This window comes from Lepidochelys kempii, chromosome 10 (assembly GCF_965140285.1).
Source record: "Lepidochelys kempii isolate rLepKem1 chromosome 10, rLepKem1.hap1, whole genome shotgun sequence".
In the NCBI taxonomy this organism is placed as follows: domain Eukaryota; kingdom Metazoa; phylum Chordata; order Testudines; family Cheloniidae; genus Lepidochelys; species Lepidochelys kempii.
In genome coordinates, this window is record NC_136389.1 from 39,195,072 (window position 1) to 39,339,250 (window position 144,179).

Below are 144,179 nucleotides of genomic sequence, written 5' to 3' on the forward strand. Positions count from 1 at the left end.
CAACCCGGCAGGAATCAGGAGTAACTTGATGACACCAAGTGAGTTATATCCATATGAAACTGTTGCCGGCACCCAGTGCCGAGAGGCTGAACAACAGCTTGAGTGGTTCGTTACCCGGTGTGCTACACCCAATAATCACAACGGGGTGGAGAAGCAGAAAAATTTATTTGCAGCTGCAAAAAGGTACAGGGAGAATAAAATCTCAAATCCTGCACAACAGAGCAGGAAGTTACACAGGCTTTTATACATCCTTTTTTCCAGCATACTTATCCAATAGCAAGCTGCTCCAAGTATCCATATAGCCAGCCAATCCAGTTCCCAGCTAGTTCCCTGATTCTCTGTATCATTTGTTAAACTATACATAAAGCTGCTTTATTCAGCATTGTTCTTCCATATCTCCCCTGTTTGGCCTTGCTTAGTTTCAGGCAGTCTGACTCTGCAACATACTGTTGCAGATTCTCAGCATAACTGCTGTGTGGGCCTCCAGGCGGGGGGGCCAAGGACACTTGGGCCTAGCACACAGAGCTGCTGCGAGTGCCTCCAGGCAGGAGGGGGGGGGGGGGCCAAGGACACCGGGGCCTAGTGCGAGGGGGCTTCATCGACACTTGTGGTCTTCCATCCCCTCGAGTTACCTAGTGGCCATGCCCCAGTGTTCCCAACAACTCCCCCCTTTGAGAACACTCAACAGCCTTGGCTCTGAGTTTTCTCACTTGGGCTACTTATTTCTTTACAATATGACTTTGCATAAGCACTTTGTGATAGCCCTGAAGAGAATGACTTATTAACTTTTGCAAAAGGGCCCTGACACATGATACCGCACAGCATAATACCAGTAATACAAGCAGTACAGGAAAGAAAAATTTTAATAGCAGGCTAAATAAACCACCAAGCCAAGACGACAAACCCCAGCCTGAAAACAAGGTTTGCAACCAATCGTTCTCTGGGGCAGTATAGGCAACCTGTGCTCCGGCTCGGGCATGGGCTTCAGCCTGTACCACCTTTTCATAGATCTCATAACTGCTATCATTTACATATACACAACATCGGGGCCCGACGAGGGCACAAACCCCTCCTTGGGATGCCAAGAGATAGTCCAAAGCCAGCCTGTTTTGGAGGGAAAATCGTCCTGAGCTGCTGTACCTCTTTATTTAATGTTTTTACTGCGGACCCTAAATCACTAACTGAGTCCTCTAACTCTAAGGCCACTTTCTCAAGTACCATCTGCAGCCTTACAGTATAGCGGCCTATGCATGCCATGGCTGGCCCAGTAAACAGTGGTGCTATTCCCAGTACAGAGCACCCTACCAGCTTCTCGGTTGTGAGGGGATTCTTCATATTGCCCGCCAATGCCTTAGTCAGTCGCCGCAGGGTCTTTTCTCGTGACTCAACAGAGGTGTCTCGGGCATTTCTAATCTTTCCTTTGGGCAGTGTGGCAGTTATGGAAAGATGAGGAACTCCATGAGCTATATAACAGCTACCTGTCCAGTTGGCTGGCAGCACCTTGTAAGCCTTTCGGCCACATACAAAATAGTGACCCTGTAGGGCCCAATAAGGACTGTTTCTTAAGGGGATTCCTGGGATATTTAAGGCTGCTTTTTCAAACAGTTCATATGCCCCTAGGGGGGCATCCCATCCTCCTGATTGGGTACAAGTGGGGGCATTTCTAATTGTGCCGTTCAAATTACACTTGCCATAGGGACCACTACAAACCCACCATTGGCTTGCTACATTGGAGATATTAACTGGACGGCAAGTTACATTTCCAAACCCCTTTTTTTGTGGTAAGATTATTTGTAAGTGTTTCCCTAAAAGGGGAGGAACCATTACACCCACACCGTTGGCCTCCCCTGTTGGTCTTTATCCAATACCCATCAGCCCACTGTGTAATAACACAGGAGCTCTTTCCCACAGGATGCCCATAGGGATCAGATTGGTTTCGGGTAAAACATAACACTCCCTCAGTGAGTACTGCAACTGAATACTCCTGGTCCTGATAGGTGGCTTGCTGTAAAGAGGTCTTGTTCCAGAACGGTGAGTCCGTTCTTTCCTGCTCTTTGGTGGTGGCTAATTCTGCTAGGGTCAAGGGCAGCATGTCAAGGGGCATTCCCGTTTTGGGGGATAGTGGAGTTGGAGCACACACCCAGCAATCAGTCTGGTTTGTTAAAGTAGCAACATGGTGCGCAAGCAAAACAAAGGAGTTATGCTCCCGATATGCACAATTTGGAAATACCAATACAGAGAATAACAATGTTACCCAATTAATAATTACCAGAGTCTTCCCAACCCAGGGTCTCCAGTACCTGGGTGGGCCCATTTTAGCATTAAGGTGCCTGCTATTTGTGTCTTTTAAACAGTAGCTTTAGCCCGAGATCGTCACTAGATGAGGAGTCAGCAGGTTGGACGGTCCACTGTTCTGCTGACGAGGGGGCAGGTACTGCCTTCAGACGAGAGTGATGGATCCAGTTCTTGTGTCCCTTGATCTTTGCCGCTGTATGGGAGATCAGCAGGACGGTATAGGGTCCTTTCCACTTTTCCTGGAGAGGCTCGTCTTTCCAGGTGCGAACAAGCACAGAGTCACCGGGCTGTAAGGAGTGAACGGGAGAGTCCAAGGGGAGAGGCTGGGAATCCTTGGTATACCTGTGAAGAGACAAGAGAACAGCAGACAGGGAACACATATACTGTGACAAAAAACATTACCCAACTCCCATTCCCCTGACAGAACCGGGGTGCCATTCATAGGCCATGCCCTTCCAAACATAATTTTAAAGGGACTGAGCCCTAATCTACCCTTTGGGAGAACGCGGATACGGAGTAGGACGAGGGGCAAAGCATCAGGCCATTGCAGTGAGGCTTCTTGGCACACTTTTGAGAGATGCCGTTTAAGCGTCTGATTGGTCCACTTCACTACCCCACTGGCTTGGGGTCTCCACGGCGTATGGAGTTTCCAGGGGATCTGTAAGGCATGTGAGATGCTTTGAATGATTTTTGACGTGAAGTGTGTCCCATTGTCAGATTCCATCCACAGGGGGAGTCCAAAGCGAGGAATGAGCTCCTTAACAAACTTGAGGGCCACTGTCCTGGCAGTGCAGTTACGGCATGGGAAGGCTTCTGGCCATCCGCTGAACCGATCCACTATAACAAGGAGATATTTGAACGCTTGAGTCTGGGGAAACTCAGTAAAGTCTATTTGCCACACTTGTCCGGGGCCCGGAGTGGGTTCTAGGGCAGCTGGTGGCACAGGATGTCCCGGTCGGGGGTTATTCTTTTGGCAGACTAAGCAGTCCGCTTGTACCTGGGCAGCCAGGAGTCGGAGTCCGGAAGTGATAAAGTATTTTCCCATTAGCTGGATAAGTGCTTCCCTGCCAGCATGAGTGGTTTGATGTAGTTTCTGCAGCACTGGCTGGATTAGGCCCTTTGGTAAGAGGACCTTCCCTTCTGGGGAATGGAGCCATCCCTCCTTTTCCCGGAGACTGAGTTTGTCAGTTAGCTGTCTCTCCTCCCCAAAGTACTGAGGGGTTGGAAGCTCCCCTACTGATGGGATAAGGGCATGCATATGGGCGTTCTCAGTCTGAGGGGATGGCAGGGTGGCAGCATGCTTAGCCTCTCTATCTGCCCGGGCGTTACCTCTGGCCACATCTTGATCCTCCCTTTGATGGGCTTTACAGTGTACCACCGCCACTTCCGAGGGGAGTTGTACAGCTTCTAGGAGCCGGAGGATTTGGGGCCCGTACTTGACTGGGGAGCCTTGGGCTGTCAGCATTCCCCTTTGCTTCCATAGGCCAGCATGAGCATGCAGCACACCAAAAGCATACTTTGAATCAGTAAAAATGTTGACCCGCTTTCCTTTTGACAGTTCAAGTGTACGGGTCAGGGCTATTAGTTCGGCAAGCTGGGCAGAGGTCCCAGCAGGCAAACCTTCAGCTTCCACAGTGTCATGGAGGGTCACAACAGCATAACCCGCCCTCCTTTGCCCATCTATTACAGTACTGCTACCATCAGTGTACCACTCATAATCTGCATTTGGGAGAGATACATCCTTTAAATCCGGACGGCTGGAGTACTGGACATCTATGATCTCTAAACAGTCATGTTTCTGTTCCTCTGTTTCTGGCAAGAGAGTGGCTGGGTTAAGGGAGGGGCAAGGCTGTAGGGTGACTTCAGAGTTCTCTAACAGCTTAGCCTGGTACCGAGCAATCCGAGCCTGGGTAAGCCAAAGCCCTCCCTTTGCATCCAATAAGGCTCGGACCATATGGGGAGTATAGATTTGCATAACCCCTCCCAATGTTAGCTTCTCGGCTTCCTCAAGCAATAGGGCAGTAGCTGCGACCGCCCGTAAACATGCCGGCCAACCCTTTGCAACCTGATCCAATTGCTTAGAAAAATAAGCCACAGGACGCTTCCATGCTCCTAACAGCTGTGTGAGCACTCCTAGGGCCACCCCCCTTCGTTCATGTACATACAACTGAAACGGCTTAGAGAGATCCGGCAGGTCCAGAGCCGGGGCTTCCATCAATTTTCTTTTCAGGATTTTAAATGCCCTGTCAGCCTCTGGGGTCCAATAGAAGGGGTCATGATCTGCTCCTTTTACACAGTCGTACAGGGGTTTAGCCCACAGTCCAAACTCTGGGATCCATATCCTGCAAAAGCCTGCCATACCCAGAAATGCCCTGAGCCGCTTACGGTTACTTGGGGTAGGAACTTGACAGATAGCTTCCTTTCTTTCGCTTGAAAGCTGACGCTCCCCTTGCCTTAGCTGTAACCTGATTCCTTTCCACCTCAGACAACAGGGTTCTCAGGAGGATATTACAGTCGTCTCAATCGGCTTGTGACTACTGAGGCACCCCTCAAAGACTGATATAAACCTGCTTGGGTTGGTGGAAAACTCTCCTGACTGTGCTTTAAAAGCTGCTAAGTCTATTGGATTGAATGGCACATGGGTGTAAACTTGCATAGTGGTAGCCTGACGTCCATCTGCCCCTGGGCAGGCCACAACCGTCTCGGTAAGCAAAGGATAGAGTACCACCGAGAGGGCAATCTCTGTAACCCGAGGCATCCTACCCTTATAAGGTGGGGGTGTGGGGGCCGAAGGGGACACCGGCTCTGCCATTACAGTGGGGGTCTGGGGACTAACATTAGCTGCTACTGAACCAGTCGGAGTCAGATTACAGCGCTGTAAAATATCTGGTCAAGTACATAAAGTCAGAAACAAATGCGCATACATATGTTCATTCCATTTACCCATTCACTGACAAAACAAAACTAATTGGAGGATCGTGTTGTAATTAATTGACCCTCCTGGTGGCCACCACTCCTGGTCCTCTAGTTGATATTGAGGCCAGTCAACTGTACAGAATCGTTTTAATTGGCTCTTAGTCATCGGATCTGCACCAAATACCTTCCAGTTTGCTAGAATGCACTCTAGGGGCGTACACCGTGCCCTAACCTCTGAGCTCTGTCCCTGTCCCATACCTACAGGGTAACTCTGGGCGTCCCCAGGTTCCAACAGAGCATATAATCCGGATTTTAAAAGGATCCTACCTTATCCAAGGGACCGGTTCTTCACCGCCGTCCTGCAGCTGCTCCTCCCCCACGTCTAAGGGACCGGTTCTTCACCGCCGTCCACAACAGCTTCTCCACTATATGAGTGCGTTGCACCGTTGTGCCCTCTGGGGTCGATCAAATCGCGTCTCCTCCGAGACCCCCGATGAACTCACCGGTGCGCGCTGGGCGTCGGCTTTCGCCGCAATCCTCGACCTCCAGGAGGGGTCCGGGCAAGGCTAAATTGCAGCCTCGTCGCCCACCCAGGGACGCCAAAAGCTGTTGCCGGCACCCAGTGCCGAGAGGCTGAACAACAGCTTGAGTGGTTCGTTACCCGGTGTGCTACACCCAATAATCACAACGGGGTGGAGAAGCAGAAAAGTTTATTTGCAGCTGCAAAAAGGTACAGGGAGAATAAAATCTCAAATCCTGCACAACAGAGCAGGAAGTTACACAGGCTTTTATACATCCTTTTTTCCAGCATACTTATCCAATAGCAAGCTGCTCCAAGTATCCATATAGCCAGCCAATCCAGTTCCCAGCTAGTTCCCTGATTCTCTGTATCATTTGTTAAACTATACATAAAGCTGCTTTATTCAGCATTGTTCTTCCATATCTCCCCTGTTTGGCCTTGCTTAGTTTCAGGCAGTCTGACTCTGCAACGTACTGTTGCAGATTCTCAGCATAACTGCTGTGTGTGCCTCCAGGCGGGGGGGCCAAGGACACTTGGGCCTAGCACACAGAGCTGCTGCGAGTGCCTCCAGGCAGGGGGGGGGGGGCAAGGACACCGGGGCCTAGTGCGAGGGGGCTTCATCGACACTTGTGGTCTTCCATCCCCTCGAGTTACCTAGTGGCCATGCCCCAGTGTTCCCAACAAAACTGACAAGTTTTTAAGATTATTTTACTTAAAGAATATTGTGACAAGTTGGATCACAGAAACCCCTTTGGGGCTGCCAACTGATGTGCCAAGACTACTACTGCTCCTGCTTTCCCTGCCCTCCCAGCTTGGGACTTCAGTGCCCTGCCTGGTTTGAGCCAGACCTGCTAGCCTGCTGCAAACCCAGACCCAGGTCTGAACCACATCCCCTAACAGCTGTAGTTGTAGAAGTGTTCCTGTCTTTAACACTCAAATGCCTAAGTCCCAATAGGGTCCACACCCCAAATAAATCTTTTTTTACCCTGTATAAAGCTTGTACAGGGTAAACTCATAAATTGATCACCTTCTATAACACTGATAGAGAGGTATGCACAATTGTTTGCCGCCCCCCCCGGTATTAATACATACTCTGGGTTAATTAATAAGTAAAAAGTGACTTCATTAAATACAGAAAGTAGGATTTAAGTGGTTCCAAGTAATAGCAGACAGAACAAAGTGAATTACCAAGTAAAATAAAATAGAACACACTAGTCTAGGTCTAATACAAATGCAAATAAAAACCTCACCCTCAGAGGAATTCCAGTAAGCTTCCTTTTACAAACTAGCCTCCTTCTAGTGTGGGTCTAGCAATCGGTCACACCCGCTGTAGTTACTGTCCTTTGTTCCAGTTTCTTTCAAGTATCCTTGAGGGTGGAGAGGCTCTCTCTTTAGCCAGCTGAAGACAAAAGGGAGGGGTCTCCCATGGGCTTAAATAGACTCTCTCTTGTGGGTGGTGACCCCTTCCTCTCTCCTATGCAAAGTCCAGCTCCAAGGTGGAGTTTTGGAGTCACATGGGCAAGTCACATGTCTATGCATGACTCAGTTTTTACAGCCAGCAGCCATTGTTTGCATGCTACCTTGAACGTCCTCATGTAGACTTCTTATGTGGATTGGAGCCTTCCAAGATCCATTGTGTGTTAAGTACTTCTTGATTGAGCACTTAATTTGCACATTCCTTTTTCAAGAAACTGACCAAATGCTTTACTATGACTACTTAAAAATTAAGCAAGTACACAGCCAATATTCATAACTTCGAATACAAAAATGATACATGCATACAAATAGGATGAATAGATTCAGTAGATCATAACCTTTACAGAGATATGTTACATGGCATATGTAGCATAAAACATATTCCAGTTATGTCATATATATATATATATATATGCGTTACCTAGGGAGGTGGTAGAATCTCCTTCCTTAGAGGTTTTTAAGGTCAGGCTTGACAAAGCCCTGGCTGGGATGATTTAACTGGGAATTGGTCCTGCTTCGAGCAGGGGGTTGGACTAGATGACCTTCAGGGGTCCCTTCCAACCCTGAGATTCTATGATTCTATAAGCATATTTCCATAAAGCCTTATGGGGGGCACCATCACAAATATCACCATTAATTTTGAATTTTACAGCTCTGGTCAGATTGAGTTGAAACTTGACCATCCTCTGATTATAGGGGTTATTGTTTTGCATTTCCTTTCTTTCGTTTGTTTACATTTGTATTTCTCAAAGATCAGAAGAATTCTCCCATGTACCCATTAGAGGACTCTTAACAAGCTCCTGGTATTTCAGTGAATGACCCAGTTCCATAACCAGTTATTGCAGGATTCTTAAAAATGTCAGTTGTTGGCCCATAATGGTTTCCCTTTAATGCAAACCCATACTTTGATTCATGTCAGGCCATCGACCAGAATGTGGTGATGATGATATATTTGGGTCTGTGCAGATTTGAAAAGCTGTCACAAATAACTGTGCAGAACAGGGGTTTTAAAGATTAACAACTCAGCCATTCAAAAAAAATGCCCAAATTGTTTGAAAAGCTAATTATCTGGACTTCCGCAGAAAACCATGACCCAAAATAGCTCGTGGACAATTCCAGCCAAGGTTGCAATGGAGTTGGAGAGGTGGGGGAGAAAAAGTGGGAGACATTCTATACCTTGGGGGAGTGTACTGTAACCCTCATATTCCTCATTTTCTTATAATTGTGATCTTGCATATAAAGCATGTCTTGTAAGGTATCAGGGGAAAGGTTATGATCTGCTGAAAGTCATTTCTCTATCCATATATGTGTACCATTAATGCATATGATGTTATGAGAATTGTGTAGTATGGTAGTCACTAAAACATGCTGTAAGTTGGGGGAATCAGCCAGATATTAGCTCCCCAGATGCAACAGCAAGGAAAGTAACCAATGTCCAGGCGGGGTGTCAAACAACCCATCAACAGCCATTGTCCAGCAAGGGAGCTACAATGCAATGACTCACCTGCATGAGGCCGCACCAGGGGAATTGCTCAACCTTGCTTGGAGAGACTCAGCAATGCCCCACAGACATGCCTGGACTTGTGCTCCCCAAGCACATGGACTGAGGGTGTAAAACAGACAGAGTGGACACATACTGGGTCCTTCTCCTGTCCCCACCTTTGCTGCAAGCAACCAAGACCCTGAGAAGAATGGCCCAGGTTTAAGAAACAAACCTGTATATTAAGAACTGCAATATCCAGTGGGGTGAGAAAAACTGCTTAATCTAGATATTGCCAGTCTAATAGGGTTGAGAGTTTAGATTGTGTGCTTATATTTTATTTTATTTTGGTAACCACTCTGACTTTTTGCCTATCACTTAAAATCTATCTTTGTAGGTAATAAATGTGTTTGTTTATTCTACCTAAAGCAGTGCATTTGGTTTCAAGCGTGTCAGAAACTCCCCTTGGGATAACAAGCCTGGTGCATATCAATTTCTTTGTTAAATTTACAAACTCATATAACCTTGCAGCGTCTAGTGGGCATAACTAGACACTGCAAGATGGAGGTTCCTCAGGTTTTGTCTGGGACCGGAGATACTGGCTAGTGTCATTTGGTTGCACAATCCAAGGTGCAGCTTACATGCCAGAGGCTGTGCATGAACAGCTCAGGAGTGGGGGTTCTCACAGCAGAGCAGGGTAAGGCTGGTTCCCAGAGTCAAGGATTGGAGTGACCGAGCAGATCAATGGTCCAGATAACACCAGGGGAACATCACAGAGTTGCACTGTATATAAGAGAGCAGTATGATTGTTCAGCGCTCCAGTATGAAACTGGAGAAAAGCCTGTTGATAGTCTTTGGGTTAAGTTTAGAGGTGAGAGCAACATGGTTGGTGTCGTGGTGAGCATCTGCTCTAGACCACCAGACCAGAAGGATGAGGTAGATGAGGCTTTCTTTGGACAATTAACAGAAATTTCCAGATCACAGGCCCTGGTTCTCATGGGGGACTTCAGGCACCCTGACATCTGCTCAGAGAACAATACAGCAGTGCACAGACAATCCAGGAAGTTTTTGGAGAGTGTTGGGGACAACTTCCTGGTACAAGTGCTGGAGGAGCCAACCAGGACCCATGCTCCTCTTGACCTGCTGCTCATAAACAGGGAAGAATTGGTCTGGGAAGTAGAAGTGGGGGGCAACTTGGGCAGCAGCGACTGTGAGATGGTAGAGTTCAGGATCCTGACAAAAGGAAGAAAGGAGAGCAGCAGAATACAGACCCTGGACTTCAGAAAAGCAGACTTTGACTCCCTCAGGGAACTGATGGGCAAGGTCCCCTGGGAGGCTAAAAGGAGGGGGGAAAGGAGTCCAGGAGAGCTGGCTGTATTTTAAAGAAGCCTTATTGAGGGCACAAGAACAAACCAACCTGATGTTCAGAAAGAATAGGAAATATGGCAGGTGCCCAGCTTGGCTTAACAGAGAAATCTTCGGTGAGCTTAATACGCAAAAAGGAAGCTTACATGAAGTGGAAACTTGGACAGATGACTAGGGAGGAGTATCAAGCATGCAGGGATTTAATCAGGAAGGCCAAAGGAGTTGCAGCTAGCAAGGGACGTGAAGGGTAACAAGAAGGGTTTCTACAGATATGTTAGCAACAAGAAGATGGTCAGGGAAAGTGTGGGACACTTACTGAATGGGGGAGGCAACTTAGTGACAGATTAACAGGTTAAGGACTATTTTGAAAAGCTGGGTATACACAAATCCATGGGACCGGATGCAATGCATCCGAGGGTGCTGAGGGAGTTGGCTGATGTGATTGCAGAGCCATTGGCCACTATCTTTGAAAACTCGTGGTGATCGGGGGAGGTCCCAGATGATTGGAAAAAGGGAAACATAGTGTCTATCTTTTTTTTAAAAAAAAAAAAAGAAAATCCGGGGAACTACAGCCTCACCTCTGTCCCCAGAAAAATCATGGAGCAGGTCCTCAAGGAATCCATTCTGAAGCACTTGGAGGAGAGGAAGATGATCAGGAATAGTCAACACGGATTCACCAAGGGCAAGTTATGCCTGACCAACTAATTGCCTTCTATGATGAGATAACTGGCTCTGTGAATATGGGGAAAGCGGTGGATGATGTCGGTGGATGAGAAGCTGGATATGAGTCAACAGTGTGCCCTTGTTGCCAAGAAGGTTAACAGCATATTGGGCTGCATTAGTAGGAGCATTGCCAGCAGATCCAGGGAAGTGATCATTCCCCTCTATTCGGCACTGGTGAGGCCACATCTGGAGTATTGCATCCAGTTTTGGGCCACCCACTACAGAAAGGATATGGACAAATTGGAGAGAGTCCAGTGGAGGGCAACAAAAATGATTAGGGGGCTGGGGCACATGACTTATGAGGAGAGGCTGTGGGAACTGGGCTTATTAAATCTGCAGAAGAGAAGAGTGAGGGGAGATTTGATATCTGCCTTCAACTATCTGAAGGGGGGTTCCAAAGAGGATGGAGCTAGGCTGTTCTCAGTGGTGGCAGATGACCGAACGAGGAGTAATGGTCTCAAGTTGCAGTGGGGGAGGTCTAGATTGGATATTCGGAAAAACTTTTTCACTAGGAGGGTGGTGAAGCACTGGAATGGGTTACCTAGGGAGGTGGTGGAATCTCCATCCTTAGAGGTTTTTAAGGCCCGGCTTGACAAAGCCCTGTCTGGGATGATTTAGTTGGGGATTGGTCCTGCTTTGAGCAGGGGGCTGAACTAGATGACCTCCTGAGGTCTCTTCCAACCCTAATCTTCTATGATTTATCATTTCTACACAGCACACCACTGGAAAAAATGAGATGTTTTTGCTAGGAAAAGTCTGGCACTGGAATAATAGGACTTGCTGCAAGTCCGCTTTGAGGGGCATTGTCAGAGCTGCATGTGGGGAACCCAGGACTGTAACAATATAGGATGCTGCAGGTCAGGACTCAGAGCTCTGTGTAGGGAAAAGGCAGGGGTGTTGCAGGGCTTGATTTGGAGGGTTAGCAGAGACTTAGACCAGATGAGAATAGTAGCATTATATACAGCTGTAAGTGATTACACCATGCAGTGCGGTGGACAGTCTGGTCCTGTATATTTGTCCTTTCCTGATTTGTTGGTCGGTTTCCATAAACTGAAATAAATCAACCAGCCAGAGAAATGCACACTTTGCTCTTTGTGTTTGAGGAACCACAACATTTTCTACTCTTTGGGCCAGATTGTCAGTGGAGTGACGCTGATTTATACCAGATGAGGATCTGGCCCTATATGCTGCAAATTAATTCCTTAGTTTACCTTTCCTGAACCACTGAAGCCAATGGGAGCGTTGCCATTGACTTCAGTGGGTGTAGGATCAATCCTTAATCAATGAAGTCAGTTTCACTTTCATTTCTAGTCAGTTTCACTTCTGGTTCTTAGTGTTGCAGTGATTGGGTTGTAAACAGTATTTGTTTGACATTATTATTATTAATAATCACCTGTTTGTACAGCACCTAGCACCATGCAGTGCTGGTCCTTGGCTGGGCCTGCCAGGTGCTAGTGAAATACAGATAATATCGTATAACAATAACATGAATTAAAAATCAATGGAAAACATTTCTATTGGTTTTAGGTTTCAGAGTAACAGCCGTGTTAGTCTGTATTCGCAAAAAGAAAAGGATTACTTGTGGCACCTTAGAGACTAACCAATTTATTTGAGCATAAGCTTTCGTGAGCTACAGCTCACTTCATCGGCTGCATACTGTGGAAAGTGTAGAAGATCTTTTTATACACACCTTGGCCCACCTTGATTATCATACACATTGTAAGGAGAGTGGTCACTTTAGATAAGCTATTACCAGCAGGAGGATGGGGTGGGGGGAGGTATTTTTTCATGCTTTGTGTGTATAAAAAGATCTTCTACACTTTCCACAGTATGCATCCGATGAAGTGAGCTGTAGCTCATGAAAGCTTATGCTCAAATAAATTGGTTAGTCTCTGTTGGTTTTAGGTGTTGTAAATACTTGTTGTTTTAACTAAATCTACACTTTTTGACCATTTTGTTTGATGAGAGCCCCTTAATATTAATGGGTCTTTAAAACAAATTGTTGTTTCACACACGCAAAAGACCTCCACAGAATCCAGATGCTGGTGCTATATATAAGCATATGAATAGCATTAAGACCCTGCCAGCCCCTCTGTATGTTGGGATGGAAAGCTGAGCCATTCCGACTGCTCTCAGAAATCCTAGCTCAGACAGCAGTAGAGCTTCCCCATATTAACTTTACTGAGAGACAGAGGCTTAATTCAGATATCTCAAATGGGTATCCCAATGATTCCCACAGTGACACCTAATTTACATTGGTGTCAGTGACAGGAGAGTTGGGCCAACGACTGCCACATTGTACAATCACAGCTGTGTCCCTGTCACTGGACCTGATTCTGCTCTTACTTCAGATTTACACCAGTGTAAGTCAATTGAAGTCAGTGGAGTTGCACCAGGTTCTATAGCAATGTACCATCAAATAAGATCGGAATCAGGCCTTCTGCCTTTATCACTCCCTGTTCAACCCCTCTAGCCAGCTGGCTCTGGACAGATCCCTCCATCCATCTCCTCACTGATGGGGGCAGAACCTTATTATTTTGCCCTGAGTCCAGACCTCATTTGCTACTATTGTTGACCAGTTTGAATCCTGCCTAAAAAATTTACTCCTTTCACTTGCTTGTGCTCAGTGCTGTCAGCGCCCTTCTTCATCCCCATCTTATCTAACCAGTGCTCCAGGCATGGCCCTGCTATCTGAACTCCCATCTAGCTCATTTAGTTCTCATCTCACATCATACTGCACTTTCTGTTAAATCCTCTCTTGTGCAGCTGATCGCATGCACACTCCCACTGGGCCAAGTTCTGCTGTTACCATGGTGTAAATCCAACACAACACACTGACTTCAGAAGGCTTCAGTCCTTTTGTTGGCCATATCACACTGTAAATTGGTGTCGAATGTGCTGTCCATTCTCTTCCCCACGGCCTTGTCCATTCTGGCATTTTTGTTAAAATATCCTGCTGTGGGCCCATCCCCCAGTGCAGAGTCACAGATGCTGGGGGCTCCTGCCTTGAATGGGGTAAGACCACAGGTGGCCAGATCTTTGGGTCTGGGTTGTAAGCTGCCAGGATGTGGGCAGCCTGCCTAGTGGATGGAGCAAGACCGTGTCTGGTGGTTGTGGTGGCAGTTCAGGATAGTGGTGAGCATAGATCCAGGAATCAGGCACCAGAATGAGGGTGAAGCCAGGATCGGGAGCAGACCAGGGAGGCAAAACCAGACTAGAGTGGACAGGAGTCAAGGCTATAATGAGGCTGGAACAAAGGAGCAGGGAAAGCACAGCTGTGGGCATGATATGTGTTAAGTGGCTGCTGTAGAGCTCAAATAACAGACTCTCCTGTCCATGCAGGAAGTATTGCAGTTTGGAGAAGGCTCATTGGACCCAGCTGAGCTTGCTGGGTTGCCTAGCAAGCAGTCAGAGAGCTAGCTGTGCTCCTGACATGGGTGAACTGCCTTTTCATCATATAGGTCTGCCAGTGGACCTCACTCCTGCCTTTCAGTCCCACTGCTATTCCAGTCCTGCCTCCAGCCCCATCCCTAGGTCTGCTGATCACCTCAGTCCTGACCTGCAGCTCCTGTTATTGGAACAGGGCCACATGGAGTGGGTGAGCAGTGGCTCAGGCTGCCCTGACCCTCCATAGCGGCTAGGTAGTGGATTCACTTCCACTTCTTGACCCGGGAGAAGGATCTGGCTCAGTCATGGTGGGAATTCCCAGCAGGCTGCTCAGTTACTCATGCTTTGTTTTGGTGAGCTACCTAAAGTCCAATGCTTGGGTTCTTTCCACCATTTGTGGAGCAGGCTTGCAAAGTGAGAGGAGTTTTACATTGCCCCTGGCCTACTGGACAATGGACTACAGTGAATTCCATAGCTCAGGGCCTTCCCCTTCCCACCCCAGAGTGTTCAATGCTGGCCTTCCTCAGCCGCAGCACTCCTATGGAAGGCAGCTATGTCTGAGGCCCGAAGAGCTGCAAGTAGAATAGCATGGCTCCACTCATGCAGACCCCTTTAAGAATATCACCCTTTACCGGGAGGGACAGGCATCCCTGGTGTGTGAGGTCTGCTCTCTTCTAGCGCAAAGCTTATACAGTCCAGGTCACCTGCTCTGTGCTCTCACCACCTACATTACCACATTCACAGACCTTAGTGAATGATAGGGAATTGGCTTAGTCGTGTACCACTGCTTTCTACTGGATGCAATCAGAACTGCTCAACTTTGTGTAATGAGCCCTTTATTGCCAACAATTAAAGGCAATCTCTTCTTCAAGGGCTTTTGGAGCAGGAGGGCCTGGGTTCTAACCACTTGGCTGCCTCAAAGCTCTAAGTGGCCACAGTTTCCAGTGTAGTGACACTGGCCACCAATTTATTACTCCCTCTTTCTACTAACCCTGATTAATTTTCTTTTATTTTCTTAATGTGAATTCTAAGCACCATCAGCCTAGAGAGAGAGAGATTTGAGCTCTGCAGATTCACACAACTGAACTGAGAGTTAGCAACAGTTTGTCATCCAAATATTTATTTTTACCTGGTCTGACAAAAAAAACAAATGACCAAACACAAACCAAAACAAACAGCCTCCAAATGAACATCTTCTCCAATGGCGAATGGAGCTGCCTATTGATTTGCAGCAGGGCTAAAAATAACTTTAAACTCTTCATCCAGAGCTGTGAAAAATATTCTATTGCTAGGAGACCATGGTTACCGGGAGACAGACATTGCTAGGCTACACTGGTTGCCTTGGTGACAGCTGGGGGCCTGAGTCATCTGCAGTGCAGTCTATCTTTGGCAAAGGCTGGTCAAATAGTGATGGGGTTCCAGCTGACAGCTCAGCTCCATGTACTGTTGATATTTGTTTCTGGTTGAGAAGGGTGTGGGGGAGGGAGCTCCAGGGAGAGCGGGATTGTGCTTTTGAATAAGTACAAATAAATGGACCAAATAAAGCCGCTAAGGGGAGAAATGAAGCTGCTTTTGCTTTCAAATGCTCCAAGCATGCTTGTGACTGCTGGGCTGAGAGTATTGCAAGGGTCAATTAAATGCCAGTAATTAAAAAGATGAACCTATAAAGTAGATTTGTGTGTCCTCCTAGATCCAAGCACATTGATTGAGAGGAAGGGACCCACCCCTTCACTGACATGTTAAATCCTCTTCCTTTCCTCTCCTACTTTGGGATTACAGCTGTAGTAGATGTGGTACCTAGATAGACAGCTAGCCCTAGTGTCAGTATTACAGGACCCAATCAGGCTTTGGCCTACAGGCTCAGTTCTGCATAAGTCAATGGGATCATTACCACTGATTTTGGGTGAAGGATGAAGCCCTAAATGAGCTGCTGTGCTGCATTTGAAGCTGCGCAGGGGGTTGAAATCTCCATTATGATGCATTAGCCCTATAAATGTCTTCATTTAGCAGTAGATAGAAATTACCCATGCTCACTCAGAACTTAGCAGGGCTCCCTCTTGAAGTGAACAATCCAGTCTCTGCCTCAGATTTCCTGGCCTTGCTCAGCAGATTTTCTAGGCTCTACACACCATGCCCCATCTCACTGGTGATGGTGCTAGGCCTTGGGAGGAAAGGGGGCTTTAAGGTAAAGTAAGGGGCTGGCAGGAGCTGGCAGATCAGGGTTTGAATCCTGGCACTATGTGACAAGCAGGTAAATCACTTCCCTTTCTGTGCCTCAGTTCCCCTATCTGCAAAGTAGTAATAATGCTATTGCACTATCTCAGAGGGGTTTGTAAAGGTGAGTTCAAAGGCACTAACCTGTGGCCTTTTTAATTTTGCTTCTTTATGATCTATGAAGAAAGGGCCTTATTCTTCTTTCACTTACACCATATATATCTCCACCATGAGCTCAGACTCTGGACTTGCGGTGTCCCTGCAGCAGTGGAACATATTCTATCCTACAGCCCTTGCCATGTGGTCTCTTCTACAGTGCACTCCTATTGGCCAAGGCGAGGAGACTGGGCTGCAGGAAATCAGGGGTGGGATTTCCTGCCAGATCTCTAAACCAACAAAGACTATGGAGGGGTGTGGAGGCCAGCTCCTCCTCTCTGCCCATCAGTGCTCCAGGAGCTGGCCTTCACAGCACTGCTGTTGATCTGTGGAGTCAGAGGATGCCTCCTGCAGCACAGAAATCCCATCACTGCCTTGGAGCGCTATCCTGGAGCGAAGAGTACTGCCAACTGGTTCATCATTGCTGCTCTTGCTCCTCTGAGCTGCCTCAAGTGAGCAACGAAGGTAGTGGAGCCTGTTTATTTTGTGCTGCAAACCGCTAGGTGGTAGGACATTACTGGTGATCAGAACGGAAGAGGGACTATAGAAGAGCAAGATCTCAAAATACTCTTGGAGCCCAATCCAGCTCTCTTTTCACTGATTTCAGTGCAGGCTGGATGGGCCATTGCTAATCAGCAAACACAGTTATTATCAGCAGTTAAGGTAGAAATGCCTATAGCTGAGGTTGCCTGACTTTCCATAACACGGCTGTTACTCTGAAACCTGTTTTCATTTGCTTTTCACTTTGCCAAACTAACTGTTCAGGATGAAATTTTCTGTTCCAGATATTGGCATTGGTCTGGAAAGTTTCAGCAAAAATGGTCTAGCCATTTCCAAGAACAAGATTAGGGAAAAACTGATTGTGATACCAAAGTTAACAAATTGTGAGAATTTTTTAAAGAAACTTTAGTGCCTCCATGCTGTGAAGCAAGGACTTGAAATCTCGTAGGAGGCTGCTTTTGGAAAAGGAGTTTGTGATCGTGTAATTAAAGACTATCATAATTCATATGGGCAAGGTGGGATGAATTAAAGTTGCACAAGCAACCTTAGTTCTGGTATTTCCTAACTTTTGAGGGCTTGACTTTGCAACCTTAATGTTCTTTTAATGCGGGGTGGGGGGAGAGAGAGAGAGAGTGTGTGTGGTAAATGGCTTTCTCTTTGATGGATTTGGAAGTTCACTCAAGTGTATGATTCCCCTCTTAAAGACTAGTAAATTTGCAAACTCTTCAGTCATCCTCATCTGATGATGATGAAACACCTTGTCCATAGCAGAGATTACATCATACTGACCTCATGCAAAGTGGTGCAGCTTGGAAGTACTCAGTGCATTACAGGGCCTTTGAGACCGTGATAGCATAAAACTGGCAGTGTCATTTTTTCATGCTCACTAGCTAAAGCAAAGGAAGAAAGGCTAATACCTTGGGATAACCAATGACATGAACCAGTCAGATGCACCATAAATGTTGTGTATTAACTATTTCCACTGCAGAAGCTGAGGGGAGAATAAATGGAGATGATGATAAATCCTGGGTTGTCCCAGGTTGGGAGAGTTGATTGAGCTGATAGAATTAAATAGGGGTTATGAAAATCTGTAACTCTGTATGGCGTGGAAGAACTCATAGCCTCCTTCAGCCCCTTCCCTCCTTTCATCAGGAATATGGACTTGATTCTGATCACGACTGGGACAGATGCATCCTGACATTGGTCAGAGATTCAGAGGAAGTAGTTTTGCTTCCCTTATATGGGGACTGTTCAAGTTCAGAGAGCCTGTGGACTGCACTGACTTGCACTTCTTGCTGCCATAAGACTGATGGGGCTTGCAAGAGCAGAGAATCTCCAGGGCACAGGGCTGCCCCTACCATGCCTCTCCCCTTTTCTAGCCAATTCCTAACACTCCGCCATCCTGGAGTGCTCCCTGCACCAGGGGCTCCTGAGGGAATAGTATAAAGCTGGCTCAGGGATGGTGTCCCTAGCTTCTGTTTGTGAGAAGCTAGAAATGGGCAATGGGGGACGGATCACTTGATGATTAACTGTTCTATTCTTTCCCTCTGAAGCACCTGGCATTGGCCACTGTTGGAAGACTTTATCCTGGGCTAGATGGACCTTTGGTCTGACCCAGTATGGCCGTTCTTATGCAGGGCAATATTGAATCTGGCCCATTCACTTTCCTGTAGTTACTCCAGATTTACACTAGTGGGGGTGGAAGCAGAATCTGACCCCAGGGAGTGATTTCTCTTCTTTCCTCCTGCAAATTGTTGGTGGTGGTTGACATTTCATGCGTCTTTTGTTGTCGTCCAGAAGGGGGTGCTGTCTGGGCTGATGGGGAGCTTCAAGCAAGTTTCTAGGTCTGATTGCCTTCTATTCTCCCTTCTGCCCATTTGCACTCCTCGCTGGCTTGGAAGAAACTTTGGGCCATAGGAAACACTGGGGCTCAAAGGATTAGAAAGAGTGAGGGGAATGAGTCTGGGTAAGTGATGTCCATTTCCAGGATGCCAAGGTGAATGCTCACAGGACAGCTGGGCCAAGCTGGCTGAGAAACGAATAGCAGCATTGATATATGTGAATGGAGGCTATCCAGAAGGATTAAGAAAGACAAGAACAAAAGCACTGTGCTGCTCGGAAGCATTTTAAAAACTATGGCTCCCAACATTGCAGAGAGTTTTGCATGGTCTCAAGGGTCTATGCACACAGAGCTCCTTATAGGATTGTAGCCTATGCAGAGGAATCACTTCATTCACCACTGAAATGCAGCCACCTCTAGTTTGGAGCAGCAGCTGTTCAGCAGCACACAGCAGCACTGCACAACAGTTGAAGGCAAGGAGTGAAGACTACTGCATTCAACTGAAACTTCAGGGTAGAATTTAGGGAGCAGAATGTAATTACCCTGATTTCAAATTGGCCAGGTCACTGGACAGCATTTGAACAAAGTGCAGTGGAATCTGTAATAGTCACAGAGGAATGAGGAGCTCAAAAGAGGTGGCACCTCTAACTCTACAGAGCTGCTTAGTGCCATGTCCTGGGTACCTCAAGATTACTGCTTGCACAGCAGCAGGCTGCTTTCCCTGAGACTTGACCTTTGTGGCCATTAGAGAACTGTGCCTCCTACACCTTCACCTTTAAAAGATTGGTGTGTGTTGATTCTAACACTAATGATAAAGACTTTTTTCCAAAGGAGAGACAGATGATGTTCTTTGGAGCTAAGGGGTGAATCTTGTCCTTTGGAATCCAATGGGAGTTCTGCAGCTGGCATCATTTATACCAGGCTTTTTGCGCAGGGTGACTGAAATAGAGTTATTTCATGGAAAGGGGCTTTGCAATGATCTCTTATCCCTACCTCTTAGGATATTTTGACTGTGACTTTGTAAGAGCATTATTTATCACTGGATAATAGTGATACAGGTTGGAATGATTGGCAAAGTCTGCCCGCAGCTGCAATGGGGCCCTTATCCTGTTTTTGGTTCCATGTGTATGGACCCTTGCACCTCTGTGGGGCCCTGTTGACTTCACTGGGACACTGTCTGCATGAATCTGATTGTAGAATCGGGACTGTAGATGCTGTGCAAAGAAAGGGTCTGATTTTACCAACCGTGAGCAATCTCATTGGCTTCAGCACTGTGCTCACTAGTGTTTGTGGGACTGGACCCTAGAGCTGTGATGTACACACCTCTCACACCAGAGAATTAGACAGTAAGGACGAAATTCAGTGCTCAGCTGCACTGATGCAACTCTGCTGAGCCAGCTGCTGATCTCAGTGTTCTTTGTTTTTATATGGTGCTTGTACCTGACATCAGTGGAACTCTTCTAGATTTACACCTGCGTCACTGAGATTGGGTCCCGAAGATTCCCGAATGCTCGCACCAGAGTTCAGATATAGCACTAGCAGGTATTTCCTCTTGTTCTTAGTCATGTATATCAATAAAACAGGACCAAGTGGTTTCATAGCCCTAAGCTCTCTTGGTTAGGTGGGAGGTAATTTTCTGTGAATTGCCTGGTCACTCAGACCAGCGTTGCCATTTGCAATATGTGGGGGCCTTTTAGCTCTTCTCCAGTTCTTGACAGTTAATCTATTTACAATCATGCTGGATTTCCGTTAGAACCTCTCGCGTGGCTCATTAACATTTCATAGCTCTTCCTTTTAATGGGGATGCATCACATATACTAAATATTGCTACAGTGGAATTGGTTGCATTTCAAATGGCCTATTCAATTGCCTATCGTGGGCCAGCTTGCAAAGCTGACCTGTTGCCACATGTCTGTTTCATCTGGCTCTGTGCCAACAGGCTGGAGCCTTCTCAGGTAGGGAAAGTTGGTTAAGGGAAGAAATCTGAGGCCTTAGATAGCACGGGATCTGTGCTGCATGTATGTTCCCCTGATATAGATACATCCCTGCATCACAGTGACCAGTCATTATTTAATTACAGGCATTTCTGGGGCAGTCCTCACTGTAGTGTCTAAGCACCTCACAGGAATGAGTGACTGAATCTCCACAATGTCCCTGCCACATAGGGCAATATTATTCTCCCTTCCCTGTCCTTACAGCTGGGGAAGCTGAGGCACTAAGCAGTTAAACAACGTGTCCAAGCTCATAGCTTTTGCCAGAACTGTGACTAGAACCAGATCTCTTCAGTCTCAGGCTGCTGCCTTAATCACAAAAGCAAACCAATGTCCTCTCTTGCAGAGAGTAGACCCAAACTGCCTTTTGAGACTGCTTAAGGCCAATCAGCCAGAAGGGGTCACTGTGGAGCAACGCAAGGCTGATCCTTGGATGAACTTCAGCTATTTTTCTTCTCAGTTCAGTCGGCTCTGAAAAGAAAGACAGAGGGTTTGGTTTTGCTCCTTGGCCTGCCCCATGAGTTGCTGAGTATTGCCTGAAGTGACATATGTGGGTGCTCAGCACCTCTCGAGCTGAACCAATAGTCACACGCCTGCAGCCAGATCAACGTTGGTGCAGCTGCACAAGTAGCAGAGAACAGAGGCCGGGACTTCACATCAACCATGCTGATTGGCAAGACATGGTGCTGTCTTTGGGCCATCAGAACTGCCCTACAGCCACCGTTAAGAATGATTTGCCCTTGCCATCCCATGTGGTTTCTTCGCCATCTCCCCAGCCTCGGGGTTTAACCTAGGACAGTGGTTTCCTTTGTGGGATTGTCAGTGAAGTGAGCAGTTTGCAGCAATGATGCAGGGAGCATAAACAAGAGGCAAATCTACGCTCTACCAGGTGAGTAAAGCCTGAGTCGGGAAGCAGCAAAGTGGTGCTTCTGTAGTGCTGCTGCTTCATTGTGGTTCAGACTCTGGACATTGAGGACTGTGTCTGTGTTTCAGGGCTGCATGCTATTTTCCCCTGGGGTGCTCCTCTGGAAATCCGTTGCACCTCCCCTATTGTATTTCCCTTTGAGGAAGATTTAGATCAGACCCTTTAACCAGATCACTGCTGAGCAGAGAAAGACACGTTCTTTCCTGCCACAGGCTCTGTGTGTTACCAGGACAGTGTCCCTACCCCAGCCCCAAAACTGGCATGCCAGGACCAGGAACTGAGTTTGGCTCTCCCACTTTGCTGCTGAAGTATGACCACTAGGCTGACCATGTGTCTCTGTGTGCCTGTGGGCTGAATCCTGCAGACACTGACTTGCGTGCATAGCCTAACATGTGGGAGTTGGCGCTACATGCAGGAGGAAAGGTTTGCAGGATTGGGATCTGCTTTCCTTATGGGTCTATGTTAACGTGTTTGTGTTTGGGTGTTCCTGTACATTTGTGTATGTACAAAAAGCGCTGGTTCTGAATGGTGCAGAAATCTGGCAGGAGCAGCTGTTCCCAGGAGACTGCAGCCAAGATGATAGAAATCTCTGCAGGTGAGTTAACCTAGTGAGCTCTCCATCAGACAAGAGGCTGGAAACTGCCAACACCAGTTGCTTTTATTATGATTAGTGTAGTGTAGCACCTATAGGCCCCAACCAAGATCAGGACTCCACTGTACAGGCACTGTACAGACACACCTAGTAAGAGAGAGTCCCTGCCCCAAACAACTGACAGCCTAAATAGAAAAAACAGACAAAGTGTGGGAGGGGAAATTGAGGCACAAGCAGGTGAAATGACTTGCCCAAGGTCACCAGCAAGTCAGTGGCACATCTGAATTACTCTGCAGCTTGTGGGAGTTCATGGCTACCATCCTGAACTTTGCTTCATCCTCAGGCCTGAAACCTGAACCCCAGGTAGCCTGATCCTTATCCGAACAGCAACTCCAAAGCTCCTCTTCAGTGGGTGAAGGGGCATTTGTCTGCCTGTATCATAAACCTTGTTTGCCTCAGTTGTGGTGTCGTGCGTGCTTCTGTGTATGGGTGTGGTCTCTGAGCCAGTACCCCCAGTCGGTGAACACTGGCATAATCCCATTGGCTTCAATGGAGAGACTTCAGTTTACACTACCTCAGGATCTGGCCCATTTATTTCAATGTAGCTACGCTGATTTACACCAGCTGAGGATCTGGCCTCCTCTCTGGATTTGCCCAGGCAATTGTGTTTGTATGATCTGAATGTGGAACTCATTCATGATGCAGGGACAGAACACGAACAATCAGCAAAATGGGCCGAATGCATCCTGACCCTAGTGTATCTGGGATGAGCTTGGCCCACTGTGACCACACTTCCAGCTGGAGCAGAATCTGTGGAGCCCTGGGAGCTTGCCATGCCTATCTCTAGGGAGCCTCCCAAGCCTGCAAGGGCCCTTGCAGTGGAAAGTATGGTACCAGGGAAACCAGATCATCTTCAAGTAAAGCACAGTAGGGAGAGAGGGGGACAGAAGCAGGAAATGGAGAGGCTGTGGGGACTCTATAGACAGAGAGAGCAAGGGGGGGGGGGGGAGGTTGTGTGTGTGTGTGTGTGTGAGAGAGAGAGAGAGAGAGAGAAAGGGATGTTTCTATTTTAAGACCTGTGGCCTGTTCTCCACCCCTCCCCCACACAACACATTACATGCTTGCCAGATTGAGAAACCTGACCTGCCTTTTAAATAATCAAGAAGGGAGCAAGGCAGCCAGGACTCTGCAGGGCTGGGGAAGGTGGGTGAGGCAGGTTTCAGTGGCAGTTGGGGTAGGGAACCTTTAACGAGTGTGTCTGGCTTGAGAGAAAGGGGGGGTTGCCCCCATGCTTGCTGACTGTTCCCTTCCCTTTAGTAGGGACACTAGTTGAGTTGAGTGGCACATGTGCCCAAGGAAACTGGTGGGGTGAGGGAGTGGGCATGCTCCATTTGTTAAGGGACAGCTAGTGGGGTTCAAAGCTCCAGCTCTGGCCTTGCTAACTCTCTGAGTCTGGGGAAGTTTGCTGTCCCTTGGGCAACAGATCAGGAGAGATGTCCATGCAGGCCCCCAGCCTATGGGCACAGACGACCACTGGAGCATGTGGGAGTGAGGGCATTTGCTTCCTTTCCCAGTGCCCGGGGTAGGAATTCAGCTGGTTCCCCCATCTCCCTGACTTCAAAGCTCATCCGTAGCTGGACCCGGATGGCCCGGAAAGCTAGCTAGCAGGTGTGTTAGCCTGATGTTCATACCCACTGGCGGCGTGGCAGGAATGTGGATCAAGGGTGAAAGGCACAGCTGAGCATGTCATGCCAATGACAACCCAGAAGGACTCATCAGGAGCAGCAATATTTCATACATTTCATGTGAGTCACAACAGCTCAGCTACTTGCCACTAACCCCGCTGTGTACGGGAGCTCATGACAAGCTTCCTGTTTCATTACCCAGGGAAGGGTTACATTGGTGCCCCAAAAGGAGAGAGGGGAGCACCACGTGCTTTGTGTCCAAAACCAAATATTCACAGTTAAAATATCTATCACATTTCTATTCTGCCTATCACCTTAGTATTCTCCTATCTAGCTGTTTTGTCTTTTTGCAAATGCAAGTCCATATGATTGACCTCAAGAGGGCAATAAGGAAAGTGGGGGGAAGCCAATAAAAATCCTAATCCTGGATGTTTCCCACAGTGAATGGTTGTAATCTCTGAGTATCCTAGCCAGGAGTTGGGGAGACTAGCCAGCCTGCAGTCATGCATTAATGATAATAATGGCTGTGTCTCTTTAACTGGGTTTGGTCTACGACAGTGTGTGTGTGTGTGTGTGCGCACGCATGCCAGCGTGTGCGTGTGAGACAGCTTGCATCTTTCAGATCGTGCTCTCTGGATACCAGCTCCGGGTTTGCTGGGGAGGAGGGGAAGTGTATTTCAGTCCCCTGAGATTGCTGTCTGTCTTGCTTGCTTTTTTTTTTTTGGTGGGACAAATTCTCTCCCACCCTTATTTTGCAAAACATCAGAGTCGTGGATTTTTCTCTGAAAGACTTGATCTAACGACGCAGTGTGGGAGAATCTAGCTCCCTGGTCCTGTGTCTGACCGCGGCTGGGGGCTGGTGTAAATCAGAGTGGGTGATTTGTTCTGTTTCTTCTCCTGATGCTGTTCTGTACATGAAAGGAGGAGCAGCTCCCGAGGAGGCATGGCATGAGCTGGAAGCAGTCGCTGGAGGTAAGGGCTGTATCTTGCTGCAGATCCTTTGACTCACAAAGCCCCCTATGTCAGTTTGTATTGATGTCCCTAGGAAAACATCCCACCCAGAGGGATGCGGCTCAGTGCTACAATGAGAACCAGGGAAGGTACAAGGACTGTAATTATAGCCCTCCTTGATGATCATTGCATCATAGAGCTTGGGTTATATAATGGCAGGCAAGCATCACCTTTCTAGTAGAACTAGGCTCCATTCATTTCCATCCAATACAATGCTCTTTGCTCTGCCCCGTGCTGCTTCTTTGACTGGCTGGGAGAAATGCTTTGGTGTCAGCCTCTTTTTTTCTCTGCATTGAATAGAAATGGTGGAAGCTGAATTCCCAGATGCCAGTGGTGTGTGGTTGATTTATTTATTTATTTATTTGCTCCATAGACCTGAGGCCGATGCTGTGATTCCTGTGATTGCCAATGTGCTGAATGCTTTGCTTTTTCAGCCCCCTGAAAGCATTTGGGTTAGCATCCTTTGGGGTAGAGTAGCTAGCTGGGCCAGTGGCTCAGAGCATGCTAGTGGGAGACCCAGTGTTCCCAGCTGAGGGGATTTCCCTTGCTCCCCAGCCTTGTTCAGGATCATTGTTCATTGTGCTGTTCCCTTCGGCTATGCTCTGGCTCTGAGTTGATGTGGCAATCGCTCAAGCCAGTGAACCAGAGAGAGTGGCGGAGAATCAACCTCCTGGCTGGCTGTTATGGACCCCACTACCTCACTGTTCTCTCTGGTCTCAGGGAGGAGGAGCTGGAGGTGTGATGGCCAAAGATAAATCTGGGCCCAGAGGAAAGGCTGGGGCATTGCTGCAGGCTTTAGGCTGGAGGCTGGCTGACTTGTGTGACTCCTGTTGGTGGAGTGGGCTGTCAGGCCATAGAAATCTTGGGAAGTCTGTGTCTGTGCAGCTGGTCCACTGAAGCACTAGAAAGTTTTGTTTGTGGGGAGGGGGCTCTGGAACAAACTCTGCGGAGGACTGTAAGAGCAGAAAGATTGCTCAGGGACTCAGCCCCCAGCCTAGCTGTAGCACACTGAGTCAGAGGCTTGCCAACTGGCAGCATGGGAAGATGGAACCTTTTCCTCCTCTACTGGCAGCTGCATCAGGAGCTGTTGTGCCACTGGCCTGGCATAACTTTTCACATTGAAATGGTGGCAGAGAGAGAGAGAGAGAGAGAGAGACATAAGAACAGCCATATTGGATCAGACCAAAGGTCCATCTAGCCCAATATCCTGTCTTCCGAAAGTGGCCAATGCCAGGTGATTCAGAGGGAATGAACAGAACAGGTAATCATCAAGTGATCCATCCTCTGTCGTCCATTCCCAGTATCTGGCCAGGGACACCAAGAGAGGCCAGGGACACCATCCTGGCTCATAGCCATTGATGGACCTATCCTCCATGAATTTATCTGGTTCTTTTTTTAATCCTGTTTTAGTCTTAGCCTTCACAAAATCCTCTGGTAAAGAGTTCCACAGGTTGACCTTCATCCCCATGGCTCAAAGCCTGAGCCAGCCTTTCTTGCTAATTCATCTCTGGACCCTTCCTGTGAGTGCAGCTGGTTACTGCAGATTCATCCCATTCAAAGTGCTGGTGTTAATCCCCACAGGGGGTCCCAGTGGCTTGGCCTTCCCACCCAGCTCCCCCATCCTCCCCCCTGTTGGAGAGCACATTGCTTTAGATGCACAATTGCAGATTAGCTGTAGGATAACTCCGCTCTCAGTAACATCTGGGCGAGCCCAGTCAAACCCATGTAGTTGTAATGGGTGTAACTAAGAACAGGCCACTGTGTATGGAGGGGTGTAGTGCGGGGAGCAGAGGTGATTGATAAAGCAGCGGCCTTTTCTGTAACCATCCTAATTCCATAGATCCAGGGCTGCTTGCATTCAGTTTCCGCGTCTGCTGTATCTCTTTGCTTGAAGCCATCATCCAGGAGGGTGACATCAGGGGCCCTTTCTTTTGCTCCTGACCTAAAGGGAAATCCACCTTCTGGGAGCTCAGGGCAAATGCTGAATAGAGCAGGAGCAGCTGAGGCGTGGAAGGGAAGGCAGGGGGAAGGTAAAAGAGAGGGAAAGACAGAGGGAGGGTGACAGGAAGAGAGAGAGAGAGAATTCTGCTTTCTGGGATGATGTTCACATTCTGCTCTCTGGGGACCTTCTGGTATGGGAAGGTCCCCAGCTGCCCTGGGTCCATGGTGTTTTCAGCCCTGTCATGCCCAGCTCTGCTGTCCCCACTGGAGCCCAGCCCTGGACAGCAAAGATGCAAACCCATTGAAAGGGTCAAGGCTGGAGAAGGAGGCAGGAGACCTGCAGGCACATTGGAAGTGATGTCAGCAGGATGATGGGCAGTGTCAGCAGTGCCATTATAGGGGCATAGGAAAGTCCCTAAGGAAAATCAAACAGGGTATGCTGGGAGGTCAGGCAAAACAGCAACATTCTGTTAGGCCCAGGACTGGCTTGTGGGGTTGGGCGTGTCTGTCTCAAGCAGGAGCACCAAGACATTTATTCTTCAGTTTGTGCCTTTGATTCCCCTACTCCCTGTATATACATGATGTAATTGCAAGTTACTCCACTTGGCTCTGAGGCTAGAGGCAGGAACATTTGGATGTGTTGGGCTTGTCTTCACTGCAACTTGAGTTATAACTCAAGTGTTGCCCCTACCTCCAGTCCTGTCCACACACTAAACCCCTTCACTCAAGTGTGATGATGGCTGGCCCATTGGGGGATGTAGCTAAAGCTCATCAGCAGCTAACACGACCACTTTGCAATGTGGCTGCAGGCTAGCGCCACTTGAGTGACCTCCAGTGCCTTCCCACCAGCTCCGGGTTTGCTGCTCCCCTCCATGTGCCCAAAGTGGACACGATTCCACAGAGCAAAGAACTAGGAGGCATGCCCCTGAAGTCTTAGCACCACACATGTGTGAGTGCAGGGCCAGGGTGGAGAGTTCCACTTCTCTCCCATAGCTGGCTATGCTTGGAGAAGTAGAAAGAGCCAGGGTTGGGGCAGTGGACTGAGAATAGTGCTGGGGGCCAAGAATTCCTGAGTTTGAGTTCCAGGCCAGCCAATTATTTGGTGTGGGACATCGGGCAAGTCACTTCATAATAATAATAATACCCTGCCCATCTCTAGTGTCTTCCCCCAGAGGATCTCAGAGCACTTTACAAGCAGCAGCGAATCTACCTTCCTGTGATGCTGGTGAGTGCCACTGAGAAGGGAGGTGACTTGGCCCAGGCCACCAACGACAGAGTCAGGAACTCAGATCCCCAGATCATTTCTTCTGCGCTTTAGCAGATTCCGCACTGCGGAATTGGGGTGACGCTAGCTCCTTTCTGCCATGGGTGAGGATCAATCAGTTCATGCTTGTATAACCTGAGAGCCAAGTACTATTATTAATTGGCTCTAATTGTTATCAGCAACATCCTGGGTCATCATCCCCCCACCCCCACCATAGGCGCACAGCTGTGCAACTTTCTGGTGAAATGTGTATGCAGGTGACTTAGTGTCTCCCAGACACACACACACACACCATCCACACCCCCAGCCCCCGGGGGCACAGTTCATCTACCCAGCAAGGAGTGGAGTGAGCCTGAGGGCTTCTCAAATCAACAGGCAGCTCCAGCAGAGACATCCCAGGGGCACTCAAACACCCACATTCTCTGTTGCACTTGGAGCCTGCCAATGCAAAGCCAGTGATGTTGGGGACCTGCTGCACTCAGAGAGGGTGGCGTTGAGAGGTGGAGCCTGCTGGACCCCAGTGCTGGCATCCAAATCCCAGGGATGTTTTCCCCTGCTGTGTAGATTCTGGGTTATGAATCCTGGTATTCTAATCCTCACCTTTTGCGGGCCCTGCGCTAGCAGATCCCATGCTTTCAATCTCTACACTGGTGATTTGCATTGTGCTCAAGGCTGGGCAGTTGAGGTTGGGCTGTTGAGTTGCCCAGGGCTTACATGCAGGAACGAGGTGGTGTGTTGGAGAGGATGAGGCAGTATTCCTTTTGGAACCCATGTAGACTCTGCCAAGGCACTGCTGGGGCAGGAGGAAATCTTAGGAGCTGCAGCAGGGCACTTTCTGCTAGTGGTAGCAGACACTGACTGGAGGCTGCTTTGAGAAATCAGCTGATGCTCTTGTCATAGCTCAGGCTGCTGGCATTCTAGCTGCTACTGCAAGGCAATGGTGCTGCGGTGGGGAAGCTCTCGCTACATCCCAGGACAGGACACTGCTGTGTGGAATCTCCTGCTGCTGGCTTCCCAGCTGGGCAAACAACGAGCTCTGCTATGTGACACTCGGAAGGACTAGCCAAGCTCCCATTCTCGGACTGTTGGTGTAAATCTTTGCTCACTGTCAAGGAGGGTGAGGGACGTTGCTTTATAGTGGGTGGGAATTTTGTTAGCATCCATTTTTCATTATTTTCCTTCTCAGCTGTCCTCTGACAGCTGGTTCCTTGTTAGTTTGATTGGGCCTAAATTTACCCCAACAGTAACTGAAGTCAGAGGAGTTACACCAGGGATGAATTTGGCCTCCTATCTCGAGATCATCTGTGCTTCAGCATCTTGGCCCTCTCGTCTCTGACTATAATCCCTGCCGTCTGACTGAGTCGTGGGAAACAATGCATCTTAGTGGGCTTCTGTGCCAGGAGAAGGAAAGGGTGTGTGTGAGGGACGGGATGGACAGGCTGATTCTGCACGGTGATGGTAAATATGGGGCTAGAAGGGCCAGTCCTTCTGTGAGACAGAGAGCTGATGTTCACACAGGGGGAAGCAAGCCCTCGGTGCCTCAATTTCCCCATCAGTAGAATTGGGACAATAATATTTATCTAGCTCCACAGGGGTTCTGGAACAGGTAACAAATTAATCTTGGCAAAGTACTGCCATCACACCTAGAGGGTCCCATCCACCAGTGACCTGCTGACACATCTGCAATAGAAGTGCATTTTCCTACACTACTCTGAAATGTGTCACCTGTCTGAAATCACTCACTGCAGACTATCTAGAAATGTCAGCAGTATGACAGCTGTGCTCTCCCTGTTATATTTTATGAACACTGCTGACTTGCTAGAGTACCTGTGGGTGGGCCCCAGCCTGCTGACTTCAGTGCTGGAATCGGTAGCACTGCTGGACTTCTGAATGACTCCAGTGAAGAGGTAAACTAGCTTTTTCTCTGGAGATCAGAGAAACAGCAGATTGGAACTGTTTGAGATATTTGAAGTGGAGGTATGAGAAGGACACAGTTCAGAAATGCTGGTAGCATTCTGTCCTTTCCACCCCCACTTGGGGGAGAGTGACCATTTTGGGAGCTTGAAATTGGATTTAATTTCCAAATGCAGGGCCAGAACCCCAGCTGCTGTAAATCAGTGTAGCTCCATTGACTTCACACACACTGACTTCAGTGGAGCTACTCCTCTTTACATCAGCTGAGGATCTGGCCTAGAATGTTGTTTCGTCTGTCAAATACAAACACGTGGATTCATTGCAGGTTTTCTCATGAGTTCAGGGCTCCTGGAACTGCTCTCTCTCTCCCTCTCTGTAGTAGGAAAAAAGCATTGGCTTTGATTTAAAAAGGCCAGGGAAGAAGGATGATTTTGTGGGGACAGGAGTCATTAATTCTATTCCTGGTTCTGGTATGGATTCCCTGCTTGGTCACTTAATTGATTTGTGCCTTGGTTTTCCCATCTGTAGTATGGGAATAATCCTGCTTCCCCATCTCACAAGAGTGTTGCATATCTTTGTTGATTAGTGCCTGGAAAAGTGTGTCGAGCTCCACTAGAGGCAGGTGCTGTGTATGTGCAAAGTATTATTATAAAAGGCACATATAAATTATTGCACGGAATCCACAAGGAGACAGAGAGGTAGGTTATACTTTGGTCCAATCAACCTTGTCAGTGTCCCTTTAAGACGTCTGATAGACTAACAAGCCATTTGCTTACCTTGTCCAAAGAAGTAATAGTAGAGGAAAAGGCTGGTGCTGCAGCACCTAGAGGAATGTCTGAGGAGGAGAAAGCCATGGGCATGTGAGTCCACAAGGTATGAGGCAGTGGAGAATCAGGCTATGAAGAAGCAGCGATTCCTATTAATTTCTGGAAGTTTTATTTACCTCTCTGTGGTTTGGATATTTTGCTGAGCTGAACCAAATCAAGCCACATGGAGAAGCATATTGCAAGTCTTCAAAGAGAGAGCAGGCAGCCACAAGCAGACTCCGTCCTTTGATCAGAAGACCAGCTTGCTCCTGCCTATGGTAATGGACCTTTTTGGTTCTAGTGCTGGCTGTGGATTTATTTATTCCTCCCCCACCCCCCCAGTGGGAGAAGAAATTGTCTGGTCTCCATGGGAAGTGAATGCAGCAGCCCCTGTTCTGCAAGTAGGCTCCAAGGAACTGGGAAATGTAGAATGTGCTATTTCCAAGGTGCCAGGCAGTTCCTCAGTGATGGGCACAGTAGAAAATGGACTGGTTGGTTGGAAGGTAGGTAGGTAGGTAGACAGGAAGCAGCTGAGAAGAGGGCTGGATCTGTATGTAGTGCTGTCTGGCTAGGTTAGACTGTCAGTCTGATCAGTTAGCAGTGGGGTGACTCTTTGCAGGTTCTCCTAAAGCCTTTTTAATCATGTGACTTTTATGGCTGTCTGTGAGGAGGGCCAGAAGCAAAGAAGTACTCATTCATGTAAATAATGACAGGGACAGAGAATTTTCCCCAACCCCCATGTGTGCATGCACCTTCCTCCCACACACAGTGCCCATACCCGCTGCATACATATGTATATATATACACATCCATCCCTACACCTTATGCATGCATCCACCTGCATGCAAACACATAGAAACCACACCCCATCCCATCTCGCTCCTCCCCATGTACACACACCTTCCATGGTGCAGAAACCCTTCCACAGTCTGTGCATACACCTCCACACACATAGACATGCCACCCCATACCTCTGTGTGTGTGTGTGTGTGTGTATATACACACACACACACACACTAGAGATGGAGCATACCGGCTGAGTTCAGATCTGGATCTCCATTTACATAGTGGTTAGGGGTCTGAGTTCACTGACAGACAGACTGAAAACCAGGCAGGCAGATCAGGAGAGAGAATGAAGGACCAAGTGAACTACGCACAGGGAGGCAACAGGGAGGGTGGAGATGGGATAAGAGGATTTTTGGGGCTAATTTCAGACCCTGTGGGAGTGGGTATGACTCCATTGAAGTCAGTATCATTCCACACACAGACACCAGGTCTACATTAGAGGTAGCGGCATTGTTCACTGCAAGTACATTATCTGTCAAACATCACCTTTTTTTCCCCTGGGTCTTTGCAAATCATCACCCAGATTTTGTTCTTCATTCTTCAATAGCATTTGATGACCAGTTTGATGGATGATTTCTGAGCCTACAAAACTGTTTGCTACTCTCATTGTGCTGTTAGGTCATGTGGTATCACCTCTGCTACCCGACTGGACATGTGGAATCTTTTTAAATAGGAGAGTGAAGGATATGAATGATGACTAATGGATAGCGATTAACTAATAACTCTTGTTTGCTCATGTATACCCCTGACCCATGTGAATCCCTTTGCTCATATGAGCCATCCCTCAAGAGGCAAGCTAGCCAGAATCCAGCTGGGCAGATCTACATGAACTTGACTAGTGTTTCTGCAGCACCCCACCAGCAATGGCCAGCCTGATCTAATTGCTGGAAATTTCTCTCTTGATGCTCTGTCCTTTCATAACAACCCCTATGGAAAGGGCTCCCAGGGCAGACCTGGGAAGCTGAGTTTTGACTTTACCACTGGGCTGCAGATTAAACCCTTGCTAGTTCCTGGTGTTGCCAGTCCCTCCTGGAGCCCTGGGGATTTCCAGAGGATTCTCCTCCACCATGGAGGAGTACATTAGCTGTTCTCCAGAAGGGAAGAGGATGGACTGAGAAGATCTGGGTGGCAGTCAGGTGAAACTATAAAAAAAATCATCCCCATAAGTACAGATGGGGGAGAAGAAAGGGACAGTTGAATGAATGGACCACTGGGCTTCTTCCTGGAGAGAAGGGGACTGTTTGGAATTACCGCCACTGGAGCACATGGGAATCATCTGCCTGTGCCAAATTCTTTGCTGGTGCAAATGGGTGAAGTTCCAGAGCTATGGATGTTTACACCAGCGGAGAATTTACCCCTCCTCTGATTCAAACCAATAGGCAAAACCCTTGCTAGGTGGGTTTTTTAAACTGGAAAGAGAAGGTACTAGGGAAAGTCTTGAAAGGGGTATTACACCAGTCATGGGAACAGAAAGGATGGGACAAAATGGTTTATGGGCAGAAGGTAAAGGGAAGGAACTGGACAATCAATGTAGTCTAGCTCTTGAAGGTAGGATATCACATGATCAGAAGTTTCCTCATCGCAACGCAGGAATCATGGCAAACTTGCAGGGTGAGCTAGAGGGTTTTAGTTAATATGGAAGATCACAGCCTGAATGCAAGTGTGACTGGCTGGCTGGCTGAGTGGTTACAGAGGCAGGGCTGGCTGGTTAATGTGGATGGATATAATGATAGTGCATTTACAGATCCAAAGGATCCGAGAGTGAGAGACACTATACATGAAGCTCATTTCTTCCACCAGCAACGTGCGGCCCATCTGCAATGAAGCACAACTGTTTAACAGCACATGGCAATCCTGTACAACAGTTTAGGACAGGAAGTGAAGTGGGGTTCCTTATTGAGTTGAAACTAAAGAGGGAGATTTTGTAGCTTGGACCTCAGTTTTCTATGCAAAGGACTGTACTGCTGTCAGCACAGTGCCCCAGCATCATGCTGGCATCACCCTTGTTATGCCTATTTTACTGATAGGTAAACAGAGGCACTAAGTTGGTAAATGACTTGTGCTGGGTCACCCAGTGAGTCAGTTACTTACAGCCTAGGATTTCTGAGTCCCACTTCCTTGATCTAACTACTAGACCATGCTACCTCACACTGTAAGCTTAAGACAGACAACAGGGTAAGACTGTGGGGAACAAGAAAAAAGGATTATCTTTTTAAAAGACTCCCCTCAAATGAGCCATTTGATCCAATTTGTCTGTGCATTGGGCGAGTGATTTGTGCATAAGGGTGGAGGAGGAATTGCCTTATTTCCAAGGCACGGATTGAGTTTGGAAGATTTGATTTTCTGGTCAGCCAAATTTCTGTAACTAGTTGTATGAGCTACCAGACATTTTCTGGCCACCACGCTTTGTCTGGGAATTGTCTACTTTTTAATATCCAGCACTCTGAGTCTTGTCAGCTGCCTCTACTACAGTTGCTACAGGGAACTACAGGCCAGTCAGCCTCACCTCAGTCCCTGGAAAAATCATGGAGCAGGTCCTCAAAGAATCAATCCTGAAGCACTTGCATGAGAGGAAAGTGATCAGGAACAGCCAGCATGGATTCACCAAGGGAAGGTCATGCCTGACTAATCTAATCGCCTTTTATGATGAGATTACTGGTTCTGTGGATGAAGGGAAAGCAGTGGATGTATTGTTTCTTGACTTTAGCAAAGCTTTTGACACGGTCTCCCATAGTATTCTTGTCAGCAAGTTAAGGAAGTATGGGCTGGATGAATGCACTATAAGGTGGGTAGAAAGCTGGCTAAATTGTCGGGCTCAACGGGTAGTGATCAATGGCTCCATGTCTAGTTGGCAGCCGGTATCAAGTGGAGTGCCCCAAGGGTCGGTCCTGGGGCCGGTTTTATTCAATATCTTCATAAATGATCTGGAGGATGGTGTGGATTGCACTCTCAGCAAATTTGCGGATGATACTAAACTGGGAGGAGTGGTAGATACGCTGGAGGGGAGGGATAGGATACAGAAGGACCTAGACCAATTGGAAGATTGGGCCAAAAGGAATCTGATGAGGTTCAATAAGGATAAGTGCAGGGTCCTGCACTTAGGACGGAAGAACCCAATGCACAGCTACAGACTAGGGACCGAATGGCTAGGCAGCAGTTCTGCAGAAAAGGACCTAGGGGTGACAGTGGACGAGAAGCTGGATATGAGTCAGCAGTGTGCCCTTGTTGCCAAGAAGGCCAATGGCATTTTGGGATGTATAAGTAGGGGCATAGCGAGCAGATCGAGGGACGTGATCGTTCCCCTCTATTCGACATTGGTGAGGCCTCATCTGGAGTACTGTGTCCAGTTTTGGGCCCCACACTTCAAGAAGGATGTGGATAAATTGGAGAGAGTCCAGCGAAGGGCAACAAAAATGATTAGGGGACTGGAACACATGAGTTATGAGGAGAGGCTGAGGGAGCTGGGATTGTTTAGCCTGCAGAAGAGAAGAATGAGGGGGGATTTGATAGCTGCTTTCAACTACCTGAAAGGGGGTTCCAAAGAGGATGGCTCTAGACTGTTCTCAATGGTAGCAGATGACAGAACGAGGAGTAATGGTCTCAAGTTGCAGTGGGGGAGGTTTAGATTGGATATTAGGAAAAACTTTTTCACTAAGAGGGTGGTGAAACACTGGAATGCGTTACCTAGGGAGGTGGTAGAATCTCCTTCCTTAGAGGTTTTTAAGGTCAGGCTTGACAAAGCCCTGGCTGGGATGATTTAACTGGGAATTGGTCCTGCTTTGAGCAGGGGGTTGGACTAGATGACCTTCTGGGGTCCCTTCCAACCCTGATATTCTATGATTCTATGCTGTGCCGTTCCCATGGTGGTCTGCAGGGTGCGAAGTACAATGCAGGCTAAATCATCCCCAGTGCAACAATCGGCATGAATCTAGAGCTCTCCAGGCAGCTGGTTAGCAGATGGCTTTACAGCAGTGGATGCTGAGCCCCAGTACCAGAATAGAGACCCCTGAACTCATAGGACGTTCCACTCTGGATTTGGCAGTTTGCTATTATTTGTACAATAGAACCAGCCTAGACCTTTGTATCCAGAATGCTCTGGAACGCTGGGAAGAAGGATCAGATTCAGACCTGATTCTGGTTTCAAACTTGGCATCTCAGCTCCACCTTCCCCTGAAAATATTGGGTATGTTAAACACTTGGGCCCAGATCCTCAGCTGGGGTAAAATCAGTACAGTGGCACTAAAGTCAATGGAACTATGTGATTAGCACCAGCAGAGGAGCTAGCCCTTTGCAAGTCTTTGATATTGTGATTCTTACTACGTTTTTGACAGGGTTATTATGCTAGTGGGTGGGGGAGAAATTGTACACATGATGTGCCTTGATTTTAGGAAGGTTTGACAGAGTCCCACATGGCATTCTCATAAACAAACTAGGGAAATGTGGGCTAGATTAAATTACTGTAAGGTGGGTGCACAACTAGTTGGAAGACCATACTCAAACAGTAATTATCAATGGTTTGCTCTCAAACTGGGGGGGTGTATCTAGTGGGGTCCCACACAGGTCAGTCCTGGATCTGGTACTATTCAATATTTTCATAAATGACTTGGATAATGAAGTGGAGAGTATGCTTATAAAATTTCCAGATGACACCAGGCTGGGAGAGGTTGCAAGCACTTTGGAGGACAGGATTAGAATTCAAAATGACACTTGAAGAATTGGCCTGAAATCAACAAGATGAAATTCAGTAAAGACAAGTGCAAAGTACTGTACTTCGGATGGAAAAATCAAATGCACAAATACAAAAATGGGGAATAACTGGCTAGGTGATAGTACTTCCGAAAAGGGTTTGGGAGTTATAGTGGATCACAAATTGAATATGTGTCAACAGTGTGATGCAGTTATGAAAAAGGCTAATATTCTGAGGGGTATTAACAAGAGTGTCGTATGCAAATCACAGAAGATAATTGTTCTGCTCTATTCAGTCCTAGTGAGACCTCAGTTGGAATAATGTGTCCAGTTTTTGGTACTGTATTTTAGGAAAGATGTGAACAGATTGGAAAGAGAGTCCAGAGGCGAGCAACAAAAATGATAAAAGCTTTAGAAAACGTGGTCTATGAGGAAAGGTTAACAAAACTGGGCATATTTAGTCTTGAGAAAAGACGACTGAGGTGGGACCTGATAACAGTTTTCAGATATGTTCAGGGCTGTTATAAAGAGGACTTTGTGACCTGTTGTTCTTCTTGGCCACTGGAGGTAGGACAAGAAGTAATCAGCTTAATCTGTAGCAAGGGAGATTTAGGTTAGATATTAGGAAAATATTTCTAACTCTAAGGGTAGTTAAGCTCTGGACTAGGCTTCCAAGGGAGGTTGTGGAATCCCAATCATTAGAAGTATTTAAGAACAGGCTGGTTAAACAGCTGTCAGGGATGGTCCAGTTTACTTGGTCTTGCCTCAGCTCAGAACCTGGACTAGACGACCTCTCAAGGTCTCTTCCAACCCTACATTTCTATGATCTTTCTGTCCTGTACACTAGATTTACATCCATGTTGCCCACTGACTTCAGTAGAGTCACTGCTGATATACATGGCTATAAGTCAGATCAGAAAGAAACGCAAGCTTTCTGCTGAGCTAGTTTAAACAGATCCTGTACAATCCATACAAACACATGTCCACCAATCAGGCTGTCTGTTATGGGTAGCAGATTGTGAGAATACTACTCGAATACCTAAAAACATGACATGTTAAATGACGTCTTCATTCGTATTTAAGGAGAGGAATGATTGCCATCTCTGGATGTGCATCTCTTTGCAGGTAAGCTAGTTAACAAGAGGGGGTCATGATATAGTCTGTCAGGAATTCTGTTTTTGTTCTGTGTTTGTACAGCACCTAACACAAAAACAAAGAGGAATCCGGTGGCACCTTAAAGACTAACCGATTTATTTGAGCATAAGCTTTCATGGGTAAAAAATCCACTTCTTCAGATGCATGGAGTGAAAATTACAGATACAGGCATAAATATATATTGGCACATGAAGAGAAGGGAGTTACCTTACAAGTAAAGAACCAATGCTGAAGGCCAATTTAGTCAGGGTGGATGTTGTCCACTCCCAATAATTGATGAGGAGGTGTCAATACTAAGAGAGGGAAAATTGCTCTTGTAGTGAGCCAGCCACTCCCAGTCCCTATTCAAGCCCAAATTGATGGTGCTAAGTTGGCAAATGAATTGTAGCTCAGCAGTTTCTCTATGAAGTCTGTTTTTGAAGGGGCTTTTTTTGTTGAAGAATGGCTACTTTTATATCTGTTACTGAGTGTCCAGGGAGATTTAAGTGTTCTCCTCCTGGCATTTGTATGTTACCATTCCTGATGTCTGATTTGTGTCCATTTATCCTTTTTATGTAGAGACTGTCCACTTTGGCCAATGTACATGGCAGAGGGGCATTGCTGGCACATGATGGCATATATCACATTGGTAGATGTGCAGGTGAATGAGCCTCTGATGGTGTGGCTGATGCGGTTGGGTCCTATGATGGTGTCGCTAGAGTAGATATGGGGACAGAGAAGGCAACGGGGTTTGTTGCAAGGATAGGTTCCTGGGTTAGTGTTTCTGTGGTGTGGTGCGGTGTGTTGTTGCTGGTGAGTATTTGCTTCAGGTTTGGGGGCTGTCTGTAAGCGAGGATTGGCGTGCCTCCCAAGGCCTGTGAGAGTGGGGGATCATTTTCCAGGATAGGTTGTAGATCGTTGGTGATGAACTGGAGAGGTTTTAGCTGGGGGCTGTACATGACGGCCAGTGGTGTTCTGTTAATTTCCTTTTTGGGCCTGTCCTGTAGTAAGTGACTTCTGGGTACCCATCTTGCTCTGTCAATCTGTTTCCTCTCTTCCCCAGGTGGATATTGTAGTTTTAAGAATGCTTGATAGAGATCTTGTAGGTGTTAGTCTCTGCCTGAGGGATTGGAGCAAATGTGGTTGTATCTCAAGGCTTGGCTATAGACAATGGATTGTGTGATGTGTCCTGGATGGAAGCTGGAGGCATGTAGGTAAGTGTAGCGGTCAGTAGGTTTCCAGTATAGGGTAGTGTTTATGTGACCATCACTTATTTGCACTGTAATGTCCAGGAAGTGGATCTCTTGTGTGGACTGGTCCAGGCTGCAGTTGATGATGGGGTGGAAATTGTTGAAATCCAGGTGGAATTTTTCAAAGGCCTCCTTGCTGTTGGTCCATATGATGATGTCATCAATGTAACGTACGTAGAGAAGGGGCGCTAGGGAACGTGAGTTGAGGAAGAGTTGTTCTAAGTCAGCCATAAAAATGTTGGCATACTGTGGGGCTATGCGGGTACCCATAGCAGTGCCGCTGACTTGAAGGTATAAGTTGCCCCCAAATCTGAAATGGTTGTGGGTGAGGACAAAGTCACAAAGCTCAGCCACCAGGTGTGCCATGGCCTCATCAGGGATACTGTTCCTGACAGCTTGTAGTCCATCCTCATGTGGAATATTAGTGTAAAGAGCTTCTACATCCATGGTGGTCAGGATGATGTTTTCAGGAAGATCATCAATGCATTGTAGTTTCCTCAGGAAGTCGGTGGTGTCTCGAAGATAGCTAGGAGTGCTGGTAGCGTAGGATCTGAGGAGAGAGTCCAAATAGCCAGATAATCCTGCTACAAGAGTGCCAATGCCTGAGATGATGGAGTGTCCAGGATTTCCAGGTTCCTGGATCTTGGATAGCAGATAGAATACCCCTGGTCCGGGCTCTAGGGATGTGTCTGTGTAGATTTGTTCCTGTGCTATAGCAGGGAGTTTCTTGAGCAGGTGGTGTAGTTTCTTTTGGTACTCCCCAGTGGGATTGGAGGATACTGGCCTGTAGAATGTGGTGTTGGAGAGTTGTCTGGCAGCCTCCTGTTCATAATCTCACGTGTTCATGATGACTACAGCACCTCCTTTGTCAGCCCTTTTGATTATAAGGTCAGAGTTGTTTCTGAGGTTGTGGATGGTGTTGCATTCTGTAAAGCTGAGGTTATGGGGAAGCACTCTATGTAGAAGTCCAGTCTGTCTTTTTGACCGTCAGGAGGAGTCCACGCAGAATTCTTCTTCTTGTAGTGTTGGTAGGAGGGTTCCTGTAGGTCAGTGCTTTGTTCAGTGGTGTGTTGAAAATATTCCTTGAGTCTCCAGTCAAAAGGTCTGACAAAGGAGGTGCTGTAGTCATCATGAACAGGTTGGATTATGAATAGGAGGCTGCCAGACAACTCTCCAACACCACAGTCTATAGGCCACTATCCTCTGATCCCACTGAGGAGTACTAAAAGAAACTACACCATCTGCTCAAGAAACTCCCTGCTACAGCACAGGAACAAATCTACACAGACAAATCTACCCCTAGAGCCCTGACCAGGGGTATTCTATCTGCTACCCAAGATCCATAAACCTGGGAAATCCTGGATACCCCATCATCTCAGGCATTGGCACTCTTACAGCAGGATTATCTGGCTATTTGGACTCTCTCGTCAGACCCTACGCTATCAGCACTCCTAGTTATCTTCAAGACACCACTCACTTCTTGCGGAAACTACAATGCATTGATGATCTTCCTGAAAACATCATCCTGGTCACCATGGATGTAGAATATTCCACATGAGGATCGACTACAAGCTGTCAGGAGCTGTACCCCTGATGAGGCCACTGCACACCTGGTGGCTGAGCTTTGTGATTTTGTCCTCACCCACAACCATTTCAGATTTGGGGACAACTTATACCTTCAAGTCAGCGGCACTGCTATGGGTATCCGCATGGCCCCACAGTATGCCTACAAGATCTCTATCAAGCATTCTTAAAACTACAATACCCACCTGGGGAACTGAGAAAAGAGATTGACAGAGTGAAATGGGTACCCAGTAGTCACGTACTACAGGGCAGCCCAAAGAAGGAAAATAACAGAACACCACTAGCCATCACGTACGGCCCCCAGCTAAAACCTCTCCAGCACATCACCAACGATCTACAAATGATCTCTCACTCTCACAGGCCTTGGGAGGCAGGCCAATCCTTGCTTATAGACAGCCCCCCAGTCTGAAGCAAATACTCACCAGCAACTACACACTACACCACAGAAACACTAACCCAGGAACCAGTCCCTGTAACAAACGCCGTTGCCTTCTCTGTCCCCATATCTACTCTAGCGACACCATCATAGGACCTAACCACATCAGCCACACCATCAGAGGCTCATTCACCTGCACATCTACCAATGTGGTACATGCCATCATGTGCCAGCAATGCCCCTCTGCCATGTACATTGGCCAAACCGGACAGTCTCTACGTAAAAGGATAAATGGACACAAATCAGACATCAGGAATGATATCATACAAAAACCAGTAAGAGAACACTTCAGTCTCCCTGGACACTCAATAATGGATTTAAAAGTAACCATTCTTCAATGAAAAAACCCCTTCAAAAACAGACTTCAAAGAGAAACTGCAGTGCTACAATTCATTTGCAAACTTAGCACCATCAATTTGGGCTTGAATAAGGACTGGGCGTGGCTGGCTCACTACAAGAGCAATTTTCCCTTTCTTGGTATTGACACCGCCTCATCAATTATTGGGAGGGAACAACATCCACCCTGATTAAATTGGCCTTCAACATTTGGTTCTCCACTTGTAAGGTAACTCTCTTCTCTTGATGTGCCAATATATATTTATGCCTGTATCTGTAATTTTCACTCCATGCATCTGAAGAAGTGGGTTTTTTACCCACGAAAGCTTACGCTCATATAAATCGGTTAGTCTTTAAGGTGCCACTGGACTCTTCGTTGTTTTTGTGAACACAGACTAACACGGCTACCCCTCTGATACTTGGCACCTAGCACAACAGGGTCCTGATCCATGACATGGGCTCCTAACTGTAACACAAATAATAACAGTAATAATATAGTCCTGAGAACATAAATCTGGTTATCAAACCTTAAATAAAGGCTTGCTGTAGTCACAGCATAGCATCAAGAAAACCAGTACAGTACCTGAGACAATGTCTCATCATAGACTTGAAGGCCAGAAGGGACCGTTGTGATCATCTGGTCTGACTTCCTGTATAAAAGCCTGCCCACTCCTGTAATAGACCCCTAATCTCTGCCTGAGTTACTGAAGTCCTCAAATCATAGTTTAAAGACTTCAAGATACAGAGAATCCACCATTTACACTAGTTTAAACCTGCAAGTGACCCATTTCCCATGCTGCAGAAGAAGTGAAAAACTCCCTGGTCTCTGCCAATCTGAAATGGGGAAAAATTCCTTCCCAACTCCACATATGGCAATCAATTGGATCCTGAGCACATGGGCAAGACCCACCAGCCAGATACCTGGGAAAGTGTTTGTACCATTATACAAGGCACTGGTGAGACCTCAGCTGGAATACTGTGTGCAGTTCTGGTCTCCCATGTTTAAGAAAGATGAATTCAAACTGGAACAGGTGCCAAGAAGGGCTTACTAGGGTGATCTGAGGAATGGAAAACCTACCTTATGAGAGGAGAGTCAAGGAGCTTGGCTTGTTTAGCCTAACCAAACCAAGGTTGAAGGCAGATATGATTGCTCTCTATAAATACATCAGAGGGATCAATACGAGAGAGGGAGAGGCGTTATTTAAGTTAAGCACCAATGTGGACATAAGAACAAATGGCTATAAACAGGTCATCAACAAGTTTAGGCTCAAAATTAGGAGAAGGTGTCAAACTCTCCTTGGAAGACTGTTCTAGAATTTCACTCCTCTGATGGTTAATCAAGCTCAATCTTAAAACTCAGCTGCAACTGTTAATAGGAACACTTCCCTGTTTGTGCAGGAAATACCTTGCCTGAGGCATCCTAGGACTGCATTAGCCTTTTTCACAGCCACATTATATTGGTGGGTCATAGTCATCCAGAGCAGTCAGTGCTCTCTATACAGGATATGTAACTCCTACCCCTTGCAAAATGAGCAAGACTGCATGAGGGGCTACCCTACAGAGCAGATAAATACAGTGGGCCAGATCCTCAGCTGGTGTAAATTGGCATTGGAGGCAATGAAGCCAATGCTGAATTACACCAGCTGGAGATCTGGTCTCAAATGCATCTTCTTATGGAAAGCACCAAATGGTACATTGATTGCCAGATTGTTCCTTGGCGAGGTTCAGTCTGAAGTATCTCCTGCAACCCTTTGGATCCATATCCCAGTGAGCTCTGGTGTGAGAATGGGGAAGATCTTAATTCTTCCAACCCACCCTCTGGGAGCATGCGTAAGCAGCTCTGTGGAGTAATTAGGGTCACCTCTGCCGTCATTGGTAACATCATGGGGACTTCCCTTGTCTTAGCTCTGGGTTTCTGAAGTTGACCCTTAAAAATGTCATTTGCCTGACTGTGTTCATTGGGCCAAATCCTTTCTCCTGCTGTGGTGAGGTGGGCAACAGGCAGGGCATGAGTCCAACATACCATTCAAGAGTGTGCAAGGAGGGGGTCCTGCTTCTGGGTCCTCTAGTACAACATAGCCCCATGGAGGCTGTGGCCAGGCTTGTGCCTAGACAGGGTAGTGGAAGGGAGAGCAAAGATGCTCAAGATGTAGTGAAAAAACAGTAATGGCAGCAAGCAGATAGGAAAAATCCTTGATTTAACTTTATGAAATGACAAGGAAACATTAAGGTGGGTGAAAGCAGGGGAACCCCTGGGGGCCAGTGACCACAAGGCATAATGAGAAGTGGGGAAAGAAACCAGTGATGAGCATCCTTTGGAAAGAACTATGGCTGACAGGGTGAGAAAAACAAGAGGAGCTGGTAACCACATGCCTCAGGAGATGATCTATGGAGAGGGGTGGGCTGGGAGGTAGCTCCTCATGTCCAGCACCTCAGCATGCCTGCTGGAGGTAAGTGCCTGAGGAAAGGATGTGAGGAGAGCAGCGGAAAGCAGAGGCGGAGGAGTGAAGTGGATCTCAAGGGAGAAGACAAGTGGAGTGCTATACAGAAACACATGGTAGAGGAGGGGAAAAAACCAAGGGCTGACATGTTTCCTCTGGCACAGCAAGGGGTGGTGTAGACACTGCTCTGCCCAAGGACTAGCCCTGGGGGCATTGTGCCTCCCCTGCTTCCTCCTGACTTAGTTGGGGAAGGCTTAGTAATGTGCTGTGGTTCTATACCAGCAGGAAATTATAACACGCCCATGCACCAGCTGTGTGGCCAGCAAGAGACGGGTGGAGTCAAGGCTCAGTCTATTTCGAGCCCAAAGTGCAGGTCTGGGATCTTGGCTCAGAACTGCCAAGGGGGAGGAGGAGAAACAATAGGTTGATTTAAGGCTGAAACTGGTCCTGGCAAAGAGGAGGATGGTAAAGTAGCTATAGGGGGGACTCAGTCAAGGCTTTGTGGATGTATGTATGGCATGAGGCAACATTCAAATGCTGTCATGCTGAGGTCTGGGAAGTCAGGGTACAATCTGGGTCATAGCAGACATGGAACTAGCCAGCACTAAAAGCACCATGCTCTTGGACCCGTTCCAGAATTCTCTGGGAATTGAGCAAACAAGTAGCTTTAAGACATGGTCTTAAACCTGGGGCTCTCAGAGCTCTGCTCGAGCCATTAGCCAACGTTGTTTTGTTTGGCTCTTTGCAAGCAGCCTGACTGGGCTGGGAGAATGTGGGTTATGTAATACCCTGGCCAAGTGTGTGTTGTTCCCATCTGACTGACAGAGGTGAGCTGCCTGCTACCTCTCTGAGCAAATCAACTTGCTTGTCAACATGCACTGGGGCAACTTCACAGGTGATTTAAAATTGATTTAGATAAACTGGAGCAAGAGGCTATGTGGATGCTTTTATTTTGCTTTAGCCTAAGTCAGTTGGGAACAGGGTCAAGCTAAACTGAGGCAAGCCACGCTTAAACCACAAGAAGTGTCCACACAGGGGTTTGCCCTGGGAGAACAAAATCACTGCAAGTTCGTGCATAGTGAAAGACATAAGCCCTTTAGCTCAGTGTGTTTTGTAGCTAGCTATCTCAGATTCAACCCCTGCTGCTGACACAGCCAGGGAGATGTTACAGATGGGGTCTGTCTCTGAGTCTGGCCTGGGTCTTCCACTACTGTTGTTAGAGTTTTGGATGGATACGTGTATCTGTTGTGGCGCTGGGCATTGAAGCATCTGAAATGTCCCTCCTCTACTTTAGAGGCTGCACTTGTAATGTTGGGAAGCACAAAAATCCCTGGACAGATCCCTTTATGTGGGGCTGGGCAGCAGAAGGGGCAGAGAGACCTTGCAGCCAGTGCTAGTGCAAACCTAGGGCAAGAAGATTATTTTTTATTAGTATCTTTATTTTTTATTGGCCATTTCTTACCACGGGGCTCAATTCCACAGCCAGCAAACCAAGCCCAGTGTGAATGGAGACCACGTCCTGATCTGCTGGCAGAGTCCTTAACTGGCTGCAAGATGATCCCTGGATTTTCAAGTGTGCCTTCTATGATGTGTATATCCTTCTACTTGAAAACCACATTGCTTAAAGATGATGAGCAGGTCTGTCTTTGAGGGTTAAGGCAGAAGAGTTCTGCCTGCCCTGCTTAACTCCACTGCAATTCAATGGATCATCGGTCTCTCGGAGGAACAGACAGAACAAGTTATCAAGGACCAAAGCACTAAGAGTTCTGACTCCCTGCCTGCCCTAGAGTTTCTGATCTGTCTTCCTCTTTTCCTTCCTCACTGGAAGCCTGTGTCTGAGATAACAGATGGCTGATCATTCTGAATGCTGGCACTCATTTCTCATCTTGCTCTCGGGGGACTGGATGGCTCAAGAAATTTTTACTATGGAGCCTTTCACCTCTAGATCACTGGTTTGGAGCCCACTCCAAATGGTAACAACAAGAATCTGGGGAGGGATTCATTGAAAAAAATGTCTGTCCAGTGAATGTTGCATTTTTTCGTGTCTATGAGCAGATCTCAGTTGGCCAAGACATACTGGATACTTGCATTGATTCACAGAGTAACCCTCAATGTGCAGCTCAAATAGAGCAGGACAGACACCTGCAGGCGTGTGCTTGCACTATTCAGCCAAGCCTAGTAGTGAATGTCCCTCATTGTTTAGGAAGTACAGTGTCCTTTGAAGAAAAGACACATGGAAGAATCTGGTCTCTTGAGAGGCTGAAGCATGAGTGGGGTGAGGGTGCTCATGCATCACTCACATATAACCTCCTTCAGGGCCTTGCAGCTCTGTTTCTGCCTGCATCTCAAATCCTGTTTTGCAGGCCGCAACCAAAACACATCAAAGCTGATGGAAAGACTCACCTTGATTTCAATGGGCTTTGGATCAGGCTGTGATAATCGTTCCTCCGCCAGTGCTAGCCTCAATGACCTGCTGTCTCTTTCTGCCACTGCCCTCTCCATAGACATCTCCACGCAGCCCACTCTGCGGAGCCAGCACTCTCCCCACATGCAAATCCCTCCTCAAGTCTCAATTCTTTTGTGATGCCAGCCAGGGTGAAACCCAGGCCACACTGAAATCAGTGGAAGTTTTGCCATTGATTTCAATGGGGCCAGGCTTTCAATTCAGATATGAACCCAGCCAAATGAAACAAATGCCTCCCAGTGATTTTTTTCTCTTCAGCCTTCCCCATGCAGCCCCTGTCATCTCTGCTTCTCGCTCTGAGACAGGCACTTAGCAGATAGTAATAAATAATAAAGAACCCACTGGGGCAGCTGTAAATGGCTAATAAGGTGCACACCAGCCCGATCTGTGCATGTAGAGGTTAGCACCCTGCAGTGAGTGCTCCCTTTCTTTAGAAATTTGTCCCATCTACTTTGCCATCAAAGCCCTTTGCAAGGCAGCTGGGCAATAAGGGGTGCATCTTCCAAGGAAAAACGGGGCATGGCTGGGGTTCCACTGCATCCAGGGATCGCTAGCTGCTTCTGGCAGCTGATGCAGATGTAATGTATGCCAGGGGGACTGGATTGGTGTAGAGTTGCCCAGGATTGAGAGAGAGCAAAGGGAAGCTCTGGGCACCCTTTTTCTTCACCTGCATCAATGGCTGATCAGTTGCAGCTGAGCTCTGGCTTCTCAGCTTTGCCTTGCCTTTTCTTATGCCAGTGCTCTGTCAGCTATGTAACAGCAGGAGACAATTATCCTGTGACTAATTTCTAGCCCATTAATATTCTCCTCCCTAAGTAGCAGCCATCCATCAGGCTCAGCTGGGGACTACGCAATGCTTTTTTTTTTTTTTTTTTAACATCAAATTATTGTGAAACTAATTGTTCCTCTTGGGGGCACTGAGCTTGGATCAGGTGGGTGTGTCCGACATGTTGCAGGTGGCTGGTGGGACACTGGAATGCAATCCTCCTTGTGTATGACCTCTTAGAGAAGCAGTGTGATCTACTGGCTAGAGCACAAACCTCGAAGTCCAGAAACCTGGCTTCTATTCCTGACTCTGCTATGTGACCTTAGACAACACACTTCCCCTTCTGCTTCCCTTTGTCTGGAAGCTCTTTGGGGCAGGGATTTGTCTCTCAAGTATTCATCTGTTCAGTGCCTAATACTGGAGAGCCCTGACCTCAGGTGGGGCTCCCAGGTACTCCTGCAGTACAAATAAATGGTATAAATTACCAAATATATTAGACCTAAAATCACAGCTAACCTTTCTGTTCCAGCTCCACCAGCCAGATAATCTGTCCATCCCTCATGCACCCTTCCCTAGAACTCTAGCTGGTGGAGATCCATTCTCTGACTCTTAGAGCAGGCCTACAGCCCTGGACCAAAGCTATGGCAGGAAGGAAGATGCAAATAATGGAAATGGTGTTGAAATCAGTTGTTTCTCCCCACCTCTATAGTGGCTTGGTTCTGTTTATTGAATACAAAGCAAGAAGTCGATACTGAGCTCAGAAATAAGGGCAGGATGACACTAATGCTGCTGGTCCCTGTAATCTGTTGGCATCTCAATGAATGGTGGAGATGCCAGCACCTAAGAAATGGGTTTCCTTGCTACCTATATCTCTGATTACTAAAATGATTCCATCATCCAAATGATAGGCAAACCTCAGCCGGTGCTGTCATTTCCAGTTTGGTTTAATGGCTTAGCATGCTCTGGGGAGATACATAGCAGAGTATCTTAGTGGCTGAACTTTTAGGTTCTTAATCATGTGAGTTTTGTGTATATGTGGATAGCTGAATAGATGGATGGATAAATGTTGTGAACACACACGTATGTGTACACACCCCAGCACCTATATATAGTGTGTTCAAAAAATCTGTCTTATTTAGTCTAGTCTAATCTAATCACTATCTGTATAAACACACACACACACACACAGAGAGATTGATCTACCTGTCTATCCAGATATTTTATACATCTCTTATCATCACCATAGTATCTACTGTGGGCTTTGCCATTTAAATTGAGAATAATGTGTTGATCTGGCCAAATACACACACACAAGCAGAGGTTGGCCTGATGAAATCAAGATGTGGACTCAATTTTCAGAATACTAAGTGCTGTCTGCAGAAGGTATATTCCATTATTTATTGTGTGGTGTCTTTATTATTACCATATGCCTAGTTATAAAGGTTCAACACTCAAAGCAAGCTGAATGTGTAACCGCTCTGCTAATTAAATCCATAGAATATAAATCAAGATGTTCAATGGAGCCTTTATTCCCCAGGACTTTAGGAGAAAGCCTTTGTTTATTCCTTATTACACAGAGGCTCTTCTAGGTTTCCCTTCCCCTCTTTCCCCCGTTTAGAGCAACTTGATTGGCTTGCATTAGCAAAAATGGCTCGTATGATGAATTTAGTGGATGTGACTCTCTGTGGGGGTGGGGTGTGTTTCAGTGCATAAATAGATCCAAAGGACTGATATTGGGTATGTGTGTGCGTCAAATAATAAGGACCAGTTTTTTATTTTACACAAACCTTGTACACCAATCTGATGGTGTAAAGGGGCTTTAAAGTGAATGTAAATATGCCTACAGTGTAAAGGGGCCTTCATGTAAAGGAGAATCTGGCTCTCAGTATCCAGAAACCGCTCCTGGTGCTTTCCAAGCAATAGATCTTTCCTGTATGCCTCAGACAGAGTTTATCCTCTCTGATCCTGCTGATTTCTTTTCCGGAGTCTGAGACTAACTGAGCTGTAATTGAATCTGAAGTTGTTTCTGACCTGCTGCTCCAATGCCAAGCCTTCGGCAACTTCCTGGGTTGCTCTCCAAGGTGCTGATTCTCTCTGTGTTGTTGAGTGCGCCAAAGCCACTGTCTGGGGTGTTGAATCTTTGCCTTCCTCACACTGCATGAAATTAATGTGCATGTGAACATAGGAACTGCCAGATTGTATCATCCCAGGGGTCCATCCAGGATCCTGTCTCGATCAGTGGCCAGTACCGGATACTGCAGGAGGCAGCTGTGGGATAAAGATCAAGTAATCATGCATTAGCTAGATGAAGTGCCTGGGATTTGGGAGGGTGAAATTCAGCCCATAACTCAAGGCCAGAGCCTGTACTACATCCCCCTGTGGCTCCTATTCTAGCCTATGGGATGACTGGATCCAAATAATCACAGATACCTTGGACCTGCCCTTGGCCTATCCCCATTGTTACCCTCTGTGAGACCACCAGAAAGCCTCCTTCTGCAGCACTTGTCATTGCTGAAGCCCTCTGCTGGGGTGGCATTTAGATAGGACAGGGGGCAGTTCTGTGCTTCATACTAAGTGTTTCTGGAGAGAGAAACCCCATAGGTGTGAGACTGGATTCCTCTCAGAGGAAGGAGCTGGCAGATCCTGGCTGGTGCTGGTGGCAGGAGGGGCACTGGGTCTGGAGAACCACCAGCTTCTGGAGCTACAGTGACTCTGGTGGAGTCTTGACATGCAGCAGAAGCTCCCCCTTCAACAGTGGGTTGGGAGGGAGAGGTGGGGCAGGAACTTCAGGGGACAGGCCCCACTGGGGAGCTTCCCTGTTTTCCCCATTATTTTTTGAACAGACTCCTCCTTTCCCAAGGCATGTGCCATTGTGAATGTGGCTAATATATTACCATTCCCTGCAGGTAAAGCAGATACGCCACCCAGATCAAAACCCTCAGCCTTTGATCCAGCCCATTTCTGGAGCAGCTGTTTGCTAAACACCAAGGTCCTGATCCTCAGCTGATGTAAATTGCTGTTTCTACTTGGGCTCCATTGACCCTATATTGGTTTATACTGACTGGCCCTGATTTCCTGCGTGAAAGTGTGGGCAGAGCAGCTTCTAAACTCAGCAGCCCTGCTTTGAAGCTTTCTGCAGTGATTCCAGACTGAGCCTTCCCCTGTGTGCATGTGTTAGAATCCAGGACACTGTGTCATGGACTGCAGGACTCTTACACTGCAGGGCTGTACCCAGTATACTTTTAGCGTGTAATTGGCCAATACACAGTTAATAGATTTCAAAACCAGAAGGGACCATTGTGATCCTACAGTCTGACCTGAGTGTGCACAAGGCTTTGTAAAGCAGGGTTAGTATTGCTATCCTCATTTTACAGCACAGGAAATTGGGTCACCTAAACATGTTTGAGGATCTGGACCCAACTGACTTGCCCAAGTTCACCCAGCAGGTCAGTGGCAGAGCTGGGACTGGAACTCCTGGCTCCCGGTCCTGTGCCCTAGGCCACACTTGATTGAATCACACTTGGTCTGCCTCAATAAGATGAAGGGCTGGGTGGCTGAGCTTCAAACCTGGGCTCTTTGTAACCTCATGTGTGGGTCCCTAAACTATTGCCATTGGTCCTTCCCATTGCTTGAGTTGGTTTTGAGATGGCAGCTTTGCAGGCATGTTCCACAGCTGGTAGAACAATCACTCACAAGTGTTTATTCTGAGCTCCCCATTTCGATAGCCAGTTGACGTGTTTAGTGACTTTCCAAGAGCTGTGAACCTTCTCTCATTAATACACCTAGCAGCACTGGTTTGCGTGGGGATATTTTGAGTTCCTATATGCAAATCAATTAATTCCTAATTATGTGTGCGTACACAGTGTTTACCTATGTGCCTGATCCTCTATTTCCGGGCATCTCACTCAGCACATTTTCACACTGCTGTATCATTCCCAGCTCAGAGGGGCTATTAGTCTAAAGCTGTACAGAGCCCAGAGGAGGGAACTACTCTTTAAACCAGGGATGGGCAAACTTTTTGGCCTGAGGGCCACATCTGGGTATGGAAATTGTATGGTGGGCCATGAATGCTCCTGGTTCCCGGCCAATGGGAGCTATGGGGGTGGCACTTGGGGCAGGGGCAGCATGCGAAGGCCCCTGGCTGTCCCTACGCATAGGATTCAGAGAGGGGACATGCTGCTACTTCCAGGAGCTGCGTGGAGCTACGGCACGTGCGAAGCAGGGCAAGCCCCAGACACCACTCCCTGTCAGGAGCTCAAGGGCCAAATTAAAATGTCTGAAGGGCCGGATGCAGCCCCTGGACCATAGTTTGCTCACCCCTGCTTTAAACACCGTGTGGAATGGGCATATTTGAGGGGATTAGGGGACTATATCAGTTCACAATTGAGCATGCATATGTGTAAGTGAAGACTAACACTCAGACCACAGTGGTCAACTTAGAGCACTCCTCTGGGCTGTTTCCACCTGTACTGGATAATAAGCAGGAATTGTGGCATTCATGTCTGTCCAGTGCGTCACGAATGTATCCCCCTCTGAATCTCACCATTTTCTGTATCTCAAAGTGCTCCCCAAAATGCCAGCCAGCATCTTGCCCAGCATCTGCTCTGCTTCATAACCCTTTCAGCCGGAAGCAGGACCAGCTTGTCCAACAGACTCAGGCTCATCCCAAATGAATGGTTGTACCAAATGATTAGAGGAGTGTGCAGAGCTGGAAATGGCTCAGTAAAAACGTGGTGGGCTGAAAACATCTACAGAGGAGCATAAGGAAGGACTGACAAGTTCTGCCACAATGCACCCTAAACCAATGACTCGAGTGGCTCCAAGTGGCTAGGTGCTGAGGACCCAAGGGTACACACCCCAAAATCCTAGCACAAAATACCAGTGTGGCTAATGGGGCTACAGCTTCACTAGCTGTGGTATGTGGGCTCTTGGTGCTGGGCTCAGCTAACGTGTGACCTAGCACACAGGAACACACTAGGCGTAGATATACCCAAAGTGGGACTTGATTGATGCCAATGCCTCTTGCTGGCTGAGGTTCATTCAGGCTGTTTTGTTGCATGTGTCTCCTCTATACTCATCCCCCTTTTGCAGAAACAAACCCCTCACCTTACTTTCCTGCTAGCTTCTGCTGCTCTTTCAGCCAGACGGCCCTTCACTGTCCCTGACTCAAATGCTTGGCCTTTCCCTGTGAAGTGGCAGCAGCAATTAATTGTGTGCAAAGCTCTCTTGGTACCAGGGCACCAGCCTTCAGTGCTTGTATTGTAATTCTCTCTTGTGACTTGTGTTGATCTCTCTCTTTAGACATCCCAGTGTGTGTTCTGCTTGCTTCCCTAACAGCTGTCAGGCATTGTGCTGATGGTTTTAAGTTCCTTCCTCTTGGTTTTTTCCCCCTCTTCTTTAAAGAAAATTTAGTATGTGTCAAAGGAGCCAGACTGATAGCACCAGAGCCTCGAGTACTCTGTGTGTTTGCGGAGCAGGTGCGGCATGGGCAGGAGCAGAGCCAGCTCCTTTGCACTGCCCTTCCATTGTGCCTCAACCTTGACCTGGAGCAGGGTAGTCTTCATGGGGTCTGGACCATCCTTGTGGGTGTACAGCACCCAGCACAATGGGGGTCTTCTCCTGGACGCAGGCTCCCAGGCACTACCACAGTGAAAATAACACTGATAAAGCCCAGTCACGTAGCTTAGTGTCTGCTGAGTTCCAGTATGTGTACCAGCAATCTGTGGTATGATTGCAGCTCATGTACACATTCTTTCACAAGCACGGCTACACATGGCAATGAATATGTGACCGTACAGGCTTCAGCGTGGTCTGGACAAGCATGCTGGAGACTCTGAAGACCTACCCATGTTACTGAAGCTCATGCCACCACATCTACGCTACAGTTAAGTGGGTTCGGCTGCCTCATTGAGTCAGATGGCTTTCCCCCTGGATTGAAGGAAGATGGATTTCTGAGGAAGAGAGGATCTAGGGTGTGGGCTGAGCTGTCCTGAGGGAAGAGCTATGGGAGCGGCAAACCCCAGGCAGAAGGCTTGAGCTGAACTCTGCTATCTTATTGTTGTTTTTCTTTGCTAACAAAGCCAAACTCCAGGAAAGGTGAGTTTGGATTCTATATAGTGGATGGGCTGTGTTTGCAGAGCAGGTAGGGAAAGATGCCAGCAGTTGTGGCTGTTTAGTGATGTGTCCACTTGTGTGCTGAGGAAAGAAAGGACTGAGAGCACCAAATGATTCCCTAAAGGCTACTGAACTGTTGGTAGTTGATAACGACTATTCTGGACTATACCAATTTGGTCTGATTCAAACTTGGAGATGGAAACTCTGAATCTTGTTCATTACAAATCTCTGGAACTGCCAATTCCCCCCGTTTGCGAATTTATAGTTAGTGTCCATTCTGTTTTCTCCTAATCACTTTCTTGCAACAAATGCACATTAAAGGTGTAATTGCATTTGCCATTTTCTGACCCAGTCCCTCATTATTTCAGAGTTTTACCTAGAGCTGTACCCCTAGCCCAAACACCCTCCAACTTCAGAGGAGAGTTCAGAATCTGAGCCTGGAACTGCATCCACATTTTGTGAATGCCTCTGACCTTTATAATGGACTGAAACAAAAACTGAGATCTAATCTCTCCCCCAAATTTAGGGTGTTTTAAATCTGGATCCAGAGCTGAAAGTTGTGCCTTGAGCTCATCTCTACCCTTAGAAATGGTGTAGCGCTACATCAGCCCAGGCCCCTCTATATGGGGGTCTCTTTGGATTCCATCATTCTTTTATACTGACCAGCCCTTGTCTTTTCATGTTATCTGCAAAAGTTCACAGCAGGCAGCTTACTCTTTACTGAAGTACCATATGGCATGAGCAAGATTGGACCTCAGAATGATCTTGTGGCTCCCTGCCTGCCTCTTCTGTTCTACATGGTCTATAATTATTTCCTACCATACTCTGGGTTAGGTTACTAAGGGCTAGACCCTTCTCCCTCTTAGGTGGACATGCAAGGCTCAAATAGAAGCAGAACACCTGCAGATCCACTACACACAAGATGGCCAAGCTGTGGAGAGGACTCCCATGGTCACCTCATCCCCTATGTGCTGTGGGGAAGTTTAGGAGAGGGCTGGAGAGGCATAGCCACTGGATGAGGCATAGCAGGCTTTGGCTGTTGCTGCCTGGAGGTTGCTGGGTGGCTATGTCTCTGCTACATGCCTGGGCTCCAGGTTCTGCAGGAGGATCCCCACTTACTTGGGTTTTGAGAGGAAGATTATCCCTATACCAGTCATTTTTAACCCAATTTGGAACTTCTTCATCAACCCTCCCCTTGTTAATGGCAGAGTTGGCACCATCTCACTTATCTCATCTAGTAGTCCCTTCCTCTGGTGTCTGGGTACTAATACCTCAAAGGGCATCTCTGCCCATGCTTCAGAGACCTCTCTGGGCTAACAGTCCTTTTGAACTCTTACCAGTCTCGGGGCCCCAGTGCTGGCGGAATCCTTGAGTGTCACAAAACTGCCAGGTTGGCTTCTACCCAATACTGCCTCATGGCCTTACCCTAGTGGCAGGAGGAATAGGGAGTGGCCAAGGCATCCTTATGCCCTGGAAGCCGCCGATTGCCAGAACAGCCCCTAGGGGCCATAGAGGGTATAAATGAGAACAGCCCTGAGGCTACTCTGACTTACCCCAGGAATCCGCCTGACCCTGGCTAAATACCTCGGGTCCCAGGCGTGCTTGTACTCGAGGCAGCTAGCCACTTCCAGCTCCAAGTGCAGATGTTCCCATCCCCCCTGCACTTGTGTCAAGCCCAGCTTGGTTGGGGGCCCAAGATGATTTTGCCATCATAGCCACTGGTCTTGATCCCAACTCCTAAATTCAGGGAAAGGAATATAGACACTGGGGATTTGATTCAGGACCTATTGCTAAGAAATCCCACTAAGAGCTCTAGTCAGAGCAGGGAATGAAGAGTCTGTGAAACAGTAAGAGGCAGAATTTAAGGCATCAGCAATGTGAGATAAAAAGAAACACATGCTCCAGCTAGCTCCACCTGCTCTGCATAGCTGAGCTTGTGTACTCCTGTGCTCAGCTGTGCTATTGTAGGTCAGCTAAGGTGCTGCGCTCCCGTGTGGGCTGCATGTCTGCTAGGAGGAATACAGAGCTCAGCCCTGTGGTGCAGGCAGTACAGATGCGCTTGGTGTATTCCCTTCACAGGCCAAACTCCCATTGAAGTCAGTGGGAGTTTGGCCTGCAAGCTTGGGCCATAAATCTTAATATTAAAAATGGATGTATGTGCTGTGTTCAGTGCTATGATTTCTCAGAGCAATAACATCTGCCACATAGCCATATACAACTGTATTTATAGTTATTAACCCATTGCCATCTCAGTCTGCACAGCTGTCACTTAGCTCAGATCTGCAGAGGAAATAGACATTAAAGCAATAACTCTCACAACAGTCATCAGAGGTAGGTGTTGTTTTCCCCAGTCTGCAGAGGAGGACAACTGAGGCACAGAGCTCAAGAGCCTCGTGTCAAATCAGTGGCAGAAGTAGGAGTGGAACTCATAGTAGAAGTAACCCCCAGTCCCTTAGTCTAACCATTAGTCAACATTGCCTCACTAGATTGGCAAGATATTAGACCCAGGTGTTGGGGTTACATGTGTACAATGCAGATGCAAAATGTGTGCATGTTATTTGTTTGTGTGCCTGCTGTGAGCGTGCAATTAAAAGGATTGTGCATGCAATTTTGACAGATGCCCAGGCTAGGGGCTAGTTATCGTTGTGATGATTATTTGTCTAGTGGTTGCTGGCTACGTGTTCTCCACTCCAGAACACACAACAACATACACAGTCCCTGCCGCAAAGATCTTGATACTGAAGTGCCTGGTTTGGCCCCCCTTCCTCATGTGATTTCCCTGGGGCTACTCAACCTGAATGACAATGGCGGTATTGGGCCCTAAAGAGATAAGCTATCCACACCAGTATATTTCCCAGTGTGTCCCATCTCTGGGTGTCGGCCTCTGAGATCATAAGAGAGGAACATGGTCATGAAGTATATTATTAACACAGTGCCTGATCCTCAGCTGATGTGAATCATCAGTGGTGCCACTGGCTTTAGTAGAGCTGTGCCAGTTTATACCAGCTGAGGATCTTCAAGCAAACTGGGTTATATATGAAATACGATGCTGGGAGGCCACAGCTGCATAGCTCAGAGCTGCTGGTTTTAATAAACATTCACATTTCAGATGCACTGTGTAGCTCATACATCCCAAGATGTGCATCTGTCCTGCCATCCTGCAGGAGACCACAATGAACGAGTCCTTTAAAAGCTTAAACAGAGCAGCTAGCAGAGGGGAAGGCATGGAGCTGAGTCACTTCTAGTTCACCCTGGTCCTAGAATAGCTGGGCAAGAGCCATTCTAGCCCCTGAGCTGATGACTGCTGCTGAGTAATCAAAGGACAAGGCAGGCAGTTTTCTCCTGACACACAGTCCCAGGGAGCCTGGGGTCAGGGCAAGCTGGTAAATGGCTGAGAGAGCATGGAGGGTTTCTGTGGGGAGGCATCAGGGAGTGGGTACAGCAAGTGCTCCCAGGGAGGAAAAAGGAAGTCAAGCTCAGTGGAGCAGTTGCGGGATGTGCAGCTGATTAAAGGATCAGTCTTGGACACATTCAGGGCTTTGGGGCAGAGACGATGCAGGAGTACCAGGATGTTGGCTGATATGACCCCTTACATTTGAGGAAGCTGTAGATCCCTGGAATCCATCTAAGCTCTGCATGAGTTGTACCCCACTCATCACCATGGACCTTATCCAAAGTCCATTAGAATCACTGGGAATCTGTCCACAGACTTCAGTGGGCTGTGGATCAGGTCTCATGGGCCCATGCACATATGCTTTTAATGTCACACAGGCAAGGTCCCTAGAACTCCAGCTCTATGCTGGTGTGTCAGTGATGTCCGCTACCAGTGCAGCTAGGGCTTAATTAGTGCCCGCCCTTTGAAGTAGGAGCCTAAAGCTTTCACCCAGATAGTGCAAATCCTGGTGATAAATTATCTGCCTTATGGTCCCCAGAGGAGGCACTAGGACCTGTTCTTTTGGGGCACCAGGAAATTTAAGCCTGGCCCTGGTGGGAATTAATTGAGACCTGGACATCTTGGATCAAGAAGGAAGTTTGCCTGTGTAGGTCATTGGTTAGGGTGTTTTCTGAATCCTGCTCTGAGCCTGAGCCATAGAGAATGGCAATCCGGTACAGCTCCCTCAGCCTGGCTCTTTAGCTCAAGCTGTAGCAGCTCATGCTTTTAGCGCTTGGTTGTCCCTGTTTCAATGCCTGGTGTGCTGGCCAAGATGGCAGCCATCACACACACTAAGACCTGTAGGTTCTTCAGACCACACAGCTGTAATGAAGATGGGGGCAGCTGAAATCAACTGCATTTTAGATGCCACTGTAAGGGCTTCTGCAAGCTGCCAATATGGCCCTGGGTTGAGCACATTGTGGGTGCCCCCAGCAGTTCTAAATGATTTTCAAGACTGATGATTGCTCTTCTTTCAAATAAGCAGTGATGGTCCTAAGACAAAATCCCAGATCCAGGAAAGTTCTGATCCAGATCCATCTCCACAGCACGTCACTTGAGCCCATCTGTGCTTTTGGTGTTGCTGTGCCAATGAGCTACCATGCCATCATTGGGTACCATGCCTGAGCAGAGAGGGGCAGAGTCAGCACATGGACAAGTTCTGCAACCATCTGATAAAGCATAAAAAAACTAGGCAACTGGTTTGTGTTGATTGTCTAGGGATGAGGGAACCTCCAATGTTGGGGGGTTGGGACCCAAAGCTCAGATGGCTGGCTGAAGCAGGGGGGTTACCTATTAGCCCCCAGGAGCATCTCATCCAGAGTGTTAAAGGCCAGTGCGCAAGGCAAAGACACTAGAGGAGTGTTCCCAGGTCCCACTTTAGAAGAGAGGCGAGTGAGGGAATGGGTCAGCCTCATGCTCCCAGGAAATGCTTAACCTGGGATTTAGGAGGAGTTAGCCCATCAACCCTTCCCCAGGCAGAATAGAGGGAGCCTGAACCAGCCAGAAGTGGGTGGAAGGCTGTCGCCTGCCCAGGCCCCTCATAAAGGCAGCAGAAGGAAAGAGCACCTGGGTCTGCTGGAAAGAAGGGTTCTTGTGGGTGATTGGGGAGGGGGGCAGGGAACGTCACTTACACTCTTGCACTGCTTCTGGGCCTGCTGAGATATTGGAAGCACCCTGGGCATTCAGGATCCTGGGAAAGTTTCTGGCCAGGTGCAGATCCTGGGCTCTGGAGGAGGAAGGGATATTTGCTTGGAACCTGCTTTGCTATGGAATGGATCAGTACCATTGGGCAGGAGCAAGTTTACTAATGAAGTCCTGCAGAGCTATGGACTGGTGTCTGCTGAGGTGACTCTGCCCCATTCACATGGCTGTGGTGACTCTCTGTTAGCCACTCAGGTGGTTGGAGTTCACAAGGCCAGTACGGAAACCTTGCAGCGGCAGGATTTGCTGAGGTGAGAAGCACGCTGCCCAGGGAGGGACAGAGCCATGAGTGTTTGTCAAGCAATGTAAGCTCAGGGCTCGGAGTGAAGAATCTTGGGTTTGATCCCTGATACACTGTCCCAAGAAACTGACACTCTAAGTTGAGAAGACAGATGAAGGGTGGGAGGGGAAACTGAGCACAGAGTGGGGAAGTGACTTCCCCAACGTCATCCAGCAAGTCCATGCCAGAGTTGGGGAAAGAAACCAGGTCTCCTGATTCCCAGCCCCGTGCCCTCCCCATTAAAATGCTGACCCCAGTACAGCAATGAGCTAGCCTGACCCTGAATTCCTTTGGAAGAGGGACATTGGGCCTTGTTTTATCCCCAACCAGCTAATCTCCATGTGAGTGATGTGTGGAGGCTTCATGGGGCCCGCCCCACTCCGCATGAGGCTGCAGGGTAACACATGGGAAGCAGCTATTTATGCCGGATTCCTCCCTCCATTAGGGACTGGGACATCTCCATCACAAATCAAGTGGATAAAATATTTGACTCAACTCGCTCCCTGCTTTTATCTCCAGCCCAGGGGAATTGGGCTGCTGAAAGCATGCTCAGGGCCCAATAGCTGCTGCTGCTCCCAAATTAACAGGCCAGCCAGATGAATGCTGACTTATTTATTTACTGTCTGTAGTTGCCCTGGACCACCTTGGGGGATGATGTCTGACTGAGGCACCAGTAGGCCTAGTGGTGAGTGACTAACTGTCCCCCTGTGGCTTTCCTTTCCTGGCCTCTCCCACCATGAGTGTGGTCACCACTGGCCTCCTGAGCAGCTGAGGGAGGAGGAGTGGCTCAGCTGGAGGGAGGTCAGAGACAAGTGGGGTGGCTGGTTGGTAGAGATGTGGTTCCTAGAAGTGAAGAGGGAGCTAGCTGGAGCTCTCATACATGTGACTTTGTGGAACCCAGGGCTGGGCCTTGCCTGACAGCTTCCTGCAGCTCAGGCTGCAATCCTAGCTGCTCCGTATTCAATACAAAGGAAAGGGAAGTGCAGAGGTATACGAGGCCTAAGTCAGGACTGAGGGGCATAGGCAGAGCTGTGTGGCAGCCTGGTAGTGAACTAGCAGGTTTACTCCTAGATTTGGCTCATGTTGCTGTGAACCCAGGGCCCATTCTGCTGCTGCTGTCTGGGTTTAGACAGAGGTTCTATACCCTGTCCATTCTGAGTGGCAAGCTTGCAGGGCCCCTGCCGCTCACCTCCTCTCTTGTAAGGCTTTTCTGACCCCACTCCAAACAGCCCTGAGTACGCGTGCACAGAGGACACAGTGTTTCCCTGCCAGAGGTCCGCTTGTGGCTGGGTAATGAAGGCTCTTTCGATAAGTGTTGTGTTTGCTGGCAGGGAGGAGAAGCCACTGCTGGGTGCACGGTGTTTCTCCCAGCCAGCTGGCACTATGCAGCCAGTCATCTGGGCTGGCATGTGACCCTCCTCAGCATTAGCCCAGAAACCAGACAGAAGCTCCCTATTCCCTGCCTCATTTCAACATGTCTGAGTGTGCGGATCTCTTGGGATACAGCTCTCTGTGCATTCATGAGGCTGCGTCTCACACGGGAGATGGCTTAGAGGTGACATGGAGCCTACCAGCTGCACTGCAGAAGGGAGGAGTCTAAGGAGAGACAGAGGCTCAGGCAGTTTAGGGGCTCAAGACAGGCTATCAATTATTCATGGCCACATTTATAGAAGAAAATGCACTTAAATAATACATCTCAGAGGGGGAGAGGTATGGGAGCATGGTTCTCCGAAACATGGAATATTTATTGGCCTGTTCCGTTTTCATTCCTTGCTGTCACTTCACATCAGCGTGCTCTGGGCTTTTGGATGATTCTAAGGCAGGCCCAGGCCTCATGCCTGGCACGAGGTTCTGCTTTCTATTGCTATATAAATCTGTATATCCCTATATATACAGCTCTTTCTCTCTCTTTGTTCCTCATCTTTCTATCATCTGTCTCTTTATCTCCATGCTTTATCTAGCTCTGTATCTCTCTCCCCTGCATACCCCATCTCTCTCTTTCATCTCTTTATCATCACATATACAAGTACCTACATAGGGGAGGAGTTTCTGAAAGCAGGTGGTTCTTTGATCTAGCAGAAAAAGGCATAAAGAGATTCAATGGTTAGATGTTGAAGCTAGATGAATTTGGACTAGAGATAAGGTGCATGTTTTTAACCGTGAAGGGAACTAACTATTGGAACATCTTGCCTCAGAATATGATGGATTCTCCATCATTTGAAGACTTTAAACCAAGACTGGACATATTTCTAAAAGTTCTGCTATTGCTCAAACAGCAGTTATAGGCTTGATGGAAAAATTACTGGAAGAGTGTCTGTGGTCTGTGTTATGCAAGGGGTCAGACTAGATTATCAGAATGGTATAGTCTGGCCTTAATATCCATCCATCCATCCATCCAGGGCATCTATCTCACTGGGTGTCTTACCTCTCCCCTGAAATGACAAGAGAGGTGCTGAATTGGGGGGATGCTGTTGACAATTAGAGAGAGGATCATGGGACCATCAGTTGAGATCTCCAAAAGGAGATCATCTGGGATCATCCATACAGCTGGCAAGGCCTTACATGAGAGCAAGGTCCCAAGTAACTGGAGTGGGCTTTTGTGGGGGGGTTCAGTCCTGAGTTGTGTCCCTCTTTTGTCTTGCTGCTGGAGCAAAGGACTGGAGTCTGGAGATTAGCTCTTTCCTTCCTCCCCCCTCCACTCCATCTCTGATCATCATCTGGCTGTGGGACAGGATGATAGGGAGACCCTAAAAGTAGCAGATCCTGCCTGGGCTGCATGGCTCCCAGAAGAGAAGAGCCCCTAAACAGCTCCTTGCTTTGACAGCGATTAAAGCCACCCCCACATGGGATCAACCCACCTGAAAACAGGAATGGGGTAGATCCCCTGGGATGTCCATAGGAATATAGACCTAGTGTTTGTCAAGCCAGCTGCACCATCCTTAGCTTTTCCTGTTCTGCTTCAATCTAAACTCTGGTATTTCTGCACTCATTACTCCTGAGGGCATTCTGCGCCAAAAAAATTAAAAATTCTGCAAAATTCTTCAAGTTTTATTTATCAATAAATAAATATGGAGGCTCCAGCATGGCAGTGGGGAGCACAGGCCACGGGCTGCACAAAGGTGGGAGATCACCCTGCAGCCTCCCCACCCCTGGGACATAGACTTAGAGGTGAGGCCTGGGCTGTCCCAGAAACACCCTGGAGTCCTGCCCCTCTGCACCAGGTACACCAGGTGTGGGGCAGGCAGGCTCAACCAGGCAGGATCCAAGTGTGAAGGGGCTCAGTGTGGGGAAGCCAGGTGTAGGGTGAGAATGTTCTGTGTGGGACAATATGGGTGCAGGCAGCTCAGTGGGGGGTCTAGGTGTGGGGGATCTGGATGCACAGAGGCTTGTGGGGGGGTTCAAGGGGAAAGGGGCAATGTGACTCTGCTGGGGCTTCCAGGTGAAGGTGGTTGGGGCTCACCGGAGGGATCTGGTTGTGGGGGGGTCTCAGCAGGGGTCACTGGGCGCTGGGAGAGTGGGGCTTGGTGGGGTGGGCATCTGGGTGCAGCTAGTTGGAGGTCAGTGACCACCTTCTTCTTGCTAACCTATCTGAAGAAACCCTTCTTGTTACCCTTCACATCCCTTGCTAGCTGCAATTCCAATTGTGCTTTGGCCTTCCTGATTACATCCCTGAATGCTCGAGCAATATTTTTATACTCCTTGTAACGATGCTGCCCGTGGGAACCGGTTGAGGTCACTCAATCAGGGTGAACTGCAAACAAAACGGGGCAGATTAACCCCAAACACTGGTAGCTATTTCAATATTTAGATTTACCAAGCCAGCCCAAAACAGCCTCTGTGTTACCTCACTGGTTACTCAGAAGTCCAAACACCCTATTTCCCTTAAAGTATCCAGCCTCAGGCCTCCATCCAGACACACGTCAAACATATGATGATAAATTCTGAAAATCTTATTTCATCATATAAAATGAAAGGTTCTCCCAATCCCAAAGAATCAGCCACACACCCAGGTCAAATGATAACTTAGATCTTATCAACTAAACTAAAATGTATTTAAAAAAAGAAAAGACAGAGAGTGTTGGTTAAAAGATCAATATAAATACAGACTTGAATTCAATTCTTGAGGTTCAGATACATAACAGAGATGAGTTTGCAGCTGCCAAAAGTCTTTTTAGAAATAGTCCATAGGTTATATTGTAAAAAGAAAAGGAGTACTTGTGGCACTTTAGAGACTAACCAATTTATTTGAGTATGAGCTTTCGTGAGCTACAGCTCACTTCATCGAATGCATGGATGGATGCATCCGATGAAGTGAGCTGTAGCTCACGAAAGCTCATACTCAAATAAATTGGTTAGTCTCTAAGGTGCCACAAGTACTCCTTTTCTTTTTGCGAATACAGACTAACATGGCTGTTACTCTGAAACAGGTTATATTGTGTTAGTTGTCCGAAGAAAGCCTCATCTACCTCATCCTCCTGGTCTGGTGGTCTACAGCAGATGCCCACCACGACACCACCCTTGTTGCTCTCACCTCTAAACTTAATCCAAAGACACAACAGGCTTTTCTCCAGTTTCATACTGGAGCTCTGAGCAATCATACTGCTCCCTTACATACAGTGCAACTCCTCCACCTTTTCTCCCTGCCTGTCCTTCCTGAACAGTTTATACCCATCCATGACAGTGCTCCAGTCATCTGAGTTACCCCACCAAGTCTCTGTTATTCCAATTACATCATAGTTCCTTGACTGTGCCAAGACTTCCAATTCTTCCTGCTTGTGTCCCAGGCTTCTTGCATTTGTGTACAGGTACATAAGATAACTAGCCGATTGCCCTACTTTCTCAGTATGAATCAGGAGGCCTCTGCTGTTGCACCCTCCTCCATGTGTTTCCTCCCAGTATCCCATTTCCCTCAGGGCTTAGGTCTCCATCCCCCTGCAAACCTAGTTTAAAACCCTCCTCACTAGGTTAGCAAGCCTGCTTGCAAAGATGCTCTTCCCTCTTCCTGTTAGGTGGATCCCATCTCTTCCTAGCAATCCTTCTTTCTGGAACAACATACCATGGTGGAAGAATCCAAAGCCCTCTCTCTGACACCACCTGCAAAATCATGCATTTACTTCCACAATTCAATGGTCCCTACCTGGGCCTTTTCCTTCAACAGGGAGGATGGATGAGAAGCATCAGAAACATCTCCCTTGCCCCCGCCCCCCAGGTTAACCTAACTAATCACTGTCTCACCACTGGGCTGACATGCTCCATTGCACACCTCTTGGATGGAGCTTGCCAGCCTGTGGATGCCACTGTTTCACAGAGACATTAGGACTCAGTGTGATCTCTCTGCCACTAGATTTATACAGGTAAGCTCCTTAACTTCAGTGGAGTTACTCCTGATTTACCCCAGTGTAGGTGAGATCAATCTCAGGCCCTGTGTATCCGGCAGTAAAAACCTGAGGATGGCAGGAGCCACTAAGATGCTGCTCAATTATTTGCCATGCAGCCCCTCTGGTCTTGGACCAACGAACCAGTCCCGTTGGCAACTGGGCAGAACACGAGTGCTGAATCAGATGGAGCCTTTTCCATCAAGTTCAGAAAAAAGCAGGTCATGAACCATGTCTTAGTGTTCCATTCACAAAGGCAGGTGACAGTATTTACCATATACTGTACAGTGTGTGACCCAGGCCATTCCCTTTTCATAGAATCTCAGGGTTGGAAGGGACCTCAGGAGATCATCTAGTCCAACCCCCTACTCAAAGCAGGACCATTCCCCAGTTTCTGCCCCAGATCCCTAAATGGCCCCCTCAAAGATTGAACTCACAACCCTGGGTTTAGCAAGCCAATGCTCAAACCACTGAGATATCCCTTTCTGTGATGGACAGTGTCTTCTCTCAATCTGTCCCCACACCAAGGGCAGCCAGACTTTGCTCAATGGAGGGCCATGGCAGCAGCTTGCCAGGAGACCAAGGACTATTGTTAGTGTGTGTGGAATGAAGCAGATCACAGTTGCCCTCAGCTGCATTCTCCCAGGCTCCATCTTGAGCCAAGCTGAGCCCAAATACCAGTGCCTGCAGAAGAGTGGTCTCTGCAGCAGAAGACAGCTCCATACACAAGGATGGGAACAGCTGGGGGCTGACCTAAGAACTCCGTAGTCTGGGGCAAGTCCAACCCTACAGTTTCTCCTCAGCCTCTTCCCTTCAGGGCTGGAGTGACCACAGCCGTGGGGCCCCTGAATCCGGGTGTGTTGGTTGGAGAGTGTTGGAGGTGCCAAGATCAGAATTGGAGGAGGATCTGATCCCAGGGGGAAGCTCATCCTATCTTCTGGGCACCTTACTGCCTATTTGCTTGGCACACTTGACACTGCAGGTGCATGTCTCTGTTGTTTGTGAGATGGAGAAAGGGCCATCACCTCCTGTCAATGGAGACAACCCTAGATCCTGATGCTCATTCTATCATGTCTCATTTCCTGCTTGTACAGCACATTACAGTCCTCCCAAAATCCCATGAGTGATACTGTGCCACTCTAACACTCAGGCACACTGAGCCTGCTGTTGGGAATCATTAAGAAAGGGATAGATAATAAGACAAGAAAATATCATATTGCCTCTATATAAATCCATGGTACACCCACATCTTGAATACTGCATGAAGATGTGATCACCCCATCTCAAAAAAGATATTTTGAAATTGGAAAAGGTTCAGAAAAGGGCAACAAAAATGATTAGGGGTACAGAACGGCTTCCATATGAGGAACAATTAATAAGACTGGGACTTTTCAGCTTGGAAAAGGCGACTAAGGGGGGTTATGATAGAGGTCTATAAAATCATGACTGCTGTAGAGAAAGTAAATAAGGGAGTGTTATTTACTCCTTCTCATGACACAGGAACTAGGGGTCACCAAATGAAATTAATAGGCAGCAGATTTAAAACAAACAAAAGAAAGTATTTTTTCACACAATGCACAGTTAACATGTGGAACTTCTTGCCAGAGGATGTTGTGAAGGCCAAGACTATAACGGGATTCAAAAAAGAACTAGATAAGTTCATGGAGGATCAATCCATCAATGGCTATGTAGCAATGCGAAGACTCACCAGCGTGGTGCCTCCTGCTGGTTGTTTGGGAATTAGCTCATCCAACACTCGGATCGCCTCCTGGTGGCCGGTGTCTCGCCTGCCTCAGGCCCCGGTGCCCCTCCGGGACCCTGGTGCCCTTTACTTCAGGGCTCTGCCCCAGCAGTACTCCCACACTCTGGATCTCCCCTATCAGGGTACCTCCTGCCCCTAAGCCCACCTTACCTCAGTGGCCACTGCCAGTCATCATCTAGCCCCCTTTCCCTGTGGAAAACTTCAGTCTGTAATGGCCACTCAGCATAGGCAACGGGGTTGGGCCAGCTGCTTCTGCCTATCCCCGGGCTGCACCTCTGCCATCCCAGTATGTCCCTAGGCCTTTAACAAGGCCTCACCCTGGGGAGTTGTCAGTCTGGAGCTCCCCAGCTCCTCTTGCCCTTCCCCAGCACTGCGCTGCTTCAGGTACCCTGTGCTCCCAGGCAGCTAGGTCCTTCCCACTCCAAGGCTGGAGTGAGACTCTGCCCAGCTCCTCCCTGAGCCCTTATAACGGGGCCAGGTGTGGCCTGATTGGGGCATGGCCCCAGCTCTGGCTGCTTCCCCAGTCAGCCTATGCTTTTTCCACCAGAGCGGGGTAACTACCCCGCTACAGGCTATTAGCCAGGATGGACAGAGATGGTGTCCCTAGCCTCTGTTTGCCAGATGCTGGGAATGGGCGACAGGGGATGGATCACTTGATGATTGCCTGTTCTGTTCCTTCCCTCTGAGCACCTGGCATTGGTCACTGTTGGAAGACAGGATACTGGGCTAGATGGACCTTTGGTCTGGCCCAGTGTGGCCGTTCTTATGTTCTTATGAGCCACAGGGAGGAATGACTTGCTCAATGCAGCATGGAGCGCCATGTAGAGCACTGTACCTTTAATAGGCTCTGGGAAGAGCTAGTTGAAACTGTTGATGACTGAACACCACAGGCCAGGATTAGGCTTAGGCAGCTCTTGGTTTCCAGACGCCTCCTCCATCACCTGGATCATGCTGCCTAACACAGCCGTACTAATCCTAAGGAAACAGAAGGTGAAGCCAGGGGATGAAGAACTGGAGGGAGGCAGGTCCCTGTGCATGGGAACAGAGGTGGGGCCATGCCCAATGATGGGAGCAGGTTGCACCGGTCAATCTCATTATTAAGAGGGGGGGGTCACACAAGAACATGTTGAGAACCTCTGATTTATTCCACAAAGTGTCCATGAGCAGATCCCAATTGCCTCTAGTCTACCCAGTGTCCAGCCACTTCTCATTAATACCTGTGGCCAACTCTTGGTCCATGTTCATTGGGGAGTGCTTCAGTGCATGTCTGCAATTCCAAGCTGGGTGGAGCTGGAACTCCCACTGAATGGTCCTGCTCCCTGAATGGATGAGCCTAAAATAAGTTTGTGATCACAAATTCTAGATGCACTCGTCCCACAGTGGTGCAAACCGCCCTGATTCTGTGTTTGTTCATGCTAATAACCTTAGAATCATAGAATCATAGAAGATTAGGGTTGGAAGGGACCTCAGGAGGTCATCTAGTCCAGTCCCCTGCTCAAAGAAGAACCAACCCCAAGTAAATCACCCCAGCCAGGGCTTTGTCAAGCCGGGCCTTAAAAACCTCTAAGGATGGAGATTCCACCACCTCCCTAGGTAACCCATTCCAGTGCTTCACCACCCTCCTAGTGAAATAGTGTTTCCTAATATCCAACCCAAACCTCCCCCACTGCAACTTGAGACCATTGCTCCTTGTTCTGTCATCTGCCACCACTGAGAACAGCCTAGCTCCATCCTCTTTGAACCTTGCTTGCTACAAAATCCATCTGGTGCTAAACGAATTAAAAACGGACATGAGCACAGCAGGTGGGGTGAGCTACTGAGCTTGTTTATCCATATAGGGCCTGATCCTGCTCTCACTTAAGTCAGTAGTAAAGTTTCCATTGGCCTGATCCATCTATACCTGTGCACTGTAGGTGTAATATATTAGGGGCAAAATCCTGGCTGTATTGAACACAATTTGTCATTGACTTAATGGGGCTGGAATTTCACCCTCTGTCCTGAATTATCATCTGAACCAAGGCCCTTTGTACCACTCTGGACAGTGACCTTAACATGAGTGTGAATGGAATTGAGCCCACTTTGCCCCTCCAGAGCAGTGTCAAGGGACCTAAGGCCTTGTCTACACTGCAGAGTTTTGTTGGCAAAAGGCAGCTTTTGGTGGCAAAACAGTGGAGATGTACATACTGCAATGCCACTTTTGGCAAAAAAACTCTTCGGTTTTGGTGACAAAATGAAACCACCTTGACGAGAAGCATAGAGCTTTCTGTGCAAAAATTTTGTCAACAAAGAGCCAGTGTAGACGCTACCGTTCGTTATGTCAACATAACTGACCTTCCCCAGTATTCCATGATGCCCATTGTGCCCCCTCTACTCACTGTTTTGAACTCAGCTGCTCTGCAGGCATGCACCCTGTGACACTGCACCCCATATTTGTCATAGTAATATTATAATATGGTTATGGCATAATTATGATGCATTTTGTACAATAAGTCACGTGAGGTGTCATTGGAAAAGTTTTGATTTGCTGTATATGATTATCCTATTTGTATGCATATATCATTTTTGTATCTGTCGTTATGACTATTGACTAGAGATCTGTATTTCAAATGGGCTTACTCTGGAAAACACCCACAGCCAGCCTCTCAGGTACAACAGTGAAGAAGCCAGACAGTGCTGATGGCCCATCAGCAAAGACTATGGACTGTGGAATAGCTTAACCTTCCTGTGGGTGTTTTGGCCAACCTGTAAGCAATGGCTGCTATAACACTGCAAGGGCATGGGACCAGACTACATGTTTGGGAAGTCAGTATTTTCCCACAAACTGATCTGGGAACCAAGTTTTGAAACAAAGGGTTCCTGCCATATTCTAAAGCTATATAAGGCAGGGAGTGACATCATCTGTTCCTTACTCCCCACACAAAAAGACTCCTGGAAACATCCAAGGAACAAAGACTGAACGCAGAAAGTACTGGACCTGGGCTAAAGGGATTTCTAGCTGGTGTATGAAAGACCTGGGGATTCCAAGCTACAAAGCAAGTGTAGCTTGAGTTTAAGAATCTGCAGCCCATTTGTGTAATCAGTTGGGGTGAGAGATTGTTAATTCAAATCCAGTCCATCTAGTATATTAATCTTAGGTTGCATTTTTGTTTATTTGCTAGGTAATCTGCTTTGATCTCTTTGCTATCACTTATAATCACTTAAAGTCTATCTTCTAAACTTGTTTTTGCTTTATCTGAAGCAGTGAGCTTGGAGTGAAGTCTGTGGGAATCTTACTTCAGAGGGGCTGTTGCATATTCCTCTCTACACTGTGTGGGAGGAGAACTGAATAATAAATTAATACTGGTTGGGGTTTGGACCAGGGCAGGATGATATTGTTCTGGGGTCCTTGGCTGGAAAGCTGGGGCTTATTTTGGCTGTAGCTTCTCTATGGTTGGTTCACATGCAGTGGCTGGTCAGAGAGCCTGCATGTAACTGCAGCTGGGTGTGTCCCTACCTGTGTGTATACTGGTGAAAGTGTAAGACTAGGAACATGTCTACAGCTTGTCACAGAAGCACAGCAGGAGAGGGAGCCTAGGCTGCTGAGTCAGAGGGCTCAGCAGTACCCCAGTTCCAGGTGGCACCGGGGGCGGGGAGGGGTGAACTTGTCACATACCCCTCCTCTTTTAAAACTCCAGGAAGCTTTGACATTCCTCAGCATGGAGGGCTCACAGAGCTGCTGAGGATGCCACTGCCAGCAGCTGAGGAGGCTGTGGGAGAACTTGGAGGGAATCACAGAACCATATGCAGACAGAGTGGGCTGCTGCTGCAGGGGGTGGGTGGGATGAGGGAGGGCGGAAGGAAGGGGGGAGAAACTGCTGTACTGTGCAAAGCCGGGGGCTGATGTGGGGGAGTGTCCCCTCCCCCAGGATTGGTTGCTCAGGCTGCTGTCTGAACTTAAAGAGACAGCAAGCCGACACACTCTCCCCCAATACACAGACTTCCCCAACACACATTCTGTTGCCGTCTCTTCCCCCCACACACACACTTCCTATCACACCCTCCCTCCCCCTCCCCGGACACACTTTAGTTGAAAAGTGGCTGACAATTTAGTAGACAGCCCATGGAATGATGGGTTTGAGAAATCTGCATCATGTTACACTGTACTGTCCCATGAGGCATTGCAAACCCTTCCCAAACCACCCTGTGGCCAGTTGCACAGTGGAATAGCCACCTACCCACAGTGAGTGCATTTGTATTGATGCAAGAGCTGCTAGTGTGGATGTGCTCTGCTCCGGACACAAGGAGCATAGTGTGGGCAGGCAGCAGTGGTTTAATTAAAGCAGCATAACTTTTTATCTACACTGTGGTGTAGACAAGGCTTTAGTGTAGATGAGAAGCTGGCCCTACCCTTCTAATTTGGTAGCATTTTACATCTATCTTGCAATGATGTAAATGCTTGCCCCAAGTGCGGGGCGATGACTATTGACATTGGAGTGTTCATAGTTGTATTAGCCGCTTGGGGTCAGGAAGGAAATTCCCTTCTGGCCATGTTAATGCATTGCGGGCAAATTAAAGTAAGATTTTGGCTGGAAACAACAATTTTTAGTTACAAAGTGTTGTTGCCATGTTGTCCTCACCCCTCTCCCAAGCACTGTCTGGCACCTTAGCCATGCAATCCCTATTACAGTGATTTTTAAACAGAATACCTGTTTATTCATTTGTAATGCACACAGGATGATTGGCATGCAGAATAACACTCGGCAAACCTTACAGGCAGCCAACTCCGGGCTCCACTGCCGCTTTTAGCCACCTACAACAATGGGCAGGCACGATGCCTCCAGGTGCTAGGAGCACATGCAGCAGCAGTCCCTCTCATACCTTTTAACAAGGTTCAGTTTGCAGTCCTCTCTCACCAGCTGCTACTCACCAGCCTTCATCTTATTGAGCTGCCCCACTTGAGAATCCAACTGCCCTGGGTTCTTGCTCCTGTTCTCCTGTGACACACACATTCCTACAATGAAGGAGGGCTGGGATCAGCATCCAGCCCCCATCCTGCGCCCAGTGAACATAGGGCTTGTCATAACAGATCGAACCAAACATCCACTCTTTGACAGTGACCAATACCAGCTGCCCCCAGGAAGGTGCAAGAAAGCTCTTGATGGACAGCTATGCATTAACATGACTGGGACTCAGCTGGTGCCCTGAATCATGATGGTTCATAGCCCATATACATTTTCATTGTGTCTAATACAACTATGAACATTCATACGTCAATGGTCCCAGTTCTCCATCGCCCCCGCACCTGGGGCAGGCATTTATATAATTGTAAGATAGGTGTAAAATGCTACCAAATTAGAAGGATAGGGCCAGCTTCTCATCTATACTAAAGCCCCTTGACACTGCTCTAGAGGGGCAAAGTGGGGTCAGTTCCATTCACACCCACGTTAAGGTTACTGTCCAGAGTGGTGTGAAGAGCCTTGGGTTAAATAATAATTCAGGATAGAGGGTGAAAACCCAGCCCATTATGTCAATGACATAGCTCCTATTGACATCAGTGGGGGTCAGGATTTCACCTCTAGTGTTTTACACCTACTGTGCATTGGTATAGATGAATCAGGCCCAATTGGAGTTTTGCCAGTGTCTCCAGTTGGAGCAGGATCAGATCTTAGTTAAACAGCCCACCCCACACCCTCCAGAGCATCAAACTGTGCTAACCCTATCCCTATTCCTCTACAGATTTATTTTGTACCAGGAATGAAGTCTTCAGAATGCTATTATTTATTGTGTGGACTACAGTAGTCCTTAGCACTGGTATGCAAGGCACTGTACAAACATATAACAAAGAGACAGGGGTGCTGCTTTCCAACCCAAGAAGATCAAAGGCCATGTTTACATCAATGGAAGATGTTGATGCTTTGCATTCATGGAGCTATTTAAAGGGATTTAAAGTGCTGCCTTCCATTGATTGTAAAGAGGAAGGAAAGACTGTTTGATTTTAGGCCAGATTCTGCCCTGAGTTCCCCTCTTGAGGGATCCCATTGAGTCAGCGAGGTTGCCTGAGGGTGGCAGAGGGAGGAGTACCCCCTCTGCACCCAGCATTACACCCCATTGTGCTGTGGTGGTGCTGGTGCAGAGCCAAAGAGCCGTGTGGTCTCATCGAGGTGAGTTGAGGATGGTGAGGCAAGCATTCTTTTGAATATCATGGCTTTTGCCAGTGAAAGAAAGAGTCTGCTCCTGAGTTTTCAGTGTGCTGGTTCCAGATATGACAGTGAGGAGGACCATGTAAGGAGAGAGAAAGAGAGAGAGAGAGAGGCCTTTCAGAGTTCCACACACCCCTGCCCTCACCCCTTCCACTACAAACACACCAGATTTAGAGATTCATGTTATTGTCCCATCCTTGCCTTTTGAATTGCACTGGGTCTGCTTATATACAGAGGAGAATGGCGGCCTCTAGTGGCACATGCTGGGATAAACATGTGCCACAGGGAGAGAAGATTGGCTTGTCTGGAGACCCAGGATTGCTGCAGTTTGAAAGTAAAACTGCAAGACGGATTGTCCCATTCCCACTCAAGCTCCCCTTGTGTGTGGAAATAGAACAAGGCGTCATGTTTCCTTCTAGGGATCCCTACACTGTGCAGTTACAGTCATGGAATCCCTGTTCCTTTTGTTGCAGAGTTGTGACTCGCACTGTAGGGCTGATGGTCAAGTGAGTGATGCAGCCGGGAAGGGACAGAAAGAAAAAGTTCCTTCTTGATGGAGGGGCCTCCTGCAATGAGTGATGATGGTGTTATCTAGGGTCAGCGTACCCTCATCCCTCTAATGACCTTAGCTCTTCTGCAGCACTTCCTTTTTGACAGTCTTGGAGCCACCTTGCTTTGTGGGAGGTGATGGGCAGATGACAACTTACAGTGTTATTTGATGTAGCGCAGCTGAAATGTTATGGTTCTAGCACTGTGGAGGCAGATCCAGGGCTGGTGTCAACTGGCAGAACTCCTAACCTGAGTTCTAATCCTGACACTCACACTGGTGTCTTCTGAAATCACCTAACCTCTCTGCCTCAGTTTCCCCTTCTGAGAAAGGGAATAATAACACTCCTGTACCTCTCTGGGTGGATTGTGAATCTTATAAGTGCTGTGAAAATGAAACATGCCTGTTATTACTGTGACAGAGGGCCAGAATCAGATACATCCCTACCAGTTATAGTTATCTCAGTTTTACAGGGGGAAACTGAGGCAGAAAGGTGACTTGCTCAAGACCAAAATGAGAGTGTTTGGCCTGAACCTCAGTGGTTCCAGGGATGTGCTCAAACCTCTAGACCACACTGCTTTCTCAGCTGCGAAGGTCAAGCTGTTGATCTATATCATTCTCAGATACATGGACTGCCCTAATCTACACCCTCTGCAACCCCAATGAAATTCAAATCAGTGCTTAGAGCCCACTGAGATGGATGCCATAGGAAATCTGAGATAGGCTGCACACTGTGTGAATCAGGGCAGGACTGGGCCCCCGAATTCCAGACTCTCAGCCATAGCCTTTACCTACAAAACCATTCTCCTTTGGGCATCAGTTGCATGTTCAGGCCTTTTTTTTTAACTAAGAGCTTCAGCCAGGTAACTGCAGTCCTGGAGCATTAATATCCCAACTGCCCTTGAGTGGCAGGTCCACTGAATGACACTGCCCCCTGGGCCAGAGCCCCACCATTTGCAGACCAGATGGAGCATTTAAGGCCAGGGTCAGTGGGGGTCTCTGGAAATGTAAAGTACACAGGGAGGGGGCAGGACAAGGTGAGATTCTTAGAGCACCTCTAGACTCAGTTGGCCTTGCATCTCAGCTTTGCCCTTGGTTTCCATGTGCATCTCAGGCTCCTCCCTCTCCCAATGGGTCTCCAGAGAGGCACCCGGGAGAGAGAACTGCCCCCTAACCTCTCCCCATTGTGTTCCAGAGTGACTGTAGAAGATGTCGAACCAGAGTACTGGTGACACCAAGCCCCCATGTTTACCCCGGAATGGATTGGTGAAGATCCCCACCCAGCCCAATGGACTTGGCTCTGCCAGCATCACCAAAGGGACACCAGCAGTGAAAAACCGGCTGTGCCAGCCTTCTTCCGTGCCTGCTATCATCAGCCCAGCCTTACCCAATCACAGTGACCTTCCCATACCCAGTCTGGCATCACCACTGTCCTTGGCGACTCTGGCAGGGGTGCCGTCCCCTTCCAGCACCTCCATGGTGGGACTGAACTTGAGTGAGGCCTCCCTGAGAAATGAGCACCCCTCCCCAGAGAGGCTCCCTGGCTCCCCCACGGAAAGGCAGCTTGCTGTGGATGAAAAGATCCTCAACCGCTTGTTCTGGTACTTTTCAGCCTGTGAGAAATGTGTCCTGGCCCAGGTGTGTAAGGTGTGGAGGCGGGTCCTGTACCAGTCCAAGTTCTGGGTAGGCCTGACACCAGTGCTGCACACCAAAGAGCTCTACAACACTCTGCCCAGCGGTGAGAAGGAGTTTGTTAACCTCCAGGGCTTTGCTGTCCGGGGCTTTGACAGCTTTTGTCTGGTGGGGGTCTCAGACCTGGACATTTGTGAGTTCATTGACAACTACCCCCTGTCCAAGAAAGGGGTGAAGTCCATGAGCCTTAAGAGATCGACCATCACGGACGCAGGGCTCGAGGTAGGTCTCCTGCCCCCAGTCTGGCTACCGGGAACCACCGAGATGCGGCTGAGTGATGGAAGACTCCTGTTCACTGCAGTCCAGCTCCCGGGAGCAAGGCAGGGTTCTTCCTGATAGGATGTTTTCTAGAGTTCTCTCCAGTCTGGTCTGAAATGTCTCAAATGATGGTGCTCCCAGTGCTTCCTAGGAAGCCTTTTCCACAGCCCCATAGAACTCACTTCATTTGCCATTGCTGAATTCCATCCCATTATTCCTTGTGACCCTGAAACAATCCTACCTCTCTTTGGGGGTCTGAATTCCATCCAATCTCTCTCTGGTGAGCTAAGCATGGTATTTCTGGGTCAGTCGCACCACAGCTGGGCTGTTGTTATTACAGAAGTGGCACCTCAGGTACCAACTGTGAGCAGGGCCCCATTGTGGAAGGTGCTGTATAGATACTCCATCACTGCCCCAAAGAGCTCAGAATCTCAGGCAAGAGACAGGAAGGAAGTGTTGTTATGTCCATTTTATGTATGGGCAGCTGAGGCCCAGAGGGATTTTAAGTGAATTGTCCAAGATCACATAGGAAAGCTGTGGTGGAGCGAGGAATTGAATCCACCTGACCTAAGGTTTAGGCCAGTGCCTTACCCACAAGATCAGCCTAACACCACTCTGATTGCTGGTGTGATTCTCTGCCTACGCTGCCCGGACTCTCACTTGCCATAGTGCAGTGCAAGAGAAAACATGCTCCTTTAATTCTGTAGCCACAGTCCAGACAGAATGCTTTGTATCCAAATATATTGGCTACAAATTCCCATGATTCTTCCCTTCCCTAGGAGGCTGGGAGCTTGTTAAACAGATCTGTGTCAGCTAAAGAGATTGCTTCCTTTAGCCATTCCCATAGTTCCGCCTCACTATCTTCTCTCAGAGTTGGAATACTAGATTCGCTGCCCCCTACTGAGGTCTGGGATCCAGCTGAGAAAGCCTGCATGATATGATACAACATTCATCCCCAGGCAACTGAGTCAGCCTGAGTGGATCATTATGGACAGGGCACAGACTCATCACTCCTTAGTCTCCGCACTCAGCAGCACTTCTGCATTAAGGAGGTGAGCGAGGCCCCCATGCTGAGATCCCCTCATTCTCCCCAGGGGGCAGGACTCAACAGCCCTGGGACTCACTTCTGTTTTTTTGGCTTATCTTCCTAAAAGCTCATGCATCAGAGTTTTAGCCAGGCACCTGCAGGGGCCAGGAAGGATTTTTTTTCCCTTCCAATGTATGCTGAGGTGGGGAGTTGATCTTCTTCCTCTGAAGTATCATTGATGGCCACAGCTGGAGATGGGACACTAGCCAGAGTGGCAGGGCTCTGAGGTGGCACCAAGAATTCTTTCACTCAGGTGTGTGGCTGGCTGGTTCTTGTTCATGTGCTCAGGGTCTAGCTGATCACCCTGTGTGTGGTTGGGAAGGAATTTCCCACAGGTCAGACTGGCAGTGACCTTGGGAAGTGCTTGCCTTCCTCTGCAGCATGTGGGTGAAGGTCACTTTGCAGGATTATCTGGATGCATCTCACTTAATCATTTTTCTGCCATTCCATTTGCCTTGTGCATTGGTACACCTCAGTCCCCACTTTTCTCTGCCTGTGACACATAATCCTTTAGTCTCCCATGAGCTGTAATCCTTTGGGCTGAGTTCAGTTGTTGGATTTAGTGTGCAGGTGCTGGGTGATGTCAGCGGACTTATGGACAGGAGGTCAGATTGTCACAAGATGGTCTGGTGGTCCCTTCTGGCCTTAAACTCTATGACTCCCCATCTTCTCCTCCACTTCCTTGCTGCATTCCAAGTGAAATCTGTCCCCGGGCACAAACCTTTGACAGCGCAGAGTAAAGACCCTTTACTCCATTGCCCTTTAAAACAATCTGGCCATAATAATATTGCTACCTAGCTTTTCTGCAGGACTTTTCATCCACATATCCCACAGCATTGTACAAAGGAGGCAAGTATTATTCTCCCCATTTTATACATGGGGAAACTGAGACACAGAAAGGTTAAGTGACTTGCCCAGGGGTCATCCAACTGAACTGGGAATAGAGCCCAGGTCTCCAGAGTCTTGGCCCAATACCTGCACCGCTGGACAAAATTCTCAATGCCCCCAGGATTGTTGTGTCTTTTGCTCTTTACACAACAAGAATAATATAAAGCAATCACAGACACACAGTTAGGTTCCAAATAACCATACACAAGCATGCCGGGCCTAGCTATGTCCATCCTGCTGCTCTGGCTGGTTTCTGGTGGCATCTAAAATGGAGAGCATGGTGAGCACCACAAGAAGGGATAGGGATACTATCATCTTTCTATACACTGCTGTTACACACACAGGAAAGGTGTAGTTACATTTTCAAGGCTAACCTTAACTCAACCCCATTTTCCCCTGCCCTTCCAGCCAGGAGACTCCTCATCAATGCTCCATAAGCAGAAAGTCCACCCTGCTGTGTGTATCCATTCCAGCAGAGCCCTCCGTAGATGTGTGCTGGTAAAGCCCATTCCCAGTCTTCCAGCCTTCATCAGCTACAGGGCAGGGAATCTCTTCCACCCATCAGGAGGGTGTCAGGGTGGATTACAAGATGGTAAACCTTGGGATATGAGTGCCATGCTGGAAAGAGTCCCCCAGATTTGTAAGCTGGTGCCCCCTAGTGCCAGAGTGGCTGCTGCCAGAGCAGTGTGCAGGACCCAGGCAGAGGAAGGGGAGATCCTTTGGCTGCATCCTGGCTCCCTAAGCCTGCATCATGTGACTTGGTGACTAACCCAAAGGGAGGGGATACAGGATGACATTAAAATGACATCTTGCTGGAGGTCCCAAGAAGGCCTTCCCCCTTCCTCCATCCCTCCCTCAAGCACATGGGATTGACTGCAGAGCAGAGATGGTAGGCAAGGTGAGGCAGGGTGTGACCACTGGGATACATGGGAAGGTCAAGGTGTGACAAGGCTTCACATCTGGGCTGTAGCAGGAGGGCAGGCTGGAGAAAGGTGATGCTCTAGCCTGAGTGGTGGATGGATAGTTTGCTGGTTAGAATTTAGTGTCTGGATGGGGATGGTGGTGAGCTACAGCCAACAGGGGAAGTGTGAATGAAGAGGACTGTGACGTCTAGGTGGTATGTGGGTGGGGACCCAGGAGCAGAGTTAATGTTATGTTGGAGGCTCAGGTGTGTACATCAAGCATTTGTGTTTTACGTGTTGTTTTGAAGGCAATATATTCCTGACAGTGTCTCTGCCTTAACAGAGAGCTTTAGTCTGGGGCAGTGGTTCTCAACTTATTACACATTGTGGGCCACTTATGTGGGTCACAAAGTGTTACCTCCTAGGCCACAGAGGCTGGGAGGCAAGGCAGCGGCAGCCCGGACCCCAACCCCGGACCCCTGCCACTCAGGGCTGGCTGGCTGGCTGCCTGCCCTGGACCCCCGCTGCTTGGCTGCCCCAGATCCCAGAGGTTGCAGGGCCAGGCAGCTGCCCTGGATCCCACGGGGTGGGCCGGCAGCCCCAGACCCCCCCCCACACACACACGGGGTGGGCCGGCTGCCCTGACTCCGGACCCCTGCCACATGGGGTGCACTGGACCCCTGCCCTGGATGCCCACTACGCAACTGCCCCAGACTGGGGCCGGGCAGCTGCCCTGGAGCTCACAGGGCTGGGCAGCTGCACCAGACCACGGACCCTCAAACATGTGGGACCCAGCAGCCTCGGACCCTCAACCCTGCAGGGCCGGCCAGCTGCCCTGACCCCAGACCTCCACCATGTGGCTGTCCTGGACCCCAGAGCTTGCGGGGCTGGGTGGCTGCCCCATACCTCAGGCCCCTAACCCCACAGGGCCAGCTGGCAGCCCCAACCCCACCGGGTGGCAGGGCAGCCCGAACCCCCCCCCATGCCTGCCAGCAAGGAATCTGGCAGACCCAGGAAATGTGGACCAGACTTTAGCACACAGCTGGTCTGGGCCGCAGCTATGTGCTAATTGGGCCGCATGTGGCCCGCAGGGTCAGAACCGCTGGTCTGGGGATTTTCTTAGCTGTTGTTAAATGGGGAGAGAGTATGCTGGTAATGCTCACATGCTCACAGATATTTTTCAGCTGCAGTGACCTCTGTGACAATGTCTACACTATGGAGACAATAGTGGCTTAGTTATGTCACTGTAGCTATGCCAGTATAACCCGGTAATGTGGACATGGCCACAGAGCTCACTGTCGCTGAGAGACATCTGTGAGCATGTGAGCATTACCAACATACTCTCTCACTTTAACAAGCTTCTGTTGAGATGGAGGGGGATTTTTCTTTGCTGTAGAAACACCATTTCACCGAGCAACACTAGCTAGGTCAACAGACGCATTCTTCTATTGACCTAGAGTGGCTGTGTGTACACCAGGGGTTAGGTCCGTGTAGCTACAGCACTGAAAGGCACTGATTTTTCATACCCTGGAGGGCCATAGTTATATTGTCCTACATTTTAAGTGGAGACCAGGGTTTTTTTGTCAGCTGCACTCATGGAAATTGAAAGTTCCACGTGCTGTTCTGGGTGCTTAGAACACCCACTGTGCCTCACGTGCAGTCCTTACAGGACTCAGGCATGCCTCTGGTGTAAGACAGCCTGGGTTAGAGTGCCCCAAGAGGTTATAAACTTCACTGGTATAGTTGCCTGAGCTTGTATGCACCATGAGCCCCACGACACAGGTCTTCCTAAAGTTAGGTGTTACAAACTCCACCAGGATGTGCTGAGGGGGCGTATCACTTTCCAGCAGAGCTTAGGTCTCAAGGATCTCACAGGGGGCAGAACCCAGGACTGCTGGCAGGGTCCTCTGTTAATCTGTTGTGCCTAATGTCTCCAGCAGAGCAGAGGCTCTGAGAGAGGGTAGCCCCCTGAGTCCTGGGGGAAGTGTTTGCATTGGTTCAGTGGGGCTCATTTTCACTAGGTTTCACTGTATGTCTAAGACCATATGAGCCATATTAATGGAAGAGGATACATAACAGGACAGGCCTGGCTCCATGGCCAAACAACAGGTGACACAGGAAAAGAAAAAGCAGGAATTGAGCATGGAAGGGTGGCGGGAGGGAAGAAGGTGGGCTGGAGACTAACCAAGGAGAGGCTAGGATCTTCACATCTTTATGTTGCAGCATATAACTGAGATTCAGAGGCCGCTCAGGAGAAATATCATACTTGAGGCCTTCAGCCAGTCACCTGCAGGGCTCAGGAAGGATTTGTAGCTTGATGAACAATTGGCCAGGTGTGTTCTGGGTTTTGGGGTGCGGTTTTTTGTGTGTGTGCTTTCCTCTGAAGCAGCAGGGATTGGCCACAGCCGGGGATGGGACAGCCACATGGATTGGAAGAGTGCTCTGAGGCGGTACAAAAACTTATCTCTCTTAGATGCTGGCTGGTGTATCTCACTCTCATTCTCAGGGTCCATCTGATCTCCAGGTCGGGGTCAGGAAGGAATTTTCCCCCAGGTCAGATTGGCAGGGACCTTGGGGGTTTTCACCTTCCTCTGTAGCGTGGGGCATGTGTTGCTTTCTAGGATCATCCAGGCATGTCACACCTAAACAATTCCCTACCATTACTGGGGCCTTGAGCACTGGTGCACCCGTGGCACACAGTAGTTTAGTCTCCTGAGAACTGAAAAGCTTTAGTCTAACCCCAGTTATTGTGCTCAACACATGGGTAGAATGTAGTGACCTGTGAAGTACAGGAGGTCAGACTAGATGATGTAATGGTCCTTCTGGCCTTAAACTCCATGAATCTATGAAGTGTGGCAGAGGGATTGCCCAGTGCCCATGGGCTTGACAGCATGTCTCTTGGCAGGTGATGCTGGAGCAGATGCAGGGTGTGGTGCGCCTGGAGCTCTCTGGCTGCAATGACTTCACAGAAGCCGGCCTGTGGTCGAGCCTGAATGCTCGCATCACCTCCTTAAGCATCAGCGACTGCATCAATGTGGCTGATGATGCCATTGCCGCCATCTCCCAGCTGCTTCCCAACCTGACTGAGCTCAACCTGCAGGCCTACCACGTGACGGACACAGCCTTAGCCTACTTCACTGCCAAGCAGGGCTATACCACCCACACCCTGCGCCTCAGCTCCTGCTGGGAGATCACCAACCATGGGGTGGTCAACATGGTGCACAGCCTGCCCAACCTGACCGTGCTGAGCCTCTCTGGCTGCTCCAAGGTGACTGATGATGGGGTGGAGCTCGTGGCTGAGAACCTGCGGAAGCTGAGGAGCTTGGATCTCTCATGGTGCCCTCGGATCACTGACATGGCCCTGGAGTATATCGCCTGTGACCTGCATAAACTGGAGGAGCTCGTTCTTGACAGGTAGGTGGGTAGCTTTGATAACCCCTACTGTGTCGAGCTGAGACAGGAACAGCTGGGAGCACAACTAGCATTGCTCACCATTCCCTACAGAGCTTGCTGCTGGGAAAGGCTGGGATTAGAATAGCTGTCAGCTCCCCTATAGAGGGAGAAATGAGGACAATACAGCTCAAGATCCTGCTCCATTCCCTACAGCACCTCCTGATGGGAGAGGCTGGGGCTGGAGTAGCAGCAAGCTGCCTCTCATCACTGCTGAGAAGCAAGAATTGTGATGTTCTCCTCTGGTGTTATCTGGACCGGTGATCTGCTAGGTCACTCCAATCCTTGACTCTGGGAGTCAGCCTTACCCTGGTCTGCTGTGAGAACCCCCACTCCTGGGGTGTTCACGCACAGCCTCTGGCATGTAAGCTGCTCCTTGGATTGTGCAACTGAATAACACTAGCCAATATCTCTGGTCCCAGACACAACCCTAGGAACCTCTGACTTGCAGTGTCCAGTTATGCCCGCTGGATGCTACAAATTTATATGAGTTTGTCAATTTAACAAAGAAATTGATATGTACCCGACTTGTTATCCCAAGGGGAGTCTGACACGCTTCAAACTAAACGCACTGCTTCAGGTAGAATAAACAAAAAGATTAATTAACTACAAAGATAGATTTTAAGTGATTATAAGTCAAAGCATAACAAGTCATATTTGGTCAAATGAAATAAAAGCAAAATGCATTTTAAGCTGATCTTAACACTTTCAGTGCCCTTACAAACTTAGATGCTTCTCACCACAGGCCTTCAACTAGGCTCTCCCCTTTGATCAGCACTTCAGTCGCTTGGCGGGTGGTGTCTGTAGATGTAGGTGGAAGAGAGAGGAAGAGCATGGCATACGTCTTTCCTTTTTATCATGTCCTTTCTTCCCTCTTGGCTTTGCCCCCAACTTCACAGTCAGGTGAGCATTACCTCATCGTAGTCCCAAAATGACCAAAGGAAGGAGCGTGACTCACTCGAGAGTCCAACAGATCCTTTGTTGCTGTCTAGGCCAGTGTCCTTTGTTCCTGGGAGGCTGGGCTGGGTTTGTCCCATACATGCCCCGATGAGGTGTGAACTGCCCCTCTGCTTCTGAAGAGTTTTTGCCTGGGCTTGCTTTGAGCCATGAGGACACATTTTCAGCCTCATAACTATGTACATGAAATTACAACCTATAACATTACTATAACAGTGCTCAGTACATCATGAGCCTTCCGAAGACAGCTGACATGACAAACTTTGCATTAGATACCACACAATCATATTATAAGGATGAACATGGAGGTTCTGGGTGTTCCCCCGAGGTACAGAACATCACACCTCCCCCCTTAGAATCATAGAATCTCAGGGTTGGAAGGGATCTCAGGAGGTCATCTAGTCCAACCCCCCCCCATTCAAAGCAGGACCGATCCCCAATTTTTGCTCCAGATTCCTAAATGGCCCCCTCAAGGATTGAACTCACAACTGTGGGTTTAGCAGGCCAATGCTCAAACCACTGAACTATCCCTCCCCCTTAGTTTACTGCCAGAGGTTTAGTCACTGACTATTTCAAAGTTTGTGTTATAGTTCTTTTGGCATCCAGCCATTAAGGCCATGAGGCGGTGTGCCTCAGTTTCCCCATTCAGACACAGCAAACCAGGTTTTTTATGGTTTCTCTGCTGTGATCAGCTTTAAACCTGTTTACAGATATTAATTGAAAAGTAGCATTAACATAAGATTTAACATCAGTAACAAAATTCTTATCCCAAAACTTAACATTAATACCAACATTTTTATCACAGATGGTATTTACAAGTATCTTTATGACACCACGCCCTCTGTTCAGATAGTGTAGTTTGAGGGTAGTTTATTCATTACCCATGGTGTCCTTTGACTCTCTCCCATGTAATCAGTCACTGGCTTTTCCTTCCCTCCAGTGTTCCCATCTTTGTGGGCTCTTAATTTAATCATTTTTTCTGGAATTTTGGTGCCTCAGGGTCTGGCAAGATAGGTGTTCAGGGGGATCCTGCACATTGGCTGGCCCTTTGTGGAGCAGTCTCCCAACCCCAGGACTGTACATATGCAGAAAATCCAGTTTCCCTTTGGGGGTTACCCTGTGTTTCCCCTTCCCAGCACTGACTCCTTCCCTGACCCCTTTTCCTAGAGGACTATGATCTGTGCTCTGTGGGCAAGGTGTGTTTACTCTTTGATCAGATGCACCTTTTCCCAGCAGCTTTCCCATAACTGTTCTCTGTGTCTCACCAGCCTGGAAGAAAACACCCCCCTCTCTGCCGGTTGGGTCATTTGTATTCTGGCAAACTACCACCCTGGCAATTTCCTGGTCCCAACTCCTCTGCTGTCACAGGCATTGGAGCTGCATCTTGATTTAAAGAGACACAGTTACTTTCCAAAAAATTATCAGAAATAGCATCCTGAAAAATAGGGACCTGGATTGGGGTACCCTCCAGCATCCCTTTCCCTGTCCCTGAGAAGTCAGCTGTGTGACTGCTCCCCTCCAGGAGGTCAGTTACACCGTTCCTTCTCAAAACCTGAGTCACAGGCTGAGTGCCTGGGTGCACAGATGCTGATTCAGCCATCCTCCTAGTGTCCTGGGCATCCTGTCCCAAGTGACCAGTGAGGAGACATTCCTGTACCCCCACTATTCCTTCCCCAGTTTCCCCCTCTGGGCCCCCTCCTAAGACACATTTCTCTGTGCTCCCTAGGAAGGGCTCTATCTCTTGTTCATCTGCAAAACTTTGCCAGCTAACAACTGGGACAGTTTCCTTAATCACTGACAACACCTCTCCTGCCCCTGCGCCTGAGGGCATGTTGCCTTCTGCTGGAAAGGAGCTAGTCTCAGCCCCTCCCATACTCGGAAGCACCCCACTTCCCTGTGTTACAGAATCACAGGAATCCTCACCCACCTCAGTGGTTTCTGAGATGCCCTGCCCCTTCTCTGGGCTCTCCTCTGGGACACATTCCTCTAAGCTCCCTAGAGCTGATTTTGCCTCTGATTCAGCTGTGACCTGCTGGCATTACAACCTGGACAGTTCTCTCCCTGGCAGGCATTACACTCCCATCCCTTCCTGATGTGGTGTTGCCTCCAGCTGCAATGCAGGAGTTGGTCTCAACCACTGTCCCACCTGGAAGCATGTGGCTTCTCCCTGCTGCAGAAGAATCAAGGAGACTCTCTCCCATTCTCTCAGCAATTCCTGAGACCTTACCCTTTCCCTCAGGGGTCCCAGCATAAAGCTCCCTCCTGCTGCAGGCAAATACTTTAACCTGAGCTACATGGAAAAAATCATTACCAAGGAGCAGGTCAAACAGGAGGCGTTCTATTACCCTCACAGTCAAAACACTTTCCAAACCTTCCCACACCACATGGATTTTAGCTAGTGGTATGAGGAATCTGCTTTCGCCCATCCCCACAATCTCTGCCAGTTGGCCAGATAGCATACTGGCCTCTAGACCACACTCTGCTTAACCAGCGAGATCTGGGCCCCCGTATCCTTCTGCCCCAAGTACTCCCTGCCATTAATTTCGACAACCTTAACATGCTCAAGGTCTGGTTCTGCAGAAGCTAATCTCACAAAACCAACATGATAGGTTTCAATAGCTTGGGGGGGGGGGGGTTCTGTGTTGAGGACAGCTTTCACTCATTTTCCTGCTGTCCTGTTCTTAGTTTCCTTTCCTAAAATAAGCAACAGAAAATAACAAAACTGTGACCTCCTCCTGACTGTTCTTAGCCACTGCACTTCAGACTCACTTAAAGTGTGAACTCCACTTGGAGTAACAAGCTGCACATACACCCTGCTCGCTGCACCACTCTGACATTTCCCTCTGGTGTTGTCTGGACCAGTGATCTGCTAGGTAACTCCAATCCTCGACTCTGGGAGCCAGCCTTACCCTGCTCTGCTGTGAGAACCCCCTCTCCTGGGCTGTTCACGCACAACCTCTGGCATGTAAGCTGCTCTTTGGATTGTGCAACCGAATGACACTAGTCAATATCTCCGGTCCCAGACACAACCCTAGGAACCTCCATCTTGCAGTGTCCAATTATGCCCACTGGATGCTACAAGCTTATATGAGTTCATTAATTTAACAAAGAAATTGATATGTACCAGGCTGTTATTCCAAGGGGAGTCTCTGACATGCTTCAAACCAAATGCACTGCTTCAGGTAGAATAAACAGATTTACTAACTACAAAGATTGATTTATAATCACTTAAAATCTAAGTATAACAAGTCGTATTTGGTCAAATGAAATAAAAGCAAAATGCATTCTAAGCTGATCTTAACACTTTCAGTGCCCTTACAAACTTAGATGCTTGTCACCACAAGCTGGCTGGTTGCTCTTCAGCCAGGCTCCCCACTTGGATCAGCCCTTCGGTCGCTTGGTGTGGTGTCTGTAGATGTAGGTGGAAGAGAAGGAGCATGGCAAACATCTCTCCCTTTTATCATGTCCTTTCGTCCCTCTTGGCTTTGTCGTCCCCCACCTCATAGTCAAGTGAGCATTACCTCATTGTAGTCCCAAAATCACCAAAGGAAAGGGGGTAACTCACTCAAGAGTCCAACAGATCCTTTGTTGTTGCCTAGGCCAGTGTCCTTTGTTCCTGGGAGGCTGGGCTGGGTTTGTCCCATACATGCCCCGATGAGGTGTGAACTGCCCCTCTGCTCATGGAGAGTTTTTGCCTGGGCTTGCTTTAAGCCATGAGGACACATTTTCAGCCTTATAACTATATACGTGAGATTATAACCTACAACATTACTGTAACAATGCTCAGTACATCATGAGCCTTCTGATGACACCCAACATGACAAACTTTGCATTAGATATCACACAATCATATTATAAAGATGAACATGTGGGTGCTGGGTGTTCCCCTGAGGTACAGAACGTCACACAGTTGTGGTCAGAAATGCTACTGTGCTCCCTTCCCACCGTGAGCAGGGCACTATGAAATTCATGACTGTGAAAAATGCATCACAGACTGTGAAAACTGGTTTCCCCCCATGAAATCTGGTGTGCCTTTACCCCAGTGGTTCTCAAACTTTTGTACTGGTGACTCCTTTCACATAGGAAGCCTTTGAGTGCAACCCCTCCCCTTATAAATTAAAACTACTTTTTTATACATTTAACATCATTATAAATGCTGGAGGCAAAGCGGGATTTGGGGTGGAGGCTGACAACTTGCGAATCCCCCATGTAATCTCGCGACCCACTGAGAGGTCCCGACCCGCAATTTGAGAACCCCTGCTTAACCCTATACTATACAGATTTCACAGGGGAGACCAGCATTTCTCTAATTGGGGGTCCTTGCCACCCTTACTTCTATGCTGCCTTCAGAGCTGTGCGGCTGGAAAGTGGTGGCTATTGGCCAGACACCCAGCTCTGAAGGCAGTGCCACTACCAGCAGCAGCACAAAAGTCAGGGTGGCAGAACCATACCAGGCCACTCTTACTTCTGTGCTGCTGCTGGCGGCGGCTCTGCCTTCAGAGCTGGGCTCCCGGCCAGCAGCCGCCGCTCTCCAGCCGCCCAGCTCTGAAGGCAGCACCTCCAGCAGCAGCGCAGAAGGGTAGCAGTACTCCTACTCCCTACAACAACCTTGTGACACCCCCCCCACACACACACACACAACTCCTTTTTGGGTCAGGACCCCTACAATTACAACACCATGAAATTTCAGATTTAAATAGCTGAAATAATGAAATTTACAATTTTTAAAATCCTATGACTGTGAAATTGACCAAAGTGGACCATGAATTTGGTAGGGCCCTAACCATAAGGAAATGTCACTGGTGTGTTTCAGTTATGGATAACCCTCAGTCCCCACCAGAGGGTGAGGGTGGCACATGGAAAAGCATTTGGAAAGTTGTGAACTAAAACTGGCATTAAGACTCCAAACATGGTTTCTTCTCACAATGTAACATTTCCTCCTGGGCAATGTATGAAATGGAGAGAAATGGCAAAGAGAGAAGGGTGGGGAAAAGAGCGAGAAGGGAAGGTGAGGTATTATACCTTCCAGCCTTTGGGGGAAGATACATCCTGCTTCTGGCCCTGAGGTTGGAGGTGGGCCTGAATCAAATTCCCAGATCCAAGCTCTTGCTCTCCTTCCCCCAAATTTTGGGAAATCTGGATCAGAACTCTGCTCTTCAGGATCATTTCCACACCCTCTAGAATTCAGTTCAGAGGGATCCCACCCCACCCATAGACTCATAGACTCATAGATATTAAGGTCATAAGGGATCATTATGATCATCTAGTCTGACATCCTGCACAATGCAGGCCACAGAATCTCACCCACCCACTCCTGCAATAAACCTCTCACCTATGTCTGAGCTATTGAAGTCCTCAAATCATGGTTTAAAGACTTCAAGATGCAGAGAATCCTCCTGCAAGTGACCCGTGCCCCATGCTACAGAGGAAGGAAAAAAAACCCAGGGCCTCTTCTAATCTGCCCTGGAGGAAAATTCCTTCCCGACCCCAAATATGACGATCAGCTGAATCCCGAGTATGTGGGCAAGATTCACCAACCAGATACCTAGGAAAGAATTCTCTGTAGTAACTCAGATCCCACCCCATCTAACATCCCATCACAAGCCATTGGGCCTATTTACCATGAATAGTTAAAAGATCAATTAATTGCCAAAATCATGTTATCCCATCATACCATCTCCTCCATAAACTTATCGAGTCTAATCTTGAAGCCAGATAGGTCTTTTGCCCCCACTGCTTCCCTTGGAAGGCTATTCCAGAACTTTACTCCTCTGAGGGTTAGAAACCTTAGTCTAATTTCCAGTCTAAACTTCCCGATGGCCAGTTTATATTCATTTGTTCTTGTGTGCACATTGGTACTGAGCCTAAATAATTCCTCTCCCTCTCCGGTATTTATCGCTCTGATAAAAAGAAAAGGAGTACTTGTGGCACCTTAGAGACTAACCAATTTATTTAAGCATAAGCTTTCGTGAGCTACAGCACACTTCATTGGATGCATACTGTGGAAAGTGTAGAAGATCTTTTTATATACACACAAAGCATGAAAAAATACCTCCTCCCACCCCACTCTCCTGCTGGTAATAGCTTATCTAAAGTGATCACTCTCCTTACAATGTGTATGATAATCAAGTTGGGCCATTTTCAGCACAAATCCAGGTTTTCTCACCCCCCCCCCACACACACAAACCCACTCTCCTGCTGGTAATAGCTTATCTAAAGTATTTATAGAGAGCAATCATATCTCCCCTCAACCTTATTTTGGTTAGGCTAAACAAGCCAAGCTCCTTGAGCCTCCTTTCATAAGACAGGTTTTCCATTCCTCGGATCATCCTAGTAGCCCTTCTCTGTACCTGTTCAAGTTTGAATTCATCCTTCTTAAACATGGGAGACCAGAACTGCACACAATATTCCAGATGAGGTCTCACCAGTGCCTTGTATAACGGTACTAAAACCTCCTTATCTCTACTGGAAATACCTCGCCTGATGCATCCCAAGACTGCATTAGCTTTTTTCACGGCCATATCACATTGACAGCTCATAGTCATCCTGTGGTCAACCAATACTCCAAGGTCCTTCTCCTCCTCCATTACTTCTAATTGATGCGTCCCCAGCTTATAAATAAAATTCTTGTTATTAATCCCTAAATGCATGACCTTACACTTCTCACTATTAAATTTCATCCTATTACTATTACTCCAGTTTACAAGGTCATCTAGATCTTCCTGTATGATATCCCAGTCCTTCTCTAAATTGGCAGTATCTCCCAGCTTTGTATCATCCACAAACTTTATTAGCATACTCCCACTTTTTGTGCCAAGGTCAGTAATAAAAAGATTAAATAAAATTGGTCCCAAAACCGATCCCTGAGGAACTCCACTGGTAACCTCCCTCCAGTCTGACAGTTCACCTTTCAGTATGACCCGCTGTAGTCTCCCTTTTAACCAATTCCTTATTCACCTTTCAATTTTCATATTGATCCCCATCTTTTCCAAGTGTGAAGGCTCAACCCTCACTTCTCTGAACCTCCTCTGGAGCCAGCAGACCTGGACCTGGAAACTCAAAAAGAGCACAGCTATCTTCACTAGCTATCTTGCTCTGAGGCCAGAAGTATCTAAAGAGCCTTCCTCATGGAGTTCTTGTGCATTAGTTCATGCCAATGCAAAGAGCATGATGAAAAAGTGGTGGGAGGAGGAGGGGGAATGAACCAAACTTGTTGAACCTCCTGGGTTTGTTTGGAGTCGTGCGGTTGCATGGTTTGCATCTGCTCTGCACCCACTAGCCCACCTCTGCTAAACAGATTGCGCATGATGCTGAGAGCACTATGCGGTGCCTTGCATAATGTTGTCAATCCCATTGATCCTTGGAGCTCCGGGGCCAGATCCACAGCTGCTGTAAGCTATCAGAACACTGTTCAGTGGAGCCTTGTTGATTTACAACAGCTGAGGATCTGGACTTGAGGTTGCTAAGGTGAAGGATGGGAGCAAGTTTATATGTGCTGGACAGTCTCCTTCCTCCCTCCCTGCTCTTCCGTTCTCACTTTTATGTCATGTCAGAAGCCTTCAGCAGGCAGCTTGCTGCATGCTCCTTTCCCACCACACCTATCCTGCCAGCCTCTTCTTCCACATGCAACATCTTCCATGCTCCCTACCTCTCACAGTCTCTGCTCTCTGAGCCACCCATCCCCTGCTGCTTTCTTGTGTAACATAGGGGAAAAGGGCGCAGGCCTCTGAGGCAGGAAGGAGGTCCCTGCCGGGGAGTGAAAGCAGGATGGTTTAGGATTGGCCCCATTCTGGAGGCCCAACCTGACCTGATTCCTCCTCCCACTAGCCACAGGACTCCCTTGTACGGGGATGCTTCCTGGAGACTTCTTCCTTAAGCCAGGAAATGGGCCAGTCCTGATGGTATAAAGCACCCAGTGCCAGTATCTCAAAGAAAGAAAGGATCTCCTATTGAATGGAGGGCTCATCTCCAAAGGGAGATGCAGGTGACAATGGGCAGAGAAGAGTGTGTTGACCAGTAAGTATAGTGGAAGAAAATTCAAGTAAAGAATGCCAGACTATCATAGGGTGTGGCTACTCCAAAATGCCCCCAGCTATTGAATGTGGCACTGCCCGCACTCCCTGCCTCAGTTTCCTTCTCCCAAGATAGGTCTCCTCACCTCTCCATGCACTGGTCTGTTTTGGGGATATGCCTTAGCTCTCTGGCCAAGTCCCAGACAAACTTATTCCCTCCCCAGAGAGCAAAAGTCTAAATGTAAAAGTCCCAACAAACAAAAGGTTCTTCTGGGCACTGGGGCTTCTCTTCAACCCGCCCTCTGAGTTACCTTTGTGAGTCTTTCTGGCTCTGGGAGAGAGCACTAGGCACATAGGCTGGTTCCCTTGAAGTACCATTCTCAGACCCTGGCTCAAGGGGACCCCTGTTTACTCCCTGTGGTTTCAGGTCCCAAACTGATCTCTCTCAGTCCTTTTATAAGGCCCAGGTGTCCCGTAAACTACTATCTGACCCTTCATAGGTCCCGCCCACTCAAACTGAGAAGCAGCTAACTAATAGTGGGTCCCATCTCTCCTTAAAGGCACCAGTCATCCTGCAACAACAAGCACCTGCTGTGGTTGCCTGGTCTGACCTGATTTGGGTCATAGAGTCTCTCCAACAGCCTCTCTAATCCAGATCCTCAGTTGGCATAAACTGGCATAGCACCAGTGAAGTCAGAGGGCTACACTCTCTTATACTTCCTGGGGATCTGGCCCTCCCTCTACAGTCATGGCTGTTCTTCCTGTTCTGTGTCTCACAGTGTGTGTGCCCTCAAGTGCCAGTGGATATGTCACCATAGAATCCTGCTTTTCCCCAGCATTGGAGAAGTAGAATTCAGGTAGTTCCTTATGTGGAGACCATAGAGAGCCAACCAGTACTGAGGTTGCTATTGACTAGTGGTGTTTTTTTTTTTTTTGTGAGCCTAGTGCTGATTAGAGAGCCCTGGGAATGAATTCTCTGTTTCCCCACAGATTGGGGAGGGCGTGGGCATCATCAGTGCAACCTTCCCTGGACACTGCCTGGTCACTGCTCTGTAGACATTGTGGCACTCTGTACCTCGGGGGAACACTCTGCATCCCCATGTTCATCCTTATAATATGATTGTGTGGTATCCAGTGCAAAGTTTGTGATGTCGGGTGTCTTCGGAAGGCTCATGATGCACTGAGCATTATTGTTCTAGTAATTTTATAAGTTGTAATTTCATGTATGTAGTTATGAGGCTGAAAATGTATCCTCATGGCTTAAAACAAGGCAAAACTCTCCAGGAGCAGAGGGGCAATTCACACCTCATCAGGGCATGTATGGGACAAACCCAGCCCAGCCTCACAGGAACAAAGGACACTGGCCTAGGCAGCAACAAAGGATCTGTTGGACTCTAAAGTGAGTCACCCCTCTTCCCTTGGTCAGTTTGGGACTACGATGGGGTAACGCTCACCTGACTCTGAAGGTGGTGGTGGTGGGGGGGGGCAAAGCCAAGAGGGAAGAAAGAACATGATAAAAGGGAGAGACGTTTCCCATGCTTTCTCTCTTCCACCTCCATCTACAGACACCACCACCAAGTGACTGAAGCGCTGATCAAAGGGGAGAGCCTGGCTGAAGAGCAACCAGCCAGCCTGTGGTGAGAAGCATCTAAGTTTGTAAGGGCATTGAAAGTGTTAAGATCAGCTTAGAATGCGTTTTGCTTTTATTTCATTTGACCAAATATGACTTGTTGTTTTTTGATTTATAATCACCTAAAATCTATCTTTGTAGCTAATTAATCTTTTTGTTTATTCTACCTGAAGCAGTGTGTTTGGTTTGAAGCCTGTCAGACTCCCCTTAGGACAACAAGCCTAGTAGATATCAATTTCTTTGTTAAATTGATGAATTCATATAAGCTTGCAGCGTCCAGTGGGCATAACTGGACACTGCAAGACAGAGGTTTCTAGGGTTGTGTCTGGGGACAGGAGATATTGGCTAATGTCATTCGGTTGCACAATCCAAGAAGCAGCTGGCCAAAAGTGCTCACTCACTTAGCTGGGAGAAGCTTACATGATAGAGGCTGTGCGTGAACAGCCCAGGAGTGGGAGTTCTCACAGCGCAACAGGGTAAGGCTGGCTCCCAGAGTTGAGGATTGGCATCCTAGCAGATCACCGGTCCAGATAATACCAGGAGAACATCACTGACACCACTGTGACATGGGTATGAAGTTCAGGCTCTATGCACAGCCCATCTGAGCTTCTCTTATGAGACAGCCAAAGAAGCTGACAATTGCGGTGGTAGCTTTTGTGAAGTGGACACCTCTGTGTGAGACTCACTTTACCCAGGGCCACCAAACAGTCATCTACGATCTGTATTGTAGGTGATGTGAGCTAGAGGCAAAAGGCTCATTAAGACCCCCAGTTCCCCCAATCCTGTAATTCTTTTAAGCAGAGGGTAGGAGGTGCAGGAGGTGAAGGAAGAGGAAGAAGCACAAGATACTGAGGATATCTGAGGCTGAAGGCCTTGCTGTTAGCTAGGCATCAGAACACAGGGAGGACTTCTGTTCTCCACCAGATGCCTGTGCATCTGAAAGCTAGTGGGGAGTGTCTGTTCCATTTAGTAACTTAGTAACACAGAGGAGCCAGTTCAGGAGGTATGAATTGTTTGGGGTAGATGTTAGGTTTCCGCCTCCCTTCCCTACTGGCATCTTTCTTGTGATACTGTGCTTCTGTCTGCAGGTGTGTGCGGATTACAGACACTGGACTCAGTTACTTATCCACCATGTCATCCCTTAGGAGCCTGTACCTCCGCTGGTGCTGCCAGGTAGGTGAACAGAAAAGGACAATGCAATGCTAGGGTTACATCTCCTTCGAAGCATCTCCCCAGTAGGAAGCGACTAACCCACTGGAACATGGTTCTGCTATTAAATCTTCCCCTCTGCTTTCTCTCTGCAATGGCTGCCTCAGCTACTGTGCTTTGAGATCAATGGATGAAAAATGCTGTGTCAGTGATAAGTAACATGATTGTGAAGATAACAGCAACTTGCCTGGGGCACTATTATTAAGTGTGGATAAAGCTACCCAAAACCTCTCCGGGGAATGCATGTGGAGCTTGTAGAATACATGGCATTTGATGCAGAGCAAAATGGCTCACTGCAAGTAGATACTCAGTAAGTTAGCAAGTAGCGAGTATTGGTGTCTATTGATTAGAGCAGTGAACTGAGAGTCAGGGGATGTGGGGTCTATCTCAGCTCTGACTTTGGTCAAGACATATAACCTCTCTGCCTAATTTTCCCCATCAGTCAAAGGGGAATGATCCCAGTCGAGAGGTGAGTACACAGTGCTTAGCTGCTTGTGAAAAGCAAAGTAGAGTTCATTTTTCTAGTTCTGTATTGACAGTCCAGGATGCCTTCCTCCCTATTCTGTCATTTTAGGTGCAAGACTTTGGTCTGAAGCATCTCCTGGGCATGAGAAGTTTGCGTCTGTTGTCTCTTGCTGGTGAGATCCAAACACTGGTTTATTCTTGAGATGATAGACTGGTTTCTGGAGAAGGGGAAGCCTCAGCTTGGGGACAGGGCCATGACACAAGGGATAATCCTGGCCATGTCACAGCCTCGTGAATGACCGCTAGGATGTCATGGGAGAATGTTTCTGGGCCATGACACAATGGTGGGCTGGCAGCATGATCTTCCAGCCTGGAATTACCCTTTGTGGAGGGTAAAATTGGCTGGTGACAGGCAATTGCAGGAAGCAGGTCAGCCCCTGTAAAAAGCAGAGGGGCAAGGAGAAGACCCGTCCTCCTACTCTCTCTGTTGACGAAAGGAGACAGTGGAGGAAGCCAGTCCAGACAACTGGAGGATTTCCTTCACCTGGACATTCCATGCTGTCTCCCACTGGCTGTGTCAATTACTGTCACCCCACTCGCTTTATCTAGTGTCCTGTTTGTTCTTTCCCTGGGATACTCCAGCTAGAGCCCATCTCCCACTCTGGACAGCAGCACTCCCAAGTTCTCTCTGAACTCATGGGGCCTGGTTGTCAGAAGTCCTGAGCACCCACCAGTCAGACTGAAATCAAGTGAAGAAGTGCTCAACACTTCTGAAAATCAGACCCAAAGGGCCAAATTCCACCCTAGGGTCTGCAGAGTGCCCAGTCACTACAATTCCTGACAGCTCCACACAGGGCAGGGACTGAGCCAGAGGGCTTCATTTCTTGCAACCCACCTCAGCCTTCAAGGCATGACTTTTACCACCACCTTTCCAAGCAGCTTGAATTGGAGTCCTGGTTCTTCAAAGGAGTTCTGAGTTGCCTGAAAGTGTTTGACTGGAATGGATGTACCAATGTGAATTAATTGTGTTTGCCCTGCTCCATCACGAGACCTTTCCTTCATTACCAAGGAAAGCCTGATGGAGAAGCTTGAGCTTCATTCTCCTCACTCTGACACTGGTGTCAATCAGGAGTATGAGCATCTCAGAGCAGACCCCATGGATTCTAAAGATTCTCATAGGCTACAAGTCAATGGAGAATACTAGAAATTAGGGCTGGCAGGGCCCCCAAGAGGTCACCTAGTCCATCCCACTGGTGCTAACCCTCGTGCAAGCTTGTTCTCCCCCCAGTGAGCGTCACAGCAATGTGACATTTTTTGTGTCAACACCACCCTGCAGTGACCTGCCCTCCCATCTGTTCATGGTTTATGCCACTCATGCCCCTTCACTGAATTTATGTCCTCATTTGCTCTGCTCTGCTAACAGAGCTACTGCTCAACCTGCCCAGGACCCAGATGCGGAGGACAGCATAAGTTAAAGACTCATACTGAGATAATCGTGCTAGGAAGCTAGGAACAACCTCAGGTCAGTTTCTTTGGCACAACAATAATTGCTTGCATCTCACATTCATGAATCAGCTTTTCTAATATAAATTACTTAAAATAACCATTGTGAGATTAGATCATTTGTTTAGTTGTGAGATGATGGTAGATTTGGGTCCAAAAGGAGGGCTGGCCTTTGTCAAGAGGGCATTTGTGAGGTATGATCATGGAGCCATTGTTATGCTCTCAGCAGAGCTATTCCTACTCCATGGCTCACCTGACTGCTTCCTCCGCTGGTTTCTGCAAAGAGAAAAAACATGTTTCCCTCTGAATCAAAACAGCAGCAGCACTTTTGAGCATCATTCAAACCCTGATGACTGAATAAGAAAATAGCACAAAAGGTTTCCTGTTAGTCACTTTAAGTTTACTGGCTTTCTGAATGAGGCTTGGGGACAAATGGTCTCTGCGCTACTTACAGTGGTGCAAATCAGGAGTGACTCCATTAATGTCCACAGAGTTATGCCAGCATAAAGGAGATCAGATCATAGAATCATAGAATCATAGAATATCAGGGTTGGAAGGGACCCCAGAAGGTCATCTAGTCCAACCCCCTGCTCAAAGCAGGACCAATTCCCAGTTAAATCATCCCAGCCAGGGCTTTGTCAAGCCTGACCTTAAAAACCTCTAAGGAAGGAGATTCTACCACCTCCCTAGGTAACGCATTCCAGTGTTTCACCACCCTCTTAGTGAAAAAGTTTTTCCTAATATCCAATCTAAACCTCCCCCACTGCAACTTGAGACCATTACTCCTCGTTCTGTCATCTGCTACCATTGAGAACAGTCTAGAGCCATCCTCTTTGGAACCCCCTTTCAGGTAGTTGAAAGCAGCTATCAAATCCCCCCTCATTCTTCTCTTCTGCAGGCTAAACAATCCCAGCTCCCTCAGCCTCTCCTCATAACTCATGTGTTCCAGTCCCCTAATCATTTTTGTTGCCCTTCGCTGGACTCTCTCCAATTTATCCACATCCTTCTTGAAGTGTGGGGCCCAAAACTGGACACAGTACTCCAGATGAGGCCTCACCAATGTCGAATAGAGGGGGATGATCACGTCCCTCGATCTGCTCGCTATGCCCCTACTTATACATCCCAAAATGCCATTGGCCTTCTTGGCAACAAGGGCACACTGCTGACTCATATCCAGCTTCTCGTCCACTGTCACCCCTAGGTCCTTTTCTGCAGAACTGCTGCCTAGCCTAGCCATTCGGTCCCTAGTCTGTAGCTGTGCATTGGGTTCTTCCGTCCTAAGTGCAGGACCCTGCACTTATCCTTATTGAACCTCATCAGATTCCTTTTGGCCCAATCTTCCAATTGGTCTAGGTCCTTCTGTATCCTATCCCTCCCCTCCAGCGTATCTACCACTCCTCCCAGTTTAGTATCATCTGCAAATTTGCTGAGAGTGCAATCCACTCCATCCTCCAGATCATTTATGAAGATATTGAATAAAACCGGCCCCAGGACCGACCCTTGGGGCACTCCACTTGATACCGGCTGCCAACTAGACATGGAGCCTCATTCAAACTGGCCTTATGTCCTATAGTGGATGGATGCAGTGCTGCTGAGGAGGTCTAATTGGGTGGATTGGTCATGCTACCTGCAGATGGGAGAGCATGATACAGCAGCCCTCCCCAGCCCCAGAGACTCAGGCTGTCTCCCCCGACAGACATCTCTGCTGTCATATGGTATGTCTACACTGTAAAAAAAGACTACTTGCACTGTGGGGCTCGAAATAGCTGTATAGATGTTTGGGCTCAGGCTGGAGGGTCTGAAACCCAGTGAGGGTGGAGGGTCTTGAAGCCCAGGCTGCATCCCAAGCCCAAATGTCCACACTGCTATTTTTAGCTGTGTAGCACGAGTCCGAGTCCATTGACCTGAGCTCTGAGATTCATTGCCGTGAGGGGGTTTTACAGTGCAGACGTACCCCTAGAGTTTAAGGCCAGAAGAGACCCCCAGATCATCTTGTCCCACCCTCCAGTCTTTCACAGGCCACCAACACCCTCCAGCACCTGCACACCAATCTCAGCAACCAGCATTAGATCAAATCATTGGAGCCCTCAGGAGACTGAACTATTGTGTGCCAAGTCAGAGAATAGGAAGGACTGAGGTTCACCATTGCCCTAAGCTCCTTTGATGGTAGGAAATTGATTTAGTGGGATACACCCAGATGATCCTAACAGGGCCGACAGGCAGGGGACAAGTGATGGAGCCTGATGGCATTACTCTCCCTTTTGCAGCTGGTATTTTGAGATGGGCTTGACTGATAGCAATCCAACCCACACCCCACAAAGCAGAGGGGTGGCTAAGTTCTTCCATGTCTACCGTACATCATAGCTTCTTGCTCACTGGGCATTTCCACCTTCTGGTTTCAGGCTGCCCCCTGCTGACCACCACTGGGCTCTCAGGCCTTGTTCAACTTCAAGATCTGGAAGAGCTGGAGCTGACCAACTGTCCTGGTGCCACCCCGGAGCTGTTCAAGTATTTCTCCCAGCACCTGCCGCACTGCATGGTAATCGAATAAGCAGCCCCAAGGATTGGCCAACCTTTGGAGCTGTCTCCTTCAATCCCAACCCAACACTGGTCAACCAACCAGAGTTATCATTTTGTTTTAATTTTGTTATGTTTTGGGAGAGATGCTAACGACTATGTTGATTTAAACCACTCACCATGTGTACAGCAATCAAGAGTTAGTTAATCACATCAACGCATTGGATGAGGACACCTAGAGAGAGGGGTATTTGCGGTCTCCGTAGAGATGGGCACCCATCTGTTCCATAAGACAAAACCTCCTGCAAGAATCTCTCTGCAAAGTTTGTAAATTTTCCACGCCTCCATCATCACTCATCTTCTTTGTAATGGTCTGTCCTGAAAAAAAAAGTTAAAAAACACAGCCAAACAAAAAACCAACAAAAAATGAGCAAACAAAACAAAGCAAATGAATGACCATGATTGGAGAGTTGGGGTGGGTTGGCACGGTTTCATGTCCTGCATGGTGTCCCACTCAGTGCTGGATCCCATGTGGTTTCTGCCCAATGTCTCATGTCACAGCAGTTAGAAGTTCCTTCTGAGACCCCCCACACTTCTGGGGGTCTTGGCGGTGAGTCTGGGGGAGGGGCCTGATTGGAGCCCCTCCCCATTCTGGGTTCTGTGTTTCCATCATGGCATATGTTGGCAGGAGATGAGACAGAAAGCTTAGAAGAAAAGAGGAGAATCCTGAGGGACAGAGAGACTCGAAGGAGAAAGGATGAAATTCCTGATGCCATGTGTTTGCTCTGTCTCTTAATTACTTCAGCGGGACACTGCAGGGTCTGCCACGCTGGAGACATTTTAAAAAATAAACCGACCAACGCTGTGAAAGAGAAGCACAGGGCCCGTTCTGAGGCTTTTGGCAGGCCGGGTGTCTTCTGCTCCCGAAGATGGAGCTGATATGCTGCCCATGATCGTCTTGTCTTCATTGAAAACATGGATCCGTGAGCAAGTTTCCTGAGAAACAAACAAACCCAACTCCCCACCCAATCCTCTGAAAACCCAATAGCCCCAAGGTCACATGATCTGGGGTAGATGGTCGCCTACTGCTGTTTTCATTTTGTTAATAAGATGTTCTTCTCAGAATAACCTGCAGCCTTCGCATGCTAGCTTGCTTCAGTCTTGTGGTAAGGTAGGTTCTGGAATGCATAGGGGCTGGGAGGGTCTATGGGGCAGCCCTCTGCCCAGCTCCAGTTCTCTTCCAGTGTGAAGCTGGTGTGGCTTTGTATCCAATCCACATACATTTATTGGAGTACAGGTTTAACTGTGGGAGCTAGGAGCCTAAAGCAGCTCCGCCTCCTTCACCTGCCTGAGCCTCCTTCAACTATCTCCCTTCTAGAGCTGCAGGCTCAAGAAGGGGTGAGAAAGCTATGGCGTCCTACTGGGCTTGATTTGTGGCAGCATGCCTTATGCCTGGCAGCATCTTTCCCCAGGCTCACCTCGAGGCCAGCTCAGTTCTAGGACAGAGGGAAGGCTGGCAGCACATCAATCAGACCAGCCTGGGATCCTACGAAGGCAGTGGGCCCTAAACTGTGGGGTGCAGTCCCCAGGGGGGTGCGGAGGAACTTCCAGGGTGCCCTTTGCTCTGTCCCCAGCTCATCTCCAGCCCCACCCAGGCCCCAGCCCCAGTTGTAGCCCCCAGCCCCAGTTTAGGGTTACCAGGTTATTCACAGTAACAAGCCTCTGCCACTGGGGGATGGGGGGGGCTGTGGAGGCAGGAAGAGTAGCAGCTGCTACTGGAGCCTGGAGGAGCACTCAGCACCCGCTCCAGCCAAGAGAGGTACTGGAGGCTTCCCCATCCTACTCCACTCACCCCTCCACCCCGGAGCATGGCTCCCACACCCCTGTCCTGCTCCACTCATTCCCCACCCCCAGAGCACAGCTCTCCCTGCCTCATCCTGCCCCACTTACCCCCACCCCTAGAGCATGGCTCTCTCGCCTCTGTCCTGCTCCACTCATTCCCCACCCCCGGAGCACGGCTCCCCCTCCCCTGTCCTGCCTCACTCACCCACCCCCCGGGGGCCCTGGACCAAGTAAGGAGCGGTGCAATCAAAAAAGTTTTGAGACTACTGTACGAAGGTGACCACCTTTTCAAAATGCAACAATGGAACACATGCAGGGGTCCCGCCCCCTTCAGTGGCCCCAGCCCCTACTCCTCCTCTTCCCCCTGAGGCCCCACCCCCTGGGCAGGCCAGAAGCCAGAGCCAAGCAGTAGTAAGAGCCTCCCAGGCAACCTGGGCTGCTGTGGGGAGCCCTGGGCCTGTGTCCCCACCTCCTTGGGGCATGCAGTTCAGGGCAGGTAGAGGAATCCACAGCAGCCCAGACTCCCTGGATGGCTCTAACTACTGCCCAGCCTGGCCAGCAGCAGAGCCTCGGAGGGCGGGGGGGGGGAGAGGAGGAGCAGGAGCGGGACGTCACGGTGGGGTGGGGCTAAGGCCCATCTCAGCTCCTGGAAAGAGGCTGGCACTGCCCCCTGAACCTCAGGCAGGGGCAGAGCAGCACTGCTGGGAATCCAGGACAAATGTCCCAGAGTCATTCAGCCCAGTACCGGGTCTTGAACTCTGCATTTCTGGGCTGTCCTGCCCAATTCAGGACAGGGTGGTCACCCTAGATACTGGCTTTTCCCTTCTTGCTACTCTGCCCTCCAGACCACTTGTGGCTCCAAGGGGGAGGCTTTCCCATGCTGCTTTCAGGCAGCTACCACTTTGACCTGCTGCTGGGCCCTGGCTCAAAGGAGCCCTTTACATCTCCCTGTGGCCTACCCACTGTCAGAAGCTGCCAGCAGGGTCCCCTACCCCTGATGCATCAGGAGGTGGCTAGGGCCCCAGTGCCTGAGCAGCACCTGGGTGCTTGGAGAATGTCCCCTGTGCTGCACTCAGGTCCCAGTCCAGGTGGGGCAGGGGGGATCTGAGAGAGGAAAGACCGGCTCAGCTGTACTGTCCGCAGCCCAAACCAGCTCTCATCAGCTGGGCTCTTTAGTCTTCTGGGGATGAAATCTCTTTTGTTTTGGTTTTGTTTGCGGGGAAGTGAGGGCCAGGGAAAGCCAACAGCTTGTGGGGAGCCAGGCTCTCTTCCCATCACTGCTCATTCTTGTGCTGGTGCATTTCTGCTCCATTTACTGCTTGCAGTGAGGTTGGAGGAAGCCCACTCCCAGCTTCATGTACTTGCATATATCTCATCCCATGCATGTCCCCCAACAGACTGAATTTACTGCTTTGGAGGGATGCCCCCGCTCCCTCTTCAGTCACCGTCTGGGCCTCCCCTCTCCTCCAGGAAGGAAGTTGATGGCAATACAGCCAGCTGGGTGGAGCTCCTGGGCTGGAGAGAGGAGCATGTTGTTTTCTAGGGATGGATGCAGGAACGTGTGATGAAGAGATTGGGATTCTGTAGGGGTGGTGTCAGGAGCATCACTCATTCATACCCTGTGGCTGACTCACAGTTCCTGGGTGCCTTGACAGTCTCCTGTCCCATTGTAATAAAAAGCCAGAGCAAATCCATCTCCTGTGGTGTGGAAAAATGGAGTCTGCAATGCAGGAGAAGCAGCCCCAGGACCTAATGCCAGTGTAGCTATTCCAGCATCTAAAGCCATCTCCCAGACACCAGCAGAAAGAGTCCAGGCAGTGACCGCTCTGTGTCTCTTCTCACAAGTCCTCCCAACATCATCAGCACTTTCTACACTGCTTCATCCCTGACCTCAGCCAGGAATGGCCTGAAGGGAAGGGTGCTGACCACAGCAGTTGTTTGAAGGTTCCCGTGGTTAGACACTTTCAGTCCTAATCTCAGTCCCTTCTTCTCGAGCAGGCAGGGCCAGGAGCTCTGTAGGAGGCAGCACACACAGCCTAAGAAGGGAAGGAGTGCCTTGCATTGCTCAGCAGCAATCTGCCCAGTTGCTGTTAGAAGCTCTTGTATTGAACCATAAATGGACATGGCGCTTTGCAAACTAGACCTGGTTCCTGCCCTAAGGCCCTTACAGTCTAGCAGTTAATAGGCACCCTGGTTTCAGCATAGGGCAGTAGGTAACAGCTGCTGATTAGGTGAAGCCAGGGGTGTAACTGGAAGGGCTTGTCATGGAGTCTTTATTACTAGCTGGGATTAGTGCCCCTGGACTCTATGCTGTCTCTATGACATCCACTGCCACTCCCAACATGCATTTGGTACCAGACACTGCAGCAGGCAGGGCGGTCTGGATCCCAGACCACTGGGCTTTCTCATGTGCTGAACAAAGCCAGGAGACTCTCTGCTGGTGCCAAAAAAAGGTTAGGGGCCCCTTTCCCGATTCTGAAATCTGTCCCTTCCATCTTCCCCATAGCCTCAATCCCTACCATCCAACCTCCAAGCTCCTGCCTAGCTCTCCCTTAACCCCCATCCAACCCTCAGACTCCCCAGCTCCCTCATGGCCCCCTACAGGCCCCCAGATCCCTCCACGGTCCCCCTCATTCCCCTCCATGTTGATCCAGCCTCCCACCCAGCTCTTCCTCCATCCTCCTTCAGTCCAGCCCTCAGTTCCTCCAGCTCTTATCCAATGATTCCTCCAGGCCCTTTTAGCTTCCCTGCTGCCCCCCACTTCCCTGATCCACCCCCACCTTGTTTCAGGCCCCCACAAGCCACCCCAGCTCCTCCCTTGGTCCCCTCCAGCTCTGTTCCAACCCCCCTCTGTTCCCCAGCTCTGAATTAGACCCCCCCAAGCTCCATTCTGACACCCCCTCCTTTTAACAGTTCCAATCCAGCCCCCTAGCTCCACCCAGTTCCTACCTAGCCCCTCTAGTTGCCCATCCCCAGTTCCCCCCAACTTTTCAGCCCTATGCAAAACAGCTGATGCTTTTACCTTGTGCAGCATGAAGAGTTGGGACAGTGTGTTACCCATCTCCGTCCCCCATGCTGCAGTTCCCTCATCCCTTCTCCACACACCCTTGCTGTCTGCTCCCACCTGGAACCTACGGTTGTTCTGGCCGGACGGGCTACCCCCTTTCCCTGGGTTAGTTGTGGCCACATAACCTTTTGGGCCCTGGTGCAACTGCACAACTTGCACCACAGAGGAGGGGAGATGACCCACAACACCTCGGACTACAGCTCAGCTGCTCAGTAATGAACTGGTTTAATTGTTTCTAATAAATATGTATGGACACAGCTTTCTTAGTGGACAAGAAAGAACTGATTTAGTAATCACTTTTTTATTACAAACTTTCATTGCCATAAAGATTTGTAAGCTTTAAGTGATCGATCTTTAGGCTATTTTGCAACTTCCTGCTCCATTGGCCTCTCCTTCCCTCCCTCCGCCCTCTCAGTTACTGCATGATTTCTGGGTGTATGAGGGGCATGACAGGGGAGCCACTAACTTGGCTAAGCTGTAGCTTTGGTTGCTAATTGCACTATAGGCAGGTCCTTTGCTCAACTTGCCAAAACCACTGGTTAGACAGCTGGAGCTTTGTTCATTTGACATTTTCAGTCTTCCCAGTGGAAACACTGGAAAACTCTGACCATTCCCAGGAAATCCACAGGGACTAACAGCTATGCCAGCCCACCTGCTGGGATACCCACTCCCAAGGCCTCTGAAGAGGAGCAGCTGTGGACATAGGGTAAGCAGGTCTAAGGTGCTGCTGGGCTAGGCCTGGAACCTCAGGGATCACCCCAAGAGGCTTGTTTCTCATGATGGTCTTCTCTAACTGAGGAATTCCTAGAGCTACTTCTGCTCAGTTGTATGGTGATGGGTTTTTACACGGGGTTCTGCTTCTTACACGGGGCCTGGAAGCCCCGATCCTCCTCAGAAATAACACTGCAGCCAAGTGCAGAGGGTCCTGAGGCATGTCTGGAAACAAAGAGGGCCTAGTGCAGATGAATGAGCAAGAAAAGAGAAGTTTCAGAGTGGTAGCCGTGTTAGTCTGTATCAGCAGAAAGAATGAGGAGTACTGGTGACACCTTAGAGACTAACAAATTTATTTGAGCATAAGCTTTTGTCGGCTAAAGCCCACTTCATCAGATACATGCAGTGGAAAATACAGTAGGAAGATAGGCTTATGCTCAAATAAATTTTTTAGTCTCTAAGGTGCCACAAGTATTCCTCGTTCTTTCTGCAAGAAAAGAGAGACTGCATTGGAGAAAGGTGAGCTGTAGAGCTGGATCGGCGGGAGGGAGGAAGGGAGCAGGAAGACTTTAGGGAGGGTATTAAAGCCTTCTCTTGCTTAGGTGCCAATATTTCTAGAGCTGCCCCTGCAGCCACCTGCAGATTGAACTCACTGTGCAACTATGGACCATGTGAATCTCTGCATCCCCCCAACTCCACCCCAATTACATTTTCCTTACTAAGCTGCTACTGCTAGGACAGGGATGTCAACAGTACCTGGCATCTCACTGCTGCTCAGTTAATAAGCCATCAGATCACACAGGTTGTTGCAGGCAGCCTCCCACACTGAGCTCTGACTGCTTCTGTGTACTTGATCAAGCAGGAATCCAGAGGTCACCTTCAGAGTTTACTTGTCCATGGAGATGTCTAAAGGAGTTCCCTGCCCTTTGAACTATTTCCTGCTCCTCAGGTTCTCTTCAGACAGACTTGTCTGCCCTGGGACACTTATGGCGTCATCCACCATGATCTATATTTAACTCTCTTCCCTTCTGAGTTCAGATACTGATTGGTAAACTGGAGCAGCCCAGAGGCCCGCACTTTACAATCCATTGTTTTTTCCCTTCTTGCTTAAACTTTGTCCCAGACCCAGCTGGTAAATTTTGCACATGTAAATTGAGATCTGTTGGCCGAAGGATAGGCAAGAGAAGACAGGTTAAGCATTTTTATGGAGTTGATCCTGTCAGGTGTTGAGCCCCTGCGACTCCCATTTTCTTCAATGTTAGTAGAGAGCTTTATGTGTTACCTTATTCACCGTAAGTGAGCAGGCACGGGACAAAGGTGACAACCCACAAGGACACAAGGATTATTACTGCTATTGCCCCAACATGCTAGATGCTGTATATTGTAACAGACAATCCCTCCCCCAAAGAGTTTATAATCTAAACAGACAAGGCAGACAAAGGAGAAATTGAGGCACAGAGTGATGAAGTAACTTGCCCTAGGACACAAAGCAGATCAGTAGCAGAGAATAAAACCCAGGTCTCCTGAATCTGTATCCAGTACTCTACCCACTGGATGACACTCCATCTTCAAGGAGGTTGCAGTTATCTGAACCCAGGATTTGCCATACTCAGTCAGACCATTGCTCCAAGTCCAATATTCTGCATCTGACAGCAACTAAAACCTGATGGTTCAAAGAAGGGGACTCCATAATGTGCCTGGCTAACTGTGCAATGGTGCCTGTGAAGGTGGGCAAGGGTAAACGCCTTCCTGACCCAGAAGATCATCAGTTTGAGAGTTGGCTGTTCTTCTCTGGGTTTGTAAATTGTTATAAATAGTATTGCTATAATTTTCTCCAGCTCTTTCCCAGATTAGTTTATCATTAGCTGTCTTTCCACCACGAGCTCTTACAATGCTTAATTTGGCCATGTGGTCTTATTGAAATATATTTTGGTGTGGGCTGGGTCCCCGATCCTTAAAATCCTGTAGTTGTTTGAGCGGAGCTGTTGTCTTCAATTGCAATTGAGGGCAGTTGGCACTTTGGTGGATTAGGCTGGTTCCTTTTGGGGACTGAGCTAGCAATTGCTTCTCTGTATTGCGATGATTAAGCCTCATATTTGTGTAGGACCCTGTATGCTTCCCCTCTGCGTTAGTGCCATTCTCCTGGAGCTCGAGTTTTACTGGAAATGGCTGAGCATGAGGTCATGGTTGAGGACTAAGAGCCAAATGAAGGGCCTATCCATCTGGCAAAGTGATGTAGAAATTGATCAGTGCAGCAACTTTGTGCTAATCTCACAAGCTCATTTGCTTTTAATCACATTATGTACCAGATTCATCCCTAGTGCAACACCATTGACGTCAATTTGAATTTGAAATTGGCCTCTGGTCTATACAGAGCTGTAACGTGATGATACCATGCTTTGGTCCCATCTGTGCAGGCAAGACCAAACCATGTTATAACGTGGTCAAGAGGCTATTGTGGCATAGATTCCATGGCACCAATCTGCCATTGCAGATGGTTTTTATGTATCATTTCAGGAGTGATACTGCTACAGGGACCAGGTAGAAGATAGCCTCATGCACAGGGGTTTTGAATGAAACTCTGAGAATGGGACTCTCCCACCCCTTACACCCAAAAGCTAGTCCTGCCCATAAATCTGATGCATCAGGTTGTCCAGAGTTTTCCATCTGCTCACTGGAGTTCTCAACAGTGGAAGGGGGTTGTGAGGAAGGTTTGGGCATGTTGGAGAAGCCAGCAAGCAGAGCGTGTCTTCAGAAAGAAATGGTGCATTTTTTCTTCTAAGGGAAAGGAGAACTCATGAGGTTGGCTCTTGGACCTGAGTGTGACAGGACCTTCCTTACGTTGTGGAGCAGAATCAGGACAGGATCTTGGAACTTCTATAGTATGGGTGTCAGCCAGTCTTCCCCTGCTATCCTGTGTTAGGGGATGGGCTGGATCAACTACTAAGTCTTTTCTACCTCTAACCCTTATGATCATTCTGTTTAGTAACTATATTTATTCGCCTGACTCTATGCTTCTCTCCTTTCCATACTCATTTCATAGTGCCTCCAAGAAGGTGATCCATTTTACTGCCCTTAAAACTTATCCTGGGGAACTTCAGCTGAGATGGAAAATAAAATGTCAGATTTTAAAATGTGGCATGTCTTTACCCTCCTGCTGGTGGCTAAGGAGCTGACAAAGTGACCTTGTGTGGCAGTCCAGCATCGGAGTGAAGCAAACAGTATGGTTGCTGCTTCCACTGTGGTTTTACAATCAAGCGAACTTTACCGGTGGCTAGGCCTCCAAACTGGGAGTGTCACACAAGAAGTTAGTATTCTGCAGGGAGGGCAACCTTGGAAGGGCACAGAGATGCAGATTCGCAAAGTGAAAAGCCTTTCTTTGCAGTCATGGTACAGCTGATACACAGGAGCTCTGTTACATGAGGCACTGAGCACAATGAGAGTGTCTTGCTTCTAAAGGGTGTGAGAAGCTATTACATTTTATTTTAAAAAAGAGGGGAGAGGATAATTATAAAACTATATGGGCTACACTGTGCGTTTAGGGCAACCTCTGACTCGGAGTTATGCGGTGGTACACCTATAGTGCAGGAGCTGCCAGAAGCATTGGCTCTTAATCAGGCACAATGCCTACCAGAGTTCTGGGAAGCACAACTGTTTTGGCACAATGTAGTCAGTAGTGCAATAGGAGCAGGCATAATAACACGCCCCCCCTTACCCCTCTTTGCCTTCTTTGGAGTGACTAGGATCAGTGTCAGCACCTAACAGAGTCTGTGCACTAAGGGGAGCACAAGAAACCAATTGCAGGGGTGGACCAAGGGGGGGGGCAGCTTGGGATTTAAACTGTCTCCTGCAGTGTTGAAAGACTCAACACAAGAGCATTGTACTAAGGCAGGAGAACCAGAGAATGAAACTGACTTTAAACAGAAAGGGAAACGAGTTCAATTGGATTGTCCAAGCAGTGTGAGACGCAAAAACCAGGAAGCATTCTGCAGTAGAAAGTACTTTTGATTTTTAAATAATTTACAGAAATACATTATATGTATTATGTTATACACATTATATGACAAGATCCCTAACTGGTGTAAACTGGCATGACATCATGGTCTTACTGATTTATATCAGGTTATGAGCTGGAGAGACGTCCCAAGATTATTCCCAACAGTATGACCCTTTCCAGTTGTTTTTTTTAATTCTGAACTTTCCAAAGAGACGTTACTCACCCAGGCAAAGCAACTATGATGTTTTAGTTGGGTGACTTTTTCAAAAACCTGTGAGGTCAGAGAATGTGTTTGACACCAATCATAAAAGAACCAAGGCTTTCTTATGAGCCTGAACACAGTGCTGAGGCAATGAGGGAATTCAAGAGAAAAGCAACTAATTTCTAATTGGAACAATGAGTTTAAAAATATAATATTTAAAAGAATCAGGGGAGGAAACATTGATGGGCTGGTGTAAATTGGCAATGGAGCTATGCAGATTTACACCAGCTGAGGATCTGTCCCAATGTTCCTAAACTGGCTGACACAGATCATCCCAATCCTTACAGGGTTCTGTCACTGGCTTGGTTCTGATTCAAGCTCTTTAGCACCCCAGTTAGGTGTCCACTGGGCCAAAGTATTACTGAAGTTTCTGACATTGTGATATTTCAAATTACTATAGAACGAAAATAGATGGGGAGAGAAAAAAATCTGAAAAACATTTTCTTACTGTACATACGACCTCATTCTTCTGTATATTCTGAAGATATAATCTTATATTTGGTATGTGTTTCTTGTGCTATTTTATCACGTGACTTGTTTATAAAAATATATATTAAAAATTTTAAAAAATACAAGGCTTGGTTAATATTCCTGTCTCTGGCATAATTTTTAATATAAATCTTTGAACTATCTTTCATAGTCAAATGTACAACATAAGAAGGTATTATCCAGCAAAGTCAAATGCCCTATTCCAAAATATTATTCATATGGAGGTAAGGAGTACTTGTGGCACCTTAGAGACTAACCAATTTATTTGAGCATAAGCTTTCGTGAGCTACAGCTCACTTCATTGGATGCATACTGTGGAAACTGCAGAAGACATTATATACACAGAGACCATGAAACAATACCTCCTCCCACCCCACTCTCCTGCTGGTAATAGCTTATCTAAAGTGATCACTTTCCTTACAATGTGTATGATAATCAAGTTGGGCCATTTCCAGCACAAATCCAGGTTTTCTCACCCTCCGCCCCCCTCCCCCCAAACTCACTCTCCTGCTGGTAATAGCCCATCCAAAGTGACCACTCTCTTTACAATGTGTATGAAAATCAAGGTGGGCCATTTCCAGCACAAATCCAGATTTTCTCACCAGGTTTCACACAAACTCACTCTCCTGCTGGTAATAGCTTATCCAGAGTGATTGTACATACACATTGTAAAGAGAGTGGTCACTTTGGATGGGCTATTACCAGCAGGAGAGTGAGTTTGTGGGGGGGGGGGAGGGTGAGAAAACCTGGATTTGTGCTGGAAATGGCCCAACTTGATTATCATACACATTGTAAGGAGAGTGATCACTTTAGATAAGCTATTACCAGCAGGAGAGTGGGGTGGGGGGAGGTATTGTTTCATGGTCTCTGTGTATATAATGTCTTCTGCAGTTTCCACAGTATGCATCCGATGAAGTGAGCTGTAGCTCACGAAAGCTTATGCTCAAATAAATTGGTTAGTCTCTAAGGTGCCACAAGTACTCCTTTTCTTTTTGCGAATACAAACACGGCTGTTACTCTGAAACCTGTCATATGGAGGTGTGGAAGAAAATAAATCCTCACTCTCAGGTTGGAATGCAACAAAATCCAAGACAGCTTTATTTCAGGCAATTGCCAGGGAAGAAATACAGCTGACAGAGAGCATCAGTTTCTCCAAAGTACAAACAATAAGCCACCATCATTTATACTCTTTTATGGAATGCATTAATTAAAAACATCTGCAATTTATTTATATTATGTCCTGCCCAATCCATTATTTTCTCACTTCTCTCTGACTTCTTTTCTCACAACGTCTTTATCTTCAATTGAGGACACACCTCTTGTTTTCCATTGGATGCTATTGAGGATGTGCCTCTTATTTCTGCGGGCCAGGAAGCGGAAGTTACTGGAAGAGGAAGTGGTGCGGGCTGACACTGAGATGAAAGGGTGACCTGAGAGGTGGGGACAACCATTTTGCACACAGCTCTTTTCAGTCCCAGTGCATCATGGGAGTTGTTTTCCTTCCCTCTCATCCCCCAGCAAGCCTCTCCATCAATGAACCAATGCATCACGGGAATTGTGGTTTCTAACCTGCTTGACCTCTGCTCCCCCAGGTATTTGCCTCTGCCTCATGCCCGGCCGCACAGCACCTTGCTAGTCCGCCTCAGATCCCTACCAATCAGCCCCCACACCCCAATCCCTTCCAACCTCTACCACCAACCCCAGCATCCCAATTGCCCATTCCACTCCAAAAGCCCCACCATCCACCCTGTTACCACCCCATGGGGCCCACGGCACCGTGGGGGATGTAGTGTCTGCTGCTGCCAGCTCCCGTCAGGGTGGCACTGCCAGCAGCAGAAGTCCAGAAGAGCTGCCGACTGGAGGCACTGACTTTGCTGTGGAGTGGCACTGCTTGCCTGGGAGATGTCTTCTCTCTGCTCTGCCCCGAGCCCCACTCCGCAGTATTTCCCAGAAGCTGTTGTGAAAATTCTTCATTTGGTACAATAGAACAACTCACTACTAATCTTTCAGGATGAAACAGTCTATATTGCAAAGCAGTTAGGAATTTCTGGAGACCATTCAGGGGAGATTGCTTAGTAAAAATTCTTCATTGCAACAAATCAAGTGACTCCTAATCATTCAGGGAGAAAAGTTCTCAGAGAATCTACATTGCAAACCAGTTAGGAATCGCTGTTCACATTTCAGGGCAGAAGTTGTAGTGAAAATTCTTCTCGGCAAACAAAAAGAACAACGAGAACAACGATTCTCTGAAAATCAGCATTAGAACCTAATTACAAATTTCTCATGACCATTCAGATGTGTTTGGTTCATGAAAATTCTTCTTTGTAGCCAAACAAGAAGCTAATGCTAATCCTCCAGGGCAAGAAATTTTTCAGAGTATCTACACTGCAAAGCAGTTAGAAATCATTCCTGATAATTCAGAAGACATTCGTTCATGAAAAGCCTTCATTGCAAATAACCTTAACTGCAAACAGTCACTGATGATAATTCAGATCTCCAAATTTCTCAGATAATCTCCCTCATTATTCAAGGAAAATCTTTTCATGAAAATTGTTAACGGCAGTAGTATACGGCTCGATAGCATTCATCATAATGCATTTTTGACAGGTTTCCATGCCCCATTTAGGGCTTATGTCCCACTCTCCATCCTCATTTCCCTTGGCACTGAAGTTTGGCGCCGTTGGCCATTTTGAAAAAATGTTATGTTTGACGAGGGGGAGTGTCGTGTGCTACTTTGATACATTTAGAGCAAAAGGTTGAAAGAAATTTCCCCCTAAATCAGTTACAGTTTGGAACAAGGGAATCCATCCCCCTGATTTTGAACAGCCCTGCACATCCAAAACCTTCATTACACAGAGCCAACTACCTTTAAAGAGGGCAAAGAAATTTCCCTCTGAGGCAGCTGCAATTTCCAGTGTTGAAAGCAAGGGTCCCATCCTTAAAAAGGGCCAAGAAATCTTCCCCTGAAGCAGTGACAGTTTCCAGGGGTGGGAAAAGGGGATCAGACCCCCCCGATTTTGAACAGCCCTGCCCCTCCAGAGCCAAGAAATCTACCTCTGCAGCTTCCAGGGACATTGGTAAGCGATGCGAAGCGGTCAAAGCCCCTAGTTTTGAGCAACCGTATGCCATCATAGCCCAGAAGGACTCAGCTTTAAAAAGGGTAAAGGCAAAGAACCCTGTAGCAGCAACAGTGTCCAGGGGTGGGCTTGAGCAGGGTCAAGGGGTCAGCCCCCCCTGATTCTGGTCGCTGAAGAACCGTTGCTACAAATAACAACCTACCTGCAGGTCTTGCTGCATCAGTTGTTGTTTGTAATAAGCTGCTTAGTGTTTGTACATCTCTTAAGCATTTAATAGATAAAAAGTGTTCGAAGCTAATTCTTGAGGTGTTTCAAAAGCAACATTCTCCAGAAGAAAGGGTGGTTTTAGATCAAAAGGTAACAGATACATGTGCACTGTCTGAAAAGGTGGAAAGCGTTTTGAAGGGAGAAGGGAGGGTGTGACTAAACATGATACCTAACAACGTAGAGAGGGGTTGGGGAAAAAAGTGGAAGAAATCTAAAAGATTGAGGAGGCTTTTGGCCAAGAAACTTTAAAAAGCCAGAGCTTTTTTATGAAAATGACCCCCAACCAAGAAAGGGAAATAGACATAGACCCCCCACAAACCCCCTCTTCTGAAGGTACAGATTCTCCCGCTCCTAATATACCTCCTCAGGTGTATTTGGAACATGTGAGACACTGGATAAGACCCTGAAGAGAGTTTAACACATGAATATTTTCAAGAATTTTGTTTCACTAATTTGGACAGAGTAATGGGGTTCACAGAGGCCATGGTGGCAGTTGACACCGCTACTCAAAATTTGCTAGATGATATTAATAATCAGGTGGGGCCTGAAGATTTTGTTCAGCTATGCTTAGATGCCCTGGGGCTAAATCACCGAAGATTTAAACACTGTTGATTTTTTAAAATAACTTGGTTACGGTGTTGCAGAGTAACGCAGAGATCGTGGGTTCCGGAACTCTAAGACTGGTTGTTATGATTATTAGAAGCAGGGCTGGAGAAGTTAGCTCTGTAAGACCCTTAAAGACTATCACGTATAGTAGAATCATCAAAAAAAAAGAAAACATTTAATTGATTTAAATAACCAGGGTGACAACCTGTGTTTTGCCGGTAGCATGCTGGATCTCCTATCAAATGAAAAACTGACAGATGCCCAACTATTAGAGCGCACCAGACATCTCCAACAGGAGCTGGGGCTTTCAGACCAAAAAATGATTAGCTTTACAGATGTGAGCTCTTTTGAAGAGCTTTTAGGTGTGACTATTACAATCATGTATCATGAAAATGGGAATTGCCGCTTTTTTCCAACAGCTGGTGTACATCACCTCAAAACTCTTTTGTTGTGTTACATGACAAACATTATTATGGCATCCTAAATATTAAAGCCTTTCTAGGAGCAGCATATTTGTGCAACTACTGTCACGCCACATACAGCCACAAACACCAGCACGCCTGTAAAAACCACTGCAGTATGTGTAATAGTGCAGAGTGCATTGAAGTGGCCAATGGGAAAAAAAGAGATGCCCCGGTTGTAAGCTGTTTTGCAAGTCCGAGGCCTGTTTAGAAAGGCACAGCACTCTGGCAAAAGACGGTAAAGTTGACTGTAAAAACAGAAGTCTTTGCGGTAAGTGCGACTTCTACAAAGTTAAAAATCACAGGTGTAAAAGCAAAAAGTGTCCCCAGTGTTCTCAGAAGACCGATATCATAGATGGTCACGAGTGTAATATGTGTAATATCTGGTCTCCAGAAGAGAGGAAGGATTATGTGTTTTATGATTTTGAATGCATGCAAGAAATGGGGGTACACATGCCAAATTATGTTTATGCCTTGCACTTAGATTTAAAAAAACAGCTGGGAATTTAAGGGGGAAGAATGCATCAGTGAATTTGTTCAAACCTTTGTAGACAAGCGTTTTAAGGGATACACTTTTATTGCGCATAATGCTAAAAGTTACTTTTGTTATTTCATCCTTAGAAAATTGATTAAAGAAAAAATCAGCCCCGTAATGCAAGGCGGAAAACTAATGTGCATAATGGTGGTGAACTTGGACATCAGATTTATAGATTCTTTAAATTTTCTTCCCATGAAACTCAGCAAGTTACCCAAAGCTATGGGGTTTGAGGAAGTCAAGGGGTACTTTCCGCACTTTTTTAACACTGCTGAAAATCAGGACTATGTGGGGGTCTATGCCCGGGATAGAGTACTTTGGAGTAGAATACATGATGTCTGAAGAAAAAATGGAATTTCTGAACTGGTACCAACACAATCGCCAGAAAGAACTGCGCTATTATTGTCAAAAAGATGTTGACATTTTCGAGAGGCTTGCGACTGGTTCAGAAAACTCATAAAAATGACAAAAAAGCAGATTGTTAAAATCCCAGGACAGGAAGACGAGGAGGTGGCCACTAAGTGTATAGACCTCTTTCAGTACCTTACATTAACCTTGATTTGCATGGCCATGTACTGGTTTAATTTTTTAAAACCGCGAACCACAGCCCTTTTGCCATTAGACAATTACCACAAACAGCAGAAGAGATATTCCATGCCGGCCATTCAATGGTTGTTGTACGTAGCCCACACAGAGAACATTTACATCCAACATGCTTTGCAGGGTGGGGAGTTTAAAGTGGGGTCCTATTTTTTGGACGTTTATGCTGACATAGCAGGTAAACCTACGGCCTTTGAATTTTACCGTTGTTTTTTTCACGGCTGCCCCATCTGCTATTGTGAAAATGATTACAATCCTTTGCTTAATGCGATCTCTGGACAACTGTACAACCGAACCATGATTAAGGCTGAATGTCTAAAAAGACAGGGGTTTGAGGTAAGGACCATATAGGAACATGAATGGAAGGCTATGCATTATTTTTAATACAGCTTCTAAACACAAAACAAACACAGAAGCATGTATCTGTGTCTCAGTCCGTGGTCTGCAAACATTTAAGACCAAAACCAGTCTGATAATGCAACAAAAATTAAAATTGTTTAAGTAAATATAAGCTTAATATAACTTTCACATGGATTTGTTACAAACCACAGCCCAGGGAGCAGATGCACTACTATGATTTTACCAGCCTCTACCCTTTTGTTAACAAGACTAAACAATACCCTGTGGGGCACCCCCGTATTGTGTATGAGGGTTTTGGGGATATCAGACAGTACTTTGGCATCGCCAAGGTTAAAGTGTACCCTCCAAGAGGCCTGTATTTCCCCGTATTACCATACAGAGTCGGTGGTGAACTAATGTTCCCTCTGTGTGCCCTTTGTGCAGAAACAAGACAAAAGGACCCCTGCATGCACAGTCAGGAGAAGCAGGCTTTAACAGGGACTTGGTGCACAATAGAGTTGGCAGAGGCTTTAGACAATGGGTACAGGGTCGCTGAGATTTATGAAGTCTGGCACTTTAACTGCTCTTAAGATGCTCCGTTTCCAGACTACATTAAAACGCACCTGAGACAGAAACAAGAGGCCTGGGGCTTCCCTCACTGGTGTACGGACAAGTTGAAAAAAAAACCCAGTACGTTAAAGAGTACCATGAAAGAGAAGGCATGTGTCTGCGTCTAAACAAGATTAAGGTAAACTCCGCAAATTTCAAAGCTGTTTTTAAATTCCTTGTGGGGAAAATTTGGTCAGAGAAGAAATTTGACTAACACCAGTATAGTGGCGGACACCGACGAGCTCTTCAAGTACGTCTTTGTACCTTATTACGATGTGTCATTGTGAGAGTTTATCGACGATGACACAGCCGTGGTGTCTTGGAAGTACGCAAAAGACCACTGCACCCATTCCAGCAACACTAATGTGTTTATAACATGCTTTACCACCGCTTATGCCAGTCTAGAACTCTACCGTCTGTTAAATCTCTTACAGGAGCGGTGTCTTTACCACGATATGGATTCTGTGATTTTTGTGAGTAAAGAAGGGGCATGGAGCCTACCTCTAGGGGATTATTTAGGGGATCTGACCAGCGAAATACCACCAGATTAACACATCGCGGAATTTGTGTCTGCCGGGCCTAAAACTTATGGATACAAACTGTCTAGTGGTAAGATCTGAATGAACGTAAAAGGAATCATGCTCAACTCAGGGAATAGCAATAAAATTAATTTTGAAAGCTTAAAAGAACTTGTCTGGGATTACCCCACGGGAGAGGTCCCAAAAGGAATTGTGGTACAGCAGCCAGGGAACCTTCGGGGTAAAAAAGCACTGGTTGTTAGACATGCGAACTCTGGGGGGGAAAAACAGAAAGTCGTTTACGACAAAAGAGCCCTCGAGGTGGATTTTAAAACCTTGCCATATGGGTATTGATTAGTATGAAAAGCCACATTCAGTTTGTTCACCCCTTTTCCTGTTTGCTTTGTGGTCCTTCAAATTCTGGAAAATCATTTTTTATAAAGCAATTGTTAGAAAATGAGAACAAAATGTTATCGTGGATGCCTAAAATATTGTGTGGTGTTATAGCTGTTGGTAACCACTGTATAAAGAGTTGTTGCAAAAATTTCCATGTATTACGTTTTTGGAAGGTTTACCTGATACTTTTAATGATGAACAGTTATTTCCTAGTAATAAAGTGAATATGGTTATTACAGACGATGTAATGGAGCCTGCTTCTGAAAGCGGTGAAATCGAAAAAGGCTTTACAAAATACATGCACCACAGGAACCTAAGCATTATGTACATTGTGCGAAACGTGTTTTGTCAGGGAGAAAAAAAGCCGAATGATTAATTTAAATACTAAGTATATGGTTCTTTTAAAAAACCCACATGAGAAACTGCAAATCACCACTCTGGCTCGGCAAATGTACCCTGGTAAAACACAATTATTTTTGGAGGCTTTTGAGGACACTACCAAAAATCCCTATGGATACCTGCTGGTGGATTTGAATGCTTCAATGCTTGAAGTCTTCAGGTTAAGAACAGGCCTTTTCCCCCCAGACTGGTCCTGTGTATACACCTTTAAAAAAACCCCACAAAATAGTTATTTTTATCAAACTCCCATTTTAAAAAAGAGCATCCCCTTGTCTAGCTGCGTGCAGAGAAACCTGGCTCTTTTACGATTCCTCACCAAAGCCAAACTGCAGCAAAGGAAAGCTATCCTCTGATCAGTTTCTGACGATCTGGTAGCGGCCATCTCAGAAATAGCACTCAACACTTTAAAAGGAAATGAGCCTCTAAAACACTGAAAAATAAGCATATTAAAAAGCTGAGCGATAAAAGGCTATCCCTCAAAAGAAAAAAGCTAACTGTAAAACAGGCTGGGGGCTTGATTGGTCCTTTGTTGAGCTTTGCACTCTTTCTACTGTCAGTCCTTTTAATTAACAGATAGTGGAACACGCTGAAAAATTGTACCTCGTTCCTAGCCATCAGTTTGAACAAATAAAACGTACCTCTAGTGGTGAAGAAAATATCAGAACTACAACCACTCACCAATTGGATTCAGAGATGAAAGACATTCTTCAAAGATCTGGTTTATCTGACTACAAGAAGGCTAAACTTTATGAGGGGTCCTGCAAAGATACCTAGTATTGGCCAAGCATGGTGAAATGGAAAAGACCACAATAAACCTCATTCTCCCCAAGCAGGAACAAGAGGAAATTCGACCTCCTGAAGTCAAGGAGGGGGGGTTCATCGGACTTTCTTGTTCGGGAGGTAATGGAGGAGGTAAATCCTCACTATAAGAAAAAAGCTGATATATTGTTAAATAAACTCAGACTGCGTAAAGATGTTTTTTCTTGGGTCAATAATGGAAGTTTTGTGTACTGGGGGGAAGCAATTGAGGGGTCTCACATGCTCGATTTAGTCAGGGGGGTAACCAGCTCTTATTCTTTCGCTAACAATAGGACTCCGAAAGGGTGGAATGTTTTTATTAAAGCCTTGGCGGAGCTGAACGTGCCTAAGTCCGTTGTAGGGCATGTTACCAATAAAGAGTTTTTAGAACATCTAAAAACAGGTCTAGAGCCTGCCAAGACCATAAGTAGCATCAACCCTTTAAAAAATGTACCGGCTAGAAAACTGATTGAAAAATTGAATGGTTAATGGTGTAAAATAAAAGACGTAAACAAATTTCAATGTGTGCTTTATTGATGCACTTCTTTAAACTCACGACAAGACAAACATGTCTGGACAAGTTGAAACGTGTAACCCTTCTGCCCATCAGAGTTGGCAGCAACAAGGGCCGGGTTCAGTATAAAACCGGCTTGAGCCCCCACTCAGTGACCTGGGACAATTACATACCACCCCCTTGGGTGCCTCCAAGAGGCAATACTTCCCCTCTAGCAAGCACAGAGTCTGAGTGCAGCAAAAGCCTTTTAATAAAGGAGGAAAACAATGCAGAATTATGTTGGGGAAACACCACAAACAGAATTCATAACACCAACTATGAGCAAAAGACCCACCCCCAAGTAAGTTTGGCAGTGTCCTTTTCCCCTCAGGGTCTTAAGTCCAGCAACCCAATAGTCACCCCCCCTCTTCCCCAGTTTCTGTCTGTCCTTGGTCAGTGCAGTCCCCCAGAGTTCAGAAGTTCATCTGCAGAGTTTACCTCTCAGCCTGGATGGAAGTGGAGGAAGGTATGGGGGGCATCTTACATGCTCCGCTGCTCGGGTCGATGGCCAAGTACCACCCCTCTCCATGGGGTTCTGCTGCAGTCTTCACCACCAGCCATGCCTCTCTGTCAGCTGCCCTGCTATCCGCTCCACTCCGCTCTCCACTAGCTGTCCTGCTGTCCACTCCTCTCTGCCAGCCACCCAGCTATCCTCTCCGTGCTAGTTGTCCTGCTGTCCGCTCACCAACTTGTCCTCAGGTCCCCCCATAACACAGCTCTCAGCAATGTCAGCTGTTTAGTGATTTCAGCTCTCAGTGGTTTTTAACAGGTAGTAGGGAGCACTTCAGTGCTGGTGCACCATTAGCCCAAAGTACAGTGAATGCTTAGACCTAGGGAACAGTGATTTCAGCTCTGCAGAATATAACAAGACTCCTAATGGAGCCAAATTTAGCTCTCATTATTACACTGTGAAGAGAGACAGGATCAAAATAGTGTTTAGAGCCTCAGAAGGGGCCCACACTACCAGGTACACATACCTGGAACCCATGTCCCTTGCCTAGCGAGTGCTACTTGGTTGAGGGCGAGTCCCTCCGTCATAAAATGCCAAGTACAGTTCTACTGTCCTTGATTCACATAATCAGGATATTTATTACCCTTTATTACTCCTGCCCCAATAACAGAGAGACTGGAGATCCCACAGCAGCCAAAGTGACCATTTGGGCAAGCAGTCCATCATGCTAGGCAGGGTGGGTGTGCCCATACAAACAGAGTGCCAATGCAAATGAGATCAGCCCCTGAAGTCCTTTTCCACAGCTCACCACCAGATGTCAGGGTAGAGCTCATTCTGACTCTGCTTACACATGTTTGGGACAAATCTGGGCATGGCTGGTCTCTTCCCTTTTACAAACCGCACCACAAGGTGGTCCTTTTCTGGTAAATCATTAGTGTACAATTTAAAATGCGATAAAAAGATAAACCCCTACTACATTGCTTAAAAAATAATACAACGATAACCGCAGGTTATAGCTAGAGGGTCCTGTAGTTGTCTCTGATGAAACACAACGTTACTAGAGTTACAGTTTAAAAAAGTCATAATAGATTTAGAAAAAAGTTACTGTCTAGGGGAAATCTGAAGGAGTCAAAGAACTCACCAGGCCCCTGTTTTGGTAAATAGAGAGCCAGCCAGTGTTCCCTGGGTAAGTCATGGGGGGTGCTTGTTAACAATAAGCCCCAAAGGTCTTCCAGACACAAAACCCTTCGGGAGCAAGTCGCTAGGAAAAACATCTGAAAAAGAAGCGTCCTTTGATAAAATACACCTTAGCTGCCCAGTATTTATAATCACATATAATCAAACGGGACATTTCTTCTATGGTTCACTTCGAGCATATTATCAAAAACCCCATACACTATCATGTTAACTGTAGAGGGCAGTGCCATTGCAAATTGAATTTCCACTTTCAGGTTTCCAGTTTTAATCAGAGAATAAGGATTGGCGCCCTCCTGGTCCGGGGGTCAGATCGAAGATGTACAGTGTATAGCCCTGGGAAAATTCACTATGGTCAATCAGGAGCGATTGGTCTTTTAAATATTTCCCAGTCACCTGCATGAGCTGCATTTACTCCCTCACACAGTTTCCATTCTCAAAATTGGTTTGTAGGGGTTTTGCCGGCACCTGTTCGCCATCCACATACAAGGCCACAAAATTAATGTTATGTTTAAAGTTAAAAGGGTTTTTAACGTAGCTGCTGCTGAAGGCTTCGTTATCTATAAAACTGATTATGAGCTGCTTGGGTAACTGTCACAAAAAGAAGTTTTCCTGGTTACTGACACGACTGCCGGCCGGAATGCTAAACAGCTTTATGTCCATCCTGTCTACCAGGTACTTAGCATTGGCGGTCATTAGAGCTTCAGCGTGCCCCAAACGGACCCCCGGGGTCTCTATCATCCGTTTTACAAACAGGGATGCTGTAATAATGTGAACTTTATAATTCTGGTTGGCATTCCCGCTCGTGAGGCAAAAAACATCTTTGCTAATTTTAATTTTCAAGTCCACGCCGTTCAGCAATAGTTTTTTTTTGAAAAAACAAATTGCTGTGTAGAGGCCCCAACAAATACAGCTTCCTGCTGCCGGCCATTAGTCTGGCCCTGCGCATAAACCCCTGTTACCAACCCCGACCCAAAACAGTGCTTTCGTGGGCCCCTGCCGTGTCTTTATGAAACCCTCCTGTCGAAAACTGCATAGCGAGGGTGTCATGGCTGTAGTTCAGAATCAGCTCTATCAAGGCTCTGTAAGGGTAACAATTGTTGCTCTGACTGATAAGACGGTTGCCTAGAGCGACGTCCAGCTGGTTAAAAAGGGTGGTGATGGGGTAGTTTGTTAGGGTAACACTGGCATTGTTGTCAATGTCTGACCCATCTTCTTTTACCAGCTTGCAGCACATGTACAGCTGTGTGTTGTTAAGGTCTAAGTGTCCTGAAACACAAAATGCTAGAGGGGCATTCACCGTTAAAGCGGCCAAAGGAAGCATCGCTACATAAAAGCTGTTCTCGTTACTGGTTTGTGTTGGGGCTATTTGAAATAAATCCAGTTCTAATTTGGTGCATTTTTCAGCACCACGATGAATAAAAGCCATTTTAAAAGATATCCCTTTTACCCTGGGCAACGCTCTGCTACCTCTTCTTAGGGTGCCTTTTAGGTTTATGACTGAGGCGTCTTCTGGCAGCTTTTTTTCTTAAGGGCCTAGGAGGCGCTTGAAATGGTTGGTGCGACACTGTTCTTTTTCTCCTCATCACCACTAAAGGGTTTTTAATGTTTTAAAATATCCTGTGGCATGTGCACTCCTATTTTTGTTTATAACGGCGCTAAACATGTGGTTCACTACGTCTCTGGTTATATTTTTTGCGGCTATTTTCATGTGGGGTTTAATAATTTCAAAATCCCTTTTCAAAAGTGGCTTTTCTAAAAAGATCGTTGAATATCCCTCCTAAACCAGCTCCGTACATGATGCGTAATCCTTTATATCCCAGTAAGCCATAACAAGCCTCGGCCTTGTAGTAGTTCCTATACAAAAAGGGATCCCAGTAGTTTTTTATAGTCACCATTCTTCAACCTGGGGCGCAAATGTAGTTTAACAATCACCTTCCCAAAACTAAATAAAATGTGTTTATTCTGATCCATCATTATTTCAATACTGTGAAAAAGTTACTCCTCTACCTTGGTAGGTCTTGCGCTTATTGGCGGATTTACTCGCCTTGGAGCTTCATGGCAGCCCTCAGCTTGGCTGTTTTTCTGACCCACAGTCCAGGTTGACTCCTCCTGTGTCTGACCAGGAGTTGGGAGGATTTGGGGGAACTCGGGCCCGCCTTCTACTTTGGGTTCCAGCCCAGGGCCCTGTGGAATGCAGCTGTCTAGAGTGCCTCCTGGAACAGCTGTGCAACAGCTACAACTCCCTGGGCTACTTTCCCATGGCCTCCTCCCAACACCTTCTTTATCCTCACCATAGGACCTTCCTCCTGGTGTCTGATAATGCTGATACACCTCAGTCCTCCAACAGTCCGCATTCTCACTCTCAGCTCCTTGTGTCTCTTGCTCCCAGCTCCTCACACGCACACCACAAACGGAAGTGAGCTCCTTTTTAAACCCATGGTGCCCTGATTAGCCTGTCTTAATTGATTCTAACAGCTTCTTGATTGGCTGCAGGTGTTCTAATCAGCCCGTCTGTCTTAATTGTCTCCAGAAGGTTCCTGATTGTTCTGCAAACTTCCCTGTTACCTTACCCAGGGAGAAGGGACCTACTTAGCCTGGGGCTAATATATCTGCCTTCTATTACTCTCCTATAGCCATCTGGCCCGACCCTGTCACATATCCCCCCCTCTACTCAACACTACGGGGTTGGGCAACTTGGGACGTCAGGCAGTGTACTCGTGACAAGTCTCTGCATTGCCATGGTGGCTTTCAGCCCGGTGTTGTGTGGTGAATTGGAAAGGTTGCAGGGACAGGAACCATCTGGTCACTGCAGGGTCATTGTGGTTAGAATAGGAGGTCATGGCAACCAAATCCGCCTACCATTGCGCGTCCACATCAGGCACAACCATTTCATTGCTTTTAAATTTAATACTAGTCGGTTTTTGTAAAGTGTAAGCATCTTGATCCTCAAGCTAAGGTGCAACCTGCTTTCTACTCAAAGTTTTATGGTGCCTTTTAGTACACTGAAATAAGGGTGTGACACCTCCGAAACTCACAACTTCTCCAGGAGAGTAATAAATTTTCTTTAGCAACCTCACCGTCTAATCCGTCTTACTTTAAAACAAAACATAAAATATCAGGGTTGGAAGGGACCTCAGAAGGTCATCTAGTCCAACCCCCTGCTCAAAGCAGGACCAATCCCCAATTACATCATCCCAGCCAGGGCTTTGTCAAGCCTGACCTTAAAAACTTCTAAGGAAGGAGATTCTGCCACCTCCCTAGGTAACGCAATCCAGTGTTTCACCACTCTCCTAGTGAAAAAGTTTTTCCTAATATCCAACCTAAACCTCCCCCACTGCAAATTGAGACCGCTACTCCTCATTCGGTCATCTGCTACCACTGAGAACAGTCTAGAGCCATCCTCTCTGGAACCACCTCTCAGGTAGTTGAAAGCAGCTATCAAATCCCCCCTCATTCTTCTCTTCTGCAGACTAAACAATCCCAGTTCCCTCAGCCTCTCCTCATAAGTCATGTGTTCCAGTCCCCTAATCATTTTTATTGCCGCTGGACGCTTTCCAATTTTTCCACATCCTTCTTGTAGTGTGGGGCCCAAAACTGGACACAGTACTCCAGATGAGGCCTCACCAATGTTCAATAGAGGAGAACGATCATGTCCCTCGATCTGCTGGCAATGCCCCTAATTATACAGCCCAAAATTCTGTTAACCTTCTTCGCAGCAAGGGCACACTGTTGACTCATATCCAGTTTCTCATCCACTGTAACCCCTATGTCCTTTTCTGCAGAACAGCTACCTAGCCATTTGGTCCCTAGTCTGTAGCAGTGCATGGGATTCTTCCTTCCTAAGTGCAGGACTCATCAGATTTCTTTTGGCCCAATCCTCTAATTTGTCTAGGGCCCTCTGTATCCTATCCCTACCCTCCAGCATATCTGCCATTCCTCCCAGTTTAGTGTCATCCACGCCATCCTCCAGATCTTTAATGAAGATATTGAACAAAACCGGCCGCAGGACTGACCCTTGGAGACCCCACTTGATACCGGCTGCCAAGTACACATGGAGCCATTGATCACTACCCATCGAGCCTGACACTCTCGCTAGCTTTCTATCCACCTTATAGTCCATTCATCCATTTATCCAGCCCGTACTTCTTTAACTTGCTGGCAAGAATACTGTGAGAGACTATATCAAAAGCTTTACTAAAAAGGAATAACATGTCCACTGCTTTCCCTGATCCACAGAGCCAGTTATCTCATCATAGCAGGCAATCAGTTGGTCAGGCATGACTTGCCCTTTGGTGAATACATGTTGACTATTCCTGATCATCTTCCTTTCCTCCAAGTGCTTCAAAATGGATTCCTTGAGGACATGCTCCATGATTTTTCTGGGGACAGCGGTGAGGCTGTAGTTGCCCAGATTTTCTTTCTTTTTTTTAAAAGATGGGTACTATGTTCCCCTTTTTCCAATCATCTGGGACCTCCCCCGATCACCACGAGTTTGCAAACATAATGGCCAATGGCTCTGCAATCACATCAGCTAACTTCCTCGGCACCCTTGGATGAAAAGCCACGTTCAGTTTGTTCACCCCTTTTCCTGTTTGCTTTCTGGTCCTTCAAATTCTAGAAAACCATTTTTATAAGGCAGTTGTTAGAAAATGACAATAAGGTGTTATTGGGCTTGGCTGAAAATTTTGTGTGGTGTTAGAGCTGTTGGTAACCATTGTATAGAGTTGCTGCAAAAATATCCATGCATTAAGGTTTTGGAAGGTTTACCTAATACTTTTTATGGTGAACATTTATTTCCTAGTAAAAAAAGTGAGTATGTTTATTACAGATGATCTAGTGGTGTCTGCTTGTCAAAGTGGCGAAACTGAAAAAGCCTTTACAAAATATGTACACCACAGAAACCTAAGTATTATGTGCAAAACCTGTTCTGTCAGACCAAAAAATGCTGAGTAATTTCAGTAGTAAGTGTACAGTTCTTGTTTAACCCTCCCTGCGATAAACTGCACTGTAACCCAGCAAATATACCCTGGTAAAACATAATTCTTTTTGGAGGCTTTTGAGGACGCTACTAAAAAACCCTATAGGTATCTACTGGTGGCTTTAAACGCTTCAGCGCGTGAAACCTTCAGTTTAAGAACAGGCCTCCCCCCTTCCCCGTCTGGCCCTCTGTATATTCCTTAAAAAAAACCATAAAAACTTATTTTTAATCAAACTTCCATTTTAAAAAAGAGCATTCCCCCTGACAAACATGTCTAGCTACGTGCAGCAAAACCTGGCTCTTTTAAGATTTCTCATCAAAGCCAAGCCCCAGCAAAGGAAGGCTCTTCTCTGCTCAGCTTCTGATGACCTAGTAGCGGCCATCTCAGAAATAGCGCTCAACACTTTAAAAGGAAACGTTCCTCTGAAACCCCGACAAATAAGCGTCCTAAAAAGAAAACAGGGGATTATTAAAAAGCTGACCGATAAAAGGAAAAAGTTAATTGTAAAACAGGTTGGGGGCTTTATCGGACCTTTGTTGAGCTTTGCACTCACTTTACTGTCAGGCTGTCCCCTCTTGCCCCCAACTAAAACTTCTCCAGCGCATCATCAAAGGTCTACACCCTATTCTGAAAAATGATCCTTCACTCTCACAGATCTTGGGAGACGCTCTGCCCCTCTTTGCAGCGATTGCGAGTCTGGATCCGGACACAGCTCATGCCAGCCCCGTGGTGTCCGACAAACGGCGACTCTATGAAATGGGGTGGCCTGCAGCAGGACGTGGCTCACAACCTTGACAGGATTGAGTGTATAACCTGGGTGCTGAGCTCTCAAGGGTTCACGACGACGAGATACTGCTGGGAAGTAGAGGTTGGGAAGTGGGGCCAGCCTGGGCTGTGTGGGTGGCCAGCAGAGAGTCTATCAGGAGGAAGGGCTGGATCAGCTTTTCTCCTGAGTAGAGGATCTGGGACATGGACCAGTGTGGGAGCCATTACCTACCCAGGAAAAATCGGTGTATCGCTGCCTTAACTATTTTTTTATGATCAAACTGGAACTTTAGAAAAATGATTACTAATATAGTCATATTACCAATATAGTAATGTGACTAATCTGATGGCTCAAAATTGGCAAAGTAGAAGGAATTCTGATATATAGTGATGTGTAGAGTAAGAAACGACATATTCTTTTCTAGAGAAGAGTCCAATAAACAATACATGATGATAGCCCCCAAATAAAATGTGTTGTTGAAAAGTTTGTAATAATGAAAAAAAGTCAAGAAAATTCAAATGTTTTAACACACACAAAGATTTCCTCAAAATACTTTTAAAATGAAAAGTTTTGTTCAGCTCTAATTAACACCTATTATTACATATAATCAATGAATTGATTTCCTGGTTCTTTCTACTGTAATTGTGAACGGACTGCCATTGATGGGTGGAAATCATGTCACAACGTAAGAACGTGTCAAACCATGTCCTGAAATATCACATTGGCCAAAAGGCTCCAAGAAAGGTGAATCCTAACATGCAGTTACATGTGTTGTGTGAAATTGTTGATGAAAGAAAACCCAGAAAGTCAGAGAAATTGTGGGAGCTCCGAGTCGCATGGATGAGAATTAATAAGGAGAGCTTCAAGGAAGGCTTAACCAAACCTACACCAGTTTTAAGCCAGAAGGGACCATGAGGTCCACAGGAAGGGACATGGATTATTGAGGATGGTGACCTCTAATTAATATGAAATTTAATATACTCTCAGACGTTCGCAAACGCTATTGACCAGTTTAAATGTAACACCAGGAGTTGGTAGAATTTTATTTGGCAGTTTAAATATAAGTTGATTGACCTCTGTGGGTGAAGGTGTCTAGCAACTCAAAATCATTAAAAGTTTAAAATAGAGTTACAAAAATAAAAAAGGATCTAACCCAAAAGTGAAATGTTTCAAGCTTCACAAATCTCCACCACACCTTAGAACATGCATTTGCTCTGCTGACAATCAAACATTTAAAAGCTATGGGTATTATGGTTGTTATATACCTATTTTATTTAAATGTCAACCTCCAAAGTTTAAACATGACTGAAATATGTTTAAAAAACAAACAAAGAAGCCCCAACACCACCTAGGGCCCCCTCCAAGATCAACAAAAGGGACTCTTAGGGAAGCGGTACCTGAAAGTCCTCAAGTATTTGTTAATTCGAAATTGTGGTAAGTGAATAAACCTGTTAACTACGGACTTTTAAAATCTGTTTGAAAACTTCTGGGTTATCCTCATTCCACAGAAACGATTTTGAAGCTTCTTAAAGTACCTGGAACCTATTTTGAAAAGGCTTAAAACTACAATACACACCTGGTGAAGTGAAGAAACAGATTGACAGAACAAGAATGGTATCCAGAGGTCACCTACTACGAGACAGGCCCAACAAAGTAACAGAACACAGCTTGCCGCCACTGACAGCTGCCAACTAAAGCCTTTCTAGCGCATCATGAAGGACCTAGAACCTATCCTAAAGGACGATCCCTCACTCGCACAGACCTTGGGAGACAGGACAGTCCTCGCTTAAAGACAGCCCCCCCACAACCTAAAGCATGTGCTTTCTTTAATAGTTGTAATATTTAAATTGGTGTCTTTTATTGTAACAGTGTTTTACTATACAAATGGTTTTTAAAAATTCGTTTTTAAAAGTAGTTTTCTTTTTATTCTTCAAAAAGAAAAGAGGTGTGGGTTTTTTAAATGGGGATATGTATCTTCTTAAAAGACTTCGCTTAAATGTAAGTGATTCAGGGGTCTAAGCTAGACATAAATGTGGGTGTTAAAATTTTTTTTGGTGTTTTAAACTGCTGGGGTTTGCGTGTGCCAGAGTTTGTGTCTCAGCTTGTGCAAACATGGGTGTGGGTTTTTTTAAAGAAAATATATTGCTCGTTTTTTTAAAAGAACTATACATCTTGAAACTGAGGGTATGGCTTTCTGTACAAAGTATGTTTTAAAATGGATTTCAGTTTTTTTTCTTATAGCAGTTTGGTTTTTATTCTGATAATAAAATGATACTAATAAAATAAATATTTATATTGACAATTACATGATTCTAATATAATGGAAAATATAAAAATTGAAAATGATACTCTTCAATTACAGACGGATCACTGCTTGTGACAAATCTCGCATGGAATTTTCATATATAAAAGATTGAGGGCAGGGAGTTTGGTAAAAATTACTGACAAAGGAAAACATAACTGATCAGTGCCTATGAAAAATCTGTCATTGATTCTTCATCTTAAAGCCTTTCAGATACTGTGTGGGACCGATCGGACTGTGAAAATTACCAGCAAATTAAAACTCATTACTCATCATGGATGGGAAACAATTTCTCAGATCTTCATTTATAAAGCAGTTCTATTTATATTTATAAATTTTATTTTATTTTATTTATTCTATTTATATTTATAATTTTTATTTATTTCATTAATAAAGCAATTCTATCCTCAGCTTTTGGGCTAAATCTGCTAGTTAAAATTTTAGTCAAAGGTTGTGGCAAATTTCTCAGGTAATCGTTCTCCTAAATCCAAAAGTATACTGTGGAGATTATTCGGCAGAGATCAGCGATCAAAAATTACAAAACAAATCTCATTATTTATCATTGCTGGCTAGTTTCTCATGGAATCTTCATTTTAAAGAAGTTATGGTACTTTCCTGATAATTTGGAAGATATTTGTCCGCACAGACAAAGCAAAACACGTTTCACATAATTTCAGGTGACACATTACTCGAAGAATCTCAATTCCAAATAAGTTAGGATGCTGGTCTTTTCATATCGAAGAGATCGGTTAGTGAAAATAATGATTGGGACAGTATCCTCATTATATAACCATGAAGCGTCCCTCTGACAGTTGTCACAAACTTATCAGTGATGAGCTTTTCAACTAACCTAAGGCTCAGGACAGTATCCTAATTGCTTTAAAATGATTCAAAGAGAAAGTTTTTCCGAGCAATCGGAAAATCGAGTTTAACTTTTTAAAAATAATTTTCACGTTGTCCATTCTCTTCCAAATGATCTGGACCGAAATGAAGGTCTTTAAGACGAAGATTCCATGGGAAATTTGTCACAAGCGATATTCAGTGATAAAAGTCTTTTGTTTCTTATTTTCAACAACCTATCACTTGGAAATTATGAGTACAGAAGTATAAGTACAATAGGATCAAGATTCCTTGAGAACTTTACCACCAGCAATAAGTTTTGCTTTGTTTTTAATTTCTAAGAGTCGATCTCTTTCAGAAGGTAATTAGAGAAATTCAACCGATTTAGTATGAAGGTTCTCAGAGAAAGTTGTCATCTGAAATCATCAGTCATGAATTTTGATTTGTGTATTTGCGCATTAGGTTTCGTGGGCTACAGCACACTTCATCAGTAGAATGGAACACAAGTTGTGATGGACGTGCATATGAACTATGTATATGAACTATATTTCTCATTGGTCCTTCTAGTTAGGCCCCCCCCTCTATTCATGATGCCCTGAGGGGAGCACAGTGATTTGGCGGCAGTGTGTATGGAGGTTTCAGAGTAACAGCCGTGTTAGTCTGTATTCGCAAAAAGAAAAGGAGTACTTGTGGCACCTTAGAGACTAACCAATTTATCTGAGCATAAGCTTTTGTGAGCTACAGCTCACTTCATCGGATGGGGACAAAAGGGCCCCATGATGGGATCTCCTCAATATAAGGGGGGATAGCAGCCTTTATCTATGCAGTAACATAAAATCCTTCCTTGGTAGCTGTAGTGGATTGCCTTACTTGTAAAGGGTTAAACAGTATAACATCTCCTGAAAATATACCTGGAATAATCCATTTAAAACCACAGAACTAAGTAGGGCAAGTAAACGCGTTCTTATCTTTTGTTTTGGTCTGTGAATTTTCCTTATTTCTGTGTTTGTAAGTGTGAAGCTGAACCCAGAAGGGAATTGTCTATGTTTAAAATCTTTTTATTACCCTCTAAAATTACTTTCCATTGTGATTTTACAGATGTGATTTTTTTTATAAAGTACTTCTTTTAAGAACCTGATTGATTTCAGTGCCCTGAAAACAAAGGATGTGGTCTCTGCTCACATTGCTAAGGCAATTGGTTGGTATAGTATTCTCAAGCCTCCCTAGGAAAGGGTTTGAAGGGATATTTTGGGGAGATAGTGCTTCAAAGTGGCCCTTCCTTGAATTTTTGTGTTAATCATTTAGTGGTGGAAGCAGTACCATCCAAGGAAAAGGAAAAGAACTTGTCTCTGGGGAAATTTTAACATAAGGTGGCAGAATTTAACATAAGTTGGCAGCTTTGGGGATCTTCTGTGCGGGTCCCCCCGTCTGTATATCAGAGTTCAGAGTACGTGGGGGAACCCTGACATACTGATAGCGGTGGAATAAATTTTAAACAGAAGCAAAGATCTCAGAAGGAGATTTTTAAAGCACACATTCTTTGTTTTTTAGCTGGGAGCATGAGTGGTATAGAGAAAGTAAATAAGGAAGTGTTATTTACTTCTTCTCATAATACAAGAACAAGTGGCCACCAAATGAAATTAATAGGTAGCAGGTTTAAAACAAACACAAGAAAGTATTTTTTCAAGCAATGCACTGTTAGCCTCTGGAACTCCTTGCCAGAGGGTGTTGTGAAGGCCAATACTATAACGGGGTTCAAAAGGGAGCTAGATAGATTAATGGAAGATAGGTCCATCAATGGCTATTAGCCAGGATGGACAGGAACGGTGTCCCTAGCCTCTGTTTGCCAGAAGCTGGGATTGGGTGACAGGGCATGGATCACTTGATGATAACCTGTCTGTTCATTCCCTTTGGGGACCTGTCAGTGGCCACTGTCAGAGGACAGGATACTGGGCTTGATGGACCCTTGGTCTGACCCAGTATGGCCGTTCTTATGTTCATGTTCTTATGATGAAACCAGCAAGTATTATCCATCTGGGGAGTATGGGAAAGTACAAGGGGAGAAAGGGGACAGGGGGAGTCAGGGGAAGCAGAGGTCCATGAGAGGTGGGGTCTGGGTGGCAGAGATCATAGAGAGAGGATGTGTGGGAAGCAGAGATCAGAGAGGGGATGTGGGGGGAGCAGAAATCATAGAGAGGATGTGGGGGGAGCAGAGATAAGAGCGAGGGGATTGTGGGAGCAAAGATCAGAGACAGGGAACTGGGGGAGCCAAGAACAGAGAGAGAGGGGATGGGTGAGCAGAGATCACAGAGAGAAGGGATGGGGAGCAAAGTTCATAGGGAGGAATCTGGGGGAAGCAGAGGAGAAAGAGGTTCTGGGGGCAGCAGAGAAGAAATGGGTGTGACAGGTTCCCCCGGGGTGCCACCTGGAATTGGGGTACCACTGAGTCCCCTGACCCACCAGCCTGGGCTCCCTCTCACACTGTGCTGCTGTGTCAAGCTGCAAAGCCCTCCAGCCTGCACTTTCACCAGCATTCACACAGGTAGGGACGCACCCAGCTGCAGTTACACGCAGGCTCTATAACCACCAGCTTCCGAGCCTGGGACCCCAGAGCAGTACCATCCTGCCCTGGTCAAATCTGGCCAGTATATGGGTTTAATACCCGGTCCGCCTCTCCCTCAATGTGAAGAAAATAATGCACACTTGTGGTAACCAAGCAAAGATTTTCCCCAAGCACTCCAGTCAAAGCTCACTGCTTTGGATTAAAACATAAAACAAGTTTATTAACTACAAAAAATAGATTTTAAGTGATTATAAGGGATAGCAAACAGATCAAAGCAGATTACCTAGCAAATAAACAAAAAATGCAAACTAAACTTAATATACTAAATAGATTAGCTATGAATAGCAGATTCTCACCCTAATTGATGGTACGAGCAGGCTACAGATTCTTAAGGCACAAGCTGCATTAGCTTTACAACTTGGGTTTCTCAGGTCTTCATGCGTAGGCTAGAAATCCCTTTAGCATGGGCGCAGCACTTCCCCCAGTTCAGTCTTTGTTCCTCAGGTGTTTCCAGGAGTCTTCTTGTATGGGGAGTGAAAAACCCTGATGATGTCACTCCCCTGCCTTATATAGCTTTTGCATATAAGCTTGGATCCCAGACCAATCTGTGGAAAAATACTGACATCCCAAGATGGAATCCAGCATCATGTGGCCTGGTCACATATCCTTGTACAGTCATAGCAGCCATCACTCACAGGTTGTCTGTGGAGTTCTCAGGAAGGCTCACCAGGTGGGAGATAAGCTTCTCCTAAAGCCTTTTGTTCTCCCTAATGGCTCATTGCCCTCAGTAGGCCCTTTCCAACCAGCTATCTAGACTGAAAGCATCTTGTCTAGTGGGCATTACACAGGTGTAACTACATTTGAAATACAAATACATATTCAATATTCATAACTTTAGATACAAAAATAATACATGCATACAAATACGATAATCATATTCAGCAAATCAAAACTTTTCCAATGACATCTCACATGATTTATCTTGTACAAACTGCATCATAATTATGTCATAATCATATCATAATAATATCACTCTGAAAAATATGGGGTGCAGTGCCACATGGCGTCTGGGGGATCAGAGATTAGAGAGGAGGTCTGAAGGAAGCAAAGAAAGAGGGGTCAGGGGAGCAGAGAACAGAGGGGGGCGGTATCTGGGAAGAAAAGAAATCAGAAAGGGGCTTGGGGGAGCAGAAATCAGAGGGTGAGAGAAGTTCTGGAGTGGGGAAGCAGGGATCAGAGAGAGGGTGTGGGGGGAGCAGGAATCAGTAGAGAATCTGAACTAAATTCACGGCTGGCTTTAGCAGGCATAACACCATTACTGTGAATGAGGTTGCACCTGTTTACCCAGCAGTGTGCTGTGCTTCTCTCTGGGGTAAGGGCCTGCAGGAGAGTCTGCTTGGGGGCCAAGGGAAGAAAGATCAAGGAGTTTGGGGTTTGTTGGGAGAAGAGTCCAGGAGGGGGATGTCAGTGCAGGGATTCTCCATCTGAACTGAGTTTCAATCCCCAGCCAGATGAGCTAGGCTGTGCATGTAAAACACACTGCCTTTTGCCTGCAAACTTTATGTCCTTCAAGTAGAGCTTGAAGCAATCACAGTGGGGTTCCCAGTGGCGGCTCAGGCAGGGAGCAAATGGAGTTTATTATTCAGGCACCCATCTGGCGCTGTCTCACAGGTGATGCTCTGAGAGAAACAGGAGTGAAATGGACTGGGAGGGCTGGGAGACTCACAAGGGACCAACAGGATGATCCTCAAGCCCCAAAGCTCCCAAGGCTGCTCAGATTCAGAAACTGGGGGAATCACTGGGCTGGGCCCCTCTGTTCACTATGGGGAGACTGATATTTTGTGAGGACTGGGACCAGAAAAGTGAAGGGTTTTAGCCCTGGGTGCATCTAGGACAGCATTTCTCAAATGCGGCCATCATGGCCGCATTTGGCCACAACAACTTCCTAAGCGGTGATGTGGAGTAGGGAACGCATTGGCTCCTCCCCCTCCCTCCCTGTTTCTCCTGGATGCACTGCTCTGCATGTCTCCAGAGGCAGATGGGGCACAACACTGAAGGAGAAAGTGAGTTCTCTAACTGGGGAGGGACGGGGGCTTCGTGGACTTCAGCTCTGAGGTGGTTGGGCAGTGGGGACTTAGGGAACCTGGCTGCAGACCAGGGCTCCATCCATGGGGCTTCAGGCCCCAATACCCAGCTCTGGCCATGGGGTTTCAGATGCTGACCCCCCAGCTCTGGCCATGCAATCTTGGCCTTCAGCCATGGGGCTTCAGACTCCAACCCCTGGCTATGCAGCAGCGGGCTCTGATCCCTGGCTCTTGCTGTGTGGTACCGACCCCTAATCCTGGTGGCGGCTGTTGGCCCTGAGAACTGACCCCTGTCCACGCACTCCAATCCCCAGCCCTGGCCACTGACCCTAGGTGCCAACCCTGGGGTTCCAGTGGCTGGCAGCCCTGGGTGAAGATCCCCAGCTGCAACTGCTGGCCCTGGGTGCAGATCCCCGGCACTGGCCTTGGGCTCTGGCAGGTGCTGGCTCTGGATGCAGATCCCAAATGCCAGCCCCCAACACTGGTGGCAGCCGACCCCTGGCTGCATACTCTAACCCCCAGACCTGGCCACTACCCCCGGGCACTGCTCCTGGATGTCAACTCTGGGTTCTGGCAGATGCTGGCCATGGACTCTGATCCCCAACCCCAGGTGCAGATCCCCAGCCCCAGTCACGCAGCAGCAGGTGTCAGCCCAAGGCTCCTGTGGGTGCTGGCCCAGGACATTGACTCCTAGCCCTGGCTGTGCAGCATCAGGCATGGACCAGGACTGGGTGCTGGCTCCAGATGCTGACCCCCAGCTGCATGGTAGCGGGTGCTGATCCCCAGCCCTGGGCGCAAAACCCCAGCCCTGGCCACACAGCTGCAGGCATCAATACTAGGCTTCAGGGGGTGCTGGCCCAGGGCACTGACCTCCAACCCCAGGCGCTGACCCACACACCCAATCACGCGATGGCGGGGCCCCCCATACATTGCCCCTGGCCTCTGCTGCCTCACCCACCCCTCCATCCATCTTCCTTGGTCACTGCTGCCTCACCCCCCATTCCTCCATCCAAGTCTTAACTTGCCAGGCCTTGCTGTGAAAAGTGATATTAACAAACATACAAATATCATTTTTCACAGTATTATTTTTATTACTGAGTATGGAAAAAAACCCTACATAAATAAATTACAATGATTTGGGTGTGTGTCCATGCATAGCTTTTTGTTTTTCCGAAAGTTATTTAAGTATTTTAGGAAAAAGTGTCAGTGCGGCCATGAGCAAGAGTTGGTGGCTGCACTCTGAGGCCACCAAAAATTTTTTGAGAACCCCTGATCTACGAAGAGTGCACACAGCTGTCCCCGTGCTGCCTCTGCCTTGGGAATCACAGCCTTAAAGACATCCCCACAGCTTCGCCAATGCTGCTGCAGGGCCTGATGTGGCAGCCCTGTTAAGTGGATACATACTTGGTTAAAAAAGGCAAACAAAGAGTAACTATTAATGGAATGATGTCGGATTGGAGGGATGTCCCAAGTGGGGGTCCAAGAGGTCCCAACTCTGGGTCCAGAGTTCTTCAACATTTTTATTAATGACCTGGATGTAGGTATAGAGTGCATACTGATCAAATTTGCACATGACGCAAAGCTGGAGGATACCAATACTTGCTAATACTTTGTAGGATAGGGCTAAAATTCAGCAAATCTTGACAAATTGGAGAACTGGACTATAGACAACAAAATGAAATTCAGCAAAGACACATGTAAGGTGCTACATTTAGGGGAAAAAACCAAATGCACAAATACAGAATGGGGCTTGGCAGCAGCACTTTTGAGAAGGATCTGGGAGTTGTGATGCAGTTGCAAAAACAGCAAATGCAATTTTCAGTTGTATTAACAGAGGCATATCATGCAAGTTACAGGAGTGATAGTGCCACTCTACTCAATGCTGGTTAGGCCTCAGCTGGAGTACTGTGTCCAACTTTGGTCGCCAATATATAGAAAGGATGTAGAGAAACTGGAAAGGATCCAAAGGAGAGTGACAAAGATGATCAGAGGGATGGAACACAAGCCATATGAGCAAAGGCTGAAGAAACTGGGTATGTTCAGTTTGGAAAAGAGGAGATTGAGGGGGAATATAATAGCGGCCTTCAAATACTAGAAAGGCTGCCATTAAAAAGGTGGAGAAAAGTTGGTCTCTTTTACCACAGAGGGCAGGACAAGAGACAATGGGTTCGAACTACAGCCTAGCAGATATAGATTAAATCTGAGGAAAAACTTCCTAGCTGTAAGCACAGTAGGACCATGGAACAGATGCCTAGGGAGGTCATAAAAGCTTATTCGCTGAAAGTTTTCAAAAGACTGGATAGCCATCTGTCTTGGATGGTTCAGACACAATAAATCCTGCATCTTGGTACGGGGTTAGCCTAAATGTCTATAATTCCCTCACACAACTGTGCCAGTGCTGCTGCAGACCCAGCTTGTCCTGTCCTCTATGCAAAGTTTTGGGTGGATGGCCTGGGGCATCTGTAGGAAATGTTCCACTAGGCACTGACCTGCTGGAGGAGTCCAACGGGGTATGCTGCAGTCGCATTCAGTATTCAACCATGCATTAGTTTCCATTCAGTGTTGTCTAGTCTCTCTTCCCTTCCTTTCTGAGGCCTCTTGGAGAGGAGGTGAGATCCTGTGGGCTTTGCTGTGAGCAATATCATGGTGACACACAGTTCTGTAGCTCTATAGCTCCTTCTTGGCACCTCCATGGGGTTGTGTGGCCCTCATCGCCATGGTATATGAGAGATTAATAGAGATGTCACCTGTGTGAGGCGTGCAAATTGTCTATAAGAGATTAGCACCTGCACAGAGAGCAGCGAGCTCAAATGGACTGCAGGGAAGGTTGCAGTGGTGCAGGGGGAATGAGGAAATGCTCCAAAGAGCTGCCAAAATGTTGACCTCTTCTGCCATCAAAGTGCTTCACCCTCCTACCCTAAGTGTGGGTCTCGGGCCCATCATCACTAATCCTGTCCAACATCGTAGCTGCTTCCGCTTGGCAGAGAATGATGCCCCTTGCTCTGCAACAAGGATCCAGCCATGGGGACTGTGCCTTGGTCTCCTCCAGGCTGGACTATGATAACTCACTGTGCTGTAGCTGGGCCTACATATGGAAACCACGCTGAATCTCCAGTTTGTGCAGAAGGCAGAGCCCATCTCCTTAGTTAAGGAAGGGAAGCACAGGACTCTTCACACCAGGGTTCCTTGCTCTCCAGTGGATCAACATCTGCTTTCAGTGCCAATTCAAGGCCATGGACTTGAATGGCCAGGGACCAGCTGCATCAGAGACCTCCTCTCCATCCTGATCTCACTGAGACAGCTGTTCTCCCTTGGAACAATGCAGATGACAGTGCCCAATGTGGAGTCCTTGGTGAGGCTTTCTCCACTGAGTTGTTCAACTGCTGAATAAGCACACAGAGGAAGACCACGCCAAAGCCTGTCATTATTCCTAGTGTGTTGCAAGACTCTCCTCTTTGAAAAGCCACACTGTGTTATACCAATAAAATAAAAACCAGCAGGATCTTATTAAAGGGGATAAGACAAAATGTCACATTTATTGTGAATACAAAAAGAATCGTAGTAGGCAGTCAGTTATAGCTATAACATTTCATTCAGTTTCACATTCAGTCACACGTTCGTTCATACACACACACAGGTTCTGCAGCTGCTGTATAGTTACCAGTCCTGAATATAGCTTGAGTTTGTGGCTTGGGTTCATAGCTTGTGGTGGCTAGCTGGCCAGGAAAGCCAGGCACAAGGAAGAGCCGGGTCTCTGTTGGACATGCACCGATGCCTTTCCATGTTGGCAGCAGAATGTTACCCTCCAAAGTCTTCCATCTCACCCATCCTTTTTGTAGGCTTTAGTTTGAATCCAGAGTCTATAGGTCTTGCTGTGTCACGCTGCCTCTGGGTTCGGTGTGATTGATCACCCGTCAATTACAGACATGACTTTCAGCCTAGGACCTGGCTTTAATGTTTCTTCAATTGCACTTTTGTTCTTTTCTTTTGAGGGTGGACTCCTCTTACTTTGTCAGAGCTGTTGTCTGCATCTTCAACTGTTGGGTGTTTACACCACTTTATTTCATCAGGACAGGCTGGGGCTGGAGGTTGATTCCATCATCCATACATACCTCATTCACACATCTGAACTAAACTAATAAGATTACAGCAGGGTTTTGCAAAAATGAAGGTTGCAGCAAGCTTTTACAAAATGGAGTGAGCATTTTAAAATGGAGTTTGGGACAAGTTAAAATGGAGTTTGAGTTACAGTATGAACAAGTGTAAGGAATGGCAAACAGTGAACAGAAGTTACAATATAGACAAGTATAATGTATGACAGACAGTGAGCAGAAGTTACAATGTTGTAACAGTGCAAGTTTCAGCGATTTAAGCAGCAATTGGATTGAAAGTGAAACTCAATTAGCCATTTATTGGGGTAACCAGCTTTATGAATGAACGTTGTTTCATTCATAAAACTTTGCTTATGCAGTTATATTAATAAAGTGACCAAACAAAAACAATTTCATTGATCAGTTCTACAACTGCAGCAATCTCAATGACAGGTTTCAGAGTAACAGCCGTGTTAGTCTGTATTTGCAAAAAGAAAAGGAGTACTTGTGGCACCTTAGAGACTAACCAATTTATTTGAATATGAGCTTTCGTGAGCTACAGCTCACTTCATTGAATGCATGCCGTGGAAACTGTAGCAGACTTTATATATACACAGAGAATATGAAAAAATACCTCCTCCCACCCCACTGTCCAGCTGGTAATAGCTTATCTAAAGTGATCATCAGGTGGGCCATTTCCAGCACAAATCCAGGTTTTCTCACCCTCCACCCCCACACACAAATTCACTCTCCTGCTGGTGATAGCCCATCCAAAGTGACAACTCTTTACACAATGTGCATGATAATCAAGTTGGGCCATTTCCTGCACAAATCCAGGTTCTCTCACCCTCTCACCTCCCTCCCAAAAACCACACACACAAACTCACTATCCTGCTGGTAATAGCTCATCCAAAGTGACCATTCTCCCTACAATGTGCATAATTAAGGTCGGCCATTTCCAGCACAAATCCAGGTTTTCTCACATCCCCCCCACCCCCATACACACACAAACTCGCAATTACAACCCAGAACACAAAAAGAAAAGGAGTATTTGTGGCACCTTAGAGACTAACCAATTTATTTGAGCATGAGCTTTCGTGAGCAGCTCACGAAAGCTCATGCTCAAATAAATTGGTTAGTCTCTAAGGTGCCACAAGTACTCCTTTTCTTTTTGCGAATACAGACTAACACGGCTGTTACTCTGAAATCTCCCTACAATGTGCATGATAATCAAGGTGGGCCATTTCCAGCACAAATCCAGGTTTTCTCACCCGCCCACCCCCATACACACACAAACTCACTCTCCTGCTGGCAATAGCTCATCCAAACTCACCACTCTCCTTACAATGTGCATGATAATCAAGGTGGGCCATTTCCAGCACAAATCCAGGTTTTCTCACCCCCCCACCCCCATACACACACAAACTCACTCTCCTGCTGGCAATAGCTCATCCAAACTGACCACTCTCCTTACAATATGCATGATAATCAAGGTGGGCCATTTCCAGCATAAATCCAAGTTTAACCAGAACGTGGTGGTGGGGGGGGGGGTGTAGAAAATAACAAGGGGAAATAGGCTACCTTGCATAATGACTTAGCCACTCCCAGTCTCTATTTAAGCCTAAATTAATAGTATCCAATTTGCAAATGAATTCCAATTCAGCAGTTTCTCGCTGGAGTCTGGATTTGAAGTTTTTTTGTTGTAAGATAGCGACCTGCATGTCTGTGACTGCGTGACCAGAGAGATTGAAGTGTTCTCCGACTGGTTTATGAATGTTATAATTCTTGACATCTGATTTGTGTCCATTTATTCTTTTACATAGAGACTGTCCAGTTTGACCAATGTACATGGCAGAGGGGCATTGCTGGCACATGATGGCATATATCACATTGGTGGATGTGCAGGTGAACGAGCCTCTGATAGTGTGGCTGATGTTATTAGGCCCTGTGATGGTGTCCCCTGAATAGATATGTGGGCACAATTGGCAACGGGCTTTGTTGCAAGGATAAGTTCCTGGGTTAGTGGTTCTGTTGTGTGGTATGTGGTTGTTGGTGAGTATTTGCTTCAGGTTGCGGGGCTGTCTGTAGGCAAGGACTGGCCTGTCTCCCAAGATTTGTGAGAGTGTTGGGTCATCCTTTAGGATAGGTTGTAGATCCTTAATAATGCGTTGGAGGGGTTTTAGTTGGGGGCTGAAGGTGACGGCTAGTGGCGTTCTGTTATTTTCTTTGTTGGGCCTGTCCTGTAGTAGGTGACTTCTGGGAACTCTTCTTTCTTTTACACTTTCTTTTTCACTTTCTTTTACAAATTTCCTTGCTAATTGCAGGAAAAACAGAGGAATTGCCCCCCACATTTTCCTGTTTTTATTCTATAGGCAGGCCAGGTTTCAATGACTTTTATCTTTTAAGGGTTATGGGGAAATTAACCCACTGTTTAGTCATTAAATCCCTGAGTTTTCCTTCTTATACAGCAGACCAAGTTTATAATGTTTTTCCTGCTGTGTTAAGCTTTAAGTTTTATTTACAGGTAATAACTGAGAAGCATCATTACCATACGACCTTAAAGGGTTTTTCCAAAAATCATACACACTATACGTTGTTACAGGGATACTTATTATCTTTAAATTTATTAAAAATTATCTTGTTATACCATGCCTTTTATTTAGACAATTTGTTTGCTGACCAGGTGTGTCCTTTATCTGCAGCTCCTTTGTGCTGCTAGTTCTTTCCTTCCTTTATCATTTAGGTAATTTGCATTTTCACAGACACTTCCTGCTTTTGGATTTAAAGCCATCAGCAGCTCAGAGACTCTATCTTAAAAGGGACACAATCAACTTTCACCAGAGTTTTGATTACTTTTAACTTCTGCTTCCAAAACACACAGCAATCTGAAAAAGAAAACCCAACCTATTGTGGCTCCCTTTGGAGCCCTAATAGCATTTTAATTAAGTAGCATGGTATGTTTGCATTTCTTTTGCCCCTTCTACAATATACCCTGCACATGTTCTGGGGCAAATGCACATTCCTTCCATAGTTTAACTTCTATAACATTATCCATATCCATTTTTACATAAGGTGTAACTATTTCTTTTTTTTTTTGCTTACAGAGTTTTCATGTACCTTTATCAAAGTGACAGTCTGATGACTCAGAGCCATTTTAAGACTCAGTGTTTCTAACATTGTTTTTTTGTTTGTTTGTTTGTTTGTTTTGTGCTCTTCACCCCTGCTGTTGCTTCAGAAGGGCACTGTCTTTTATTTATTTATTTATTTATTTATTTACTGCAACTCTCATCTGCTATTTTGTTACAAAAACAAACAAACAAAAAGAATCCAGAATTTTTTTTTATTCTCCTGATTTTGACTGCCCTGCTGCAGTCACAACTTAAAAACATTTTAAATTTTGTAAAGCATTGAGTTACCTTTTAAGGGTTAAATGCCAAATCCCAAAGCCAAACAACTAATTACCTGTGTCTAGCAAAAAGGTCTGTCAGTTTTGCAACTTTGAATTAAAGAGTCAAATGGATATTTAGTGGCATTATTTAAAACAAAAACAACCATCTGGTCCTTAGAACTTTACATATTTACACACACACAGACAGATACATACACATTTTCTTTCCCTTAACATCCCTTCCACACTGCTCTGTTTTTGTTTTTTTTTCATCTTACATTCCCTTAATACATTTGAGGCAGTTAAGTTCCAGTAGAACACCCTTACATCCTTTAGTGATTTTGATTACATTACCCAATAGTCAAACAATTTTGATCAGATTCTCTCTCTGCCTGCCGCCTGCAGCAGTCCCTTATAGACCATTTCTGTGGGAAAAGGGCCCATTTTCCCTCAGAATAGCTGTAAAGGCTTCTGGGGACAGAAGCGTAGTGCTGGTAGTAGTCACTCTACCTGACCCCCTTAGCCTAGACCATTTTTCCAGAAATTTACAGGAGTCCGGACTCTTCCTAAAATACATAAACTGAGCCGGTGTTCCTTTAGGGAACTGTCCCGACTTAGACGTCTGGTTACCCATACAGGAGGACTTTACACACCAATCACACAAGAAGGAAAGTTGGGTTTGTCAGAGCGATGCCCGGTGCAACACACAAAAGTAGCCCATAGGCTACTCCCTCAATCGCCCTTGCTTTCACACCAAGGGTTTTACCCAAGGCACGGTGCGGCTGCAATTGCGCAGATTTCACTCACTCAGATCGTGGGGACAGGAACCCTTTGGTCAGCCGATCCCCAGACGGAGACGGTGCCCAGACTCAAACACACCACAGGGAGGAAGGATAGATACAGAGACAAGACAGTCCTCAGTCCAGACAAAACACAGAAATAATTACCTGACCAGATTCCTGATGTCAGATCCCGGGATCCCTACCAGAACAGAGTGGGAACCAACAGGTTCGATGGCGTAGACTTCACTGTGGTCATGCACCCTTCCGTTCTGGTGGAGGACCGCTCGGGTCAAATGCCCAGGTGCCAGCCTGCCACGGCCATCCTAAGAACGGTCAGGAGTCACACGGCCCCAGTGAAGATGGTTGCCATCTCGGTGGAACCTCCAAATTGTCAAAGTCAGATTCAGGACTCACATCATTTGTTAGGCCACTCTGTTTATTAGCAAAGCACCTTGCTAATGCACCCAGATGTGAGCCCTTCTCTGAGGTTCAAGATAACTTATTTATACAGCTAAGCCAAAGCCAATTTAACATAAGAGACAAAAGAAAGCAGAAACTGACAAATATACATACATATCTTATTTGCATACTAACGTTTACCAATCTCCTAGCTCAGTAGGAGCTCTAAGTTAATTAGTTTGAGGACCCCTTGTCTCACACTCCCTAATGTTTCTCTTCCTGACAACTGTATTTCAACAAACCCTTCAAGTAGCATTTCTTTAATGAATTATAATTTCAATATAATTCATTCTTAATTCATTCTACTTTCACAAAAGTCTATATGGCTTTCCCATAAGGAATGCCCTGGGAGGACAGCATGTGTGGCAGGGTGGGAGTTGCAATATTGGGGCTCCTTTGGCACATGGGTCCCAGAATGGCTAATCCATCTGACTGGGTGCTAATCACCCGCAGTGCGTGATGCACACCGGCAAGGCTGGCGCCCCACTGAAGTGGAGAAATGAGACTTGTGCAATTTCCAGCTGATAGTCTCCCCTGTTTAAAAACAAGCAGGTCTCCTCAAGGCTCCGAGCCATGCACAGCTCTCCCGAAGGCCATCAGTATTGGCGCACAGACAGCTCTGTCATGGCTGTCTCTGCCCAAGGCCCTGAGCAATACAGTTGTGGCAGTTGCTGGAGGGGCTGACCCCCTTTCAAATCAGACGTGACTGCTTTCTCCTGTAAAGCCATCTGCTTGTATGTCTGGCACAACATGTTGTCTCCTCACCTTATTCCATCAGTGCCACAAACTATTTAACTGGAGCAAATACAATGGCCTGCCAAGGTTATAGCTTCATAGATTTTAAAGTCATTATGATAATCGACTCTGGCTTCCTGCATAACACAGGCCACATAACCTCACCCAGTAATTTCTGCATCAAACCCATGACTTCAATTGGAGCTATAGCATCTCTTTTAGAAAGAGATCCAGTCTAGCTTTAAGGACTGCAGGCGATGGAGAATGCCTCACATGGTTAATCACCCTCACTGTTAAAAATGTGCACCCTAGTCTGAATTTGTCTCTCTTTAGCTTCCAACCATTGGATCTCATTATGTCTTTTCCTGCCAAGTTAATCTCTTCACCATGGAGGTAGACTGTGCTCAAGTCATCTGTTAACCTTCTCTTGGATAAACTAAATAGATTGAGCTTCTTGAGGCTCTCATTCTATAGCAGGGTTTCCAGACTTTGAATCTTTCTTGTAGCTCTCTTCTGAGCCCTTTCCAATTTTTCAACATCCTTTTTGAAGTGTGGACACCAGAACTGGACACAGTCTCCAGTAATGGGCTCACTAATGCAATACACAGAGGTAATTCCAGCTTCATACTCCTACTTGATATGTCCCTGCATATACAGCCAAGAATCATGTTTGCCCTCTTAGCCACAACATTTCACTGAGAGCTCATGTTCGGTTGGCTGTCTACCATGCCCCCAAATGCTTTTCAGAGTCACAATGTTCCAGGATACAGTCACCCATCTTCTAAATGTGACCTTCAGTCTTTGTTTCTAAAAGTATGACTTTGTATTTGGCTGTGTTAAAACATATGGTGTTCAAATGAGCAGCCCTTACCAAGTGATGCAGATTAGTCTATAGAACTGACTGATCCCTGGCTGGAAGTTGAAGCTAAGACAAATTCAGATTGGAAATCAGGTGTAAATTTTTAACACTGAGGATAATTAACCACCAGAACAACTTATTAAGATTGAATGGGTTCTTTAAAGACATGCTCTAGTTCAGAAGGGATTACTTTGGGGCAGTTCTCTGGACGGTCTTATACAGGAGGGCAGACTAGATAATCACAGTAGTCCCTTAGGGCCTTAGAATCTATGAACACCTGTGATTATTTACCACTCCACCCGTGTATCTGTCACTTTGCCAGGGAATAAGAGAGAGGATTGAGATTCAGGAAGCTGCTTCTCAAGTTACATGGGCTCTGTCTCTCACTCTCTGAAGATGGACACCTCTGGGGCCTGATTCTTAATTGAGTTACTCTTGGTTTACACTGGGCGAGATCTTACCTCTCCCATTAGGAGAGAAGGATTTTGCTGCATGCCCTTTAGCACTGCCAGTATGTAGCTGATATCAGCCAGAGTTGATGTTAAGAATAGAAAGCTCGTGTGCTGTGGAACAAGGAAGTGCATGACAGTGGGATATACTGGCCATAGCTCAAACTTCATTGTCCAGTCATTTTAACTTACTCCAAGGGTTTTCCCATTTCTGGTGGCTCATGGTCAAGCAGCTGCCCCTCAACCATCGTGAGAGCTCCAGAGGATATGGGGAGACAAAGGGCTCAAGGGACAAATCAGCATTTGCCAGCCGTTCCTAGCACTGCAGCATCAGAGTGGCCACAGTCTTTCCTTCTACTTAAAGTAGAAAAGAGCTGTGGGAACCCTTAGCAGTTACTGCCCTTTTACTAGCAACTGCTGGGTGCAGTGTCAGAAGCCATCCAGTGTGCAGAGTACATATCACCCCATTGTTAGCTCCTGTTCTATTGGAATTCTGTTCAGAATAGTGTTGCCTCTGAGGCAGATGTTTGAAAGGATCTGAATTTGTTTTATTTCCTTGTTATTCCTGCTGCATTTTCTCCCACAACCTGTGTGCCCTGTGGCATGTCTGATGCCTCCCTGAAGGGTGGCAGAAGAGCCAAGAGATGTGCCTGAAAAGCTGCACTGAGCTGACACTAAATGTAGGTGTCTCGGGAGCAGTGTGCTGTTGCTTGACTTGTACTGCAGCAGCAGATTTAGCCTGTAGGCTGAGGCGCCTCTTGCTTAGGTCACAAGGTCAAACCACTCATCAGCCAGAAAGGCAGTCACCCAAGGGCTCCTTGAAGTCTGGGGTCATATTTTGTGTATGGGAGTGTGTTGGCTCCCAATAGGATGGATAAGAGACCTACTACGCAGCTGGCATGTTCATCAACAGATCAGGTACATTGTCCCTGGGCATGTATGGACACAGCATGGCAGGTGTGATCTGCCTGAATGCAGCTGACACGTTCATCAGCAGAAAGGTGACCAAGACTCAGACCATGTCAACGAAGTGTGGCAGCTCAGGTATGGTCTACCTGTACGTAGCAGGGAGCCTTGACAGACCAGAAGTGTGCTGTACCTAGGCCCAGCTGGATCTCCGGGAGGCCCAGCAGCTATGTTCTGTATGTTTGGTAGCACTGTTAGATCTGGAATGCCAGGCAGCAATCAACCTCTCTGCCTCACTGCAGCCTGCAGCTGTGTGTGCTGTGGCAGTGGACTCCCTGAGCCTGTGCTCTCCCCAGCTCTAACCTTGGCCAGAGCACACGCTGCTCTTGGCTAATGCAGCTGGCTGTTGTTTTTGTTTCATCCATTCCTGAGATAGGGCTCTGGAGTGTGCCCTTGCCCCTGGGCCCGAACTCCAAACCATGGCAACGTTATCATCTTCCTGTTTGTCTTCTGAGTGCTTCCATGCACAGCAGGCTGGGGGCCTTGCAGGGGGAGAGGTAGAGCTCTTCACTCAGTGGGACTCTTCTTAGAGAAACACAACAGGCCAAAGGCTGTTCTCGCCCATATGAAACACCAGTGGCTTAGCTGGAGTTATGCCAGCGGGAGCGAGATCTCTTCAGCTCCAGTCCCTCAGGAAAGCGTGCATTGATAAATCCAGTCTGTTTCCATGCCCTCATTTTGCCGTAATGATTCCCTGCTCCCTTTCCACTGGTTTATTCCTCTCTCAGGATCTTCACTGACTGTTAGTTGGATTGGTGTGTAGGGAATTCATTCCTATAACATAGGGCAGGCAGATGGGGGGAGGAGGAGCAATGTGGTCTAGTAGGTAGAGCAAT

General features: G+C 47.1%; 1 protein-coding gene across 1 annotated transcript; it reads left to right on the forward strand.

Annotated features, from left to right (window-relative positions):
* The first annotated feature begins 24,703 nt into the window (after positions 1–24,703).
* On the forward strand, positions 24,704–99,311 carry FBXL16 (F-box and leucine rich repeat protein 16). The gene is made up of 6 exons (XM_073363060.2): positions 24,704–25,038; positions 73,532–74,250; positions 80,069–80,577; positions 92,301–92,385; positions 92,996–93,059; positions 96,792–99,311. Exons 2-6 carry the CDS (start codon positions 73,546–73,548, stop codon positions 96,938–96,940), a joined length of 1,512 nt encoding a protein of 503 aa, XP_073219161.1. The 5' UTR covers positions 24,704–25,038; positions 73,532–73,545; the 3' UTR covers positions 96,941–99,311.
* The last annotated feature ends 44,868 nt before the right edge of the window (positions 99,312–144,179 follow it).

Coding starts and splice junctions, on each gene's coding strand:
- FBXL16 (XM_073363060.2), top strand. CDS start 73,546: ATGTCGAACCAGAGTACTGGTGACACCAAGCCCCCATGTTTACCCCGG. Junction 74,251..80,068: donor TCACGGACGCAGGGCTCGAG/GTAGGTCTCCTG, acceptor GTCTCTTGGCAG/GTGATGCTGGAGCAGATGCA. Junction 92,386..92,995: donor ACCTCCGCTGGTGCTGCCAG/GTAGGTGAACAG, acceptor CTGTCATTTTAG/GTGCAAGACTTTGGTCTGAA.